General features: G+C 40.0%; 1 protein-coding gene across 4 annotated transcripts; it reads left to right on the forward strand.

Moving 5' to 3' along the window:
- Positions 1–1,016: 1,016 nt before the first annotated feature.
- Positions 1,017–120,141, forward strand: asap2a (ArfGAP with SH3 domain, ankyrin repeat and PH domain 2a). 4 transcript variants are annotated; one of them, XM_057860328.1, is made up of 29 exons: positions 1,017–1,574; positions 38,203–38,275; positions 54,530–54,675; positions 56,687–56,761; positions 72,919–72,968; positions 77,869–77,998; positions 81,245–81,330; positions 81,422–81,497; positions 81,574–81,660; positions 84,870–84,973; positions 88,287–88,356; positions 90,871–90,958; positions 91,453–91,501; positions 93,651–93,817; positions 94,837–94,970; positions 96,779–96,873; positions 96,952–97,141; positions 98,896–98,981; positions 99,255–99,370; positions 103,486–103,553; positions 103,632–103,739; positions 106,060–106,285; positions 106,912–107,064; positions 111,473–111,575; positions 111,770–111,828; positions 111,993–112,072; positions 112,146–112,265; positions 117,331–117,360; positions 120,021–120,141. In XM_057860328.1, the coding sequence occupies exons 1-28, from the start codon at positions 1,449–1,451 to the stop codon at positions 117,334–117,336; spliced, it is 2,871 nt and encodes a 956-aa protein (XP_057716311.1). In that variant the 5' UTR covers positions 1,017–1,448; the 3' UTR covers positions 117,337–117,360; positions 120,021–120,141. The 4 variants fall into 4 exon arrangements, with proteins under 4 accessions (XP_057716311.1, XP_057716309.1, XP_057716310.1 ...); XM_057860326.1 differs by lacking the exon at positions 117,331–117,360; XM_057860327.1 differs by lacking the exon at positions 117,331–117,360 and having other exon boundaries at positions 112,149–112,265.
- The last annotated feature ends 7,506 nt before the right edge of the window (positions 120,142–127,647 follow it).

The following is a 127,647-nucleotide window of genomic DNA, read 5'->3' on the forward strand; positions in this document are numbered from 1 at the left end:
AATATCCCATAATACAGTGAGGACAGCTGGGGCTTATAGTCCAGTGCGGCTTATCTATGAACAAATGCCGTTTTCGTGTCAAATTTGGTGGATGGCGGCTTATAGACAGGTGTGCCTTATAGTGTGAAAATTACGGTAAATGTAATATACTGTATATATTATATATAATTTATATACTAGTATTTATTATGTAGTGGTATTGCCACAAGTCTTATATCTCTAACTTTTATCATTGTCCCTCTTTTTTCTCATTGTTTTCTAAAATTTGACTGTTTATTGCCCCACCCCTGACACCCCCACAGAATGAACAATAATGTTAGTCTATATCTATTTGAATTTTAGGTATGGAGCTCTCCTGATGCCAGGGTAGAAAAAAATCTGTACCCACAATTAAGTAATCTGTGGATTACTGTGGGTACTTTATCTTTACCCACAAGTAGGTAATCTGTGGTAACAGATTACCAAATTACAAAAATTGCTCCATATTCAGAGATTCTGTGAGACATCTATGATAAACATCTATTCTCAACTACAAATTTTATTTTATCATTGCTCAAACTGAGTAAAATATATAGAAAGATAGGTCATAAATATTTTTAATCATTCATTTTACACATTATCTTTATAAAGCAATGGTGCAAATGTAACCAGGATGCTGCGTTCAATTACTACTACAGTGTTTTGTCATTATCAATACTAAAAAAAAAGAAAATAACGATTTGTCAAATTTACACATTTAACAATTTAGCGTGTCACTCAATTAAAACTTACACATGAACTCAGGTGTTGTACTTTCGCTCTTCATGCGAGTCGTTTCCAGGCGCGTTCTACATAGTTGTCATAATTCCCATCGTTTTAATAGCTTGATTGAACGTAGCATAAAGTCACACCCATTCGCAATATTGATTGGCTCCTGGTTGCAAACCGCTCGTTCTAATTGGCTGTTTTCGGCCCATTGAATCCCCTCCTCTACCTTTGTGGATTTCATGCGCTCCGGATGAAAACGCTTTCTTGTTGTTTCCCGTGGCTCGCGCTAGTCAAGTCGTCCACTGTCTACCGGTCTGGAGTCCCACGTTTGGAGACGAGAGGACAATAGAACCACCGAAGGAACTTTAATATAATATTTACTTCTAACCGAGGGACAACCATTTATTCCGAATGGATTGGGAGCAGTTCAACTGAAAGGGAGCTACTAGCCAGCCAAGGGGTTAAGAAAACTACACATCACCGCGGAGTATCGTGTCTGGGACCGAGCGTTGTCCGAGAGCTACCCAGTCATGGTTCACTGTCACCCGGGGCCGTCAAGGACTCTGCTACCGCTTCTTTGAACTTTTCCCTTCTAAGACATTGATACCAGAAACAAGAAGGCTTTTTCCCAGCTGAAAAAGCCGCGTTTTCTCCTGTTTGTCCAATAGTAGAAGTGGAGAACAGTGTTTGGATTGTTAATTATGCCTGATCAAATCACGGTATCGGAGTTTGTGGTGGAGACCAACGAGGACTACAAGTCACCCACCGCCTCCAACTTCACAACCAGGATGCCACACTGCAGGAACACTGTGGCGGCATTGGAAGAGGTGCGTGCACGAGGTTGATTGAGAATGCAAACATCCACACTTTATCCTTGTGAAGTGTTTCTCAACTTTGTTGATTCAGTGCACATAATTTACCATATCAGACCCTGAAAAATTTCATGGCACATAGCTAAACATAAAATTTTGAGGAAAAGGTGTGTTCAAAGGTTAATTATGATATACAGCGTGCCACCTAGTGGAAGAAAATGTAATTATCCTGACTGCCACTACGGGTAGTCCCCGGGTTAAGAACGAGTGATGTTCCTACGCTGGCGACGTAACCCAAATTTCCGCGCATGTTGGAATTAACCATTTTTAGTACTCTTAAATCTTCAAATAACCATCCAAAAAGTCCAAAAGTACCGCGTAGCCGTTTCGGAGTCCATAGGGAACAAACAAACACACGGATAAAGTTCTATAGTTATATATGTGTATATATACACAGTATATATATATATGTATATGGCGGAAAACACAGACAAGACTGAAAAAGCAGTTTCTGCTCTTGCACTCCTCTTTAAAAGAAACGGCTGTATTTTGGGCCAGAAGAACTGTTGTGTTTGATAGAACAATATGTCAATTTGTTATATTCCCATGTTTCACCCATAAAATCCCCCAAAAATCCAGCTGTGGCCATTCACAGCTGTGTCTTGACACTCTGTGATACGTGGATCGAAACAAGGTTAGTACGTGATAATATCTCAAATTCATGGCGTCTGTAATTCTGCTCTCGCGTGCTCTCACCTCCAGATAGGGTTTTGCTGTTAAATTTTTTTTTTTTTTAAATGCCCTCCCGTTCAAAATGTTTCTTCCCCCAGAAAATTGAGATTTTAAGCTTTCCAATGATGTATTACAAATGCATATCGGACAATTTTGAAATTTGGCCAAATTGGGGGTCTCAGAGTGGAACTTCAAGTCACCTGAGTGAGAGAACAAGTATTTGATACACTGCCAATGTTGGCAGTGTATCAAATACTTGTTCTCCCCACTGTATAAAAGTATAAATAGATGTGGGCCGGACCATGTTATTTTTGACAGTGGTGGAAGTCTAATTCATTTTGAATGAACCAGGGCTGCAGCTATCAATTATCTTAGTAGTCGATTAAGCGATGAACTAGTCAGTTTGAATAATCGAGTAATCGGATAAGAAACATAAAAAAAAAAAAAATCTAATAAAATAGCTAAGCTGGGCTTCAAATGGTATAAAAAAAAATGAGAATCTAGTATGTACAACAAAACAACAAATGGCTAACTCACATAGCAAAAGTCTGCTAGCTTAAGTGCTGTAAAATGCTTTTTTTTTTTTTTTTTTTAAACGCTGCTCTTAACCAGGGGTGTCCAAACTTTTTGCAAAGGGGGCCAGATTTGGTGTGGTTAATATGAGGGGGGCCGACATTGGCTGACGTCCTTTACGTAGAACAATACAAGCAAATTTTAGCAAGCCTTTCGGTGTGTCACATTTGCTTTATTATTTTTTTAAATTAATAATTTCTATCTCGCAACTAGCCTTTGTAGCGTTCTTTTTCGACTCTTGGGCTCTTGCAAAATACTGCTGCTGTGAAATTAAACTAGCTTCAAGTTGCATCAATTTCTCGCCACGTATCTTCCCTGTAATCTTGTCGTACATGTCAGCGTGTCTTGTTTGGTAATATTGCCTCACATTGAAGTCTTGAAAAACAGCGACTGTCTCTTTGCAAATGAGGCAGACACAGTTGTTGCATATTTTAGTGAAGAAATAGTCCAATTTCCACCTATCGTTGAAGCGTCGGCCATCGCAGTCAACTTTCTTTTTGTTTTTTTGTTGATTGTCGCCATTTTAGAAAATTGGGAATAAAGGGTCACACGGGGTAATGTTACTTAGAGTGCTGCTGCCTTTTAGTGGGTAAATGAGGAGCAGCATTTAGTGTCTAAGCTACTTCATATGCTGGTACCAGTACTGCTGACCAATTTATTAAGTCTGTGTGCGGGCCAGACGTTATTGATTTTATGACAGAGGCTGGGGGCCGGATAAAATTTGACCACGGGCCACATTTGGCCCCCGGGCCGGACTTTGGACATGTCTGCTCTTAACCAATGCCTAAAACACATATTCCCACAAAAAACGGCTTAATATGCCTATAAACTAAATTACGAATGCATTAAAAAAACATGAGCTCAAACAAAAACTTGGCTTATGTTGGTCTTCACAGGGAGCAGCTGGATTCAGCCATGTGAACTGAGATGTCATATTTACTTTTGCCACTAGAAGGCAGTGTATCCACTATCCACCCAAATCAATGAAACTAATTGTGAACACTTTCCAACCAAACTAATACAACGCCACTTTAATTAAACGAATACTCAAAGCAGCAAAATTTGAACCTTTTTAAAAAAAATTTTTTTTAATCAAATTACTCGAGTTACTCGATTAATCGTTGCAGCACTACTGCAAAGGTTTAGAATTTTCAGGCCAAGTTGAATCACAGATCAAATTTGACCCAGAGTTTCCCACTCCTACTCGATATAGTTTTCGTTTAACACAGCATGCTTGCTTTTGAAATACTTTAGGATAAGATAATCTTTGTAAAAATCAGATTCCCCCTGTTGGATCTCATAAGAGAGTGCAGATGTACCTTTTGAGTGAGCTTATATGAGGTTTTACATCCACGCAGGCTTGGCTGCAAGTGTCGTGCACTGGCTTTACAAGAACACAAATATGCAAATATAATGCTGCCGTCCCATTTGATGGTTGCATTATGAGCACGACACGACTTGGCGTTACTTTCTTGATAATGTGAAGCTTTTCTGGAAGAGGGCTTCCGGTTTGCTCCCCGCCGGCATCCCTCTCCCTTGTTAGAGTTTCCCGACTTTGTAAGCTCCACGGCCTAGAGCCTCGCCCTGCGCCGGTGGTAAAAATAGAATTTCCCTCATGAGCGGGTTGGCAGTGGGCGGCGTGTATGTACAGTATATGTGTGTTAGTGTGTCTCTGCCTCTTTAAAACGTCAGGTGACATGAGGGCCAGTCGGTCGCTTGCTCTATAAGCAAGAAAATTGAATTGGAATCACTTAGCAAGATCACAGAATGGAGGCAACTAGACTAGAGTTGTCCCGATCACATATTTTTGCACCCGAGTTCGAGTCACATGATTTTTAAGATCTGCCGATTCAGAGTACCTAAGGCTGCAATAACTAATCAATTAAATCGACGAATAAATTAGTTGCCAACAAATTTGATCATCGATATTTGCCGGCAGCTTTGAGCAATCCCGTTTGGGTCCTTGTTGGAGAAGCTGCATGCCCGCCAGTGGTTAGAGCAAGAGAGAGTTATACTGCTATACTCATGTTGAGTTGTTGAATCAATGTTGTTTTGGCAGTCCTTTTAATTTTCGTCTTAGTCTTTTGGACGATAATACTTATCAGTCTTAGACATGAAGTGTATCCACCCAAATCAATCAAACTAAATGCAACACTTTCAAAACAAAGCATTACAACATCACTGTAATTAAACACATTATTGAAGAAGCAAAATTTTATTTGGAGCTTTTTTCTAATCGGATTACTCGATTTAATAGATTAATCGTTGCAGCACTTGTTTTGACAAAAAAAAAAAAAAAAAATCACCGAGAGGCTTTGGAAAGTTGCCAGATTTAGCGAAAAAGTTGCCAAGTTGGCAACACTGCCAATGAGTTAAGACTTCAAAATACAAATAAATACATTTTAAAAACGCAACCTTCTTCAAAAATGACGTGATTGGACCCGATTTCCGATCACTTGATCGTATCGGGAACATCCCTAAATTAGACTTTTGTGGTGTTTTGAAGACATTTGTTTATGGTTTGACCATAGACTTCATAATGTATTGAGGGGGCGATTCATAGGGTGCCTATCTCCGTCAAAGCTGACAGAGTGGAGAAACAGACAGAGCTTTTTCCGTTGAAAATTCTTGTGAATAAATGCTTCAATCCCTGAATTCTTTATAGATATTGATGTAAAACTGTCTCGATTCTTGGTTAAAGACAAAAAAATCGTGCCGTTAGCATTTGTTTTATGTAAATATGGCGAACTATCATGCTAGTCAGTAAGCAAATTAGCGGCCGCCATATCGCAAAGAGCTTTTTCCGTTGATAATTTTTGTGAATAAATGCTTAAATCCCTGAATTCTTTATAGATGTGGCCGTAAAACAGTCTCGATTCTTGGTCAAAAGCAAAAAAAAAAAAAAAAAAAGAAAGAAAGTGCAATAAAAAACTGCTAATAAATGAAGCGGAGTGTGGGACGGCCTCGTTCGGGAAGCCGTGACGCAGCGAATGGGGAATGTGTCATGTCAATACATTATGAAGTCTATGGGTGTGACGTCATGCAGAATAAAGTATGTGCTTAATTCCTCGTAACTGTCGGTCTAGTTTGCAAAAGACTTCTGTAGTTCCACTGTTCTATGTTCATTGCATAAACAGTCCAGTTGAGACAAGATATAGTTGTATTTTTTGAACCTGAGGCTAATCCACATCTGGGCTCAGTGTCAACTTCACTGTAAGCCGTCTGAGCCTCCGCACCTTGCTTTATTTGTATTCTTACACAGACAGACACCTGCTCAGGCTGCCGGGTGCCCCGCTGACATCATCACCTGTCTACGCACCGTTGCTGTTGGTTTATAATTAATCTGCTTTGAGGGGTTATTCCTGCTCCACTTTGAAGAAAATGTGTCAGTTGAGCGTGTTAAATTTGAGAGACGTTACTGCCTGCCCCGTTGGACTTGTTTGAATAGAATTGGGCAGCTTTGTTTCTAAGTGTCGCTGTCGAATCTGCTCAACTGTTGTTTCGCTGTTGTTTTTTGACATTGACCTGCCAGTGCTCGAGCTCGGCCAGAACACGGCTTTATTGTGAGCGCTCACTTTAGCCTAGTACTTCTCAAATAGTGGGGCCAAGCAATGTTGGGTGTGGCGCATGTGACCTCGAGGAACATACTTTTTTGCCGTATTAGCAAAGAGCACTGGAGATATTAAGAGTTAAGACGAGGAAATATGATGAAGCGTATGTAGCGTTTGGCTTTTGGCTTTGACTTTTAATACAGTTGGAGACGAAGAAATATCAGTCTGTTTACTGTGTCTAAAAATGTTTGCAGCGGACAGTAGGAAGCCAAATCAATTAAGATGTCACTTTAAGATAGACCCCAATCACATTGATGACCCACTTGATTCTCATTATCATTAAAACCATTTATGAGTTCACCTCCACTAGACATGTGCTGATTACCGGTTTCAAGGTATACCGTGGTATGAAAACGTGAAGGTTTCAAAACCGCAAAAATTTTCTGTCATACCGTCCGTAAGGTATTAGCTGTTTTTTATGTGCCACAAAATGCATGGAGAAATCTGTCGCTTGCAGCTGTAAGGCTCAACCATCCCGCACCGGTTGTTGCTCAGTGTCAGTGAGTCAGCTGTGCTAGACGGTGGCTGGAGGAAGTGAAACTCCTGAACTTTTTCCCCCATCAAAGAAAATGAAATATCTGGTATGGGAGTACTTCGGCTACGGAAAACTTAGACGGCGCGGCCTCAAAGAGTTAAGGCCAACCGACATGTAAAACATGTTTGCAGAGGCAATACCTCCAATATGATTTTGTATTCATACAAAAGTAAAGGTTAGTAAACACAGTCATGAACGTTTCCCACAGGCTACGAGAGTTAACTCTAGTGTATTTAGTGTGTCTAGCGGTTGTAAAAGATGGTGTTTTTTTCTCTTGCAACTCTCTGTTTTGAGAGAGTGTGTGTATAAGGTAAATAGGGCTGCAGCGTTCGACTATTTTAGTAGTCGATTAATCAATGAACTAGCTATTTTGAATAATCGAGTAATCGGATAAGGGACATAAAAAATGAAAAAACCTGAGCCTAGCCTCAAACGGTATAAAAAGAATAAATAAACGAGGACCTAAGTACAACAAAAGAACAATTGGCTAACTTACATAGCAAAATTCCGCTAGCTTCAATGCTATAAAATGCTAACTTTTCTTTTTTTACAATGCTCTTAACAAATAGTTCAAACACATATTCCCACAAAAAACGGCTAAATATACCTATGAACTAAACTACGGATGCATTAAAAAAATATTAGCTCAAACAAAAACTTGGCTTATGTTGGTCTTAACAAGGAGCAGCTGGATTCAGCCATGTGAAATGAGTTATATTCACTGTTGCCACTCGAGAGCAGAGAGCACAAATCAACCAAACTAAATGCAAGCACTTTCTAAGCAAACCATTACAACGCCATTTTAATAAATGCTCGTTAACAAAACAAATACTGGAAGCAGCAAAATTTAATTCGAATCTTTTTCACTAATCGAATTACTTGAGTTAATTGATTAATCGTTGCAGCACTAAATGTAAACATAATACGAGTCATACACGTGCTTTTTATGTAAAATAATTGAATTATTTTTGTTGTGACGGTAATAATGTTGAGTCATGGCTGTGGGTTTTGGCTCAACTAAAGTACTGCATTTTTAAAAATTTTATTTAGAATATTTAGTTATTTTTAGGGCTGTCAAACGATTGAAATTTTAATAGAGTTAATTACAGCTTAAAAATTAATTAATCGAAATTAATCGTAATTCAAACCATCTATAAAATATGCCATATTTTTCTGTAAATTGTTGTTGGAATGGAAAGATAAGACACAAGACGGATATATACATTCAACATAGGGTACATAAGTACTGTATTTGTTTACTATAACAATAAATCAACAAGATGGCATTAACATTATTAACATTCTGTTAAAGCGATCCATGGATAGAAAGACTTGTAGTTCTTAAAAGATAAATGTTAGTACAAGTTATAGAAATTTTATATTAAAACACCTCTTGATGTTTTTGTTTTATTAAAATTTGTAAAATTTTCAATCAAAAAATAAACTAGTAGCTCGCCATTGTTGATGTCAGTAATTAAACCATGCTCACTCATTGTAAAATAAAATCCTTTGGACCCAAGCGCCAGCGGAGGGCGCCAAACACAAAAAAACAAGTAACTAGCGGACATTGCACTGCTGTCATTTTAATCTGTTTGAGCGGGGCATGTGCGTTAATTACGTCAAATATTTTAACGTGATTAATTTAAAAAATTAATTACCGCCCGTTAACGCGATAATTTTGACAGCCCTAGTTATTTTTAAAAATTTATTTAACTTTATACTTAAGTTCCAATTTGCTAATCTTTTGAAAATAAAAATCCTGTTGAATAGAGAAAAGTTATTTCATTTATTTATTCGTTTATTTTAAACCAGATATGTCAAAGTAAGATATTTTAGAGCTGTAATTGCAATACCGTGGTACCGTGATAGTTTGGCTTAAGGTTGTCATACCATCAGAATATCATACCGACACATTCCTGCCAGGTCGGATTCGGGTGCAAAAATATGCAATCGGGACATCCCTAGTTTTAAGCATTAATGTTGAAACATTTCATTTACTGTGTTTAGAAACAAACCATGAAAAATGCTTAAAACATCCTTTAAAGTTTATTTTAGCAATGTAATTTCTTGTTTTTTAACCTTAAACTGATATCTGAGAACAGTTTGTAGTTGTATTCTAAATTTATGGAGTGAAATATTTTCGAATGTTTTGCCTTTTCTGTCTTTTCTCCCAAGTTGATATTGACTTTCTTGATGTGAACTCTTCTAAAGTGAGTTCACCGTTTTTACAGTAATCTCGAGAAGATGCACTAATCTCAATTTAGTTCCATCCTTTTTCATCTAGGTTAAAGGAAGGCAAATCCTCAAAGTGATGACAAAGCGTCTGTTTGGTTTCCACGCTAGGTTTTTTTGGGGTGCAATTTGTTAACAGAGGGGATTAATTGGTTTGTGGCAAGTGATTAATGCATAAATCTGCTGTACCAGATGGCTTCCAAATTCCCCATTTAGTTTGCTTTGAATTGACATGGGAGGTGAAAATTAAAGTAAAGCGGAGCAATAAGGACAGTAGAGGTGCAACAATTAATCGATTTAATCGACAACAAATCAATCAGCAAATTAATCGACAACTATTTTGATAACCAATAGATGGTTTAGGACCTTCTTCACCCTAATCTTGTCTAAATTCATGAAATTATAACATATAACTTCTCATTTGTAAATATGATCAGATTTCTTATTTATATTTCTTTAAGTCAAAGTAGGACAGGAACAAAATCTGATTTTACTTTGGAAAACAATTCACTTTTTTGCCAATTTTTGGACATCTAACTGTCTAAACTAGCTTCTGAATAAGGCGGTGATGGGGAAAATGGCATTCTATATGTATATTGTAATATGGCGGAAAACACAGACAAGACTGAAAAAGCAGTTTCTGCTCTTGCCTTCCTCTTTAAAATAAACTGCTGTATTTTAAGCCAAAAGAACTGTTGTGTTTGATAGAGCAATATGTCTATATGCTGCCATAGCACGAAGCCTCCGAACTATTTTTAATTTTTCCGTTTTACCCTGAAAACCCGCGTTTACAGATGTCGCGCAACCGCTTTTGTTTCAACCTAGCCATAAAAAGAAGGTAAATAATTATGTTTATTATTCAAAATGTCATTTTTAGCTCAATCATTAAATGATGGTTTTGTAAAGGGCTATATAAATAAATTTGATTGATTGATTGATTGATCGCTTAATTGTGTTTTTTTTGTTACTGTTGCATTTTCCCCGACATGTTAAATTGATCCAAACAAAGAAAAATTGAAAAATAACATTTAAAAGGGTAACTGTATGAAAAAGAAAATCTCAACTACTCCTTGTTGCCTGCGATTTCTGCATCGCGACCCTTGTTATATCACCATGTTTCACCCATAAAATCCCCCAAAAATCCGGCTGTGGCCATTCACAGCTGTGTGTTGACACTTGGTGATACATGCTACATGGAGTTTTTGGATCGAAACAAGGTAAGTACGCGATAATATCTTGTTAAAATCGTGACGTCTTTAATTCTGCTCTCGCGTGCTGTCACCTCCAGTTAGGGTTTTGCTGTTTAAAAAATATTTATTTATTTATTTATTTTTAAACGCCCTCCTGTTCAAAATTTTTCTTCCCCCAGAAAATTGAGATTTTAAGTTTTCCAATGATATATCACACATTCATTTTGGACAATTTTGAAATTTGGCCAAACTGGGGGTCTCAGAACGGAACTTCAAGTCACTTGAGTGTTTTCCACCATATGTTTTTTCCTCTTCATTGGGCATTTTATGGATGGTGCGACTTTTACTCAGGTCCAACTTATAGTCCGAAAAATACGGTATATCGGCCTCAAATATCAGCTTACAAAATCGGTTTGGGATATTGGCAATCGGCTGATTTTTTTTTTTTTTAAAGATATCGGTATTAGCATCGACATTTGAAAATCCGATACGGTTGACCTCTAAAAAGTACTGTGCAATTTTTTTGAAAAATAGGGTCTTTTAGGGGTGTAAAAAAAATTTGATTCTGAGATATATTGCAAATTACATCACGCAATTCTAGCACTGATTCAAAATCTGTATCGATCCTTACACGTGTGTTTTTGTGGAAATAACCAATTTAGAGGCTGCATTTCTTCTCCCGTCCAGTAGTTGGCAGCACGCAGCATAATTGCCTTGCTGTCAGCTGAAGTAACAACAACATTAGACTAATCTGAGTAGAGATTTGTCTACGTCGCCCCTTGTGGTTGCTCGGATTAGTCATTTAATGAATCTGAAATTTGGGTTTATTTTGGCTTTGACTGCAAAAACGGGATTAATCGCGATAGGAATTGTATCGCCTGATATGAGGCAATACACACCTCTAGGGTCTGTGTTGATTGAGTTGCTCAATTTGGAAGCTCTTACAGTAGGTAGAGTATTTGTTTTCACGCCGTTTGTGATTCATTAGGTGAGTGGTTATATTATGAAAGTCATAGAGCTCCTTTCGTCACGATATATATGTTTATGTGTCTGTGTTTTTTGCATGTTTATGCTTGTGTGTGCCGCTATTGCTAAAAGCAGAGTGGTAAAAACCTGTTTATCCAGTAAGAGGATGTTGAGCTTTGTTCACGACCCCCCTTTGTGGCTTTGTAAAGTACAACTTCTCTGTCTCCACACTTTTCACAGATCTTGTAATGACAAGAGGCGGCCTGTTTGGAGCCCAATCAATTTGATTATCGTAGTGTTTAACTGAGAAGTTTCAGATTTTGTCTGTGAGATCCTAGTGTTTGAAGTTCAATGGCGTACCGCAAGCAACACGTCACTTCCGTTCAATAATATTCATGACATTAGCTACTGTTGCTATGTTTGCGATGTTTACAGAGCTAAACCTACCAATTCTCTCCGAAAATAATGTGCCTGGTGCCAAATTAACTGGCAAAGATGTGGAAGAACATAAAAATGTTCAGTTAAAGAGATGGCTTGAGTGTCGAAGGCTGAAAAAGACGAAGAAAACGAGCCGGCATAAGCATAGCCTTAGCTTTTTTATCGACCCGACTGACAATGACATTCTCCTGTTTCAACAAGCTATCCTTTACCATCAGCCCTGTCTTTCTTATATATCCTCTGGTTGTCCTACATCTCTGACCGTTCTTGGGGGTAATTTTAGTTAGCTTTGTGTAGCGATCGCAAATGCTACTCAGTGACAGCCAACGAACACTTTTAATTTTTTCATTGATAACAAATCTTAATTCTATAATTTATTTACACGTCCCCCTTACTAAAGTTGATATATAAAACAGAAACGGTAACAGTGGCAGTCAGATACCATTGTAAGTCTTTTCAGGTAATTCATTGTCGAGAGAAGCAGTACGGCACAACGTTACGCTAAAAAATAAGTTAAAAATATAAATATGGCTTACCTCTTTGTCCTCTGAAAAACCATGCCAACCCAACAAAACGTTTACTGCATATGAAATGTGAATGGATTCACCGAGCTGGTGATAAAGTCCGCGCAAGTTGATTCGGTCTTCACATTTTTTCCCGAGTTTTTGGTTTCCGGAAACGTATGAAAAAAAACATCCTTCATGTGTCATAATGTCTAAAGTTATTTCTACAAGTTCCAAAAAAGCAATGTGTCATCGGCATGTTCGTTTTTGAAAGATTACCGGCGAAAAGTAGCACAAATTACGTTGTTTCTATGCGGGGGCTGGTCTATAATGTCCAACTTCGGCTTTACTTCCGCTTTACGATGCGACGTCACAGTCTAAAAATAGCATGCGTACGGTATGCCATTGCTAAAAATGGCTAACGTTGTTGTTGTTCAAGTCGTGGTTTGATGTGTAAAAAAATTCAACTGTTTGGGTGTCACTGCAATGTTTTCATAATCCTGCAAATACGAAGTCCTATCAAATGTTGGGATGTGTCAACATGATATCTAGTCACGCTATTTTGCAAAAATGACTGATATTGTGATATCCCAGGCCAGCAGTGATAAAACTTTGTAAGGAAACAATTTTTTGAAAAATGATATGTAAGATAGTTTTCCCAAAAAAAAAAAAAAAATATATATATATATGGCGGAAAACAGAGACTAGACTGAAAACAGTTTCTGCTCTTGCACCCCTCTTTTAAAGAAACTGCTGTATTTTAAGCCAAAAGAACTGTTGTGTTTGATAGAACAATATGTGTTTATGTTGCCATAGCAGATTCATGGCACATTAAGCCCCCAAACGATTTTTAATTTGTCCGTTTTACCCTGGAGACCCCCGTTTACAGACGTCGCGCAACCTCTTTTGTTTCAATGCAGCCATAAAACAAAGATAATTAATTATATTTATTATTCGAAATGTCTGTCATTTTAAGCTTAGAATCATTAATTAATGTCTAATATTTAGTAAAAAAAAAAAAAAACGACTTTAAAAGAGTTATTTAATTGCATATTTTAAACTTTTAAAAAAATTACGTCACAATGAAAAAAATGGTGTCTGTAAATAAGTCTACCTCATAACTATCTGTATCTGTAAATATGTTTTTTTTTTTTTTTTTGTTACCGTCGCATTTTTCCCAATATCTTAGATGATAAATAATCGATCCAAACAAAGAAAAATTGAAAAAAAAAAAGTTTAAAAGGGTAAATATATGAAAAAGAAAATCTTGACCACTCCTTGATGATCCTGCGATTTCTGCGTCGCGACCCTTGTTATATTACCATGTTTCACCCATGAAATCCCCCCAAAATTCGGCTGTGGCCATTCACAGCTGTGTCTCGACACCCGGTGAAACATGCTACGTGGAGTTTTTGGAAAAGAGGTAAGTAAGCGATAATATCTCGTTAAAATCGTGGCGTCTTTAATTCTGCTCTCTTGTGCGCTCACCTCCAGTTAGTTTTGCTGCTTAAATTTTTTTATTTTTTATTTTTAAATGCCCTCCGGTTCAAAATTTCTTCCCCCCGAAAATTGAGATTTTAAGCTTTTCAATGATGTATCACACATGCATATAGGACAATTTTTGAAATTTGGCCAAATTGAGGGTCTCAGAGCGGAACTGCAAGTCTCCTGAGTGTTTTCTGTCATATATATATATGTTGTCTCCAAAAAGACAACCCCAAGATCTCCCCCAGTTTCCGTCAGTGGCTGTCGAAAAGTTAAATGAAGACTGTTGCGTTGGCTTTTTTCTATTTCAAATATGTGACCATACGAGTTCCATGAGAAGGAGGAGTCGACAATAGCCCCCAGGGATGAGTTGACCTCCTTTGTAAAATATTGATCTTGGTTAAACCGTTACTAAAACGTTTCTAGTTGATCTTAGGGAATATCTCTCTGAAGCTTGCCACAGTAACTGAATGAATCCAGGCAGAGCAACAACAATGCACCGAAGCTTTGTTCTGTCCTTCACATTTTTTGTGACCCCAAATGTATTGACTTTTACCTCACCCGTAATGGCAGGCACTTATGTTTTGGGCAGAGACGATTTACGAGGGGAGTAAGGATTTTCAGTTGTGTCAGCGACCAACTTGGCTGTCATTTTCCAGAGCATGCAGAATTTAAATGTTAATATGCAATGCACAGACAGGACATCTTCTGAACCTCTTGAGCGATTAATTCTGCAGTATGAAGTTTTGACATTAGGCTTAATCTTTGAGTGAGCGGGGGTTTAATTAGTTGGAGTTGATTTCAACAAATTCCGCGCACTTAGTAAGGTATTTGTTTCAGAGCCCCGGAGTGGCTAAGCTAGCGCGAGTCAATTTGGCTGACTTAGCATGCCAATAATAAACAGCGAATGCACTCATGAAAATCAATTCCACCGACTAATTAAACCCTCACTAGCTCGAAAAATAAGCCTGATGTAAAAAAAATCTGATCTTCCCCTTTATGTAAGGTCAAAAATGTAAGGTTTCCATGCAAATTATGCATGATCTATTTTGTCTGCTATCTACAGAAACCCTCTTATGCCACATATAAAATTGATTTAATCTGAGCCAAAAACTTGCAAAGTAGTGCCGGTCTTCATGTTTTTTACTCCAAAACAGTCCTCGCTTATTGAAAGTTACCATCTATGTTATTCTGTTTTTTTAATTCTTCTCTTTAATCTTATTCCAACTTCAACATATTCTAAAAATTCATGCCACACGGGCTTCTATTCAGTTTTTGCAAAATATTTACACTTCATCCAACCAACCAACCAACCCAACCAACCCAACTAACCAACCCAACCAACAACCCAACCAACCAACCAACCAACCAACCAACCAACCAACCAACCCAACCAACACCGGTCGCACAGGGACTGAACAGACCTTACCAGGGGACTCGGTACCCTGTACTCTCAAAGCCGAAGTCAGTGGCAACAGTATCTCCAAGGCCTCCCGCCGGTGGGACATGCCCGGAACCTCTCGCCAGGGAGGCGTTCGGGAGGCTCCCGAACCAGATGCCGGAGCCACCTCAGTTGGCTCCTCTCAACGTGGAGGAGTAGCGGCTGACCCAGATTCCCTCCCAGATGACTGAGCTTCTCACCCTATCTCTAAAGGAGAGGCCGGACACCCTGCGGAGGGAACTCATTTCGATCTTGTTCTTTCGGTCATGACCCACAGCTTGGGAACATAGGTCAGAGTAGGAACATATATCGACTGGTAAATCGAGAGTTTTGGCTCGGCTCCTTCCTCACCACAACGGACCGGTACAGAGTCCGCATCACTGCAGACGCTGCACCGATCCGCCTGTCAATACCCTGCTATTTCCTACCCTCGCTCGTGAACAAGACCCCAACAAACTTGAACTCCTCCACTTGGGGCAGGACCTCATCCCAAACTTGGAGAGGGCACACCACCCTTTTCTGACGGAGGACCACGGTCTCGGATTTGGAGGTGCTGAACTTCATACCAGCCGCTTCACACTCTGCTGCGAACGGCTCCAGTGAGAGTTGGAGATCACGGCTTGATGAAGCCAACAGGACCACATCATCTGCAAAAAGCAGAGATGCAATGCTGAGACCACCAAACCGGACCTCTCAACGCTTCAGCTGCACCTAGAAATTCTCTCCATAAAAGTTATGAACAGAATCAGTGATAAAGGGCAACCTTGGTGGAGTCCAACCCTCACTGGGAACGAATCCGACTTCCTCCCAGAAATGCGGACCAAACTCTGACACCGGTTGTACAAGGACCGAACAGCCTTTACTAGGGAACTCTGTACCCCTGTACTCTCAAAGCCGAAGTCAGTGGCAACCGGTGTTTATTTTAGGCTACAGAACAGGAAGTGACCCTGGAATCTCCCCAAAAAGAATAGGCAGTGACTCAAACGCAACAGTAATTGACCTGTAAATGCCCCGAAAATCAGAAAGACTGGCTGCGAATGCTCTGTCTTTAAGTGAACTAACAATCATTCGCCCTTCCCACTCTAAATGGATTGGGCATCTAGCACCGTCAAAGGCAGCCATTGAGTTAGCAGAGACGGTATTCTAGCGGAAGATTTTGGTAGCAACTTGTTGGTTGTTTTTAAAAAGTGACACGTTTTTAAAACAATATTTTGATACTTTATAGGAACATATCGATAACCGTTTGGTATACAAAGTATCACGATATAATTTTGATATTTCGTCACACTCCTTGTATGCCAGATATGCAGTGGTCAAACAAGTTACCTCACTGTTGATTTTGTAGCCAGATTACGGTGGAATACTTCTGGGAATGGCGATGGTATTCTCAGCATCTATTAGGCAACTGTTGGCACTGGCTGCGAATGCCATACCAGCCTTTCAGATTCCAGATGGTTGGGCATAGCAATGTAATGAGGCTTGTTAAAAAGCAAATAGGTTTCTATCAACTCATCAGACTTCATAGAGCAGTTTATTGGCTCCTGTTGTGAACATGTTTAGCCTATTTTAATTTTGTAGCCACAATCAGGCTACCAAACAGTTTCCTATTCTGATTCTGGCCTGTTTTTTCTCTCTTGTTAGCTTGCCAGGTGGCTACGCTTAATAACCCTCTGCGCTACATGGCTGTTATTCTTGTTCACCACTGATGGGTGCTTAAACGTCTCATTTAACATGATAAATTTTACAGCCGCTACGAGAAGACGAGGCAGCGAGTTATTTTATTTTTTGTCCATGTTTCACTCTGTTGTCTTGTCGTTTCTGGGCTTTCTACAGCTCAGTTCCTCCCCCTCCGATGTTTGGCGGGAATGCCCGGTGTCATGCTGAGAACAACAGCTGCTGCCTTAAAACAGGTGGCCCAGAAGAAAGTTTTAACAAGGATTCAGACGCGTGGATTACCAACACACACGGAAATCCACATCTAATAGCCTTAGAGACACATGGATGGACGGGCAAGCACTCACACATATTGCCTAAATGGTCAGCCAGTCCCAAGTGAGAAGATATGGCCAGTCTTGAGTATACCTTGTAAGAAGCTTAATGCTCCCTTGTAATTGCAATGGGATTCTGGCAGGATTAGCACAGTGCTTTTGTCTGGCTTCAGCAATACGCACTTTTTTACGTATAAGAAGCAAGTTGTTTGCAGTCATTTTTAGTTTGGTTGGCTTGGGTAAAGTTTTTAGGTTGTTGTTTGAACTAGACCAGATGTCTGTTGCATGTCGACAGGCACCAACAGTTCAAACAGTCTCACTCTACTTGTTTGGCTCCCATTTGCGTTTTGATGACCTACTCACTCATGGGTACAGCTAGCTTTATGCCAGAAGCGATTGCTCTAAGACTGTAAGGGATGCTCAGTTTCCCCCAAAATGTCAAAAAAATGAGTGATCAAATCCAGTGTTGTCAGTAACGCATACTGTAATCTGATTACTTTCGTTCAGTAACGAGTTATCTAACGCGTTCATTTTTCGAACCCAGTAATCTGATTAAAGTTTGTTTCCTTAGTGTCTGTGCGTTGCTATTTTGTTTTTTCCTCAAGATGTATGTTGAATAAAGAATACTGTAGTCATGTACGAAGAGAATCTGAATAGAAGATATTACTCTTGAGTTTGGCAGTGACATCGGATGTCACGTTTTCTCATCGGGGGATAAAAAACGGGTCACGTGTATTACCATGCTACGAGCGCTGTTGGCGGCCAACAAACAACTGGCTACCTCTCAGGATGCTAACAGTGGAAGACGTAGGAGAAGAACCACAAACGGCTGCATTTGTTTATTGGACATACAGCCATGACTTCACATTTCTCTCCAATAAAGATGACCAAAAATATCTCCGTGCGTCGCAAACTTTGCGCTAGCCCAAAAAGGGCAGTCGACCGCTAATAACGCTACATCTAATTCAAGGAACCACTTGGAATTACAGCACAACGCGACAAAAATCGAAACAAAGCCATCAGGTAACGAGACAGCCAACACTTTTGCAGTTTGTAACCAGCCTTTACGTACATTTTATAGTTATAGTTTGTAACCATAGGCGGAGTGTGACTTTGTGTGTGTGTGTGTGTGTGTGTGTGTGTGTGGGGGGGGGGGGGGGGGGGCAAAAGAGCGAGTCCAAAGTCAAAAGTTTGGACACGCCTCATCATTTGTGCTTTTTTTTTTATATATTTTCACTACTATTGTAAATTTACCGGGGCCCCCCTCTGGAGCCAGGCCTGGAGGTGGGGCTCGAAGGCAAGCGTCTGGTGGCCGGGCCTGTCCCCATGGGGCCCGGCCGGGCTCAGCCCGAAAAGGCAACGTGGGTTCCCCTTCCCATGGGCTCACCACCTGTGGGAGGGGCCAAAGGGGTCGGGTGCGTAGGGAGTTGGGTGGCAGCCAAAGGCGGGGGCCTTGGCGGTCCGACCCCCAGCTGCTGAAGCTAACTCTTGGGACATGGAATGTCACCTCTCTGGCAGGGAAGGAGCCTGAGCTGGTGTGTGAGGCAGAGAAGTTCCGACTAGATATAGTCGGACTCTCCTCCACACACAGCTTGGGTTCTGGTACCAATCCTCTCGAGAGGGGTTGGACTCTCTTCCACTCTGGAGTTGCCCATGGTGAGAGGCGCCGGGCAGGTGTGGGCATACTTATTGCCCCCCGGCTTGGCGCCTGTACGTTGGGGTTTACCCCGGTAGACGAGAGGGTAGCCTCCCTCCGCCTTCGGGTGGGGGGACGGGTTCTAACTGTTGTTTGTGCTTATGCACCGAACAGCAGTTCAGAATACCCACCCTTTTTGGAGTCCTTGGAGGGTGTGCTAGAGAGCACCCCCTCTGGGGACTCCCTCGTTCTACTGGGGGACTTCAACGCTCACGTGGGCAATGACAGTGAGACCTGGAGGGGCGTGATTGGGAGGAACGGCCCCCCCGATCAGAACCCGAGTGGTGTTCTGTTATTGGACTTCTGTGCTCGTCACGGTTTGTCTATAACGAACACCATGTTCAAACATAGGGGTGTCCATATGTGCACTTGGCACCAGGACACCCTAGGCCGCAGTTCGATGATCGACTTCGTAATCGTGTCATCGGACTTGCGGCCGCATGTTTTGGACACTCGGGTGAAGAGAGGGGCGGAGCTGTCAACCGATCACCACCTGGTGGTGTGTTGGCTCCGATGGCGGGGGAAGATGCTGGCCAGACCTGGCAGGCCCAAACGTATTGTGAGGGTCTGCTGGGAACGTCTGGCAGAATCCCCTGTCAGAAAGAGTTTCAACACCCACCTCCGGCAGAACTTCTCCCTTGTCCCGGGGGAGGTGGGGGACATTGAGTCCGAGTGGGCCATGTTCCGCACCTCCATTGTTGAGGCGGCCGATCAGAGCTGTGGCCGTAAGGTGGTTGGTGCCTGTCGTGGCGGCAATCCCCGAACCCGCTGGTGGACACCAGCGGTAAGGGATGCCGTCAAGCTGAAGAAGGAGGCCTATCGGGCCTTTTTGGCCTGTGGGACTCCGGAGGCAGCTGACAGGTACCGGCTGGCCAAGCGGACTGCGGCCTCGGCAGTCGCCGAGGCAAAAACTCGGACATGGGAGGAGTTCGGTGAGGCCATGGAAAACGACTTCCGGATGGCTTCGAGGAAATTCTGGTCCACCATCCGGCGTCTGAGGAGAGGAAAGCAGTGCACTATTAACACTGTGTATAGTGAAGATGGTGTACTGCTGACCTCGACTCGGGACGTCGTGAGTCGGTGGAGAGAATACTTCGAAGCCCTCCTCAATTCCACCGACACGCCTTCCTTTGAGGAAGCAGAGTCTGGGGACTCTGAGGTGTGCTCTTCGATCTCTGGGGTTGAAGTCACTGAGGCGGTTGGTAAGCTCCTCGGTGGCAAGGCCCCGGGGGTGGATGAGATCCGCCCGGAGTTCCTAAAGGCTCTGGATGTTGTAGGGCTGTCATGGCTGACACGCCTCTACAACATCGCGTGGACATCGGGGACAGTGCCTCTGGATTGGCAGACCGGGGTGGTGGTCCCCCTTTTTAAAAAGGGGGACCGGAGGGTGTGTTCCAATTATAGAGGAATCACACTCCTCAGCCTCCCCGGTAAAGTCTATTCAGGGGTGCTGGAGAGGAGGGTCCATCGGGAAGTCGAATCTCGGATTCAGGAGGAGCAGTGTGGTTTTCGTCCCGGCCGTGGAACAGTGGACCAGCTCTACACCCTCAGCAGGGTCCTCGAGGGTGCATGGGAGTTCGCCCAACCAGTCTACATGTGTTTTGTGGATTTGGAGAAGGCGTTCGACCGTGTGCCTAGGGGAATCCTGTGGAGGGTGCTCCGGGAGTACGGGGTACCGAGCCCCTTGGTAAGGGCTGTTCGGTCCCTGTACGACCGGTGTCAGAGTCTGGTCCGCATTGCCGGCAGTAAGTCGAATCCGTTCCCAGTGAGGGTTGGACTCCGCCAAGGCTGCCCTTTGTCACCGATTTTGTTCATAACTTTTATGGACAGAATTTCTAGGCGCAGCCGAAGCGTTGAGGGGGTCCGGTTTGGTGACCTCAGCATTGAATCTCTGCTTTTTGCAGATGATTTAGTGCTGTTGGCTTCATCAAGCCGTGACCTCCAACTCTCACTGGAGCGGTTCGCAGCTGAGTGTGAAGTGGTTGGGATGAAGATCAGCACCTCCAAATCCGAGACCATGGTCCTCAGTCGGAAAAGGGTGGAGTGCCCTCTCCGGGTCGGGGATGAGATCCTGCCCCAAGTGGAGGAGTTCAAGTATCTGGGGGTCTTGTTCACGAGTGACGGTAGGAGGGAGCGGGAGATCGACAGGCGAATCGGTGCGGCGTCTGCAGTAATGCGGACGCTGCACCGGTCCGTAGTGGTGAAGAAGGAGCTGAGCCGAAAGGCAAAGCTCTCGATTTACCAGTCGATCTACGTTCCTGCCCTCACCTATGGTCACGAGCTTTGGGTCGTGACCGAAAGAACAAGATCCCGGATACAAGCGGCCGAAATGAGTTTCCTCCGCAGGGTGTCCGGGCTCTCCCTTAGAGATAGGGTGAGAAGCTCGGTCATCCGGGAGGGACTCGGCGTCGAGCCGCTACTCCTCCGCGTAGAGAGGAGCCAGCTGAGGTGGCTCGGGCATCTGGTTCGGATGCCTCCCGGACGCCTCCCTGGAGAGGTGTTCCGGGCATGTCCCACAGGCGGGAGGCCCCGGGGACGACCCAGGACACGCTGGAGAGACTATGTCTCTCGGCTGGCCTGGGAACGCCTTGGGATCCCGCCGGAGGAGCTGGTTGAAGTGGCTGGGGAGAGGGAAGTCTGGGCTTCCCTGTTAAAGCTGCTGCCCCCGCGACCCGACCCCGGAACAAGCGGAAGATAATGGATGGATGGATGGATACTATTGTAAATTCTCACTGAAAATATTAAAGCTATGAATGAACATGAGGAATTATTTACTTGAAAACAGGTTTTATATTCTACATTCTTCAAAGTATCCACCCTTGAGGTGTCTCCAAACTTTTGGCCTTTACTGCATGCATTATGAAATACTTTGTAGGATTCTTGTTCATTTCATTTGTTTTTGTTGTTTGTTTTATTGCTTTACAATTTTTATAAACAGCATTTCAACGACTAGGACTTTATTTTAAAGGGGGAGTTCAGAATTTTTGACATTAGGCCTAATCTTCGAGTTAGCGGGGGTTTAATTAGTCGTTGGAGTTGTTTTGAACAAATTCCGTGCAGTTTGTCAGTTATTTGTTAGTTTCAGGGCTCCGGAGTGGCTGAGCTAGCGCAAGTCAATGGTGGTTGAAATCACCTCCATCGACTAACTAAACCCCTGCTTAATTCGAAGATAAAGCCTTATCTGAAAAATTCAATTACATGCGATGAAATTTATCTGTTGAGGCAGCAAAGAGAGAAAAATTGGGAAAAGTAACTGACAAATTACTTTTAAAGTAATCAGTAAAGTAACTAGATTACTTTTTTGAGGAGTAATCAGTAATCAGTAATTAAATTACTTTTTCAAGTCATCTGTGACAACATTGATCAAATCTATACAGGTAGTCCGCGGGTTACGACGTACCCTACATACGCGATTTTGACTTTACGATGCCGAAGTCTCTGCCCCCATTGAGTCTCCAGTCTTGCCATGCCTCCTCCTCTGGCAGCGTCGCCGCCGTCCTGCAGTTCCTGACGGCGTCAGGTCCCACCCGCTGTCATCTTTGGTTCCCATGTGTTCGCCCGAGAATGGTAAATGGTGCGCCCTTTTCGGCTTGGGAGCGTCATAACGTCCGCCCCAACCTCCGGTTCTCCTCCGACAGCCGACAAATGGCCTCTTTCGGACTGGGCTAGAGCTGTCCCGACTCCCAACTAGTCGACATAGTCGACGTCATCGATGACGTAAATTGGTCAACGAGCACAACATCCCGTCGACGGTTAATGAAGGGTTAAAAAATATATGCGTGGAAAGTTCAGAATGTCGGATGCTCTGTATGCAAGCGGGGAAAGCGGCACAAAGGCAAAAAAAGCACACCAGAGTGTCCGAAACATTGACTTATTTCAAAGAAACAAAGGAGGGTACACTCTTGTGTCCTGTCTCTTCAATGCCAAGCTTGGCTGCACGTCGGCCGTGAATAAGCACCTAAAGCGCCGTCACCCAGTTTGTAAGTCCATCTAACTAACTAACTAACGACATGTTTTATTGAAGTTGCTAAGCCTGTCACAATATGCAATGAGTCCATTTATCGCACGGCAAATAAAAATGAGGGCGGTAATTTTCACGGCTGCCTTTTATCGCTGCATGCGTGCGTGCATACATTGGTGTGTGCGTGCTGATGGCATATGAGACTCCAGTTCCTTTCTCTTATCAACACGCTATAGAATTAAAGTTCAGACATACAAAATAAGAAAACACATCTATATTATACACTGTAACGTTAGCACTGCTACACTGAGGTGAATGGGGGAAAAAAGGCAACTTACTTTAGCCTGCTATAAAACATTGGCAGTCGTCTCGTGAAAGCAAACTTGCGGTTAAAAGGTGACACTTCAAACATGAAAAATCGCTGGTTAACAGCATTTGCAAACGAAAAAAAAGAAGAAAAAAAAAATATATATATGTAAATATATATATCACTGACAGTCTGACACTACATGCAATGACAAAATGTGCTTTTTTTTGCGGAGTGTAAAACTGAAGTTAGCTGTTTAGCAAACGTACTTCCAGTGAACATTTCAAAATAAAAGCATGTCATGTTCGTCATATAAGTAACGATTTCTGGAACTGATCCCACATACTTCAGAATTCAGAATCTACACTAAGAAAATGCTTTAAAATGACACCATTTATGAAAAATCTTATTGGCAATGAATAATTACTCTAATTATTATGATACTATTATATATAGAACTATACTATAATATTAATGCTAGGTGTTTTTTTTAAGAATTGTTTTGAAACATGTTGGAAAGGCGAAGTCAGTGTTCTGAATCTGTTTACATTCCATTCTTTTGCACTAGTTAATTCTATCAGCATTTGAACTCATTGTTTATTTGTGACTTATTATTGTTATTTACGTTTTTATTTGTACTTTAAGAAATAATTTTAGGGTTCCAAAATGTTTTATGAATTGATAAGCGTCAACAAAAATTTCATTGCTAAATTAGTAAAAAAAAAAAAATAATGATAATATTTTTTTTATTATTAGATTAGTCAACTAATCATAAAAATAGTCGACTGACTAATCGGGAGAAAATTAGTCGTTTGGGACAGCCCTAGAATCGTTTCATTTGGCCAGCTCTAAGCATCATGAAAATTTTGCCCGGACTACTTTTAACGCGGGACAACGCGCTGACGTCACTTCTGTATAGGCAGTAGCAATAATACCTGATTGCAGCCGACAGCTGCTCCAAACTGCTGACGTTGCTAAAAACTACGCCCGCATGATGCTACGGTGGTAGCAGGTAGCGTCTAATGCGTCTCATAGATATCACATGTATATAAAACTAGATGCAAAATGACAGACTCGGCAGCGTTAGTAAACAGCCGCCATCTTAAAGCAGTAGACTTCTCAGCGCTAATAAATAACATTAACGTTAGTGTGCCTTGCTCACATAACGTTAGCCCTGCGGAGGGCTAGGTTTCTATTAATTATGACTGCAGACAATGCGTGGCTCACGTGTCTTACAAACAGGCTTTATTTAATCTGTAAAAACATTGCGCTGTAGAGTGATGAGGGTGTAAAAGAAAAACTTATTAAAGCTAACTGTCAATTTTAGCTCAGTAGTTATTGCTGGATAAAACACCAAGTAGCATTAGTGCCTAATAGATATGTGCCGATTACCGGTTTCAAGGTATACCGTGGTATGAAAACGTCACGGTTTCAAAACCACAGAGATTTTCTGTCATAGGGTATTAGCTATTTTTTATGTCCCAAAAATGTAAGGAGAAATTCCTCGCTTTCAGCCGCAGTAGCACTGGTTCCTAATGTGCTCCAATACAGCAGGTATCATACATTTATTTTGAACACTGCAAAAACTCAAAATCCTATCAAGATTTACAGTTGAGACTAACTTAAATGAAAACTTAACTAGAACTTAAAAATAGCTTGACACAAATAGAAACTTAATTGAAACACGCAGGAAAAACACCTAAATTTTAAGTGATGTGTGTGATCAAGCGTAATGACATTTTAGGAAGGAAATATGATTTTTTTTTTTTTTTTTTAATAAGATCTAGAAGTTTTTTGAGTGAAATTAGTGAATGGCGTACCGCAAGCAACGCGTCACTTCCACTCATTAATATTCATGACATTAGCTACTGTTGCTAAAGCAAGGACAAGCCGCCGTTAGCTAAAGCAAGGACAAGCCACCGTTTGTCCCTAATAGGAAATGAATGGAAATCGTGTACGAAGGAGATGTTTACAGCGCTAAACCTACCAATTCTCTCCGAAAATGATGTGCCTGGTGCCAAACTGACTGGCATAGATGTGGAAGAACATAAAAATGTTCAGTTAAAGAGATGGCTTTAGTGTCGAAGGCTGAAAAAGACGAAAAAAACGAGCCGACCTAAGCATAGCTTTAGCTTTTTTTTTTTTATCGACGCGACTGACAGTGACATTCTCCGGTTTCAACAAGCTATCCTTTACCATCAGCCCTGTCTTTCTTATATATCCTCTGGTTGTCCTACGTCTCTTACCGTTCTTGGGGGTAATTTAGTTAGATTTGTGTAGCGATCGCAAATGCTACTCAGTGACAGCCAACGAACACTTTTAATTTTTAAATTGATAACACATCTTAATCCTATAATTTATTTACACTTCCCCCTTACTAAAGTTGTTTTTTATATATATATAACAGAAACGGTAACAGTGGCAGTCAGATACCATTGTAATTTTTTTCAGGTAATTCATTGTCAGAAAGAAGCAGTACGGCACAACGTTACGCTAAAAAAATAAAGTAAAAATATAAAAGTGGTTTACCTCTTTGTCCTCTGAAAGACCATGCCAACCCAACATAATTTTTACTGCATATGAAACGTGAATGGATTCGCCGAGCTGGTGTTAAAGTCCGCGCAAGTTGATTCGGTCTTCACATTTTTTCCTCCCGAGTTTTTGGTTTCCGGGAACGTATGAAGAAAACATCCTTCATGGTCGTAATGTCTAGAGTCGTTTCTACAAGTTCCAAAAAAGCAATGCGTGATCGGCATGTTCGTTTTTGAAAGATTACCGGCGAAAAGTAGCACTTTTTACGTTGGGTATATGCGAGGGCGGGTCTATAATGTCCCACTTAGGCTTTACTGCCGCTTTACGATGCGACGTCACGGTCTAAAAATAGCCTGCATGCGGTACGCCATTAGTCTTTTTTTTTTTTCTTCTCCAGTCACATCTGAGATGCAATTGTTGGCTGTTTACAACAATGTACATTGAAAATAAAGACATTGATTGACTGAAAATGGTTTAATATTTGCTGAAATGTCTTGTTTTCTTATGTATATTTTTTTGTAATTGCTCTTTACCTAAAAAAAATGTTTTATCCCATTACTCGAATAATCGATACAATTTTCAGTCGAATACTGGATTACTAAAATATTCCATAGCTGCAGCCCGAGACAAGTCTGAAAGTGTCCAACTCTGGTTATTCCCAGGATATCTCCCCATGTCTGAAACAAATGACACGGGTAAATCCCGTGTCACCTTACACGGGAATTTACCGGGATGTAAGTTTGAAAGGGGCTTTGGTCTTCACGCCTTCGGCTCATTGACCACCTGACCTGTAGACCTGCCCTAAAATGGACAGAAAGTGACCTATAAATGCCGCATAATAGGAAAAACTGGCTGCGAATGCTCTGGTTTCGAACGAATGAACATTCATTCGCCCGTCTCAGTCCCAATGGATTGGGGGTCTAGCGCCGTCAATGGCAACCATTGAGAACAACAACACAATTCCTGTGAGAGATTTGTTGGTTGCTTTTTTTAAACAGTGACACCTTTTTAAAATGATATCTCGATTCTTGGCAGGAGCATATCGATAACCTTTTTGGGGTACAAAACATCACGATACATCACAAATTTGATATTTTGTCACGCCCCTACTTCATATTGCAGCTGTTTTGACATGCACACACCATGCAACTCTCCCAAATACTGTCATGCTCCATTTAAAAGTGCAGTAACTGCTCACGCTGCTAGTCCGACACCATGGGGTTTACGCATATGTTCACGTCAGAGAGCCAAAGCGAGTCTCCAAGGTGAGGTCAACTGTTTCCTCAGCACATTTGGTCCCGCCAAATGTACTTTCATGAGTTACCTGCTGCTCGACTCAAAGTGTACAAGGGTCTCTGCTGCCTTTGCATTTCATCATCTAACAGATAGGATTGAAGTATGCTCATAACTCAACTTTTACTCAGAATGATGCAAAAGTCTTGGTGGAAATGCCTCAGTGGCCTGGGAAAACCAAACAAAACAAATGGGCCTGCCAGGTTCTCTAACCTTGTAAAATGCAAAAGGCCTCAGCAGTGAACATGAAAGTTTGTTTTCTTTTAGCACTGCAGCTGATGTTGACATCCTGGCGTGACTTTTGGCAACTTGCGCAGGCTGTGGAGCTCCTGCTCCCCACATAGTGCTTGCTAAGGAGCTGGAAACTTATACTAGAAAGTAGTGGTGTGCGTCATGGGAAAAATCTTCTCTCACGATATGGGCTATTTTATATAACTATAGCAATATGCCATGATAATGTATTTTTTCAGCATTTAATGAAAAAAAAACAAATACATCGGACCTGTACATAAAACTTGTTAAAGTTTTTAATATAGGTTCTGAGTAGGGCTGTCAAACGATTAAAATTTTTAATCGAGTTAATTACAGCTTAAAAATTAATTAATCGTAATTAATCGCAATTCAAACCATCTCTAAAATATGCCATATTTTTCTGTAAATTATTGTTGGAATGGAAAGATAAGACACAAGACGGATATATACATTCAACATACAGTACATAAGTACTGTGTTTGTTTATTATAACAATGAATCAACAAGATGGCATTAACATTATTAACATTACGTTAAAGCGATCCATGGATAGAAAGACTTGTAGTTCTTAAAAGATAAACGTTAGTACAAGTTAAAGAAATTTATTGAAACCCCTCTTAATATTTTCGATTTATTAAAATTTGTAAAATTTTCAATCAAAAAATAAACTAGTAGCTCGCCATTGTTGATGTCAATAATTACACCATGCTCACTCATGGTGTAACGCATAAAATCAGTTGGACTCAAGCGCCAGCAGAGGGTGCCAAACACCAAAAAAACAAGTAACAAGCGGACATTACACTGTGCTGTCATTTTAATGTGTTTGAGCAGGGCATGTGCGTTAATTGCGTCTAATATTTTAACGTGATTAATTAAAAAAAAAAATATATATCGCCCGTTAACGCGATAATTTTGACAACCCTAGTTCTGAGTTTAAAACATGAAAATTATTTTTCAGTGCACAAATCAGACAAAAGTCCTGTTCATTCAAATTAAAAGAAAAAATGCTGATTGCCTTTTATGTGGACAAAGCACTGATATAAACTATGTCAATGACTCATTTATATTCTCTAAACAAACTAAACAACAAAATCTAATAAGGAGGAGGCAGACTGTAATGAACCCCCCCTTTTTTTATCAGACACTTGTTCAGAAATACAATCCAAATCCAATTTCAAGGCAAGGCAAGGCGAATTTATTTATATTGCACAATTCAACACAAGGCAATTCAAAGTAGTTTACATCACATAAAGATCATAAAAATCACATTAATATTAGGGCTGTCAAAATTATCGCGTTAAGGGGCGGTAATTAATTTTTTAATTAATCACATTAAAATATTTGATACATTTACCGCACATGCCATGCTCAAACAGATTAAAATGACAGCACAGTGTCATGTGCACTAGTTACTTGTGTTTTTGGGTGTTTTGTCGCCCTCTGCTGGCGCTTGGGTGCGACTGATTTTATGGGTTTCAGCACCATTGGGTAATTAATTGACATTAACAATGGCGAGCTACAAGTTTATTTTTTGATTGAATGTTGTACAAATTTTATTAAAACAAAAACATTAAGAGGGGTCATGTGATGACTACCCGCCCAATGGCCCAAAATGACCTCATTGCCTGGCATTGGCTGCCACTGACGCCCATAGACGTTCAATCAATTTGAAGTGGGAGGGACCACCTTCCCATTGCAAATGGATTGGACGTCTACTAGTGATTAACTCATTCCTATTTACAGCAGAAGCTTGTTTTTCTGTTTATTAGCTGTTGGTCAGAAAATCATCCTAGGATACTCTACAAATGTATCGATAATCGTTGTATCGCCATATCGTCAGATCATCGTTATCGTGAGCTTTGTATCACAAACCGTATCGTATCGTGAGGTACCAAGAGGTTCTCGGTTCTATTCTATTCTATGCTATTCTATTCTATTCTATTCTGATAGACATCCAATCCATCCGAACGAACGGGACCAGCCCTCCAAGTCCAAATGGAATGGACTTTTATTGCTGTCAATGGCAGCCAGAGTTAATACTTAAAAATATGAACATATTTTTTGAAAACCTATCTTTCTTACCCGACTTAGATCCTCTGAAAATGATGTGATCGGGCCTAATTCCCAATCACATGATCGGATCTGGGACCTCCCTCGTACAGTGGGGCAAATAAGTATTTAGTCAACCACTAATTGTGCAAGTTCTCCCACTTGAAAATATTAGAGAGGCCTGTACTTGTCAACATGGGTAAACCTCAACCTTGAGAGACTGAATGTGGAAAAAAAACCCCCAGAAAATCACATTGATTTTAAAGAATTTATTTGCAAATCATGGTGGAAAATAAGTATTTGGTCAATACCAAAAGTTCATCTCAATACTTTGTTATGTACCCTTTGTTGGCAATAACGGAGGCCAAATGTTTTCTGTTGCTCTTCACAAGCTTTTCACACACCGTTGCTGGTATTTTGGCCCATTCCTCCATGCAGATCTCCTCGAGAGCAGTGATTTTTTTTTGGGCTGTCGTTGGGCAACATAGACTTTGAACTCCCTCCACAGATTTCCTATGGGGTTGAGACCTGGTGACTGCCTAGGCCACTCCAGGACCATGAAATGCTTCGTACGAAGCCACTCCTTTGTTGCCCTGGCTGTGTGTTTGGGATCATTGTCATGCTGAAAGACCCAGCCACGTCTCATCTTCAATGCCCTTGCTAACGGAAGGAGAGTTTCCCTCCAAATCTCTCGATACATGGCCCCATTCATTCTTTTCTTTACACAGATCAGTCGTCCTGGTCATTTTGCAGAAAAACTGCCCCAAAGCATGATGTTTCCACCCCCATGCTTCACAGTGGGTATGGTGTTCTTCGGATGCAATTGAGTATTCTTTCTCCTCCAAACACGAGAACCTGTGTTTCTACCAAAAAGTTCTATTTTGGTTTTATCTGACCATAACACATTCTCCCAGTCTTCTTCTGGATCATCCAAATGCTCTCTAGCAAACCGCAGACGGGCCTGGACGTGTACTTTCTTCAGCAGGGGGACACGTCTGGCAGTGCAGGATTTGAGTCCCTGGTGGCACATTGTGTTACTGATAGTAGCCTTTGTTACTGTGGTCCCAGCTCTCTGTAGGTCATTCACTAGGTCCCCCCATGTGGTTCTGGGATTTTTGCTCACCGTTCCTGTTATCATTTTGACGCCACGGGGTGAGATCTTGCATGGAGCCCCAGATCGAGGAAGATTATCAGTGGTCCTGTATGTCTTCTATTTTCTAATAATTGCTCCCACAGTTCATTTCTTTACACCAAGCGTTTTACCTATTGCAGATTCAGTCTTCCCAGCCTGGTGCAGGTCTACAATTTTGTCTCTGGTGTCCTTCGACAGCTCTTTGGTCTTGGCCATGGTGGAGTTTGGAGTGTGACTGACTGAGGTTGTAGACAGGTGTCTTTTATACCGATAATGAGTTAAAACAGGTGCCATTAATACAGGTAACGAGTGGAGTCTCGTGAGACCTCGTTAGAAGAAGTTAGACCTCTCTGACAGCCAGAAATCTTGCTTGTTTGTGGGTGACCAAATACTTATCTTCTACTCTAATTTAGAAAAAAAATCTTTAAAAATCAAACAATGTGATTTTCAGTTTTTTTTTTCACATTGTCTCTCATGGTTGAGGTTTACCCATGTTGACAATTCCAGGCCTCTCTATTCTTTTCAAGTAGGAGAACTTGCACAATTGGTGGTTGACTAAATACTTATTTGCCCCACTGTATATACTATAGTTTTAGTGCCTCGCACATTTTGAGTCTGTTTGCAACATCTTGCAAGTCATTGAGGTAAAGGTTACAAGATGTCTCCATAGCACATGTGTACCAATAAAATACCAGATTGCTTCCTTTTCTTTACCCGTCTTCTACATCATGTGGCAGACTGTTTAATCACATGACTGCCGTTGAAGGGAATCTTAATGGGTTGACTTAGGTTAATAGAAGTGTTGTAAAGTGACTTCAGACCATGTGTTTTCACGTGGTGCTTATACTACAGATGGAGCACTGCTTTGAACTGGTGTGGCTTTTAGTTCGTTTGCATTTGTTGATGTTCACGCAGAACCGACTGGGGCTTTGAGGAAAGTGGGTGGGATACCATCCTGCAGACATGTTGTCATCGCAGGTAGTTTAGGTGGTGCAAACAATGAGGCCAGGTCTCTTGTCTGTCGTTCATTCCAGCATGCAATTGTTCAGGAATGTCTTAGACAGCAGATGAAGGAGGGGAGAATAACAGTTTAACAACGCAGCTGGATGGCGCTGCTGTGGTCTATAATATACGTAGCATGGGTTCCAGTTTTCTCATGCTGCTTTCAGTCTACCGTAATTTCCCGAATATAAGGCACACCCGTGTATAATGCGGACCCCAAATTTACTTGTAAAATCTCGGGGAAATTATTGTACCCGTTTATAACGTGCACCCTAATTTTAGCACCAATAAATAGAAGAATACAAGAAAACCGCTCGTGTACAGATACAGAAATGTCATTTTACTGACTGGTGAAACACAGCACAAGCATAGCATATTGGTAGTTCAAAACATTACCATAAACTGACAATATTTACGGTAATAATAAGATTTGACAACTTTTCCAACTTACCAGGATCTAGGAGATAACAAAACAGATGTGACTTTTCTTTGAAAGGCTGCTGTATAACTTGCTCGTTTCATCATGATGAATAAATGTACGATACGGTAAAATGAAAGTGAGAACGTAAGTCGGAAATCCGTGAGAGCTCATCGCTGTCAACGCGACAGTAACAATAGGAACTATTGTTATTTGGGTTTGAGTTTCCCGAGGGACAGATATAGTTGACGGACACACGAACTCTCTGTGCTTACGTTTGTTATGGTCAGAGTTGCGGAGCTGCAATAAACGTTGACTCAAATGAGTTCAAGAAACTAAATTCTGTGCTTTATGAAGAGTGAAAAAAAGCAGAATTTAACACAGACAAAATCATTCGGCCGATCCGAGTGAAGTATTACCAAAACAAAATGGTGACGTCACGTACCGTAACGGTCGGCAACGGATCGCCGCTTACGTTTCTTCAACACAACGTGGCCGTGTCAAAAAAAAAAAAAAAAAAAAAAATCGGTTTATATAATATATATACTGTATATATTTTTGTCACCATCCATGAGTCGTAATGCTTTGTTTTGAACGTGTTTGCATTTAGTTTTATTGATTTGGGTGGATACACTGCCCTCTCGTAGCAACGTAGAATATGACATAACTCATTTCAATTGGCCGAATCCAGCTGCTCCCTGTTAAGACCAACATAAGGTAAGTATTTGTTTTTTTATGCATTCGTAATTTAGTTTATAGGCATATTTAGCAGTTTTTGTGGGAGTATATGTTTGAACGATTTGTTGAGAGCATTTAGAACAAAATTGGCATTTTATAGCATTTAACTCATTCACTCCCAGCCATTTTCACCAGAGCAAGGCCCTTCACTCCCGGCCGTTTATCTGGATTTTGACTGATTTTGCAAGGCCCACAGAAAATTCGGTTCTTTTGCTATATAAACATGGAACCCACCAAAAGAACGATTAGATTCTCTTTTTTCAGCAGAAAAAAAGTAAGTTCATATCTTTTTCCATTCTTTAGAAATCAGCATTAGAAAATAGCTTAGTTTGGGCAAGTTTCCAATTTCTGATGAAAAAACGGAGAAAATGAGCTTTTTGTAAATGCATACATTTCAAACATAACTTTGACTTTAACAATTTTTATTGCATTAGTTACATCCCAAACATCTGAATATTGTTTTCCTTTTACAAAATATCATAATGAACAAGACAAATAGAGCTTTTGATAGCAAAGTAACAATTTGTTTACACATGACGACTGAGAGATGACGCCTGTTGTCGCCGAGATGACGCCGTTGTCGCCGCGTCTGCCGTGTAAACTTTTCCCTGCAGGTGAAGGCTTGGAGGCTTAGAGGGATGTCATCACTCGAAATTAATATCTCAAGCCCCCTAATTTACTGCAAAATGTACCCGAATTTGTTTGCGCTACGTTCGTTGTTATTGAGAGAGTTGGTACGCTCCGTTAGCTGCGGGAGCTAAGCTAAGAAAAAGCTACAAGTGACGTCCGCACTCGTAATTAATATCTCAATAAAAGCATAATACTGTATCTACAAAACAGTTGCAGCACAAACGATTAACATCATTTTTATATAAATTTGCGTCTGATGGGGGGGCAACTTCACTGAGGCCCGTAGAGATGGTCACAAAGCACATATAGCAATATACAAACTGTCGTCTTTTTTATTATTATTATTATTTTTTTAACTTCTGGGTCATCGTCTTTGCAATTGTCTTGCGAGCCTTTTCCGGTCGTGCTGCGAACCATTTGCTGTCGTGTTGTGGCAATTGGTGTTCGTGCTTTTGCCAATTTGCAATCGCGCTTTAGAAATTGGGGATTGTGTTGTGGTAATTTGCATTCGTGCTGCGAGCCATTTGCTGCAGTGTTGTGGCAATTGGGGTTCGTGCTTTTGCCAATTTGCGATTGCGCTTTAGGAATTGGGGATCGTGTTGTGTCAGTTTGCATTCGTGTTTTTTATCTTTTTCAAAGCGTTTGCAATTGGGGTTCGTGCTTTTTCTATTTGCCAAGTGTTTGGACTTTGCATTTCGCCTGACACCTCTCAGCCACCGTAAATATACTACCGCAAATTCGCAATATATCGCAAACCCGCAAAAATTGCAATGATAGTTTTTCCCAATATTGTTCAGGCCTAGAGTGCAATTCTATGCTGGGCCTTAGGGGATCCATTGGGTCCCCGCTGGTGGATGGCTGCATCTGGATGTACGAACTGGCGGGTAGTAATAGGGGACGGTTGCACGCTCCCCCGTTCTGTTCCCAAAGTTTGTTTTGGGGTGACTCAGATGGGCTGGAGGACCACCCTGGGTCCTGAGGAGTGGTTGATGATCCATTGGCCTTGCCTGCTCTACCCTAGGATGAAGGGATTGCTGCCAGGACTGTCTGACGACTCCTCTTTCATATCCTCAAAACTCTGCACGTTTGTACCATAAACTGAGAGGACCGCTATATATCATTTTTCACTAGAATGACTTGGGAGATAATGCGCTTCAGATAAATTACACGCTCAAAGTAATTGACCACACATTCTGAATTCATGCACTTAGAGTAAATGTCCCACTCACTTAACAGGCATTACTCCGAAACTTGAAGTAAATGGATCTCCACGGCAACAGCTCTTGCGAACAACGCTTCTACCGTGCATGTAAATGTCTCGCAACAGATGGTGCCCACAATGTTAATAGTCATCATGATGTCACGCATAATTCTAGTTGAGTAAAAGATACGCTGAACTGTTGACCACAAGCCGCTATCGAGGGAAGCGCTGACGAGGCGTGTTTTGTCAAGCTGTTTTATTGTGTGAAGATTCTCCTGACTTTTTGGAAGCCTCCCAGGCAGTGGAATTCCCCTGGGAATAGTTTCTGGGTTAAAACCGGCTAACTTTAGAGCGGGGCCTGCGCTACAAACAAGAGGGTCGAGTCACTTGCCATCTTGGTTCAAGCCCGCAAAGTGCAAATATGAGAAAGTGATTTCTCCTTTTACATTGGGAGAGTTTGCCTTTGCACTGCTGCGATTGTGTGAACGTCTGTGTGTTACAGCTTTAACTGGTCAAAATGATTCAGAGAGTGATTATAGGCTTCACATAGCGGTCAAGCAGAGGTTTAGCCAATCCATAGGCCAGCTCATAGAGATCATTAGCTGATATGTGACATTTGATCTTATGAGGTGTGTGAAAAGCAATGCATATCCTTCAGTTACAACAAACACAGAAGATAAAGAAAAATTAGAATCCAGATTTTTGTACTTATGTTCTGCTTTTGAAGTTCGGTTGGAGTTACTCCAAGAATAATGTATACTAACATTATACAGATAGTCCCTGGGTTATGACTAGGGCTGTCCCAAATAATAATTTTTCTCCCAATTAGTCTGCAGTCACAAATAAACGATGAGGTCAAATGCTGATGGCATTATCTAGAGCAAAAGAATGGAATGTAAACAGCTTCAGAACACTGTGACTTCATTTTTCCAACAGGATTCAAAACAATTCTTAGTTGAATGCTCCTCAAAATTGGTGACTGTTCATGAGACATATCTAAAGTTATCAAAACTGAGAGTTTCCATTTACAGGCCTGACCTGGGCGGGTTGCCAAAGTCGGCTTTTTTTGGGGCAAAATGCTAAATTCAATATGTGACTAATAGGGCTGCAGCTATCGATTATTTTTGTAGTCGATTAATCGAGGAACTAGTTAGTTCGAATAATCGAGTAAGCAGATGGGGAACATGAAAAATTAAAATACCTGAGCTGAGCCTCAAAAGGTATAAAAATAAATAAATAAATAAGGATCTACTTACATACCAAAAGTCCGCTAGCTTAAATGCTATAAACGCTAACATTTTTTTACAATGCTCTGAACAAATAGTTCAGACACATAATCCCTCAAAAACAGCTAAATATACCTATGAGCTAAATTATGAATGCATCAAAAAAACATTAGCTCAAACAAAAACTTGGCTTATGTTGGTCTTAACATGTAGCAGCTGGATTCAGCCATGTAAAATGAGGCAGACTAGAGGGCAGTGTGACTAGAGGGCAGTGTATCCACCCAAATCAATAAAACTAAATGCAAGCACTTTCAAAATAACCCATGACAACGCCACTTTAATTAAATTAATACTCGTAGCAGCAAAATTTTAATTTGAATCTTTTTTTTTCTAATCGAGTACTCGAGTTAATCGATTAATCATTGCAGCACCAGTAACTAATAACTCCCTGATCCAAGGTTCAATTGTTTTTATATCTGGCATGTATGTGAGGTATCCCGGCCTGAACACGACTGCATTAAAATATTACCAATTAGGCCTGGTGCCCCCTGCTAGGAACAGGAAACGCCCTTTTTTTACGTGACAGGCTCCTCCTCCAAGGGAAAAAAATCAATTAATCGGTAACCTGCATCCAGGGAGCCTTAAGGTATGTAGTCCGGTGCCTGATAAAAAATATTGAGGTTTCATTGAAGCAGAAGAGTCCAAACTTGGCTAGATATACAACATACGTATCTGCGCCAAACTTCCCGTGTTTGATGAGTGTTTTACCCTTAAGGGTCTGGAAGGGTCATTTGCATCAACCCTACAGCGCCAACTCTTGGCAACAGAAACTCACTCATTTTACTTATACATGTCCAGTTCCTTTAGGGTTGGTCAGTGTAGCTACAAGAGCTTTTGTAATACTATATTTTAAGGCCTATGTCCACATGTCTCTCTCTGTTGCCATGACATTCCTTTGTTCACCATTAAAAGGTAATGCATCCCTTCAGGGACTTAGGCAGCTTGCAGAGCCATGGAATTTGGCACAGTTAATTGAATCGGCCCAATTAAAAGACTCATTTTGGTTTTGAATAAGGGCGTGGCTGCACAGCTCAGTAGCGCCTCCTTTTTTGTTGGACCTTCCTCAATAGGGGTTTTTTCACCAAGATGTGTGAATGTATTTCTCAACTCAGGATATCAAAACCTTCTCTGTCAGCCATGCCCACAACAAGAAGTTTTGAGCACATGTTAGTTTCTCATGAGATGATGAGAGGACGATGATCTTCCACAATCCTGAGCTGCGTGCCGTCTGAGTTGCGCAGCTTGAGTGACATCCGAGTTGCGCCAAACTGCGAGGCTCCCTTCAGTCCTGCTTGCAGGCCTAGTTTTTATTTTTTTATTTTTACATTGTTCTTAACAAATCGTTCAAACACATATTCCCACAAAAAAAAAAAAAAACCTTAAATACACTTCTAAACTAACTAACCAATGCATTAACAAACATGTTAGCTAAAAAAAAAAAAGCATACCTTATGTTGGTCTTAACAGGGAGCAGCTGGATTCCGCCATGTTAGTTATGGCATGTTCCCTTTTGCCACTCGAGGGCAGTGTATCCACCCAAATCAATTAAACTAAATGCAACACTTTCAAAACAAACCACGCAACCTAATGAAACGAACCCTCGAAGCGGCAATATTTGATTCAAAGCTTTTTTCTAATCGAATGGCTCGAGTTAAGCGATTAATCGTTGCAGCACTGTACAATACTAACAGATTCATATCTTGTAATGTATGTGTGCGTGTAGCGTACAGTACTATGTGAATATTGCAGCTGAATACAAGTCTTTGTGCGTTTTCCTGTACGCAAAGTGTCTGGACTGGAGAATCTCGTACATGTTAGGCAAATAGGCGGAGCATGGTTAGGTAAACATGGCACCAGTTTTTGCTTGCTTGAGCGGTTGTACTTAACGTATGAAAAGCCTGCCCCTGTGAGCACAACAAAACTCCACTTTTGCTTATACTCACTCCCTTGTCACAGGTACAGTGGCACATTGTCTCAGTTGTATTTGCTAAGAGCCAATACAAAACTACACATTTTACTATTTTAGTGACCTAATTAAGCTACATGAGTAGACATTCTCGGACTGGACTTGCTCACATTTGTCTCTCGTGAGTGTTAAAACGGCATACTACTGTTTCCGTAGGAGCTTTCACATTTACACACACATCCCATTCAATACAATAACTGTGGGGAACGCGTGTCTATTTATAGCTCTGCTGTGAATAATGTATTACTTTGCAGTCCGTGTGATTGCAGTGCACAGAGTGCGTCCTCCACATGCGCCCAGAGTGTCAAGTACAAAACAGCAACTTTTGTGTAGACTTCTGAAATGAAAAACCGTATCATTGGAGAAACAATGACGACATGAATTACTGTAATTTCCCGGAATCTGCGCTATAAATCTAAGTGACCTTTACTTGGATGGAATCCTCCTTGGTTCACATTTTGTTGTGTTCATTTGTCTCCGTTTCAGGCTTTAGATGTGGACCGTAGTGTTCTGTACAAGATGAAAAAGTCAGTGAAGGCCATCTACACGTCTGGTTTGGGTGAGTTTGCTACTTTTATTAGCTTCTGCAACAAATATAAGACAATGTTGTTTTTCCTTGAACCAAATAACAATCGGTTTATGTGCATATTTGGTGAAAGAAACCAATAAATTAAATTCTATGGGGGGGGAAAACCTTGATATTTGCAAGTTTTATTATACTTTGAACTAGAGTTGTTCCAATCACATATTTTTGCAAGAGAGTTTGAGTCCAAGACACCTGATTTTGAGGATCCTTCCTGGTTACGTCTGAATCTCCCGCCTCTTTCCCCTGATTGGCTCGCCATCAGAACGCGACCAATGCACACTAAGCTACAGTATTGCAGACTGGTTTGCAGAAGGGCAAAAACATTGTTTACTGTCAGGAACAGCTTTTCTTTACTCTTCTTTTAATGAGTGTAATGAGTGTATTTTAAGTGTATTTCTGACAAAACTTCAGAAATTGAATTATCTACAAGAATCGCTTTGCACTCCCAACATTGCATTCAAGCAGATATTTGCTTCCTGGTCACGTCCGCAGGTCCCGCCTCTCTCTCCTGATTGGCTTGAACATCAGATGATCAGAGAAGTGGTTGGACAGTTGAGGTTTGCAAGACAGTAGCGTATGGTAGAGCCGGGCGGTATACCGAAAATTTACAGTTTCCGAAATTCTTCACGATGACCGACGTAATTTTGACCATGTCGGTAAATTCGTTAATTTAATAAAACAAGAAAACATAGTCTTTTCATCCCGCTTTGACTCTTTGTTGTTCGTCTATGTTCATTCCCCTTTAAGAAAGCAGTCAGTGTGCTTGCGTATGAAGTTACGTGGTTAACAGAATCCCGGTAGGCTAATGCTAGCGGCTATTGCTACAAGCAAACGTGATGCTTAAGGGAGCTTCGCCAAACTTTCACCTGACATTAAGTAGGCTCTTGGCGGCCTCCAAACGTGCTTTGAGCCGCTTTCCTCCCTGTTTCTCACACTGTCAGGAGAGGGTGCTTTCTACTGGTAGCCAGGCCACCGGCTAACGCTAGCAATTTATAATAAACGTTTAGCAATTAGTATGTCGCGTTATTTTGTATCTGTGTGTGATTTCTTTGATATCTTTTATGAGGGTAAAGTATTCAGCATAAATTATAATGCAACAGTGAAGCCTATAATATGACCGTTTCATGGCCACAGCTATTTTTCTGTACGTGCTTGCTTCATTCTATATCATTACTGCCATGATAAAATCTTAAATGTTTCATTGGCAAAAGAGCAATATAGCTTTAATGTGTGTGTGTGTGTGTTTGTGTGTCTGTGTGGGGGGGTGCATGTGTGCGTGCATGTATTAAAAAATGCTCTGGGGAAAAAAAACCTTAAACCTTGAAGTTGAATGTTGAGTAATTATTTCACAGCAGCCATTAACAATAAGTTGTCTGTTTGAAGTGTTTTGTTCAAACTGTCATTTGTGTTACAATGACATTTTTGCACAGTCGTCGCACTGATTTTTATAATGTAGTACATTGTTCAAGTCATACAAGCTGTTACAAAATGTTCATACTTGAATTCTTATGGTTTACAAGAAATTTTATAGACTTAATGTTTAGACTGCATGTACAATTGTTTAGATATGTTAAATTGAAATCTGGGAAATAAATCAACGAGAAACACGCATTGATTCAGATTTTCAAATTATATTACAGTCCGCGTGGGCGAATTTATCGTATTTATCGTTATCGAGGCAAATCTGCTCAGTTTACCGTCATACGTACTTTAGGCCATATCGCCCAGCCCTAATGTATGGTGAATCAGCAAGTACCAAATTTTTCGGACTATAATTTGCAGTGATTCTCATAGTTTCGGCGGGAGCATATACACAAATCACGGCCGATGAAAACTTGATAAATGCGCTTTTTAAAAGTTTCGTGAGCTCTGGGACACTGGAAAAATGACTTTCATTCCTCTGCTTGCTAAGCTAAATGGTACATCGATGCTCTTTTGTGTGTAAATGTAGTTCACAAACAACAACAAAAAAAGCTATTCACCTTCTCGCCGATGCTAGTAAAACTCTCTACATGGCTATTATAATGCCCCTTACTCCTTGCAATAGGATTTTTTTTTTCTTTATTGTACAACAATGAAAAATAAACGCATTGGTGCTTGGGACTAGAGTAAATATGCTTGCCGCTTTTCACTTCCTGACAGCTCAGGTTACGTTCCTCCTACCGTTTTGCGCTTGGGTCTACTACTCTACACACTGGGCTAGGGCTGCAGCTATCGAATATCTTAGTAATCGAGTGAAAATTCTATCGATTAATCGAGTAATCGGATAAAACATTTATTTTTTTTTGTGGTAAAGAGCTATTATAAATATACATGAGAAAAAAAGACATTTAATCCAATAATGAACCATTTTCAGTCAGTCTTTATTTTCGATGTACATTGTTGAAAACAGCCAACAATTGCATCTCAGATGTGACTAGAAAAAAATCCACTGCTTTCACTCAAAAAACTTCTAGATCTTATAAAAAAAAAAAAAAAAAATTTCTTACCTAAAAATGTAATTACGCTTGATAGCACACATCACTTGAAAGCTACGTGTTTTCCCCCGTGTTTTAATTTAAATTCCATTTGTGTCAAGCTATTTTTAAGTTCTAGTTAAGTTTTAAGTTAGTCTAAACTGTAAGTAGTGATAGGATTTTGTGTTTTTGCAGTGTTCAAAATAAATGTATGATACCTGCTGTATTGGAGCACATTAGGGACCAGTGCTACTTGGGGTTTTATTCAGCAATGACTACTGAGTTAAAACTGACAGTTCGCTTTATTATGTTTGAATTTTTACACCCTCATCACTCTACAGCGCTGTGTTTTTACAGATTAAATAAAGCTTGTATGTAAGACACGTTAGCCACACATCGACAGTGGTCATAATCAATAGAAACCTAGCCCTCCGAAGGGCTAACGTTACGTGAGCGAGTCACAGTAACGATGAGAAATCTACTGCTTAAAGATGGCGGCTGTTTACTAACGCTGCCCAGACGCGGCCTAGTCTGTCATTTCGCATCTAGTCCTAAATGCATGCGATATCTATGAGACGCATCTCATAGATGAGAGAGCGCATGAGACGCACCTGCTACCACATTAGCATCATGCAGGCGTAGTTTTTAGCAACGTCGACGTAGTTTGTAGCGGCTGTCGGCTGCAGTAAGTTTTTTTGGGGGGGGGGGCTTCTTCCTCTACGCAAGTGACGTCAGCGCATTGTCCCGCATTAAAAGTAGTCCGGGCAAAATGTGATGCTTAAAGCTGGCAAAATTAAACGATTCCTCGAAGTGAATAAAATTACTCGGATCATTTTTTAAACTCGAGTTGCTCGAGTATTCATTTCAGCTCTACACTGGGCTGACGCTAGTGTGAAAAGGCCTTTATGCTCAGGTGCGACTTATAGTCCGAAAAATACGGTACTGTCTTACTTGCACCCAGGTTTTGCGTTCTCAAAGTGGGTGTCTTTTTCTCCCCTTTAGAAGTTCTACACAAAGAAAGCCTCAGTACTCAAAACATGTACATATTCCAGTTCAGACAGTCGTAGGATGCACACTGTGTGTGTGCTTGTTAGGAAGCTTATTGGCTATGCCAGTGCTGAGTGTTTTCCAGCATCTTTTGTTTGGCCTGACAGAGCCCCTGCTGATGGTGAGAAAGAGAGGGAACCAGGGTGAGAGTCACGCGAACAATGTGCTGAGCACGTCTTTCGGCGAACACTACCAGCTCTGTTGTGGTCCCCGCGCCAGCTGTCTGATCCGGACTCTCAAAGGAACAGCTGGGAGGGCTACTAAGGCGCGCCTGCTCTCACCTCCCGTCACTTATTAACGCACATCGCTAGACTCTTTGCTGGTTTTCCCTTTAAATACTCCTCTTGAAGTCTGCATTGTTTGTATTGAGTAAAGTAGGGTACACATGATACCGTATAATGAGTCTGTTTAATTTGAGCGTTTTTGCTTTTTGAATCATAGACAACTAAGGCTTGATTGTTGTTGCAAAAGGAAATAGTTAGATTTTGGATAGTAAGTTGTACAAGTGATCATGCAGTACCTCACATTCTGACATACAGTGGTATGAAAAAGTACCTGAACCTTTTGGAATTCCTCACATTTTTTGCATGAAATCAACATCAAATGTGATCTGATCTTTGTCAAAATCACACAGATGGAAAAAACTGTGTCTGCATTAACTAAAACCACCCAAACACTTAAAGGTTTTCATATTTTAATGAGGATAGTATGCAATCAATGACAGAAGGGGGGAAAATAAGTAAGTGAACCATCACATTTAATATATTGTGCCCCCCCCATTTTGGGAGCAATAACTTCAACCAGACGCTTCCTGTAGCTGCTGATCAGTCTGGCACATCGATCAGGACTAATCTTGGCCCATTCTTCTCTACAAAACTGCTGTAATTCAGTCAGATTCCTGGGATGTCTGGCATGAATCGCTATCTTCAAGTCATGCCACAGCGTCTCAATGGGGTTCAAGTCTGGACTTGGCCACTCCAGAACGTGTATTTTGTCCTTCTGAAACCATTCTGAAGTTGATTTACTTCTGTGTTTTGGATCATTGTCTTGTTACAGCATCCATCCTCTTTTTAGCTTCAACTGTCTGACAGACGTCCTCAGGTTTTCCTGCAAAATATCCTGATAAACCTTTGAATTCATTCTTCCAGTAATGATTGCAAGTTGTCCAGGCCCTGATGTAGCAAAACAGCCCCAAATCATGATGGTCCCTCCACCGTGCTTCATGGTGGGGATGGGGCGTTGATGTTGGTGAGCTGTTCCAGTTTTTTCTCCAAACATGGCGTTGTGTTACTACCAAACAATTCAACTTAGGTTTCATCGTTCCACAAAATATTTTCTTTGGAACTTCTGTGGAGTGTCCAAGTGCTTTTGAGCAAACATTAATCGAGCAACAATGTTTTTTTAGACAGCAGTGGCTTCCTCTGTGGAGTCCTCTCATGAACATTATTCTTGGCTATAGTTTTACATATTGTTAATGTGTGCACAGATATATTGGACTGTGCCAGTGATTTCTGTAAGTCTTTATCAGACTCGTAAGTAAGTGATGGTTCACTTATTTTTCCCCCTTCTGTCATTGTTTGCATACTATCCTCATTAAAATATGAAAACTTACAAATGCTTGGGTGGTTTTAGTTAAAGCACTGTTGTTTTCATCTGTGTGATTTTGACAAAGATCAGATCACATTTTATGGTGATTTTATGCAGAAATGTGAGAATTCCTAAAGGTTCAGATTAGTGCTGTAACGATTAATCGATTAACTGGAGTATACGATTGGAAAAAAATATTCGAATTTAATTTTATCGCTTCGAGTATTCGTTTAACTAAAGTGGCGTTGTAATGGTTTATTTTAATGTGTTTGCATTTAGTTTTATTGATTAGGGTGGATACACTGCCCTCTGGTCTGCCTAATTTCACATGGCTAAATCCAATGGCTCCCCGTTAAGAAAAATATAAGCTAAGTTTTTGTTTGAGATGTTTTTTATGCATTCATAATTTAGTATATAGGCATACTGTATTTAGCCATATTTTTTGTGGGAATGTGTGAACGTTTTGTTAAGAACATTGTAAAAAAAAAAAAAAAAAAAAAAAAAAAAGTTCGCATTTCACTGACGGCCATAGACTGACGGCCATAGACGTCCAGTCCGTCTGAAGTAGGGTTTTTTTAAAAAATCGACTCGGCGATATATCGCGATATTCTGTCACGCAATTGCTGTGTCCATTTAAAATCTGTAAATAAAAATTTTGCTGCTTCGAATATTCATTTAATTATATTGGTGTTGTAATGGTTTGTTTGGAAAGTGTTTTGCATTTAGCTTTATTGATTTGGGTGGCTACACCGCCCTCTTTAGGCGACATTGAATACGACGTAACTCATTTCACATGGCTGAATCCAGCTGCTCCCTGTTAAGACCAAAATAAGTTTTTGTTTGAGCTAATGTTTTTTTTCCCAATGCATTCGCAATTTACTTCATAGGTATAATTAGCCGTTTTTTTTGTAGGCATATATGTTTGAACCATTTGTTAAGAGCATTGTGAAAAAAGAAAAAGTTAGCATTTCATAGCATTTAAGCTAGCGGACCTTTGCTACGTAAGTTAGCCAATTGTTCTTTTGTTGTACTCAGATCCTCATTTATTTATGGTTTTATACCGTTTGAGGCTAACCTCAGGTTTTTAATTTTTTTATGTTCCTTATTCCAGTGCTCGATTATTCAAACTAACTAGTTCATTGATTAATGAAATACTAAAATAATCGATAGTTGTAGCCCTAAATGAGATCATGGTTCATCTGAGCCTTGTATCGCAAATCGTATCCTATCATGAGTTACCCAGAGGTTCCCACCACTAGTGTACGCCAACTTAAGAGCAGGTCGGAGTCGCTTGCTTTCATTGCAAACAATATTGAGCTGTGACAACAAAATGTGACACTGTGTTGACATTAAAAACAAAACATAAGCCACTTGGCTGCTGGTACAGTTTAACCAAGAGCCTGCATGACAAAAATCTTCCCGGAGTCTCATATGTTTATAATAAAAACAGGTCACCTACGTGAAACGCTGTGTGGTCATTGTCTTTTGGTCTACTCACTCTTCTAAGTCAAACATAAACATGCAGAAGAGTATTTATGAAAGCACGTTCATGCTATTTTAGGTTTAGAAGATAACATTTGGGCCATTGCATTAATTTTAATGAGAAGTACGTCGCTAAATATATATTAGGGATGTCTGATTTTGAGAATCTGCCGATAAAGAGTCCCAATCTGGGAATTTTTTTCTTTTCTGTTTGATTTGAACAAAAATTCCAGACATGTTATAGTACTACCTCTTCTGCAATTTCCGGGAGTGTTGCGGAGTATAAAACATATAGAGTGGTACCTCTACTTACGACATTAATGGGTTCTGGATGTCGTCTCGTAACCCGAAAATTTCGTAATTGACGCGTTTTGCATGTAAATGCCTGAATCCGTTCCAAGCACGACCACATTAAAAAAAAATTTTTTAAAAACTTTTTATAAACACATGACATACCTTATCACTGGACTGAACCTGTGTGGCTTTGTTGTTATTTTGAGCCAGAAGCACTTTGTGAGCCATATGTGATATGGCAGTGCCTTATGGGCAATTTGCACTTGCACTTGGTCCAAAAAACTAATGTTCGCACTATTTTGATTTCAATGTACCTCTAATTCTTAAAAAGAAAGAAAAAAAAATACTCATTTGCATGGCGTGGCGGTGCGCCACAATCTTTATTTTATAGGGGAAACCCTGTATATGGTGGTGCAATATAGACACTTTTTCCATAACTTCAGTTGAAGTTTTTCCCCTTATTTTTCACATAATGTTTATTGAAAACCTTGAAGTTGTTACATTTATCATTATTAACGCATTCACTCCCAGCCATTTTCACCGGTGCCACCCCCTTCGCTCCGGCCGTTTTACTGGATTTTGACTGATTTTGCAAGGCCCACATAAAATTCTGTTCTATTGCTATATAAACATTGAACCCACCAAAAGAAAGATTAGACTCTCTTCTTTCAGCAGGATCAGTTCATATCTTATTCCATTCTTTAGAAATCAGCATTAGAAAATAGCTTAGTTTGAGCAATTTTCCAATTTCTGATGAAAAAACAGAAATTGAGCTTTTTGTGAAAGCATACATTTCAAACATAACTTTGACTTTAACACAGCTGTTTTTTGCTTTAGTTACATCCCAAACATCTGAATAATGTTTTCTTTTACAAAATAAGATAAACAATAAGACAAATAGAGCTTTTGATAGCAAAGTAACTATTTATTTACACATAACTAACTGAGAGATGACACTGTAATGGCCGCGATAGCCGGGTAAACTTTTCCCTCATCGCCGCCTGTCTCTGCTCGGCGAGCAGCACGGACTCAACGGCATCGTCCGCTGCACTGGTGGTCCCGGCCGTTCTGCTCGGTCGTCCAGCGCCTGGCATCCCGTGCGTCCATTTGATCGTCTTTCGCCGGTGCCCCGGCTTTGCGGCCTGGCCGTTCGTTCCGTTAAATCGGGTTGCAGGTCTTACCAAATGCGCTACTGCCCTCCAGTGGCCAGTTTTATTGCTTTAAAATGGATTTTCAGAGTTGTGCTTTGGAGCGAAGTTGAATCAGAACCCATAGAAGTTTCTTGTGAAAAAAGAAAACATAAAAGACGTATAAATACGTCTTTGGGACACTGAAACAATTACTGTAATTTCCCAGATATATCGCGCATTTTTTCCCCCCAAAATACACTTGTAAACGGACCGTAACAAACGTAACACAACACAGACTTTCTGTGTCCGTCAACTATATCTGTCTTACTCAAATAACAATAGTTCCTATTGTTACTGTCGTGTCGACAGCAATTTCCGACTTATGTTCTCACTTTCGTTTTACCGTATCAATCCATGGAAGAAACATTTATTCATCATGATGAAACAAGCAAGTTATACAGCAGCATTTGAAAAGAAAAGTCACATCAGTTTTGTTTTCTCCTGGATTCTGGCAAGTTGAAGAAGTTGTCAGATCATATTATGACCGTACATATTATCAGTTTACGATAATGTTTTAAACTACCAGTGTGCTATGCTTGTGCTGTGTTTCACCAGTCAGTAAAATGACATTTCTGTATCTTTACATGAGCTCTGTTTTCTTGTATTCTTCTATTTATTGGTGCTAAAATTAGGGTGCGCGTTATACACGGGTACAATAATTTTCCTTAGATTTTACAAGTAAATTTGGGGTGCGCGTTATACACGGGTGCGCCTTATATTGGGGAAATTATGGTAAAAATAGAATGTATTTATACGTTTTGGGAGCAAATGAGTTCAAGTATCCTGTGTGGCATCACAATACAATTAATCTTAGTATGTTAAGTCCACGACAGCATATGTTGGTATTGGTTTGATATCGGTATCAGATTTTTGGAGTTCGGCAATATTGGGATAGCGGTTATCAGTTAAAAAGTCATTATCGGACAACTCTACTTACGTTGTGTCTGTGTTAAACCATCTGTGGTTAGGCATGGGCATTAAATTTGTTTAACGTGGCATTAAAAAGCATTAAATGAGATTTGCTGATACCTGTAGAAAGCCTGTAAGATACAGCAGAAATTGAAGTACAGCATTATGTTTGAACTTTAGAAGTTCCACTAATCCCAACATTACAAAAGCGATGACTGACAGTAAATGATGCTTTAAGTTCACACATGGAGAAGAACCTCTTGTGTGTTTACACAATGAAATTTTCCTCATGTTCCCCAGAGAGTATGCTAAAAAGTAGGAGTGGGAACCTCTTGGTACCTCACGATACGATACGATTTGCGATACAAAGCTCACGATAACGATGATCTGACGATACAACGATTATCGATACATTGGTCAGGAAATCATTCTAGGATATTCTACAAACAACTAATAAACAGAAAAACAAGCTTCTGCTGTGAATTGGAATGAGTTTATCACTAGTAGACGTCCAATCCATTTGAAGTGGGACGGTGGCAGTTCATTCGCTGCCATCCCTCTCACTTCGAACGGATTGATCGTCTTTGGCCGTCAGTGGAAGCCAATGCCAGGCAATTAGGTAATTTTGGGCCATTTAAGGTCTCACTGGAACAGCCCCAAACAAAAATTCCAGCGTCACCACTTTGTCCAATGCAGATTCTTGACTCTTGACACCTTGTCCAATGCAGATTCTTGACTTTTGACAAGGTGATGATGCTGGAACTTTAGTTTGGTGCCGTTCCAGGGAGATTTACAAAGATGATTGCCTGAAGAAGACATCAAAATTCATTTTGGGCCATTTAAGGTCATTTACCTGTTGATTTTGGGGTATTTTATGGATCACTTCCTGTTTATGTTGAGTTACAGAACAGGAAGTGACCTGGGAATCACCCAAATGAATAGGCAGTAGGAGTGGGAACCTCAGGGCACCTCACGATACGACACGATTTGCGATACAAGGCTCACGATAACGATTATCTCACGATATCACGATACAGCGATTATTGATATATTGGTCAGAAATTTGATACAGGATATTCTACCATACAACTGTTGAAATGAAAAAAGAAAAAAAAAAAGATTTTTCAAAATAGAAAAAATACTGTTTAAGTCATTTATTAAACAGTGACACCTTTTCAGTGCAACATTGCTGTAAAATATAAATCTAATAATTCATCCAGTTTTGGGTGCTGGTTTACTTTATATCATTCAACACCAAATGTCATCAAAATAATTTATGTAAATTAAAAAATCAATTACAAGTACATTGAAAAACTTTCTTACCTCAAGTGATGAAAGCAAAGCAGTGAAGAAATCCGTGTCCACTTCGTCACCAGCTGACAGTGAACCTTATTTTTGTTAGACAATTCTTGCATACAGCAAAGTCCTTGTTCACCTTACTTCCTTTCTTGTTAGTGTAAAATGTAAAGTGTGTCCACATGTGTGATTTGTAGCAATATTTTTCTCACTTTTCCTTCACCGTTCTCAAGAAGCTTTTTTATTTTTTTCAACTCACTTGGAGCTTCCTCTCTTCTTCTCTAGACGACTTGTGCGCATTTTACCTTCACCGCCACTCTTGAGCGCCCCTAGTTGACCGCCAAGGAATTGCTCAACAAACATTGAGCAGTTTACAGCATCCAATGGCCAATATGTCAAATAAAAGTATCGATACTTGGCGGGAGCATATCGATAACCGATCGGGTTGCAAAATATCGTGATATATCGCTGTATCGAGATATTGTCACACTCTTACTAGGCAGTGACTCCAATTCAACAGGAAACGACCTGTAAATGCCCTAAAATGAACAGTAAGGCTACGTTCATACTACAGGTCTTAATGCACGAATCCGATTTTTTCGTGTTTTTCCGACTTGAGTGAGGCATTAACTTGACGGTCTGAACGTGACAAGTCGCATAGAACTGGACCATTTCAAATCCGATCTGGGTCACTTTCGTATGTGGTTCAAATCCGATCTGGGCCACATTTTTCCAGACTGTTGCGGCGGTCTGTACTGTCCACTCTCCCAAATCGGATTTCATGCAGCAATTACGTCATCAAATAGCGAGAGAGACGCTTAACGTAGCGGTGCCGCTGTGCGTTATTAGCGCCTAGCTTGCAGTGAAGACGCCTTTTGGGGAAGGGCTGGGCTTGACAACAGTCATAAAAAATAAAAATGGGTTGAGGATAAACCCGAGAATGCTCAGTTTTCTCTTTGCTCCAAGTGAGCAATATTTCAACATTGCCTACACGGCCGAGAGTCTGGGCAAACTGTGCATATGTGTGTGTGACATGCAGGGACAGTGCGTGCATGCTATCGATCCATATAAACTTTGAATATAAGCCTAAACGGGGATTATTTATGTCTGTTATTTGTGTCCTCCTTTTGAAAAGCAAAATATGATATCCCTGGAATGACGGATGACGTGTGTCATTTGTTTTGATGCTTCTGCGCATGCGGGTCTTCATGCTCAGCGCGTGTCAGACTCCGAATTAGTGCGCATGCGTAATACTTGAACGGTCTCAATGGACAAAGTCAGTTTGAACGGGCACGCCAAAAAAACGGATATGACAAAAAATCGGATTCGTGCATTAAGACCTGTAGTATGAATGTAGCCTTAGTGACCTGGAAAACCGGACAGAATGACTGTGAATGCTCTGGTTTCGAATGAACGAATGTTCCCAGTCTAAATGGATCGGGCGTCGAGCACCGTCAATAGCAGCCTTAGAGTTAACTGAGACACTATGATGGTGGATAATTTTGGTAGCAACCTTTTTTTTTTCCCAACATTGACACCTTTTTAAAGCGATATCTCGATTCTTGGCAGGAACATATCGATAACCTTTTGGGACACAAAGTATCATGACATATCACCATTTTGATATTTTATCACACCCCTACTAAAAAGCATGACTAATCAGCACAGGGAGTATTACCAGCAACTGCTTCAACATTCAGCGGGTTCTCCCCCTTGTCCTTGAGTTGCCGTTTCCTGGAGGATGTTTATGAGTAATGCTGATGAGGGAAAAAGTGAGCAGAAGATAGCATGGAGGAGAAGAATGAATTAGTGAACTTGGCGAAGATTAGCTACAAGTTACCGGAAGGCCATGAAGGAGGCGGGAGACTTGGGGAAGATTGTGAAAGGTGAGCAAGAGATTTTGCTGCAGGGAGCTTGTTAGTAGCTGATGAATAACTCAGCAATAGCATCTTGAGTTGGAACAAAAATTTTTTTTACACTACTACACGCTGTAAATTGTTTTGGTGAAAGCCTTGTGTGACTTGACCTTGTCTTAAATTAGATTTGCTCGATGTCTTCTGCACTCAGTGACGCAAAGGCTTTCAGCTAATAAGACCGAGCGTATCGCTGAGCCGCAGACATGATGTTATCAAGCTCTATCTATAAAGCTGACACATGTCTGACTGCTTTTAATGTACTGTCTGTTTGTGTGAGTCATCGCTCCAGGTGTGTTTTAGAGCTCACCTTTTTATTTTCACATGCTCCTCCTCTCTTTTTCCTTGAAAGGCTAACCTACCGGTGCCTAACATGCACAAACACACACACAGACATCATATTTCTAGTGATGGTTGTTATAGCAACAGCCCCCTGAGCTCCTCCCGAGCGCCACTGCTGTCCTGATTGCATTAACCGTTACCGTCTCATCCAAGAAGGCATGTGGATAAGGTGCTCTTTAGATAGAACTAGCAGTATGGCTCGACGTTGCTGGGGTGTGTGAAACGTGAACGCAATAAAACCGAACGGCAAATAAAACATACTTTCCTAACTGTAAAAAAGACACCATAGAGGGGTAATGCGCAGTCGCTTTTCCATCAATTTGTACAGTATTGTAGTGAGCGACACGGAGAAGAATATGAGTAGCAGTTTCACACTTGCTGCTCTTATGCCCCGTAGACCGCACGACCCCAAGAGACAGAGCCTATATTAAACAGAAAACACCTGAACATAACAACGGCAACCACCACTCTCGGTCATGGTTGCCACAACTACCCATTGACCATTGCGGGCATAACATATCATGATTTACAGTCGCTACACAATGAATATCCAGCTGAAATGAATCCCTTAGAGGTGGTCCCCTGCTTACGCACAAGTTCCGTTCCTACGCTGAAGACGTAACCCGAATTTCCGCGTAGGTCGGAATTATCCCTTAAAGTACCCTTAAATATCTAACTATCCAAAAAGTCCAAAAGTATTGTATTTTGATTACCGATGGCGGATACACTGCCCTCTGGTGGCAGAGTTGGGTCAGGCTGGACTAGTGGATTGTCACTGTGTATGACTAAGGCAGTACTTCTCAAATAGTGGGGCGCACCCCCCTGGGGGGGCGCAGAGCGATGCCAGGGGGGCGCATGTGACCTCGGGGAACATGTTTTTTTTATTTTTTATTTTGCCGTACTGGAATAAAGTGTACTTGTACATCCACTCACTTTGTGGCAGTGGCGCTCTCATTTTCAGAGTGCGCGCAGTATTTTTGAACTAAGGAAGAGCACTCAGCACACAGAAAACAGATATGAGGAGCAATGCGCCGCCGCTGTTTTCGAAAGCCGTTTTCCGACCGGACTCACTCGCGCAGCGACCCACTGTCTTGTCCGGTTCTCACTTCGCCGCCCGAGAAGTGCCATTTTCGGCTTGGGATCGTCACGACGACCGCCCTCACCTACGGTTCTACCTCGGCCGCCGAGCATATGCTTTTTTCGTGCCGTTTGCCTTTTAGCTTTGACTTTTAATACAGTGGGTGATGAGGAAAGACCGCTGTTTACTGTGTCTAAAAATAATTATAGCGGACAGCCAGAAGCCAAATAAATTAAGACGCCACTTAAAGACATTAGACCCCAATCTCATTGAAAAGCCGCTTGATTGTTTTTCAGCGAAAACGTGCCGAATATTGCCAACAATCTTCCTGCTTTGTCAGTGTTATATCAGTAAACCAGTGAGCATTGTTAGCATGCTCATTGGAAAATAACTCCACACCATTGCAAAGGAGGTAATACTGTGAGCAGCAAAAATAAAAACTGTCCTTCTGTCCAAGGACACATCTTTTTTCTTTTATTCAGTTTTGTTTTTTCGGTCAACGTTTTTGGCATATTGTCCTCATGAGTGAATGTTTCTAATCAATTTGAATTTGTTATTATTTACTGATTTTATTACATTTTATTTTTCTGTATCAAAAGGTCAAAAATGTACCTTGAGTGTATTTTTACAGTTTGGATGTGACTTTTTTTGAAATTCAGGCAAATTGATGGGCGTCAAGTCTTCTCTGTTACAGACAAAACAATGTTAATCAAGTTATACTTTATTATAAGTTGATCTATGTTACTTTTTTTCTTTATTAGAAAAAAAAGGACGCAATGTTAGGCAGATGCGTATTTATAATAGTAATTCTATAGACAAATGATACTATTTACAGTGGCGGCAGAGAGTTTGGGGGGGCGTGAAACATTTACGTCTTCCTTGGGGGGGGGGGCGTAACAGAAAATAATTGAGAAGCACTGGACTAAGGGGAGCGGAATCAGACGTCTGACATGGATAAAGGATAACTGCGTTGCGGTTGGGCCCAAATAAGGATGTAAGTTGTTTCAGCTATTATATGTTGCATACATGTATGCATTCGGAATTAGTTTAGAGCTACAATTTGTGGAGTTAGGTGTGAGCGATTTGCGATGAGAACTGTAAATACATTAGTATTTAAGCTAGTGGACTTTTGTTCGGCAAGTTAGGTTAATTAATTTTTTTAAATTAACATATTCATCAGACTAGATGAACGTTTGAGATCCAGTTGTTTTGTGTGCAATGTTTAATTGTTAAAATGCGTGTCGTTTTCAACATAAGTGTACATATGTGTGTTACAGCTTTACAAATTGTCAAACGTGAAGGAGGTCAAAAGCTTCCAAAAGCACAATTGCCTTGTTTGCTGTTTGCTGTCAACCACCATTGACTCGCGTTAGCTTAGCCACTCCGGAGCCCTGAAACAATAGTACCTACAACACATCCCAAAGATGCTAAACGAAAATGTCAACTCATGGCATAAACGTGCAACACGAATATGATGTAAACAATGCTCGCCTGCTTGGAGCGATGACTACCCGCCGTTGCAACTGCAAAGCTACGAAACGGCTGAACCTATCGCTGGAACCCTCCAAAATGAAGGAAAAATGCTCTGATCAACATTCCCTGGCACATCTCAACAGGTGTGTACCTATGAGCGGTTACCATGGAAATGCCTGCGTACTGAGAACCTTGCTAACATTTTCTATTCAAAATGCTTTTCGTACATGTCTACAATATTCCTCATTCTTTGTACATTATGAGGCAATAACAAAATAGTAACGCAGACACTAAGGAAACTAACTTCAATCAGATTACTGGTTTGGAAAAATGAATGCGTTAGATTGCTCGTTACTGAAAGAAAGTAATCAGATTACAGTAACGCGTTACTGTGTTACTGACAACACTGCCAGTAAATGCCCCGAAAATCCGGAAGAGTCTCTGAATGCTCTGGTTTTGAATAGACAATCGTTCATTCAACCTTCCCGTTCTTAATGGATTGGGCGTTGAGCAACGTCAATGGAAGCAATAGAGTTAAGTGAGACACTATTATGCTGGAAGATTTTGGTAGGAACTTTTTGGTTCCTTTATTATTGTTATTATTATTATTATTAAATATTTTTTAAAACATTGACACCTTTTTAAAACGATATCTCAATTCTTGGCATGAGCGTATCGATAACCTTTTGGGATGCAAAGTATCACGATCTATCACTATTTTTATATTTGGTCACGTCTCTAATATACAGTATATTCAATTAGACGTATTGTTAAATCATACAAATGATAAATTAGAGTGTATCCTTAAATCTTAAAAAACAAGCAAACAAACAAACAAAAAAATCTCATTTGAAAGGCGTGGCAGCTTTTGTTTTGGTGTGGCGGGGCGCCACAATCCTTCATACGTAGGGGAAACCCTGCAATATTCTAATGGAATATTTTGGTTGCAACCTATTGGTTCCTTTTATTTATTTATTTTTTTTTTTTTAACATTTAGACGATTTTAAAAGGATATATCGATTCTTGGCAGGAGCATATCAATAACATTTTGGGCTACAAAGTACCGCGATATACCTTTTTTTGATGCAATGTCACACCCGTACTGTATAATCCAACCTGTCAAACTTGACCTGGACGTGTATGTGTCCTTTTTTTCCTAGCTCACGTTGAGAATGAAGAGCAGTACACGCAGGCCTTGGAGAAATTTGGAGAAAACTGTGTGTACAGAGACGATCCTGATTTAGGTTCGGCGTTCCTGAAGTTCTCTGTCTTCACCAAGGAGCTCACTGCGCTCTTCAAAAACCTGGTGAGTGTGTACAGTGAGAAGACAAATGGATATGAAGGGGGAGGGGGGGGTTAAAATCCACAGGGGCCAGGATTTCCATCTTGTTTCTAATTGTATCAATTCCCTGGAGGCACACGCACTGAACACCGGTGTTTGTCCGTGGCATTACCCCTGAAGCTCCGGTTTTCCACGGACGTGGCCAACAAGCCGCTACTACATCCAATTTCAGTTTGATATAATCAAGTCTGATCCTATTCCTCTTAAAGCAGCTTGTGTATATCCAGTCCAAGTCTATTATAGACTCACTCAACCCCTTTATGCTCACACCAAGATGAGGCGATTTAGCAACAATGATATCTTATATTAAGGTAACGTGAGACGCTGGCAACCAGGATGTTGAGGTGAAAGCTTGCAATCGGAGACTACCTTTGGCAGCACTTTTAATCTTTGTCTTGGTCTTTAGGACGATTATACTCATTAATCTGAGTTGTATTTTAGTCTTTTTTTTTTTAAATATGTGTTTGTCTTCATCTAGTTTTAGTCGACGAAACGTCACACACATTTTGTGTTTTTGTGTGTAACATTTTAAAAGTTATATTCCAAAAATTAAATAAAGGTTTCCGACAATTTCAAATGAACATAAACAGACGAGCATGTATTGTAGCATCTACAAGGTCAACCTCAACTTGGTGATGATAATGCACATTCTTCAGGAAAAGCAGTACCGTACATTATTTTCAATTAAACCCACCCAGAGCCACAAACTTAATTTAAAAAAAAAACAAAAAAAACCTAACAAAAAACAACGTTGTCCAAGCGTTTAAAAGGATGCTTGCCAAGCTAAAGTTGATGCTAGTGCTAATGGGAATGCTATGCTAACGTGACGAGTTACACTTAGGGGCCGTTTACATGGTGCCTCTCCGAGAATACGAAAAATGTCAAATTTGCATTTGCATTTGCGCCTCCATTTGAACAATGTCATGATTCCGCATGAAAACAATGTAGTATTCATGCCAGGCCCTAGAGGGCAGTGCAGATTTACTGGGCGACAGAGAAAGATGCACTTTGACCCCACCAAGCTCCCTCAGCCCAGAAAAAAATATGCCCACCCACTCGAAGCAATGGCATTTTTCTTTTGTTCAAAAAGGCACAAAAATTGAAACGTTCAACATATTTAATTTAAAAATATTATTAAAACAGTAAATTAAAACCGACATTCTGCCATATTTGCTGTTTTTAATGTTTAGTAGCACCGCTGCGCACACCCAATGTGACGTGTACGAGTGCTGACGTTAACGGCGCGGTCTCGGAGCCTTTGATATGCATGCCGAGGAAGCCCCCCTCAACCCCCTGCAATCAGATTCTTCCACTTTGGAGGCAGGATTCAGAATTTTTCGTCTTCGCCTTCCGTCTTCGCCGACACCATATGCACGCGAGGCGAGTCCGCAACTCAGTCATTGCGTCTTTGTGTCGCAGAGTCGCCATGTAAACTGCCCCTTAGTGGGTGATGCTCACTCATCTTTAAAAGCTAACGCAACAATGCATATTCTCTCTTGCCAAGATAAGAAAACAAATCTTACCATGTGTATCCAATCAAGCAAGAGTGAGCATAGCCTAAATATCCTAAACTCCAGTGGGGAGAGTGAGGGAGAGGTGCCGCACATCTCACATGAGTAACGCGACCTAAACACTGCTACGATGCAAGCTGACGTACTCCACGTACAATATAAAAATGTCACGCCTTGTAAACATGACAGAAATTATGTCGAATTTTTGTCTCGTCATCGCATTAGACGAAAGCTGGCAATTAGCCACATTTTCAGCTGGTCGTCACGTCATCGTCAGTAAAAACTTGTTCGTCGATGAATATTTTGGTTAGCATGTCCTGCTTAAGAATAAATCAATCATCCAAATAAATGTTGACAAATTTTTCAATCGTTTGGTTGCCAGTTCCACATCTACTTTAGAATATTTTAGTCCGAAAACACTCAAAAGAATTTGACCTGAACAAATTTCTCTCTCTCTTGTTCAGTTCCAGAACATGAACAACATTATCACATTTCCTTTGGACAGTTTGCTGAAAGGAGACCTGAAAGGAGTCAAAGGGGTAAGTAAGTCATTAAAACTCTGTCGTGTCTTTGGTGTCACTTTACGCGCAAACTTTTGCGAATGGGGTTGGATTACAAACAGGGAGGTTGTTGGCGAGTCGTAACTGAAATGAGAAGCACGATGCTGAGCTTTGACTGTCAGAAATGTCACAACTTCTTTGGTCAACTTTCAAGTACAAGGAGAGCTTTGGAGGGTGTCAACAATTAAAGTGCTGATTATATTCGAGGATTTGTTGTAGTTTGTAGGAACTTAACCTGTGGCCCTTTTTTTCATTGACTGCATCCTGCACACGGTTGGTTAACTAAGATGAAATGGTTCTTTATCCAAACTCAATTTGAAGTGGCAATACTGTCAACATGATTCTGCCCTGGATTCCGAAAATGCGAGCCTTTGAAGAACATGTTGTCGGGGCTGTCAGTTGCGGGGGTCGGGGCTCCGGTCCCGCGGTGGCTTCTCGACGCTTTCCTGCTTCCGCTGTCCCCTCTCTTTTTTGCCCCGGTATCCTCCTGGGCTCCGGTGCGGGTCACTGGCTGAGTGCCGTTGGGTCGGCGGCGTGCCGCCCGCTCCTGGTGTAGACCCTGTACTGCCCCGGTCCTAGTAGGCTGTGGGAGTCCTGCGGTGTGCCGTGTTGGTTGGGGCGTTGCGGCAGTGCCTGCTGGGGGGCAGTGGCGTGTCCCCCCATTCCTTCCCAGAAGGCAGATTAACGGGCACTCTGATTCCAGGGGTATGACAGCGGCCCCCTTGCTGCAGCTGCAAAAGGAGGGATTGGCTGCGCTGGCTCAAAAAAATTGGCCGTGGAACGATCCTGACTCTGGGGTGGCCCCCGCGCAGCATTTCAACTTGCCTGCAGTACTATCACATGTCTAATGGGATCATGACTGGGACCAATTAGACACACTCAAGTAGAGAAACTATCGCTGCCAGGATTAGCGATCAGGCAGCATAGAATAGGATGTCAACATATCACCACTTACAAGCGATTCACGTAACACTAAGTTCTACACCTCACATTGCTGATTTTTGTACGCCCCACCCCACCTATTCACATCTCTCTCGGGCCCCCCACCCCCCTTTGTCAACCGTAAATACAACTAGCTAACAATAGCACTACTACAGTGTATCACAAAAGTGAGTACACCCCTTGCATTTCTGCAGATATTTAGGTATATCTTTTCATGGGACAACACTGACAAAATGACACTTTGACACAATGAAAAGTAGTCTGTGTGCAGCTTGTATAATAGTTAATTTATTTTACCCTCAAAATAACTCAAAATATAACCATTAATATCTAAACCTCTGGCAACAAAAGTGAGTACACCCCTTAGAAACTACATCCCTAAATGTCTAAATTGAACACTGCTTGTCATTTTCACTCCAAAATGTCATGTGACTCGTTAGTGTTACTAGGTCTAGGTGTGCATAGGGAGCAGGTGTGTTCAAATTTGTAGTGCAGCTCTCACACTCTCTCATACTGGTCACTGAAAGTTCCAACGTGGCACCACATGGAAAAGAACTCTAACTCTCAGTGATATAAACAAAGAAGAAAATTCCTGCGAATAAATGCTTCAGTCACGCATGCATGGTACGAAAAATACAGTATAATATCTACCTTGAATCCTCGAACAAATCACTCCTGAGACAATCCTTCCTGTTTGTATGCAGTACAGCTTTCGTAGTTCTTCAAAAATCCAAGCTTAAATCCGACATGAGCGTGTGCCATCTTCGGCTATTACTAAATGAAGCTTGGCCCCCTCTCATAAGGCATTATGCAAAGAATGATGAAGTGTCACGTCAATAGGTAATGAAGTCTATGGTCAGTCAACATGAAAACATTTGCACACATCCTTGTACAATACGTTTCTTAAAATGTTTCCTTAATTTTGTAGCCCACATAGTGCTCCACACATTATTTTCTGTTGAGAAAATGTAGCCTTTACAAAAGACAGACTTATGACTTCCCTGGCCTAGTGAACTTTAACTCCTCATTTTTGACTACGGCGGCAGTATGTTAAGGTTAAATCAGCTCTGAGGCAACTTGTTCTCTTGACCCTGAACCACATGGTCTGTTTCTATTTCTCAGAACGCTGCGTCTCGCCCTGCTCTTTTGTTCTCAACATCAATGTTTTCTTCAAGCGACATGGCTTCCTGTCATTGTTCTTGCAGCTCTCTCCCCATTTATGAAATTCAACACCCTGTCTACTCTGCTCCGTTGTCATGCTTGACCACTTACGGCTTATTTGGCCCTTGGGTGATTCTCATTAGAGTCATTACGCTAATTAATTTGGATAAATGAACCATCAACTTTTGTACCCTCGCATACATACATTTCGTTAATACCACTGGTTTGGTAATGAGAGCAAAACTCTGGTCAATGTTTTATTCAAGGCGATATTCAGTTCTATTCCCATCCCACTTCTCACCTTCTCTTTTGCCTTTATTGCTCTGCATGGCTTTCCCGCGTGGCCGACCTGTCAGCAGATGGGGAAACAGGAACATGTCCAGACTCGCTTGACAAGCGCTTGAGCCTATAGGGAAAAAAATACGATGTAACAATTCAACTTGAACGTCATGAAAGAAGACTGGGGAAGTGCAATGAATGTCACTCGCAGATGTTTTCTCTGTATGTAAAAAGTGCAGTCAGGAGCAGAGAAGTGCTAACACAAGTTAGAAACCTGTCGGAAAGCTTTTATACTCATTAGCGCTTGACAGTTAAGCTGCGTTACAGACCGCTGGGAAATTAGGACACGAACAATTAGAACCTAAATAGTCGTGCCGTGTGACGCTTCATTCAAACGTAAATGAATAAAGGCCTGGCATTCTTAATATGCTAGTGTTTGCTTTGTTTTTGGCTTCTCAACATTGAAAATATCAAAAATCATGGGCGTAGGTTTGGTCTCAACATTGGTCAGGACGACAACATAACTTGCATGTACACTTTTTGCCGGGGACGGGACATTAATAAGTAGGGTTGTTCCGATCATGTTTTTTTGCTCCCGATCCGATCCCGATCATTTTAGTTTGAGTATCTGCCGATCCCGATATTTCCCGATCCGATTGCTTTTTTTTTTTGCTCCCGATTCCATTCCAATCATTCCCGATAATTTTTCCCGATCATATACATTTTGGCAATGCATTAAGAAAAAGATGAATAAAACTCGGACGAATATATACATTCAACATACAGTACATAAGTACTGTATTTGTTTATTATGACAATAAATCCTCAAGATGGCATTTACATTATTAACATTCTTTCTGTGAGAGGGATCCACGGATAGAAAGACTATTACTTACTATTGTAATTTTTAAAGGATAAATGTTACTTTGTATATTGTGACTAAATATTGCCATCTAGTGTATTTGTTGAGCTTTCAGCAAATGATACTGCAGCCATTTAACTGTTCTGCCCATATGCATGATGGGAAGTGCAACCATGACTGTGCGTCGTGGCACCAATTGATATATCTTCTCTGCGTTGGGAAATAAAATAGGGTGTCAAGGAAAAAAAAACTACTACCTTTCTTGCCCACATTGCTTCCCACGATATTTCTAATTGTTGAGAGAGGGATTGGAAGGCTTTAGCCATTTAAAAATAGGCTACAAAGATTGCCAAAATTCACTCTACTCATATTATGCAGCCTTTTAGCTCTATATATAGGTAAAACGGCGCCATTATAGCTTTAACGCGACAATTCGTGAGTGGGTCGTGCAGCGCATGCGTTAATTGCGTTAAATATTTTAACATAATCAATTTTTAAAAAATTAATTACCTCCGTTAACGCGATACATTTGATAGCTCTTCTTTAAGCCAAAACTATAAACTCTGGATGAGTGTAAGACATTATGTCTGTAACGTTAAATACAATTAGAAAACGATTTAATTAAAAAAAATATATATATATATTAAAAAAAGGCATGTCCGATATTTTTTTGCCGATTCCGATACGCATCATGTAGGAGCGAGAGTGGAAGGGAGAGCACGCTCGGCTTTTACGAGCAGGAGCCGAGTTGTGATAGAAATAAATCTTTATAAAACAAGGAAAGCCTGACATCATTACTTGGGATGTTATAATCAATGCTCAGTTGAGCTCTCACCACTTGGAAAATAACAAATAGAAGCATATGTTGTGGCGCTGGGTATATTTCCTGGATGCTGCAACCAGGCTGCTTGTGCATAAAAGTGGCGATCCTGGAAATGGCAACAGTTTTGACAGGCAGAAATGTCTTGGGGAAAAAAAAATGATCGTGCGCCTCTTTGACTGGGGGTACCACGCAGGTCACTTTTCGGGGTTTAATTTTCCTCTATGCATTTTTATATACAGTACTTATGTTCGGTTGGCATTGAGTTGGGAGGGACCAGCCCCGCAACTGGCTGATGTGAGACAACTCGGAAAACGAGTTAAAAAAACGCTCATATCCACTTCATCCGCGATGGGAGGACCCCAAATGGGGACTGTATTGAAGCATATTATTGAGACGTAGTTTGAAGGTTCAAGAAAAATGTGTGGAAAAGAAAAGAGCAGGAATGCCACGTTGTGATCGTCCGCCTCCATTGTTTACATGCTGTCATGCCGTACTAAAAACAGCGACGGCATGATTTCCCTTCCTGAATATCCGAATGTTGTACGGAGACAGCAGTCCATATTAGGCGGCAGGTAACATTACCTGCCTACGTTATCCGTCTAACAACTAATCCGGATAATAGGCATGTGGCCGACATGCCGTATAGTCGAACTAATTACACGTTTAAAGCCATTAGCTGTCTTAGTGTAGAATTAGCCTTATTCTAGTGGAAGATTTTGCTAGCAAGTTGTTGATTCCTTTTTAAAGTGATACTGTATATGGATTCTTGGAAGGAGCATATTAATTAGACGTGTGCAAAATTTCCGATTCTTAGATTATTCGCGATTCGGCCGTGGAAGATTCGAGAACGATTCACAAACATCCAAATTCCGATTATTGAAATATGCCAAGTAAAGCGGAAGTACAACACACTCAGCGCGCCGCGCGGTCTTCGGGACGGAATGAGGAACGGCACGAGAGTAGCTAAACATCATGCTTCTCATTACCCGGCCCCTTTGGGTAATGCCAATGCTCACCTCACGGCTCTAGCTCAACTCATGCCACGAGATAAAAAAACACAACAACATACCTGACTGCTGCCGAAAAGCTGCTACAAAGTACATCCACATAAAGATAGATTCGGTAGCGTTAGCAGCACATCTACAAAAAGCTAGATGCGGGCGTTAGTAAACGGCCGCCATCTTAAAGCAGTACACTTCCCTGCAAGGCTGTTGTAGCGAACTTTCCAAGCGAACCTAATTAACTTTTTATCTAAAATACTCCTAAATCGGTAAAATATTGACTTGAATCTATTTTTAAAATAATTTTAAAACTTTCACATGTCGAAAGTAGACAAAAGGGAAATTATGGAATAACGGGAGTAATTTTAACAACTTTAACGGTTGATTCACAACATTAAATTCATTGAATGTAGTTTAAAGCTGCTGATACAGAATGGGGACTGGAGTTTTTTATTTAGTTATTTTTGTATATTTGTTTACTGTTATATGTTAACCTGGTACTGAAATAGTAGTTTGGTTCAGCCTGAGAGTATTTTTGAACAATTTTGGAACTAATGTACAAAACATTAAAAAAAAAAAAAAAAAAGGAGGGGGGTGCATCAATAATCGTTATATAATCGAATCGGAGCCTCTGAATCGTAATCGTAATCGAATCGTTACGTGCCCAAAGATTCCCAGCTCTAATATTAATAATCTTTTGGGATACAAAGTGTCACAATATATCACCATTTCGACATTTTGCCACACTCCTAGTTTATACATGTGAGCACCATTTCTTGATGGGTGGAGTTTGCATTCAGGTGCACCTTATGGTCTGAAAATTACGGTAGGTGCCGATTTTTGGTGTAGAAATTGTTTTGTGTCGTCAGATTTTTTCATCTCAGTACAATATGGTAATTTACAGATATGAGTTAAAAGGCATCTTTCCCAAACTGGAAATTTTCAACATTGATTTCCTGCTGTGAATGATTTCCACTAACATGGCAATACTCTTCATCCCCCACTACAGTCTTCAGTGACAATATTGATCAGGGCTTATTTGTGACTAACCTACAAGTCTTTCAAGATTATTCAACAAATTTAAAAAAAAAAAGCTTATTCCAGGATAGCTCTTCTCATTTGGCCACCCAACACAATTTGGGCTTTGTTTAGGCTAGTCTGAGTCCAGTTCCTGCAAAATGATGATGGACCTGGTGGTGTCCCTCTTAAAGATAAACAGACATAATGCATTCCCAGGCAGTGGAAAATGGAAAGTGCTGAGTCTCCAAGTTGGTTGTGCTAACGGGGGATTGTCATAATGGGCACCAGCATGATGTCATTCCTGCAGCTGACCCCCTCGGTAGCATCAGCCAGCATGTGGTTGGATGGGCACTGTAGAATCATCTGTGTTTGCACAAGTAAGGCGCGAGTAGAGGGGGCGTTAGTGGGTCTGAATGGGGCCGCAGGAGTCCAGCTGAGCCCCGTCCCATTGTGGTTCATTGGCACGTGAACCACCCACTGCTGCTTACTGCTTGAGATTTGAGATAAAAACAGATCCCTGTTTATTCAATCGGCATACTGCAGACTAGCAGAGCCCACAGTTGTGGTAGTTTAGAATCTGTAGAATGGAGCTTTATTGAAGTTCTAGATAGGGATGTCCATGATCCGATCACGATTTTAAAAGTATTTATTTATTTTTATTTTAAAGTATTAATTTATATGCTGCCATTGACGGTGATATAGGTCCAATCCAATTTGACTAGGAGGCTGGCCGTGATCAAATGAGTGAAACATGACCACTCAATGCTAGTCTTGAAATGGATTTGATAATTAGAAATGGCAATGGCAGTGAATGAGTTAAGGGCCACAAGCAACAAAATAATCCAGAAGTATAAGGATGAGGGATGTCACCAAACTGATCACATGATCAGAAATTGGGTCCAAGCATATCATTTTTAGAAGATCGTTTTTTTTTTTTTTTTTTTTTTTTAATGAAACGTAATTCTCGAGCAGATCTGACTAAATATCATATCACAGAACAGTGATTTCCCCCATCCCCAAAACCTCTTAACAAATCGTTGAAACACATATCACCACAAAGAAATGGCTAAATATACCTATAAACTGAATGAAGAATGCATTAAAAAAAAAACATTAGCTCAAACAAAAACTAAGCTTACGTCGGTCTTAACAGGCTGGATTCAGCCATGTTAAATGAGTTATGTCATATTCACTGTCGCCACTAGAAGGCAGTGTATCCACCCAAATCAATAAAACTCAATGCAAACACTTTCAAAACAAACCGTGACAACGCCACTCTAATTAATCGAATACTCGAAGCAGCAAAATTTGATTCGAAGCTTTTTTCAAATCGAATTACTGGAGTTAATCGATTAATCGTTGCAGATCTAGAGGCGTCACTGTGACAACTGACTGATTGCCATACGATTGCTGGGTAGTTGTGAACGGGTTATTCAGTGGGAATTGATCTTGTGCCAGCTGTGTCAGCTCTAGTCATGTGAAAAAAATAGGACACCCTATGGAAGCCTTTGTGTTTTCTGATATATTTGGTCATATGGAAATTTAATATCAATTTTTAACATTCTTGAGAGATTCAAGTAATAGAACTAAACAATTAAAACTGAAGAAAAGATATTTGACAACTTTCTGTAAAATGTAATTTTAAATCAATGCAATTATTGTTGGGGAATAAATTAGGACACCCCACATTCAATCCCTCTTAACCCTTTAAGGTCTGGGCCTATTTTGTCTGATTTTGCATGCCTTTGAAGTTGCCTTTATATTTCAAAGAAAGAATTGTTTACGATGGCCTGGTTTGGTCCCTTTTTTTGTGACACCTTGAACTTCATGTCCAAACTGTTGTTTCCGTCACTGACCAATTATAAATCATCATTTTGGGCCCAAAAAGACCAAAAATTCCACAATCGTTTTGTCAAAATTTTTAATTTTGACGTCCAGTTGACAACCAAACATGCGTAACGAACCGTTTTGACACTTTGTAATATTTATTCAGCATGCTAGGATGAACATTCAACCAAAAAAATTTAGAATAAATAGTCTTATATTTGACAATTCAACATAAACAACAGGTATAGCATAGGCGTTTTTTGCCTTTATACATGCTCTAGTCAAAACAGGTTACATACAGCAGACCGAACAGTGAAAAAAGATATACCATCTAACACAAAAAGTGTTTAGAGGCCATCTCTTTATGAGTTTAGGTATTGCGGCCCATCACCTGATGAAAACTATGTACACACAATCAAGCTTCTTGAACACACATTTATATACACAAATTGAGAAGACTGATTGTGGGAAAAAATGTATATATATATATAACATTGGGGGGAAAAAAAGTATTTTCAAAAATATTTACAATAAACAAGTTAAATTTTTTTCAGGCATGCCACTCCGAAAACCAGTTTCGTCCTGGAATTCGAAACAGGGCGACATCACACAGCCCACACTTCCATGGGGTGTTGGTCGTCTTTCCACCCTTCCATTTTCATTTCACTTTACTTTCATTGTCACTATAAATGTACATGAAAGAAAGTCAGTATTTATGAAAATAATAAAGTATAAAATAAAAATATATACAGCAATAAATAATATTGGAAATCTATATGTATGACAATAGAAAGAATACCATAGCTGAATATGTGCTACATCCCTAATCTTCATATAGAAAGAAGATCACCACAATTATAAATTCCTGCCTTGGATACACACAGTTCACGTACGACTTTGATCTGATATGCACATTTTATTATTATATACACAAACACACACTTATATTGCATCAAAATTAACTTTGTCTTGCAATATCAAAAGAAACTTTTTCCAGCCTAAAAAAAAAAAAAGTGAGTTTGCTTACCTCTGCTCGTCGATGGCGTCACCCACGTGTTCAAATACGTCACTATCTTCACTCGAGGACTCTTCCGAAGAAGACGATGATGACGAATTTGGACCATCCTCTTCCTCAAGTTGATCAAATAGCACAATTGCTTGCGCTAAATTTAGTTTTCCGTTCATTCTCAAAGTCACACAAAGTCGCTGCTCGATCCAAACGGCCGTCGGCTCGCCACCTCGCTGCTTCAGAACACTCCTCCCTCTCGTTCGGTGGAACCTCGCATGGCAGTTATATTTATTTAAAAAACGCATTTAGTGCGTCCACTGTGACTTCGAAAGGGTTCGTTTGATTTGTGGTTTTTTCATGGAGCTTCCGTTTTGAAAAAGGACAAGAAATGATGGAAATATAGACACAAACAAATGATCCATGCAGCGTTTTAATGTTTTTTTGAGAGGACAATAAAACTATAAAACTTAAATGACAATATCTCACGTTTTAATTGGTCGATTGACTTCAAATAATAACGAGAGTAAACCACAACTTCCGCACTTTAAAACGAGACCAACCAACGGCATGTGGGTGACGTATTTAAAACGTGAGGGCGCTTCAAAGACGACGTGCGCTGAGGACGCGCCGGCGCGTCCTTCGACTCTCAAGGGTTAAAATGGTTAAAATCACACACGGGGTATCACATCAAGTGCACATGATTAGATCATTACCCAGTGTTTTGAAGGAGGCTTGCCTCACATTTAGTTTGGTGTGCCCCCTGACTGTTGAAGTGAGAGTAACTAGCATGGTGAGATCAAAGGAGCTGTCTGAGGCCTTCGGAAAGAAGATTGTAGACACTTGTGAGTCTGGTAAGGATTTCAAAAGATCTCAAAAGACTATAAAATAAGCCATTCCACTGTCCGGAAAATAGCCTACAAGTAGAGGACATTCAAAACAACTGCCAACATGCCCAGGTCCGGCTGTCCAAGCAAGTTCACCCCGAGAGCAGACCGCAAAGTGCTAAAAGAAGTCTACAAAAACCCTAAAACGTCATCATGGGACCTACAGCAGGCTCTTGCTACTGTTGATGTGAAGGTGCATGCCTCGACAATCAGAAAGAGACTTCAGAAGTTTAACCTTCATGGGAGGTGTGTGAGGAGGAAACTCCAAGAAGAACATGAAGGCCAGACTGAAGTTTGACAGATGGAATGTAGATAAGGACCAGGACTTCTAGAATAATGTTCTTTGGACAGATGGATCTAAAATTGAATTATTTGGACACCAGAACAGAGGACATTTTTGGTGTAAACCCAACACAGCATTCCAGAAAAAGAACCTCATTACAACTGTGAAGCATGGAGGTGGAATTGTCATGGATTGGGATGCTTTGCTACAGCAGGACCTGGCCAGCTCACCATAATAAAATCCACCATGAATTCTATCATGTATCAGTGGGTGCTTGAGGAACATGTGAGATCATCTGTGAGAAAATTAAAGCTGAAGCGAAACTGGACCCTGCAACCCCAAAAATACCGGTAAATAATTTCTTCCCATTAACGGAAGAAATGGAGAGTCCTGGAGTGGCCGAGTGAAAGACCAGATTTTAATCCAGGGGTGGCCAAACTATTCCACAGAAGGACGGAGTGGGTGCGGGTTTTCATTGCAACCCATCGAGAGCACACCATTCCACCAATCTGGTGTCTTACAAGTATAATCAGTTGATTGCAGTCAGGTGCTTCTTGTTTCTACCGACCACTCATCGGTTAAACTGCCTGTGCTGGATAAGTTGGATCAAAGACCAGGACCCACTGCGGCCCCTTGAGGAATGGTTTGCACACCCCTGTCTTAATCCCATTGAGATGCTGTGGGGTGACTTAAAACGGGCTGTACATTCAAGAAACCCCTCAAACATCTCACAGCTGAAAGTATTCTGCATTGAGGAGTGGGGCAAACCTTCTTCAGACCAATGTCAAAGACTGGTAGATGGCCACAAAAAGCATGTCACTGAAATTATTTCAGCCAAAGGGGGTAACACGATCTATTAGGTAGTAGGGTGTCCTAACTTTTTCCTCAGTTAGAATATGCATTCTTGTTGATGTATTGGTTTAATGAGGAAAACGATGGTAATTTTTGTTGTTTACCTGCAATTAAATCACTTTCTTTTCCAGACATAAAGAAAAACAAAATCAGACATTGATATGTGAACAATTCTCAGTACAGGACCGAATATTTAATGGGGTGTCCTAATTTTTTCACATGACTGTATGTGAACCACTACATTACCATTTTCCTTACAGTTTTTGTTTTTTTGAAATAATGGCTGTGAAAAATCCAGCACTTGTGCGGTCTAGGAGCACAGCTGCAGTCGCTGCTTTTGTTAGACTTATTTTCCATAATTCCTACCTGCATGTAGACTCATTTCTGCCTCAATACAAAACCTGGTCTTTACTGCTGCTGACCTTGCTGCACATTCAGCACGGAAGCAGTTTTTAAGGTTGATGTTCTAGTTTCTGTCCTGACTCCCAGCCAGGACGGGAGCAAGGGCGCTAAAAGCTCCTTCTCCCAGAGGGAGTGTTGTGCCCTGTGTCTTTGCTTATTCTGCCATTCCCTGCCTGGCCGTGCTTGCGCGTGTATTATTTTTAGCAATTACTAGATTCTGACATTTCCTTCTACTGCATCTATCCTCTTAAACTTTGTTTCAGCTGCTTCCTGCACACTCTAATTTATGGTTACCAAGCAGATTTTATTTGTATCCTCACTCTGGTATCTTCCACCCTTGAACTGTTGTGAGTGACAGAGTACTCTTCGATTCGGTTCAGTGGACCAAACCTAATCCTGGGGGTTGAGAGGTTGAGCAAGCCACTCCTTTGCAGTTTAAGCAGACAGCGATGCTTTATCAAGGCTCAAACAGTAGCAAACAACGACTGGCGAAGGTAGCTCGTCTTTTAGCTAGGGTTGGGCATCGTTTGAATTTGAACGGTTCCAATTCCGGTTCCACGTTCCGATTCCGGTTACAAACAATTGTCCATTCTTTCTTTCCACAATAGTGCAGTTTCAAAAGCTCATGGATAAAACATTTACCGTAATTTTCGGACTATAAGCCGCTACTTTTTTCATTCATTTTGAATCCTGCAGCTTATAGTCCAAGTGCCGCTTGTTTGTTAATTTATTTGGGTTAATAGGTAACACTTTATTTGACAGCGGCGTCATAAGCCCGTCATAACTGTGACATGACACTATCATGGGCATTACTGAATGCTTATGACAGATGCCGTTAAGTGTCGTCCGGAAAATTATGTCGCTACATTTATGTCCAGCTCGAATGTTATACATCCATTCAAAAGTGAGATAATTTGCCGGATGACATAAAATGACATCTGTCATAAGTAGTGCTACAACGATTAATCGATTAACTCGAATATTCGATTAGAAAAACATATCCAAATTAAATTTTGTTGCTTCGAGTATTCGTTTAATTAAAGTGGAGTTGTAATGGTTTATTTTGAAAGTGTTTGCATTTAGTTTTATTGATTAGGGTGGATACACTGCCCTCTGGTCTGCCTCTTTTCACATGGCTTAATCCAACTGCTCCCTGTTAAGGCTAACGTAAGCTAAGTTTTTGTTTGAGCTAATGTTTTTTAATGCATTCATTATTTAGTTTATAGGTATATTTAGCCGTTTTTTGTGGGAACATGTGTCTGAACCATTTGTTAAGAGCATTGTAAAAAAAAAATATATATATTTTTTTTTGCATTTTATAGCATTTAAGCTAGCTGACTTTTTCCATGTACAGCAAGTTAGCCAATTGTTCTTTTGTTGTACATAGACCCTCATCTTAAAAAAAACTTATACAGTTTGAGGCTGAGCTCAGGTATTTTAATTTTTCATGCTCCTTATCCGATTACTTCATTATTCGAACTAATTAGTCCATCGATTAATCGACTACTAAAATATTCGTTAGCAGCAGCCCTAGTCATAAGCATTCATTAATGCTTATGGCAGTGGCATGTCATAATTATGATGGTCATGTAACAGTTTTATGGTGCCACTGTCAAATAAAGTGTTAACCAAATACCATAACTAGCAATTAATGAAACAACTGGAACAGTAACTGAAGAAAGAATTAGCACAGAACATGAGTTTTGATTGTTATTTACATCTGTAGCGCTGCATTGCATGCTAGGAGGCATGTTGTACAACAACAGTGTTGACATCATGTGGCAGCAGAGGTTGATTGTCTCCCCCACAGGAGCAGTGATGGCCAAATGAAGCTTCTTGAAGCAATGAAGCTTTGGTGGTTCATTTGCTCTTATGACAGGCTAGGATACAGCTGTCAAATACAGTGTTACCGGTTAGTATATTTTGGTGTAAATATCCCATAATATAGTAAGAACAGCTGCGGTTTATAGTCCAGTGCGGCTTATCTTTGAACAAATGCCGTTTTTGTGTCAAATTTGGTGGGTGGCGGCTGATAGTCAGGTGCACCTTATAGTGCGAAAATTACAGTACACATTCTCTTTTGCGTATGCTCTAGAGTGTCTTATACGGCAGGCATTTATTATATTGCATCGTTTGTTTTAGGGGTGTTTCTACAAGTTAGTTAAGGAGGGGAGTGTTCTGTCCCTTGATCTTAAGTTGACTTTAAGTTTGATTTCTTTCAAAGCTGATATATTGTTCATCCGTCCACAAGATGTCACTATTGTAACTCTGGACTCTACAGTTTTTCTTTGGTTTTGCTATGTGCGCTTATCTTCCCCTAGAGGCGACTTACTGGAAGCAGCAGGCAAAAAGAACTTTAGTTGGAAGAGAATCCTTAAGGTGTATAGATGCTTCACACCTCCTTAGCACTACACGTCGTTGGGAACCCTTGATAAAACAAAATCTGTAAATTTGCACGTTTTAACTGAGGGTCTGATGTCATTTCGGTGTGCTTTTTCTGTTACTTTGTTGTCATTTACGTGAAGCAAGCAACACGTAATTTTGTGCTAAGCTAAATTAGCCACTTCATTTGATTTGCCCATAATGGAGCTAGCCTCATGTAGCTTCTTCTTCGTGGTGTTCGGCAGTTATTTTTTCCGGTCGGCGGTCAGGGCATCAAAACAAGAAAATTTGAACAGTTCCGGGAGAACCGGAGTGTTAGTCCCAGGATCCCATCAATGCTCGATGCCAAACCCTACTTTTAGCACTCCGTGTTTCCTATTAGCTTGAAGTAGTCATGTTATAACGACTGTAGAATTTGCCCAACAAAGCAGTGACTCTTGGTAAATAGTCAGTGTTGTTAATAACGGCGTTAGAATATAACGGCGTTACTAACGGCGTTATTTTTTTCAGTAGTGAGTAATCTAATTAATTACTTTTATCATCTTGGCAACGCCGTTACCGTTACTGAGGATGGAAAGGTGTGCGTTACTATGCGTTACTTACTTGAATGACGCGAGAAAAGTCTGAGGGAGACGGACTCACCTAGACGACAGAGCAGAGCAGGAGCGAGGAGGAGGCAAAAAAGTTGTGACGCCGAGCAAATGCGATGCTTGGTGGCTCCAATAATACCTGACTCTAGCCGATAGCCTACACACTATGCACACATGATATGGTAGATATGGTAGACATGGTAGATATCACATTTATATATATAAAGAACTAGATGCGAAATGACATGGCAGCATTAGCAACATGTACAGTATAGGAACTAGATGCGTTTGTAAGCAGCCGCCATCTTAAAGCAGTAGACTTCTTAGGAAGGCTCTGTTGTAGAGAACCTTCCTAGCGAACCTAAGTAACTTTTTATCGAAAATACTTCTAAATCGGCAAAATCTTGAATCTATCTTTAAATGATGAAACAGTTTTAAAACTTCCAAATGTCAAAAGTAGACAGAAGGGAACTAATGCAATAATGGGAGCAATTTTAAAAACTTTTAACGGTCGATTCAGGGTAAAGGGTAAATTAGGGTAAAGAATTGGGCTAGGGCCAATTGTCCCAAAAACCTTTTAAATTCACATAGTGTGACCTATGTTTTTTTTTTTTTTTTTTTGGAGGGGAAAAAAAAAAAAAAACATGAAAATTATCACCAGTTACTTTGCCAAGTAACTAATTACTCTTACATTTAGGTAACTGAGTTAGTAACGCAATTACTTTTTGGGAGAAGTAATTTGTAACTATAATTAATTACTTTTTTAAAGTAAGATTAACAACACTGTAAATAGTTGTTTTCCGAAATTTCTGGGTTTGCGGTGAGTCAGCAACAGGCACACTTTTGCGAAATATACAATGTTTATTGATTGGAATATGCAGAATAAATGAGATTTATTGATTACAATCCCACAAGAGCAAGCAAACAAACATCAAAACCAGCATAACAAGTAGTAATGATGACACTAGATCTAGCTTGTCAATCCCAGAATCCCCGTGCTACCGTTACAGCACAACAAGATGTTCCTTAGCAATGAAAATGGCTTACCGTGACAAATGAGCAGGGAGGCAACGCTCCGGTAAAGCGGCGAAGGAACAAAGCCGAGCGATCCGTACGTGATCCTCCAGTGGACTTCGCGGGTCGCCCGGAAATGTCCGGTTCTTGTAGGAACGTGCCCCGTGGGGGCGGGGACGGCCAACCCCCGCCCCCAGAAGGCGCACCCCGCCCAATGACAAATATTAAAGCTACTTTTGGTTCAGCCCCTTGAAAAAGGACTTCTCACATGGTAGCAAGCTGTGCTGTTCTGGCAACAGATGTCCTCTCCCCGCGGTAAATATTATGGGTGCAAAACAAGTTATCTCGTGAGATTCCCTCCTTACTATGGAACCCAAGCGCGTACCATGGTGCAAAACAAGTTATCTCGTGAGATTTCCTCCTAACTATGGAACCCAAAGTGAAAAACAATAACAAGTTGTTACAATCTAGGTCACTGCGGCAATCATACATCACAAAGGCATAATGTGCTAATGTTAAGGCATCACATAATATTTTCCCCCATCATTCCGCCCTTTGACCCGGATTGAATTTATCATAAGGCATAATGTGCTAATTCACTTCGGGTCACATAATATTTTCCCCATCATTAGTAAATACCAAAGTCATTCCAGAATGACGGAATTTTATATCTTAAGGTCCGTTGGAGTTGACCAAGGAAATTCAGTCAAATATCCAGTCTATCAATGTCAATATTCTGCTCTGGTTGCACTTTTAGGTGTCCTAAAAATGTCATGTTTCACCCTTTTCCCTTTCCTCCACACAGGATCTGAAAAAACCTTTTGATAAAGCCTGGAAGGACTATGAAACGAAAGTGTAAGTCTGCTGTGTCAGCAAATTTGAAATGATAACTTTGAAATGTGTCTTTGATGTCTTGACTAACCACTCTCCCCCCTCCTTCAACAACCCTTGTGGTCTCCTCTCACTTCCACAATATTGTAAATAACCTTCGTCACCATGCCACCTCCTCACTGAGAAGCCTGCATCCTTGTGGTTGTGCATGAAAAAAAATGTTTATAGCTTTTTATATATGTTTTACAAGCTGCAAAGGACATTCCTTACTGAAAGGGTAATACAGCTCTTGCCAAAATGTTTTAGACAATGCAGTCTTGGTGCCAAATTTTCAGCCTGGTGCTGCATGGCATTGGTCCACCATCACTAAGGTCAGGTTGTGTACCTAAAGGGCTAAATCCAGCAAAAGCACTCATGATCAGGTGCATTGTTTTTAGCATTATGTCTAGGAGTGGGGATCTCTTGTTACCTCACGATACGATACGATATGCCATTCAAAGCTCACGATAACGATGATCTGACGATATGGCGATACAACGATGATCGATACATTCTAGGATATTCTCCAAACAACTAATAAACAGAAAAACAAGCTTCTGGTGCGAATTGGAATGAGTTTATCACTAGTAGACGTCCAATCCATTTGAAGTGGGAGGGTGGCAGCAAAGTTCATTTGCTGCCACCCTCCCACTTCAAACGGATTGAACGTCTATGGCCCTCATTGGCAGCCAATGCCAGGCAATGAGGTCATTTTTTAAGGTCATTTACCTGTTGATTTTCAGTTACTTCCTCGAAAATCGGACAGAATGACTGCGAATGCTCTGGTTTCGAATTCGTGCTGCAACAATTAATCGATTAACTCGAGTATTCGATTAGAAAAAAAGACTCAAATTTTGCTGCTTCGAGTATTTGTTTAATTAAAGTGGTGTTGTTATGGTTTGTTTTGAAAGTGTTTGCATTTATTTTTATTGATTTGGGTGGATACACGGCCCTCTCGTCTACCTCATTTCACCTGGCTGAATCCATCTGCTCCCTGTTAAGACCAACATGAGCTAAGTTTTTGTTTGAGCTCATGATTTTTTTTGAATGCATTCGTAGTTTAGTTTAAAGGTCTATTTGGTCATTTTTTGTAGGAATATGTGTCTGAGCCATTTGTTAAGAGCATTGTAAAAAAGCGTTAGCATTTTATAGCATTTAAGCTAACAGACTTTTGCTATCTAAGTTAGCCAATTGTTCTTTTGTTGTACATAGATCCTCTATATATACAGCGTGAGGCTCAGCTCAGGTAAATTTTTTTATGTTCCTTATCCGATTACTCGAATATTCGAACTAAATAGTTCCTCGATTAATCGACTACTAAAATAATCGATAGCTGCAGCCCTATTTCGAATGAACGAACGTTCCCAATCTAAATGGATTGGGCGTCGAGCACCGTCAATGGCAGCTTTAGTTACCTGAGACACTATTATGGTGGAAGATTTTGGAAGCAACTTGTTGGTCACTTTTTTTGTTTTTATTAAACATTGACACCTTTTTAAAACGATATATCGATTCTGGGCAGGAGTATATCGATAACCTTTTGGGATACAAAGTATTATGATATATCACCATTTCGATATTTTGTCACACCCCAAATTATGTCACTTTCTGTACTGTTTGTTCAGGGATTGGAATTGATTTTTTCGTTAAAATTTGGTCTGTGCCCTAGAACACTAAAAGCATTACGCTGCATATATTCTTCAATGATAATAAATATGAATGAAAACGCTCCCTGAACTGACAGCAATGGAACTGAAAGGATTCCCTCCACCGTCATCCCTTGAACAACTGGCGCCTTTGGCATGTGGCCAAACAGCATGGCTTTTCGATCGGCGTCAGCCATGATGACTCTAAAATGTCGTCGTCTTGGGGGAACGTGCATGTCCTGACAATTTGGCACATTCACGTCTAAGAAATGGAACGTTTAAGCGAGTGTCAAACTCTGCTCTCGTACTATCTTCCAAAGTGGAAAAATTGAAAGGTGAAAATTGGGCGAAATGGGCACAAATGGGACTTGTACAGGCTGGTCAAAAGGGGACACTTTCTATGCCTATTGCCTGATAGCAAATTTTAGATGGCGATATATTCTCTTATAAATTATTGCCGATATGCGATATTACAGTATGTCAATTTTTTTTAACCAATTCAACCTCTAATGTACAATACATCCTAATAAATCACCCATTCAAATGCAATAAATTGTTATTCTTAAATGAAACAGAAACTATATTAAAAATATTACTCAAAAAACAAAATGCATAACATGTCGTTTGAAAGATAGCTAAATGTATGAAGAATATGAAATGGATTATAGGTATGAAACTCAACAACGTTTTCTACCAATTACAGTCCATCAAAAGTCTCGATCATCTTGTCCTGCAAAGTGCGCATGTTAGCAAATTTGAAGCCAAATTATTCATTGCCAATCAGATTTTTCATAACGGGTGTGCTATGGATTTTGTCATGTGGCAAAATGGATTTTGCCATGTGGCTTTTTTTTTTTTTTTTGATTGATTTTGCCAAAATGTTTTTTGACGTGGCATTTTTTTAGTATGTGGCAAAATTGATTTCGGTTTGTGGCATTTTTTTTTGTATGTAGCATTTTTTTTTATTGGGGTTATATGGCATTTTTGCAGGCAATGCACATCCATGCCATTGACTTTTGACCATACACTTTTTTTGGAAAATTTGGACGTTCATAGCCGTCAGTGGAATGGACGTTCATGGGCTGCAAAAATGCCATATACCCCCCAAAAAATGCCATATACCCCCCAAAAAATGCCATATACAAAAAAAAAAAAAAATGCCGCAAACCGAAATCCATTTTGCCACATACCCAAAAAATGCCACATGTCAAAATACATTTTGCCACATGGCAAAAAAAAAAAAAAACACAAGGCAAAATCAATTATGCCAAATGGCAAAAAAATGCAACATGGCAAAATCAATTTTGCCGCATGGCAAAAAAAATGCCACATGTCAAAATACATTTTGCCACACGGCAAAAAAAAAAAAACACAAGGCAAAATCAATTATGCCAAATGGCAAAAAAATGCAACATGGCAAAATCAATTTTGCCACATGGCAAAAAAAATAACACATGGCAAAATCCAATTTTGCCACATGGAAAAAAATGCCAAATGGCAACAAAAAAAAAGCCACATGGCAAAATCCATTTCGCAACATGGGAAGAAATGCCACATGGCAAAATCCAATTTTGCCACATGGAAAAAAATGCCACATGGCAAAAAAAAAAAAAAAAAAAATGCCACATAGAAAAATTAATTTTTCAACATGGCAAATACCACTTTTGGTTCTCGCCGTCTCTCTAAAAATGCCCAAAACCCAACAGAAAGTAACCCATAAGCAGTGTTGTTAATAACGGCGTTACAATATAACGGCGTTACTAACGGCGTTATTTTTTTCAGTAGTGGGTAATCTAATTAATTACTTTTCTCATCTTGGCAACGCCGTTACCGTTACTGAGGACGGAAAGGCATGCGTTACTATGCGTTACTATATTGGTCGAAAAGTCTGAGGGAGACGGACTCACCGAGACGACAGGGCAGAGCAGGAGCGGGGAGGAGGCAAGAAAGTTGTGACGCCGAGCAAACGCGATGCTAGGTAGCTCCAATAATACATGTTGTAGCCGATAGCCGGACAAACTACGCCCGCATGTTATGGTAGATATGGTAGACATGGTAGATATCCCATGTACTGTATATAGATATAACTAGATGCAAAATGACAGCCGCCATCTTAAAGCAGTAGGCTTTTTAGGACGGCTCTGTTGTAGAGAACCTTCCTCGCGAACCTAAGTAACTTTTTATCTAAAATACTTCTAAATCGGCAAAATCTTGACTTGAATCTTTAAACGATGAAACAGTTTTAAAACTTTCATATGTCGAAAGTAGAGAGAAGGGAACTAACGCAATAATGGGAGCAATTTTAACAACTTTTAACAGTTGATTCAGGGTAAAGGGTGAATTAGGGTAAAGAATTGGGCTCGGGCCAATTGTACCAAAAACCTCCACAAAAAACTTCACATAGTGTGGCCAATGTGTGTTTTTTTTTTTTTTTTTTTTTTTTTTGGGGGGGGGGGGGGGGGGGGGGGGGAGTAATTATCACCAATTACTTTGCCAAGTAACTGATTACTCTTACATTCAGGTAATTGAGTTAGTAACGCAATTACTTTTTGGGAGAAGTAATTTGTAACTATAATTAATTACTTTTTTTCAGTAAGATTAACAACACTGCCCATAAGTATCTTAAAGTTACGTCGAAGTGACGCAAAATGAATTGCCTGCCATTGACAGCACCAGATGTACAATCCACTTACACTGGAAAACTGACTGTGAATGCTCATCTTCCAGTGTGTTCAGTCAGTGAGTTAATTTACTGGAGCAAAATTAAACTAGCCCGCATGCAATCTAATTGCCATAAATGTGGACCACAAACCCAAATACTGAGCTTCACTATGTCCAGGCAGAAGCTCAAAAGTATTAAGTACACACCCCTGCTTCATACCCTATTTCTGCGATTGATGAAAAGAGACCTCATCTTTTTTCCCCGTATATGCAAAAAAATATAAATATAAACATCCCATGCTGCATGTATTGGAGCCACACCTCCATTGTGCGGTTCAATATGTTCCTCTCATTGCTTGCTGGAGTATGCATCGTTTATGGTCTTGTGTAAAATCACCTCTGAAAATGTGCACGTTACTCCATCAAAGTATGTATTTTGCGTTGGATTCCAATAAAATCCTTTTCTGACAATGTACAGAGAATGATTTTACACGCAGACCATTGTTTGCCGTCTATTTGTTTTCAGCGCAAAAATTGAGGCGCAGCCAGTTCACCCCTTTTTTGTTTCTTCTTTCCAGCACCAAGATAGAGAAGGAGAAGAAAGAGCACGCAAGGCAGCACGGTATGATCAGGACAGAGATCAGCGGGGCGGAAATTGCGGAGGAGATGGAGAAGGAAAGGAGATTTTTTCAGCTGCAGATGTGTGAGGTTAGTTGGATAGCATGTTTTGACTTGTTCAGGTTTGTGTAATTTCTAACAATTTGCAAAATTGCTACAATAAGTAGCAGCTGTAAATACCAATTTTAATCGATTAAAATTTGCTTTTTCCAAAACTAGCATCTATTGAAATGGTGCAAAAATAAAGTCACTCGGGGCTAAAGCAAAATAATCATTTCCTGATTTGAAAATATAAAGTAAAAACAGTTCAAAAAGTTAGTAAGACTGTATTTGATAGTTCCCACTGTGTACATTCGCCATAAGTAGTAGAAGATCAATGATAACTACTACTTCTTTTGGTTTGTCTTCTTTTTCTAACCATTGTATTGGAGGAGGACTAACCCCGACATGGATTATTATTATTATCATTTTTACTCAAACCAGACGTGGGCAGTAACTAGGGATGTAACGGTACACAAAAATCTCGGTTCGGTACGGACCTCGGTTTTGAGGTCACGGTTCGGTTCATTTTCGGTACAGTAACATGGATGCATCTGGGCCGCGCCCTTGCGCCATTTACGCATTTTGACAGCCACCGGCGCAACTTTGTAACTCCACTGCGCCAGCACCGGCGCAAGTCTATTACCATCAGTGTTGTTAATTTTACTTTAAAAAAGGAATTAATTACAGTTACAAATTACTTCTCCCGAAAAGTAATTGCATTAGTAACTCAGTTACCTGAATTTAAGAGTAATTAGTTACTTGGCAAAGTAACTAGTGATAATTTTCATGTTTTATTTTTTTTTTCTCAAAAAAAAAAAAAAAAAAAAAAAAAAAAAAAGGTCACACAATGTGACGTTTAAAGGGTTTTTGGGACAATTGGCCCTAGCCCAATTCTTTACCCTCCACTTAACTAGACACAAGGGTATTGCGATAACTAGGTAGTAACCTTTGCTATGTGTGGAAGTCATTTAAAGTTGTGAATCAACCGTTAAAGTTGTTAAAATTGCTCCCGTTACTGCATTAGTTCCCTTCTGTCTACTTTCAATATGTGTAAGTTTTAAAACAGTTTCATCATTTAAAGATAGATTTAGGTCAAGATTTTGCCGATTTAGGACCATTTTAGATTAAAAAAAAAAGTAGGTGCGATAGGAAGGATCTCTACAACAGAGTCTTCCTGATAGGTCTACTGCTTTAAGATGGCGGTTGTTTACTAACGCATGTGGTCCTTAAAACATGGTAAATGGTGTTACACTTATATAGCGCTTTTCCACCTTTCAAGGCACTCAAAGCGCTTTACACTATCGCGCCATTCACCTACTGGTGACGCAGCACCAGGAGCAACATGGGGTTCAGTATCTTGCTCAAGGATACTTAGGCGAGTTCATCAGGGCGAAGAATCGAACCCACAACCTCTGGGTTGGGGGACGACTACTCTACCACTGAGCCACGCCACCCCATGTTGCCATTGCAGCCGTGTCTATCATTTGCATCTAGTTCTATAATATGTGATATCTACCGCATCATGTGGGTGTAGTTTGTAGGCTACAGTCAGGTATTATTGGAGCCACCTAGCATCGTGTTTGCAACGGCGTCTTCCCCACTCCTGCTCTGCTCTCTCGTCTCCGTGAGTCCGTCTCTGACTTTTTTTATTCAACCAACTTAGTAACGCATAGTAACGCACGCCTTTCCCGCCTCAGTAACGGTAACGGCGTTGCCAAGATGAGAAAAGTAATTAATTAGATTACTCACTACTGAAAAAATAACGCCGTTAGTAACGCCGTTATATTGTAACGCCGTTATTAACAACACTGATTATGATTGGCGCATATTGCTACATGATCTGTGCCACATATGACATACTTCTGTTAAAATAGCGAAAGAAATAAATTTAGTTAAACAGCAATTGAAAATAGTTCGTTTTCCTTCAGAGGTTTTAACTTTCGTCGTCTGCCATCTTGCCTTGGCGGCACCTTGCGCCGATTGGCCAGCCAACGTATACCTAACATATCCTGAGACGTATCCTAAAGAAATCCTAACATATCGTAACGTTTCCTAATGCCTGTCCGATATATCCGAATCTTTTTCATAACGAAAGCTAACACTTCCGCGGGGGAAAGGCATAAGAGCCAATCGAGAGAGCGGATGGAGCAAGCGGGTTGACGTAGCACAGCCAATCGCGAGTAAGTACAAAGATGAGTCATAGTCAGCACAGCCAATCACGAGTAAGTAGGAAGATGAGTCAGAGTCGTCACAGCCAATCACGAAAGAATGCGGAAGAATGGCGGCAAACAACATCGTTGTCGAACGTTGAGACGCTTTTATGGAAATTTTACGTCCATAAACATTTAATACAAAGTATCCCCTAGCAATGAAAAAGCTCTTACCGTTGACAATGGGCGGAGAGCCAGCGCCTCAGTCAGAGTCCGCCGTACGAAATCGCTCGGCCCTGTTCCCCTGCTGGCTCTGACTGAGGCGCTGGCTCTCCGCCCATTGTCAACGGTAAGAGCTTTTTCATTGCTAGGGAATACTTTGTGTGCTTCGACGGTAGCGCGGGGATTTAGAACTGACAGTTTGGATCTAGCGTTATTGTTATCACGTGTTATGCTTGATTTGATGTCTGTATTGCCTGCTTTTATGTGGGATTGTAATCAATAAACATAATTAATTCTGCAATTGTCATAAATAAACATAGTCTATTTTGCAAAAGTGTGCCTGTTACTGACTCACAGTGAACCCGGAAATTTCGTAAGACAACTTGTGATATGGTGACTTTGGATCCTCGCCTGGGTCCCTCTGTGCTGTATGATTGCTGTCGACTCAAAATAAATTGTGAACTTATGTTTTGAAGCCTTTTTTCAGCTTTCAAAATGGAGTCAGTACAAGGGGTTAAGACTAAGAACGTGAACGTGTGGAGTTTGGCCTTTTGGCCAGGTTGTCGGGGTCCGCCGGCCCAAGTCCTTGGAGCGGAATATTTTTTCGTTATAAAAAACTTTGCATAAAATTAATTTTTAGTGTTCCGAAGCTTTCATACTTCTTTGTACGACTGTATTTGGCAAAAAAATTCAATCCTGAGCATATGGCCACTTGATTCCAGACACCTTTGACATATTTTATTAGTTCACAATCTGAATCGTTTCATCCTAGATTTACTTTCATGGACTTGAAATACCACATTTTTACTTTCAAGTCAGCAAGATGATTAATGGAGGGGTGAAAAGTGGACTGTATTTTGAAGAAAAATGTTCCTTTTGGCTGAACCTCTCTCTAAGTGAGTCGTCTTGGTAATCTTTACAGTATCTGCTGAAAGTCAACGAGATCAAAATCAAAAAGGGAGTAGACCTGCTGCAAAACCTCATCAAGTATTTCCACGCACAGTGCAAGTAAGACACCATTCATATTCATGAAGTTTTATAGTTTTTGCATCAAAACTTCAGTTTGCATAGGCAAAATCTGTCTCGTATTCTTGTTCAGTTTCTTTCAGGACGGTCTCAAAGCGGTGGACAACCTGAAGCCTTCCATTGAAAAACTTGCCACGGATTTACACACGGTGAGTATGACTTTCTTCATGATTTTGAGGTGTTTTTGTTTTGCTCTTTATTGTATTGCGTCTGTGTCATCACCAGATAAAGCAAGTGCAGGACGAGGAGCGCAAGCAGCTGACTCAGTTAAGGGATGTTCTCAAGACGGCGCTACAGGTGGAGCAGAAGGAGGTAAACGCACACATAAAGTAAAAAACTACTATTTTAATTCTTCTGCTGTCAATTGGAATGAGTTTATCACTAGTAGCGTTCGTTCATTTGCTGCCACCCTCCCGCTTCAATCGGATTGGACGTCTATGGCTGTCAGCGGCAGCCACTACCGGGCAATGAGTTACTTTTGGGGCATTTCACGTCATTTTCTGTTGATTTTTCAGTTACTTCTTGTTGATTTTGGGCCATTTACAGGTCACTTTCTGTGAAAATGAATAGGAAGTGACTATGGCGGTCAATGGCAGCCAATGAGTAGATGGAAGTGACTCAAAATCGACTGGAAGTTACCTGTAAATAGCCTAAAATGAGCAGGAAGTGACCTGTAAATGCCCACAAAAGACTGGCTGTGAATGGTGTTTGTGCCAATGACGGTGCTCGACGTCCAATCCAGTCAAAATGATTTAGATGTCTCTTCAATTCAATTTTATTTGTATAGCCCTATATCACAACAAGGTTGTCTCAGAGGCCTTTGCAGAGTCAATATGATACACAGAAACAGTAGGTGAATTAGATGACGTTCATGTATTTTACCATATTTATTTATTTATTTTTTTAAATAAAAAGTGACACCTTTTTAAAACGATACAGTGGTATGAAAAAGTATGTGAACCTTTTGGAATTTCTCACATGATCACATCAATGTGATCTGATCTTCGTGAAAATCACAAAGATGAAAATACAGTGTCTGCTTTAACCCTTTAGCACCGAACGTGTCGGCAGCGACGCATTTACGCATATCGTCTTTCAAGCTTCGTCACGCTGTAATTACGTCACCCACGTGCCGCTGGTTGATCTCGTTTGAAAGTGCGGAAGTTAATGTCCACACCAGCATAGCCTTAGCTTTTTTTATCGACGCGACTGACAATGACATTCTCCTGTTTCACCAAGCTATCCTTTACCACAAGCCCTGTCTTTCTTACATATTATATCCTCTGGTTGTCCTACGTCTCTGTAATTTAGTAATTTAGTTAGTTTTGTGTAGCGATCACAAATACTACTCAGTGACAGCCAACGAACACTTTTAATTTTTTTCCATTGTTATCAAATCTTAATTCTATAACTTATTTACACTTCCTCCTTAATAAAGTTGTTTTTTTTTTACAACAGAAAATGTAACAGTGGCAGTCAGATACCATTTTAATTCTTTTCAGACAGAAGCAGCACCCGGCACGTCACGCCAAAAAATAAGTTAAAAATATCAAAATGGCTGACCTCTTTGTCTTCTGAAAGACAATGCCAACCCAATGAAATGTTTACTGCATGAATGTTTACTGCCGAACTGGCGTTAAAAGTCCGCGCAAGTTGATTCAGTCTTTACATTTTCTCTTCCGAGTTTTTAGTTTTGGGAAACGTATGAAGAAAACATCCTTCATATGTCGTAATGTCTAGAGTGTTATGTGTTATAAGCATGCTCGTTTTTGAAAGATTACTGGAGAAAAGTAGCAGATTTCCCATTGCTTCTATGTGAGGGCGGGTCTATAATGTCCCACTTCTACTCTACTTCCGCTTTAAGCCTGAGTTATACTCCTGCGTTGTGGTGACGGCGCAGCGACTACGGCGTCTTTCGAAATTCGATAGTTCTGCGGTGAGGGAACGCGTTGCTCTGTAATTCACCGCCAAGGCCACTAGAGGGGTGTGGCGTTATGTTTGTATGGTTTTGGGGCATGCTTTTTGACTTTCGTTAGTCTAGTTTAACGGAGAAAACATAAACAATGCAAGATGGAACTCTTGAAAGTAAATATTCTGCTCATCAACACTTAATAAATATTGAACATACAAATGTTGAGGGGCAGGTGACGCAGAAGACTGTTTCGAGGCTGTCTGGCCGACTTTTGATGCCGCACAGAGTTTTAGACTCGGGTGGAGAGAGCTAGCTGTGGCGGCTAGCTTCAAACTAGCGTCGAGCACTGCGTTCAGTCTGCAAAGCCCTCCAGCCCGATTTGTTTACCGTGTCCTACAACCAGCCAGTGGGAAGCCATAGCAGATTTCTGGCGTCTATGGAACTTCCCAAACTACGTTGGGAGCCTTGATTTTAACGTTATCATAAAAAGCACCGAGGCACTCTCAATCAGTGATGATGTATCGTGTGTGAACTGTCTGTTATTGAAAATTAAATATCAAAACAACTCTTTTGACACCAAATCTGTGCTTTATTCTTCATATACTTGAAGTGTGACACGTAAATAAGTCACAGACTCACAGCAAACATATGTACACAATAAATGATGAAGTGCACCAACCAAAAAAAGTGATAAAAAGTTGGCAGTTTTTCGCCGACTGGGTCACCGCTTCATGTGGCCACTCGATTCCGAACACACACGTCTCTGTGGTTCTTCCACCCCCCCCCCCCCCAATCGCCGACCTTGCCATTTGGCAATCACAATAATGACTTGCTCTTCGATGATACTCCCGTCGGCTTGGTCTATTTTTGCGTGTAGAAAATAATGTTTGATTCTATTCTACAATGGCGGTGATTTCGCGCTGAACCGGAAACAACAATCTGAGCTGACCAATCACAGTTCGTTTCTGCCACGTCATACGCGTCTACGCGACGCGAAGGTTAGAAAATTCGAGAGGAGCGCGCCAGGCTACGGCGCAGGGTCGTAACTCGGGTCTTCCTTGACGGCGCAGGTCTGACGTGGAAGTAGAACTCGGCCTTTACGATGCGACGTCACAGTCTAAAAATAGCATGCGTGCGGTACGCCATTTAAATGTAGCCGAGCTAGCCAAAGAGTTAGTTAATCCTCATCTGGTTAATGCTTGAAAGAATGAATATAGTATGCTGCAAATGACATTTTGAACTCATCTGAAGTTTTCTTCTCTTTCTCGCTGCCGTCACAATTTGTGAAACAAGTCTAGAAGAGTAAGTAGACCCAAAAATGCCTTGATGTTGATGTTATCTGCTTTTATTGTAGTAGTAATCATAGTTGTCTGCGCACAATAGCTGATTTTTTATCGGGAAACACGCCAATTGCGACGCTTTGTGCATGTCTACTGATAAGAGACGATAACAATGCAATTCTATTAGTGTCATCGCTGGCCTTGACAAGTTGTTTACAATTTCCAGACTTCTTTATTTTTGAGTAGGAATCTACTATAGTGACATCATATCTATGTTGATGTTGATACTAATTTTTGAAGCTGCTGTTACAGTGTGCGTGTTTTCCTAGGAATCCCAGGTGCGGCCGAGCACCACCTACAGCTTGCATCAGCCGCAAGGCAACAAAGAGCACGGCACAGAACGCAGCGGCTACCTTTACAAAAAAAGTGATGGGTGAGTTTTTTTATTTGCACGGAAGTTGGCTCTGATTGTTAATCACTTTACTTACTGGCTGACATTGACGTTGCCCGGCACAGCCAGACTATTCTCCCTGTATTTTTCAAACACTGTGAGAAATAGTATGGGACCCAGCCCATTAACGGCCTCTCGAGCAAGGTACAAAATCAATCGTCCAATCAGATTCGTTTATTTGCATGACGTGTTCTTCACGTGTAATGTCACTCTTGCGCGCCGAAATTCGTGTCTACAACAACACAGATGGCAAACGGGAGAGCCGATAATATGTTCCAATCCGCGGTAAAACCAGTTTTAAATGACCAAAAACACACCGAAACAAGTCATTGACAACAGTCAACATGGCTCGCGCTAGCCATTTTGAATAAACTTCTCCATTCTCCGTTCACGCTAATTACTTGTCGCTTTAACAACGTCACGTCTGCCCGTCGCTGATTGGTCCACTCCGCTGTCTGTTTCCTGTGGCTTGTTCCGCCCTCGGAATTTGATCCGCCGGACGGTCGCCAGACTCAATTGCTGGAACAGCGGTCAGTCTGGTATACCAGGTAAACATTGACGGTGCTAGAGGTTCAATCCACTTTGTCTAGGAGAGGCGAATGATCGCTGCCTACCCTCCCAGTCAAAATGGATTGGACCTCTAGTGCCATCAATGGCACTGAAAGATGGGCATTCAAATCCGTTCCTCCCAGTTTGATTGAAATGGACATTTATCGTAGACAGTGGCAGGCAATGAATTACCGTAATTTCCCAAATATAAGGCGCACCTGTGTATAATGCGCACCGCAAATTTACTTGTAAAATCTAGGGAAAATTATTGTACCCGTTTATAATGCGCACCCTAATTTTTGCACCAATAAATAGAAGAATACAAGAAAACAGAGCTCGTGCACAGATACAGAAATGTCATTTCACTGACTGGTGAAACACAGCACAAGCATAGCACATTGGTAGTTCAAAACATTACCATAAACTGACAATATTTACGGTAATAATATGATTTGACAACTTCTCCAGCTTACCAGAATCTAGGAGAAAACAAAACAGATGTGACTTTTCTTTTAAAGGCTGCTGTATAACTTGCTCATTTTATCATGATGAATAAATGTTTCTTCCATGGATTGATACGGTAAAATGAAAGTGAGAACGTAAGTCGGAAATCCGAGAGAGCTCATCGCTGTCAACACGACAGTAACAATAGGAACTATTGTTATTTGGGTTTGAGTTACTCGAGGGACAGATATAGTTGACGGACACAGAAAGTCTGTGTGCTTACGTTTGTTATGGTCCGAGTTGCGGAGCTGCAATAAACACTGACTTAAATGAGTTCAAGAAACTAAATTCTGTGCTTTATGAAGCGTGAAAAAAGCAGAATTTAACACAGATGAAATCATTTGGCCGATTAGAGTGAAGTATTACCGAAACAAAATGGTGACGTCACATACCGTAATGGTCGGCAACGGGTCGTTGCATACATTTCTTTAACGCAACGTGGCCGTGTCAATTTTAAAAAATCGGTTTATATATATACGTAATATATCTATATTTCTGTCTCCATCCATGTACCCGTTTATAATGTGCACCATGATTTTACAAGTTGATTTTGAGGGGGGGGGGTGGGGGGGGGGAGTGCACGTTATATTCGGGAAATTACGGAAATATACAGGTAGTCCCCGGGTTACGACGTACCCGATTTACGCGATTTCGCCAGAGTCTCGTCCGCCATTTTGTCACTAGTCGCTTTTTTTTTGGTCGCTTAAACGGTACCTTATTGTAACTCACAGTATCTTATTTTTTTACTTTACTACTTTATTAATATGACATGTTTTGTCCTCACTAAATGAGAAAGTATTCAGCTTTACCGACATCAAACAAGGCAACTGTGCTTTTTTAAGCTTTTTATGTCCTTTTGATAGTTTGTAAAGATGTAACACAAATATACACTAATGTTCAAAATGACACCAATTGTAACAATAAAACACTTGACACAAAACAATTGATGTTCCAACATCCGTCTAGTCTGATCAATCTGTAAATTAAGTAGATTCAATTAGCCTAATTTGCTTAACAAAAGTTCGCTAGCTAGCTTAAATGCTACGAATGCCAACATGTTTACAATTCTCATAACAAATTGTTCACACATAACTCCACAAAGTGTAGCTGTAAGCTGAATTACAAATGTATACCCAAACATGTATTAGCTGAAACAACTTACAGCTTTATGTGGGCCAAACCAGAGCACAGCTGTCCATTATCTATGTCAGACGAGAGTCTTCTCCTCAGTCATAAGGCGACAGTCCAGCCAGACCCAACACTGCCACCAGTGGGCAGTGTATCCGCCATCATTAAACAAAATACAATACTTTTGAACTTTTTGGATCGTTATTTTGGGGTACTTAAAGCATAGACTTCATAATGATATTGACAGGCCAATTAATAGGGGGCCAACTCTGTCAAAGCTGACCGAGTGGAAACACAGTAAAAGAGCTTTTTACGTTGAAAATTCTTATGAATAAATGCTTAAATCCCTGACTTCTTTATTGATATGAATATAAAACTGTTGATTCTTGGTTAAAAACAAAGAACCGGGCAGCTAGTATTTATTTTATGTAAATATCTAGAATGTGCTGCGGCAGCCTTATGAAAACAAAGAGCTTTTTCCGTTGAAAATTCTTTTGAATAAATGCTTAAATCCCTGAATTCTTTATAGATATGGACGTAAAACAATCTCGTTTCTTGGTTAAAAGCAAAAAAATTTCACGTAAATATTGTGAACTTTGACGCCGATGCCGTAGCGCCTAATTTCTCCCATTGATTATTTTCACAACGTTTCAAAATGCATGCATGGTACGAAAAATGCAATAATTACCTTGAATCCTCGCACAAATCACTCCTGAGACGATCCTTCCTGTTTGTATTCGGTACAGTTTTCGTACTTTTTCAACCTAAATCCGGCGTTAGATCGCTGCGTGTGTGAGAATAACTCCTCTTGATATGATGTGATGGATGTGTCCCGTCAATATCATTATGAAGTTTATGACTTAAAGCGTTAATTCAGATTTACATGGAAATTCGGTTTACGTCACCAGCGTAGGAGCGGAACTCATTCGAAACCCTGGGACTACATGTACTGACACCATCATTGAGAAAAAATATATATATATATTGGCACTTAAAGGACATTCAGAGAGGTATTAATGCAACAGTATGTAGTTGTATTTTATATCTTATGTCACATATTTGTAAAGGTGATCACATGACATTGTCTCCATGCCTCTGCTGAAATGTGGTGCAGGTTGAGAAAAGTGTGGCAGAAAAGGAAATGCACGGCAAAGAACGGATACCTCACCATCCCACATAGCACTGTAAGCAACTGCTGCCAACATTCTCATATTCCCTTCCAAGGATCAAGTTTGCTGTTACCCGAATAATTGGTTTCTATAAGCTTCTTTAGTTTCAAATACATACAGTACAGTGGGGCAAATAAGTATTCAGTCAACCACTAATTGTGCAAGTTCTCCCACTTGAAAATATTAGAGAGGCCTGTAATTGTCAACATGGGTAAACCTCAATCATGAGAGACAGAATGTGGGGAAAAAAATCACATTGTTTAATTTTTAAATAATTTATTTGCAAATCATGGTGGAAAATAAGTATTTGGTCAATACCAAAAGTTCGTCTCATTACTTTGTTATGTATCCTTTGTTGGCAATAATGGACGCCAAATGTTTTCTGTAACTCTTCACAAGCTTTTCACACACTTGCTGGTATTTTGGCCCATTCCTCCATGCAGATCTCCTCTAGAGCAGTGATGTTTTGGGGCTGTCGTTGGGCAACGCTGACTTTCAACTCCCTCCGCAGATTTTTTATGGGGTTGAGACCTGGAGACTGGCAAGGCCACTCCAGGACCTTGAAATGCTTCTTACGAAGCCACTTCTTTGTTGCCCTGGCTGTGTGTGTTTGAGATCATTGTCATGCTGAAAGACCCAGTCACGTCTCATCTTCAATGCCCTTGCTGAAGGAAGGAGATTTTCACTCAAAATCTCTCGATACATGGCCCCATTCATTCTTTCCTTTACCCAGATCAGTAGTCCTGGTCCCTTTGCAGAAAAACAGCCCTAAAGCATGATGTTTCCAACCCCATGCTTCACAGTGGGTATGGTGCAATTCAGTATTCTTTTTCCTCCAAACAAGAGAACTTGTGTTTCTACCAAAAAGTTCTATTTTGGTTTCATCTGACCATAACAAATTTTCCCAGTCCTCTTCTGGATCATCCAAATGCTCCCTAGCGAACCGCAGACGGGCCTGGATGTGTACTTTCTTCAGCACGGGGACACGTCTGGCAGTGCATGATTTGAGTCCCTGGCGGTGCATTGTGTTACTGATAGTAAGTAGCCTTTGTTACTGTGGTCCCAGCTCTCTGTAGGTCATTCACTAGGTCCCCCCGTGTGGTTGTGGGATTTTTGCTCCCCGTTCTTGTTGTCATTTTGACGCCACGGGGTGAGGAGGGTAGAGGTGTGCAAAATTTCCGATTCTTAGATTATTCCCGATTCGGCCGTGGAAGATTCGAGAACGATTCACAAACATCCAAATTCCGATTATTGAAATATGCGAAGTAAAGCGGAAGTACACAACACTCAGCGCGCCGCGCTGTCTTCGGGACGGAACGGAGCGAGAGTAGCTAAACATCATGCTTCCCATTACCCGGCCCCTCGGGTAATGCCAATGCTCAACTCACGGCTCTAGCTCAACTCATGCAACGAGACAAAAAAACACAACAACATACCTGACTGCTGCCGAAAAGCTGCCGAAAAGCTGTACAAAGTACATCCATTACAACGTTACAGTGGATATGATTTATATAGGACTAGATGCAATATAGATTTGGTATTGTTAGCAGCAAATCTACAAAAAGCTAGATGCGAGCGTTATAAACGGCCGCCATCTTAAAGCAGTACACTTCCCTGCAAAGCTGTTGTAGCGAACCTTCCAAGCAAACCTAATTAACTTTTTATCTAAAATAGTCCTAAATCGGTAAAATATTGACTTGAATCTATCTTTAAAATAGTTTTAAAACTTTCACATGTCGAAAGTAGACAAGAGCAATTTTAACAAATTTAACGGTTGATTCACAACATTAAATTAATTGAATGTAGTTTAAAGCTGCTGATACAGAATGGGGACTGGAGTTTTTTATTTAATGTTATTTTTGTATATTTGTTTACTGTTATATGTTAACTTGATACTGAAATAGTAGTGTGGTTTAGCCTGAGAGTATTTTTGAACAATTTTGGAACTCATGTACAAAACTTTTTTTTTTTAAAAAAGAGGAAAAAAAAGGAGGGGAGTGCATCAATAATCGTTTTATAATCGAATCGGAGCCTCTGAATCGTAATTGTAATCGAATCGTTAGGTGCCCAAAGATTCCCAGCTCTAGAGGAGGGAGTTGAAAATCCGTGTTGCCCAACGACAGCCCCAAAACATCACTGCTCTAGAGGAGATCTGCATGGAGGAATGGGCCAAAGTACCAGCAACAGTGTGTGAAAAGCTTGTGAAGAGTTACAGAAAAAATTTGGCCACATTGCCAACAAAGGGTACATAATAAAGTATTGAGATGAACTTTTGGTACAAACCAAATACTTATTTTCCACCATGATTTGCAAATAAATTCTTTAGAAATCAGACAATGTTATTTTCTGTTTTTTTTCCCCACATTTTGTCTCTCATGGTTGAGGTTTACCCATGTTGACAATTACAGGCCTCTCTAATATTTTCAAGTGGGAGAACTTGCACAATTAGTGGTTGACTAAATACTTATTTGTCCCACTGTATGTTGTTATCCACTCCTCACTACCCTTTTCTGTCTATCAATCCCACAGACGAACAGACCGCCAGCCAAACTCAATCTGCTCACCTGTCAGGTGAAGCACAATCCTGATGAGAAGAAGAGCTTTGACCTCATATCCCGTAAGTCCAGCCAGCCCCCTTTTTCCTTCCTGGCTGACAAAGCTCAAAGGTAGTAGAAGGTCACTGCTTTGTAGAAAGCAGTTTTTAGTACCTCCAGCCACGATGTTATTTAGGGGGAAAAAAATAAACAAGTAATTTCCATTACACTTGGTTTAGGGTCTTGGCATAGGAGGTGCGAGATTTTGGTGAATATTTTAGGAAGTAAGACAGTACTCAGAGTTCATGCGGGTCCTTGAAATCCTTGAAAATGCTTGGATTTTTCTGTCGGTTTTTAAACTGTATATCTATTCTTATGCAATTCCAGGCTAAAGTGGTAGTGCTAAAAGGTGCTAAAATTATTTTGTTGTTGTAAATGCGTTAAGCTTGCAATAAAGGCCATATAACATAAACTGATAACGGTGGAAGAAGGAGAACATCAACATTTCAATTTTAAATTTTGCTAAAGCAACTCACTGATGAATTCTAGTTTTGAATGTAATTTTCTTGACTTTCAGATGACCGAACGTATCACTTTCAGGCTGAAGACGACCAGGATTGCCAAATGTAAGAGCCTCATTCTTTTGTGTGTATTTATTATTTTGCCCTAGTTCCCGAGTTACTTCCAGGTTCACGTACAGTACAGTCAGTATACAGTGCTCTCCATAATTATTGGCACCCCTGGAAAAAGATGTGTTTTTTAGCTTCTAATATATTTTTTTTTAATTCAAATAATATCGGACCTTAATGGAAAAAAAAGAGAAAAATCCAACCTTCAATACAAGTGCATTCATTCAGTGGGGAAAAAATCCCACATCAAGAAAAAAATATTTGACATCAAATAATGTGTGTCACAATTATTAGCACCCCTGGTGTTAATATTTTGTACAACCCCCTTTGCTACCAAAACAAGGTATGGGGACTGAGATGGCCATGGGAGAAGCTTGATTTTGTGTCTGGTGAACCATTTCTGTGTAGATTTGGCCATATGTTTAGGGTCATTGTCTTGCTGAAAAACCCAGTGACGACCCATCTTCAGCTTTCGTGCAACAGATTTTGATTTAAAATGTGCTGGTATTTCAAAGCATTCATGATGCCATGCACCCTAACGAGGTTCCCAGGGCCTTTGGAAGCAAAACAGCCCCACAGCATCACTGACCCACACCCATACTTCACAGTGGGTATGAGGTGCTTTTCATCATGCGCATCTTTCGTGGCACGCCAGACCCACTTAGTGTTTGTTGCCAAGAAGCTCAATCTTGGTCTCACACAAAAATACACACGGTCCCAGGCTTCAACTGGGACCGTATGCTTTGGTCAGATTGGTCTGTTTCACTTCCAAAGGCCCTGGGAACCTTGTTAGGGTGCATGGCATCATGAATGCTTTGAAATACCAGCACATTTTGAATCCAAATCTGTTGCCCGAAAGCTGAAGATGGGTCGTCACTGGGTCTTTCAGCAAGACAATGACCCTAAACATATGGCCAAATCTACACAGAAATGGTTCACCAGACACAAAATCAAGCTCCTCCCATGGCCATCTCAGTCCCCAGACCTTGTTGGTAAAAGGGGGTTGTACAAAGTATTAACACCAGGGGTGCTAATAATTGTGACTCACATTATTTGATGTCAAATAATTTTTTCTTTATGTGGGATTTTTTTCCCCACTGAATGAATGCACTTGTATTGAATGTTGGATTTTTCTCTTTTTTTTCCCATTAAGGTCCCATATCATTTGAATTAAAAAAAAAAAAAAAAAAAAAAATCTATATATATATATAAGAAGCTAAAAAAACACATCTTTTTCAGGGGTGCCAATAATTATGGAGGGCACTGTAAGTTATAATCATTTGATATTCAAACCCCTCTTAATGATTTGTTTTTTTTAGAATTTGAAAAACTAGTTTAACAAGCAGGTCGCCATTGTTGTTGACGACGCAATGCAAGACGGAACGCAAACTTCATTCGAGCCTTATGGTGCCGCTTTTGGAGCAAGGGCTTCCTTCTTGCACGGCATCCTCTCAGTCCATGGAGATGCAAAACACGCTTGACTGTGGACACTGACACCTGTGTTCCAACAGCTTCTAATTCTTGGCAGATCTGCTTTTTGGTGATTCTCGGTTGAATCTTTACCCTCCTGACCAATTTTCTCTCAGCAGCAGGTGATAGCTTGCGTTTTCTTCCTGATCATGGCAGTGACAAAACCGTGCCATGCACTTTATACTTACAAACAGTTGTTTGCACTGTTGCTCTTGGGACCTGCAGCTGCTTTGAAATGGCTCCAAGTGACTTTCCTGACTTGTTCAAGTCAACGATTCGCTTTTTCAGATCCATGTATGTATATTTTTGACCCAGCAGATTTGATCACTTTTTCTGTTAACCCATAATAAAGTCATAAAAGAACCAAACTGCATGAATGTTTTTTTGTGACAAAGAAGTATCTGTTCCAATCACTTTATCGGAGAAAAATCAGAGTTGTAGAAATAACTGGAAACTCGAGAGCCATGACATTATATTCTTCACAAGTGTATGTAAACTTTTGACCACAACTGTACAAGTCTTTAATTCAGAGGTTCCCTTTAAAGCACAGTCTGATAATTAGCCTTAGAGAATACTGTATGTATCCCACTTACACTTTTCCTTTTATTTATTTTGACTTTTTGTCTCCTCCTGCTCCTAACTTCCCATTTTATGTCTGCTTTCCTTCTCCCTGCAGCTGGATCTCGGTGCTTCAGAACAGCAAGGAGGAGGCGCTGAACCAGGCCTTCAAAGGCGAACAGCATGTTGGCGAGAACAACATCGTGCAGGAGTTGACAAAGGCAATCCTGGCAGAGGTGAAAAGAATGACGGGGAACGACGTGTGCTGCGACTGCGGCGCGCCCAGTAAGTGACAGCGGGAGATGATTGGCAGCATATTTTATAGTCTATGATTTTGAAACGATTTATATATCAAATCCCTGAAGTATATTTGACCATGTGTCCTTCAACGGTTGTTTAAAGCTAGTTTATGATGGAGTTATTCCAAGCAGGCACAGTTGGGCTCGGTCACTTTCTTCCTTGAAAGCATAAAATGCCCTCAGGCTTGCTTAACTTCTACAAGGACGCATCAGAGTTAGCGATTACATTGCAAAAAAGTGGCTTTTGTCCAAGGACGCTACATGAGAAAGTGTATGTGAATTTCTGATTGACTATAGCCTCTCACACTTGCTATCCAAGTCGACCTTTTCTGTGTTCGCCACCCTGTCGTCCTGTATTTAAAGAGCTTGTGATGTGAGGGGTGGGGCTTGTGGTCAACCCTCAAATTTGCTGTCTTCTAACATAGCATTGACATGCACGCTAAATTGATTTTTATATATTCCATATATCAATCTGGGAAAGAATGTTTCATGGGATGAACCTTTGAAAAAATATACAGCTGCTGATTGACCCTTAAATGCCCCAAAGGGAAAAGCAAGTGAGCGAAAATCAACAGGAAATGATATGAAATGCCTGAAAATGAGCTCATTGCCTGGCATTGGCTGCCTCTGACGGCCGTAGACATCCAATCCGTTTGAAGTGGGAGGGATGGCAAAAATGAACATTTGTTCATTCGCTGCCACCCTCCCACTTCAAATGGTTTGGACATCTACTAGGGATGAACCTGCTCTAATTCACAGGAGGATAAAAGTAGCTGTTTTTCACTTCCTGGGTCACATTTCCTGTTGATTGTAAGTCATTGCCTATTCATTTGGGGGGATTCCCCGGTCACTTCCTGTTGACATCAAATGCCCCAAAATCGAAAGCAAATGACCTGAAATGCCCCCAAATTTAGCTCAATGGTTGCCATTGACTGTCATAGACATCTGATCTTTTTGAAGTGAGAGGGTCCGATATGAGACTTTCTTCTTATTTTTTTTTTCCAGACCCGACGTGGCTGTCCACCAACTTGGGCATTCTCACATGTATCGAATGTTCCGGCATCCACAGGGAACTCGGAGTCCACTACTCCAGGATCCAGTCGCTCACTCTGGATGTTCTCAGCACCTCTGAGCTCTTGGTAGACGACTCTCATCATCTCCCATCTCCAGGATTTGCAACCATAACACTCGAATATTGCGGTAGAAGTCGTCATACTTGGAATCGCTCGTATTTCCATGACCTTTGTGAAGTTGGTACCCCATCAGATGCAAATTTATTTAAAAAAGGTGTCGATCGTTTGGTCTACGTATGTACTGTAAAAAGTTCAGTTTGTGCTGCTGTTGCTTTTATGAGCTGTTAACAATTCTTTTATAGGTCAATCTGAGGTCAACAGGGCCTCATTTCGATTTGTGCTGTAAAAGTTTTGTTTGTGCTGCAGCAGTTTTGTAGATATTCAACTTTTAATTTGCAGACAAGCGCACAAGTTACTATGATCTGAGTCACAAGTAAGTGCCGAGTCATGAGGTTATAGTGAGTTGAGTCATGAGGTAATGTCAAGTCGACTCAAGAGGTAATGTCGAGTCCCGATGTCAGGTCGAGTCCCGAGGTCAGGTCGAGTCGAGTCCCGAGGTCATGTCAAGTCGAGTCCCGAGGTCATGTCGAGTCGAGTCCCGAGGTTTTGTCGAGTCGAGCCACGAGTAAGTGCAGAGTCATGAGGTTATTGTGAGTCGAGTCATGAGGTAATGTCGAGTCCCGAGGTAATGTCGAGTTGAGTCACGAGGTCATGTCGAGTCACGAGGTCATGTCGAGTCACGAGGTCAGGTCGAGCCACGAGTTTATGTCGAGTCGAGCCACGAGGTGAGGTCGAGTCGAGTCACGAGGTCATGTCGAGTCACTAGGTCAGGTCGAGTCACGAGGTCAGGTCGAGTCGAGTCACGAGGTCATGTTGAGTCACGAGGTCAGGGAGAGTCGAGTCGAATCGAGCCACAGGTTAGTCGAGTCCTTCACCATGTTCCCAGCCCACCCACAACCAGGTGACCAAGCGGATCGCTGGCGTGTGGAAACCAATCTACGATCCAAGTTTTTCGAGTCAGCTTGTCGAGTCACTGTCTCACAAATTGAGTCGAGTCGAGTCTCAAATTATTGCTTCACAAGTCTCAAATCTGGGATGCTCCCAGCTCAAGCGCGTCAAGTCTGAGTTGAGTTGCGAGTAATCAAATTGGTGACTTAGTCAACTCGAGTCTCTGTGACTCGAGTCCAATTGTCTGTAAATTTGTAGTGACAGCGTCACGCAGCTGCCCCATCTCTGGTGGAATGGAACCGCAATAGTACCTTTTGTTTGGGCTATATTTGTGCAAATTTATATTTTGTAGAAAATTATTTTACTTTTATTATTTTTTTTTTAGGTCATTCAAGGTTCACCCAGCACCCTAGACAATGGATCTAAATGAGCATAAACCTACCAAACCTCAACTCAAAATCAAATTAAATGTGTAATGGGCTGTCTATAAAACCGCTTTAGTACAAAAAAAACTTTTACAGCACAAGCAAGCACAAACGATTGTGCTTCCGTTCCTGCGTGACATCATCACAAACGAAACAAACGATTTACACCATTTTTGACCAGTTTAGATCAAAATGAGGGGGGCTGGTTGAACTCAGATTGACCCATAAAAGAATTCAAAATATCTAAAAAACGATAACAGAACAAAGTTTTTTACAGCACAAACGATTGACATCATTTTTATATGAATTTGCATCTGATAGTGGGCTAGCTTCCTGGAGGTATTTTATTAATTCGTTTGATTTAGAATTCTTCCAGATTAAATGACTCCTTGTTGTTTAAACAGGGTATTGTTTAAGATGTCAGTTGCTCTGCAGATTTTAGTGTTGAATCCAAGCTACGCTCACCGTGGTGCCTAACTACTCTCGGTGTGCGTTCCACAGCTGGCCAAGAATGTAGGGAATGCAGGCTTCAATGAAATCATGGAGGCCGGTTTAAGTGCTGAAAATGCAGTGAAACCCAACCCCGCCAGTGATATGTAAGCGCTCTCATCACAGCCATCATTACACGCGTGAATGACACCGCTGATGAATCGGTACGCGGCACCTTCCATCAGGCAGGCGAGGAAAGACTTCATCATCGCCAAGTACACGGAGAAGCGCTTCGCTAGGAAGAAATGTCCCGACACTGCTTCGCGGCTCCACACGCTGTGCGACGCCGTCAAAGCTCGCGACATCGCCTCTCTCATTCAGCTCTACGCCGAAGGAGTGGACCTGATGGAACCCATACCGCTAGCCAACGGACATGTCAGTTCACCCATGTTGTTTTCACACATTGTTTTCCTCAACGGTGACAATAACGAAAGTATTTCTTCGACTAAGTATTTTTTTTTTTAATGACGAAAACGTGTCTTGGGAGACTAAAACGTAACTAGACGAATGCCAGTTTTCGTCTGACATAATGATAATGAAACGAAATTACACCATAGTTTCCGTCATAATTTTGCAGTGTGTGACATTTTTAGCAAGTCCTGCCCCCCCCCCGTCACCACTAACTTTTGGTTTACTAATTCACTACCAACATTAAAACAATGATGTTTGTCAAGCTAGGCTGCGTTCCAGGTTTCCTTGTTTTGAAACGCATAGTAAGTTTTGTTTTCTTATCTTGGCAAGATTTGATATGCAATGTTGCTTTCGCCTTTAAAGGTCTGTGCTGAGTGATCATCAAGGCTAAATGTAACTCGTAGCGTTAGCCTAGCATTCATTCTTAGCATTCCTATTTTACCACTTGGCAAAAAAATGCCACATGCCCAAATTTTTTTCAAAAAGTCACATGGCAAAATCCATTTTTCCACATGGCAAAATCAATTTTGCCACATGGCAAAAACAATTTTACCACATAGCATGCCAAAAAAAAAAACGTCACATGGAAAAATCTATTTTGTCACGTGGCAAAATTTATTTTGCTACATCGCAAAATCCATTTTGTCACATAGCAAAAAAAAAAAAAAATGGCACATGGCAAAAAAAATGCTACATGGGCAAGCAAAATCTATTTTGCCACTTGGCAAAAAATACTAGAAGGCATAATCTATTTTACCACTTGGCAAAAAAATGCCACATGGCAACATCTATTTTGCCACATGGCAAAAATCTATTTAGCCACATGGCAAAATCCATTTTGCCACATGGCAAAAAAAATGCCGCATGGCAAAAAAAAAAAAAAAAAACGTCACATGGAAAAATATTTTGTCACATGGCAAAATCTACTTTGTCACATGGCAAAATTTATTTTGCTACATCGCAAAATCCATTTTGTCACATAGCAGAAAAAAAAAAATGCCACATGGCAAAATCTATTTTGCCACATGGCAAAAAAAAATGCTACATGGGCAGGCAAAATCTATTTTGCCACATGGCAAAAAAATACCACATGGCAAAATCCATTTTTCCACATGGCAAAAAAAATGCTACATGGCAAAAAAAATGCCACATGGCAAAATCTATTTTGCCACATGGCAAAAACAATTTTACCACATAACAAAAAAATGCCACATGGCAAAATCCATTTTGCCACGTGGCAAATACCACATTTCGTTCTCCGCCCTGCTGTAAAATAGACCAAAACTGAAAAGCTACCAAGTCTTGCTTTAAAGGTCCATGCTGAGTGATTATCACACACTAAATGTGAGTCAGAGGGTTAGCATAAGTATTAACTTGAGCATAGCGAGCATCCTCTCAAACTGTTGTTGCTCCCAGCTTCAGGTTGCAAATAAAAACAATAGAAAACCCTCACGAACGATGAACTCGTAGCATTAGCATAATATTTGTCAGGTACATGACAGAAGAACTAGTTGCGTTTCGCGAACACCAGCTAGGGCTTACAGTAGTCGTGCTTCGTGACGAAAACTAGACGAAGACATCACACATTTTGAAATGACTAAAATATGACTAAGACCAATAAGAATTAAGACGGATATTAAAAAGACTGCCGAAAAGAACTCTGCTTCCACCGAGTTGTGTGAAAGTTTTCATTTGCTCTATTTTTGATTGTCCCACAGGAGCAAGGAGAGACTGCTCTCCACCTGGCCGTCAGGCTAGTGGACAGAACCTCTCTTCACATTGTTGACTTCCTCACGCAGAACAGGTGAACAAAAAAAAAAACAAAATGACACCAAAAAAAAATCATAAGACGGCTCATTTGCCAAGCCTATTAAACAATGTTCTAATCATGGTTCATTTATCTCTGTGACATTTAAAGGCGCCGCCTATCTAATGTTGACTTTAGCTGGAGAACAGATGTTTACTTTGCAACGGAATTCCAATGTCATTTGAATTCAAACATCAATACTATTGTATTTTAAAAAGCCAGTAAAAAGCTGTTTTTAATTCATATTTCTTGCTCTCTGCCCGTCTGCAGTTTGAATTTGGATAAACAGACAACCAAAGGCAGTACGGCGCTGCATTATTGCTGTCTGACTGACAACAGCGAGTGTCTGAAGCTGCTGCTGAGGGGAAAAGCCTCAATTGACATTGGTGAGCAGATTTTATTTCTAATCAATTCATCTATTTTTTATTTAAATAACAAGTTCAAAACAAACTCCCTCAACTGACGAACTCGGAAACCTACAGAACAAGCAACTATAAGTCAGCAATTAATTAATGTTATTAATCAGAACTGAGAACAGGAAATTTCTGGGTCACTTACTGTTGATTTTGGGTTACAGCACAGGTCTCTACCTGTCAGTGTAATATTACGCAATTCCCATGAACAACGGGTTGTTTTAATAGATTGTAGGTTACAGTTCTCATTTTTTGTGGCACTGTAAATCCAGAAATCTGAATGGTGAATATTAGTAGTGGACTTCGCTGACTAGTCTCATACTCAAAACTATGCGTTTTTACTCTACTAATTTTTGGAAAAACCAATAAAAGTCCTGCATGTGAATTTTAATCAGGTTATACTTACTGTAAACCGACTGTAAATCCACAATTTTGAATAAGTTTAAACCAAGGTTGGTGAATATTAGTTGTAGACCTCTCTGACAGCTCTCATATTCAAAACTATGCATTTTGGACTGTACCAGTATTTAGAAAAATGAATTAAATGCCCTAATGGTATACTTTGATCTGGTTACAGTTCTCATTTTTGTGGTACTGTAAATTCACAATTCTGAATACGTTCTGGACAAAGATGGTAAATATTACAAGTGGACCTGTATGACTACTGCCAGACTCAAAACTATGCTTTTTTACTGCACCAATATTTAGAAAATTTGAATTAAATGTCCAAAATGTGGACTTTGATCTGGTTAAAGGTTACAATTGTCATTTTTGTGGTACTGCAAATCAACAACTCTAAATAATTTCTGGCCAAGGTTGGTGAATGTTAGTAATGGTCCTCTCTGACTACTACCATACTCAAAATGATGCATTTTTACTGTACAAATATATAGCATATTTGCATTAAAAGTCCTGTGTGAAATGGTTACAGTTGTCATTTTTGTGGTACTGTAAATCCACAATTCTAAATAAGTTCTGGCAAAGGTTGATGAATATTAGTCGTGGACCTCTCTGGCTAATCACATGCTCAAAATAATTCATTTTTACTGTACCAATATTTTGAAAAAAATGAATAAAAGTCCTGCTTTTGAACTTTAGTCAGGTTACAGTTCACATTTTTGTGGTACTGTAAATCCACAATTTTGAAAGTTCTGGCCATGGTTGGTGAATATTAATAGTGGACCTCTCTGACTACTCACATACTCAAAACCATGCATTTTTACTGTACCAAAATTTTGAACAGTTGAATTAAAAGTCCTAAATGCATATTTTGATCAGGTTACAGTTCTCATTTTTGGGGTCCTGTAAATTCACAATTCTGAATAAGTTCTGGACAAGGATGCTGAATATTAGAAGTGAACCTCTATGACTACTTCAAGAATTAAAACTATGCATTTTGACTGTACCAATATTTTGAAAATTTTAATTAAATGTCCTAAATGTGGACTTTGTTCTGGTTAAAGGTGACAGTTGTCATTTTTGTGGTACTGTAAATCCACAACTTGAAGTAAGTTCTGGCCAAGGTTGGTGAATATTAGCAATGGACCTGTCTGACTACTCCCATCCTCAAAACGCTGCATTTTTACTGTACAGATATATAGCAAATTTGTATTAAAAGTCCTATATGTGGACTTTGATGTGGTTACAGTTCTCATTTTTGTGGTACTGTAAATTTACAATTCTAAACAAGTTCTGGCCAAGGTTGATGAATATTAGCAATGGACCTGTCTGACTATTCTCATCCTCAAAACGATGCATTTTTACTATACAAATATATAGCAAATTTGTATTAAAAGTCCTACATGTGGACTTTGATCTGGTTACAATTCTCATTTTTGTGGTATTGTAAATCCACAAATCTGAATGAGTTCTCGCCAAGGTTGGTGAATATTAGAAGTGGACCTCTATGACTACTCCCATCCTCAAAACGATGCATTTTACTGTACAAATATATAGCAAATTTGTATTAAAAGTCCTACATGTGGACTATAAACTGGTTACAGTTCTCATTTTTGTGGTACTGTAAATCCAAAATTCTAAACAAGTTCTGGCCAAGGTTGGTGAATACTAGCAGTGGACCTGTCTGACTACTCCCATCCTCAAAGCGATGCATTTTTACTGTACAGATATATAGCAAATTTGTATTAAAAGTCCTACATGTGAACTCTAAACTGGTTACGGTTCTCATTTATGCGGTACTGTAAATCCACAATTCTAAAGTTCTGGCCAAGGTTGTTGAATATTAGTAGCAGACTTCTCTTACTACTTCTATACTTAAAACGATGCATTATTACTGTACATATATATCACAAATTTGAATTAAAAATCCTACATGCATACTTTGATCAGGTTACAGTTCCACAACATGAAGTAAGTTCTGGCCAAGGTTGGTGAATATTAGCAATGGACCTGTCTGACTACTCCCATCCTCAAAACGATGCATTTTTACTGTACAGATATATAGCAAATTTGTATTAAAAGTCCTATATGTGGACTTTGATGTGGTTACAGTTCTCATTTTTGTGGTACTGTAAATTTACAATTCTAAACAAGTTCTGGCCAAGGTTGATGAATATTAGCAATGGACCTGTCTGACTATTCTCATCCTCAAAACGATGCATTTTTACTATACAAATATATAGCAAATTTGTATTAAAAGTCCTACATGTGGACTTTGATCTGGTTACAATTCTCATTTTTGTGGTATTGTAAATCCACAAATCTGAATGAGTTCTCGCCAAGGTTGGTGAATATTAGAAGTGGACCTCTATGACTACTCCCATCCTCAAAACGATGCATTTTACTGTACAAATATATAGCAAATTTGTATTAAAAGTCCTACATGTGGACTATAAACTGGTTACAGTTCTCATTTTTGTGGTACTGTAAATCCAAAATTCTAAACAAGTTCTGGCCAAGGTTGGTGAATACTAGCAGTGGACCTGTCTGACTACTCCCATCCTCAAAGCGATGCATTTTTACTGTACAGATATATAGCAAATTTGTATTAAAAGTCCTACATGTGAACTCTAAACTGGTTACGGTTCTCATTTATGTGGTACTGTAAATCCACAATTCTAAAGTTCTGGCCAAGGTTGTTGAATATTAGTAGCAGACTTCTCTTACTACTTCTATACTTAAAACGATGCATTATTACTGTACATATATATCACAAATTTGAATTAAAAATCCTACATGCATACTTTGATCAGGTTACAGTTCCACAACATGAAGTAAGTTCTGGCCAAGGTTGGTGAATATTAGCAATGGACCTGTCTGACTACTCCCATCCTCAAAACGATGCATTTTTACTGTACAAATACTCTACATGGCAAATTTGTATTAAAAATGAATAAAAATCCTACATGTGGACTTTGATCTGGTTACAATTCTCATTTTTGTGGTACTGTAAATCCACAAATCTTAATAGGTTCTTGCCAAAGTTAGTGAATATTAGTAGTGGACCTCTCTGTGTTGCTTGCTAGCTGGATGGCTTCCAACAACGCCCATGCCGGACCGCCAGGCCGGTCTGAATGGCTCCTGTGCCACTTGATCGCTGCCAGCCCTCCTGGTCAAAATGGATTGGATGTCTATCGCCGCCCATTACAGTCAATGAGTTAATACTTAGAAACCAATAAATAAAATTTAAAAACCCAATTCTGATCCTGTAAAAATGACCTAATCGAGCCGGATTTCGATCAGGTGAAATCAGGGTTGCCCCGTTGAGCTACCATGTAATACAAACGAATCTCAGAACAACGAATGTTAAAAAACAACATGAAGGCACATTAACACAATTGACTGAACCAGAAATAATCCCCTTAAATGAGAAGCCTGTATATGGTTACACATGGATTTTCTCTCACACAAACACATCTGCGGGGTTTTACTCCCGAGAGGTTCGGTTCCATGACGACTCTTTCTCACAACACTAATCTTTCCTCTGCTGTGGCCTGTCATCAACAAAACACGGATAATGTCAATAACGGAGCAGAGAACTCAGTGTGGGAAATATCTCTTGTGTCCGTGAAAGGAAGGAAACTGGGTCGAGTGTTTGCTCCATTATTGACTCTGCGTTTCTCTTTCAGCTAACGAGGCCGGGGAGACACCGCTGGACATTGCTCGCAGGCTGAAACACCTTCAGTGTGAGGAACTGGTGAGCTCACGGATTGTTGACTCCAGTCAGAGGTTGCTTCCTGAAAACACAGATGCTTATTTTTACATCTTTGTTCAGTTGAACCAAGCACTCGCCGGGAAATTCAACGCGCATGTTCACGTGGAGTACGAATGGCGCCTGCAGCACGAAGACTTGGATGAGAGTGACGAGGATCTCGATGAGAAGGTGCCGTGATTTCTAACCGACCGTTTTCATCATTCGACGAGATGATAACGAGCTAAAACGCGTCTCGGGGGCACTGAAACATGACGAGTCGACAATGAAATTAAGTATTGCGCCATAGTTTATATCATAGGTTCACAATTTGTGACATTTTTAGCAGAGTTTGGGTCGTGCCATTCATGTGACATGTCGACCCAATGTTGTTTTTGGCAGTCCTTTTAATTTTTGTCTTAGTCTTTTGGACAATAATACTTAGTAGTCTTAGTCATATTTTAGTCATTTCAAACTGTGTTTGTCTTCGTCTAGTTTTTGTTGACAAAAACTCAATCAATTTCGTCCAATTTTAGTCGATGTTTACTCAGTGTTTTACTACTAAAAAATAAATAAAGGTTTCCGACTATTTTGAATGAACATTGACAGATGAGCACATATTGTAGCTTCTACAAGCAACAACAAATTTACATGTATAGAGAACTAGATGTGAAATTATAGACTCACGGGCGTTAGTAAACAGCCGCCATCTTAAAGCAGTAGACTTCGTAGGAAGGGTCTGTTGAAAAGAACCTTCCTAGCGAACCTAATTAACTTTTTATCTAAAAAAAACTCCTAAATTGGCAAAATCTTGACTTGAATCTATCTTTGAATGATGAAACAGTTTTAAAACTTTCATATATAGAAAGTAGACAAGGGAACTAATGCAATAACGGGAGCAATTTTAACAACTTTGATTGTTGATTCACAACATTAAATGACTTCCAAAAATAGCAAAGGTTACTATCTAGTTATCGCAATTTCCACAATACCCCTGTGTCTAGTTAAGTTTAGGGTAAAGAATTGGATTCGGGCCAATTGTCCTAAAAACTCTTTGAACTTCACATAGTGTGAGCCATGTTTTTTTTCTTTTTGGTTTGAAATGAAAAAAAACAACAAAAAAACATGAAAAGTAACACTAGTTATTTTGCCAAGTAACTCATTACTCTTACATTCAGGTAACTGAGTTACTAACTCAATTTTTTTTGGGAGACGTACCGTAATTTCCCGAATATAACGCGCACTTTTCCCCCCCAAAATCAACTTGTAAAATCATGGTGCGCATTATAAACGGGTACATGGATGGAGACAGAAATATATATGTATTACATATATATATAAACCGATTATTTTTTTAATTGACACGGCCACGTTGTGTTGAAGAAACGTATGCGGCGACCCGTTGCCGACCATAACGGTACGTGACGTCACCATTTTGTTTCGGTAATACTTCACTCTAATCGGCCGAATGATTTCGTCTGTTAAATTCTGCTTTTTTTACTCTTCATAAAGCACGGAATTTAGTTTCTTGAACTCATTTGAGTCAACGTTTATTGCAGCTCCGCAACTCTGACCATAACAAATGTAAGCACACAGACTTCCTGTGTCCGTCAACTATATCTGTCCCTCAGGAAACTCAATCCCAAATAACAATAGTTCCTATTGTTACTGTCGTGGTCACAGCGATGAGCTCTCACGGATTTCCGACGTACGTTCTCACTTTCATTTTACCGTATCAATCCATGGAAGAAACATTTATTCATCATGATGAAACGAGCAAGTTGTACAGCAGCCTTTAAAAGAAAAGTCACATCTGTTTTGTTTTCTCCTAGATTCTGGTAAGCTGGAGAAGTTGTCAAATCGTATTATAACCGTAAATATTGTCAGTTTATGGTAATGTTTTGAACTACCAATATGCTATGCTTGTGCTGTGTTTCACCAGTCAGTAAAATGACATTTCTGTATCTGTACACGAGCTCTGTTTTCTTGTATTCTTCTATTTATTGGTGCTAAAATTAGGGTGCGCGTTATAAACGGGTACAATATTTTTAAGTAAATTTGGGGTGCGCATTATACACGGGTGTGCCTTATATTAGGGAAATTACGGTAATTTGTAACTACAATTAATTACTTTTTTAAAGTAAGATTAACAACACTGGTGGTTAAGCCTGCCTCCTGCGTAAAAGCCGAGTTCAAGCTAGGCGCTAATGCACAGCTACATTGCTGCCGTCCTGCCTGCCGCTCTAGCTCTTTGCTGCATGAATTCCGATTTGGGAGACTTGACAGTTCAGACTGCAGCCATATTCTGGAAAAATGTGACCCGGGTTGGATCTAAACCAACATACAAAAGAGACCCAGACCGGATTCGAAATGGTCCACTTCTTTGCGACGTGTCAATTTCAGAACGTCAAGTAAATGCCTCGTTCGAGTAGGAAAAGCACAAAAAATCTGTGCATTATGAACTGCAGTCTGAACCTAGCCTAAGAGCCCCATCTTCTTCTTTGCACTTCAGCCCAGCCCCCACCGAAGGGATGAGCGTCCCGTCAGTTGTTACACACCAAGCACCAACTCCCACTTGCATGGTCGCGACGCCTCTGGCCTCGCCAAGGACAAGCAGCGCTCGTATCTGCCGAATTTAGTCAACAACGAGACATACGGGACCATCGTCAACAACAACCCTCCTCAGCCTGGTTTACCTGCCACCACGTCTGCGCCACCACTACCACCTAGGAACCTGGGTATGTATGAGTTCAACATAAGCTGCTGTCAACAATAACGCTCGCTCATACACGACAATGTCATTCTGTCACTGCCATTCTGCCAGGCACATTCATGTACACAGGCAATAAAATACAGTATTTTCTGTTCATTTTTTACATACTATTAGGGGTGTGACAATATATCGAAAAAGTGATATATCGCAATACTTTGTAGCCAAATAGGTAATCGATTTGTTCCCACCAAGAATCGATATATCATTTTAAAAAGGTGTCACTGTTAAAAAAAAAAAAAAAAAAAAGAACCAATAGATTGCTACCAAAATCTAGCAAATAGCGTCTACCTTAGCTCACTGGCTACCATTGACGGTGCAAGACTTCTTTCTGCAGTGAGCCAATTTAATTAATGAAAGCCAAGTCTGCCATTGTCGACATTCTGTTCAAAATCGTAGCATAGCTGCACTAACCAACCGCACTCTGACACGGCTATCACAAGCCCACTTTAATAATGTTAGTGGTTGTCTGGAGGTCCGCCAAGTAGCACCATTCCTCACCTTCCCGCTTTTTCTATTAATGTCACTTTCAATTTTAGTCACGTATAATCAAATTCCCTCTTTGACAAGACTTCACTTCTTCCTCGCTTACAGTCCAGTTAGCAGGCCTCGGCGGGACGAGTCAGTCCTCGCCTTCCGGCAGCTGGAAGCCCTCTTCCTTAGACCTGGTCGGTCGGCAACGATCGTCTTCGGACCCTCCCAACATGCACCCGCCCGCTCCTCCTATTAGGCTCACCTCTACAACTGGTAAGCATGACGTGAGTCAAAACAGTGACACGAAACCTTTTCGTATTTCTATTTCTGAGGAGCGAAAAATGATTTTTCAAACGCAATTTTAAGCATCACAGAAAAGTTACATCCAAACTGTAAAAATACTCAAGGTACATTTTTTGACCATTTGATACTGAAAAACAAACTTAAATATTAAGAAATTCAAACTGATTAGCAACATTAACTACTGGTGCACGATAATTATTGGTCCGATAATTATCGGTCCGATAATAGGAATTATGACGTCATCCCGATAGATCCAATAACATATATTATAGGACCGATAATAAGTATAGGAAATCAGTTGACCATTTGCGGGGCATTGCTCCCACCTGCTGGTCAGAATAATTCACTGCATCTATTTTTTGTTACTGTACTTTTTCAATCACTTACAAATTGCGGTGTCTCGCGGTAGCATTGACAGTCGTGAATGCTTTCTGCACTGTTTTGTTCATGTCATTATGAAAAATCTGATGAGATCAAAGGCAAATCTATGTTGAATCCACTACTAGTTTTTTTTTGTTTGTTTGTTTGTTTGTTTGTTTAAAACCTCCAGGTGTTCAAAAACTCAGGTTATACAGTTATAAAAAAAAAATATATTTATTATCGGTCATAAATATCGGTATCGGCTTTGAGGAGCAGGAAGTTATCAATATCGGTATCGGTTCCAAAAAATGGATATTGTGCACCCCTAACATTAACTCATGAGGACAATATGCCAAACAATTTGAACCCCCCCCAAATTAGTAGGAAAAAAACAACAGTGTCATTGGACAGAGGGACAGTTTTACTTTTTTGCCATAGACTTCATAATGATATTGACAGGACACATTCCCCAGACACTGTGTCACTTCAAGTGGGAGGCCGTCCCACACTCCGCTTCAGTCAGTCGAAGTCGGTCGCAGTTATTCTCAAACACATACAGCGATCCAACGCTGACTTTAGGTTGAAAAAGTATGAAAGCCGTACCGCATACAAAGAGAAGGGACTGTCTCAGGAGTGATTTCTTCGAGGATTCAAGGTAATTATTATATTTTTCGTACAATGCATTTTTGAATCGTGAAGAAAGTCAATGGGAGAAATTAACCACTACGGCATATCTATTAAAAAATTCAGGAATTTCCGCATTTATTCACAAGAATTTCCAACGTGCAAAGCTCTTTGTGGTGATAAGGCGGCACCACAGTGGCTTAAAGACTAGGCAGCACATTCAACAAATTTACATAAAATAAATGCTAACATACCACTTTTTTTGCTTTGAACCAAGAATCGAGACTATTTTTCGAAAGAATTCAGGGATTTAAGCATTCATTCACATTAATTTTCAACGGAAAAAGCTCTTTGTCTGTGTTTCCACTCGGTCGGCTATGACGGCGATAGGCCCCCTATTAATCGGCCCAGTGTCCCGTCAATATATTATGAAGTCTATGTTTTTGCTGCAGGCAGAATCAGCTCCTTTGCTACGGTGTAAGGGTTATTTTGCACTGAGCAACTTGGTATGTCACCTTATATGATACTAACTGTGCTTGCCGGTTTACTGATTTAACATTGACAAAGCGGGGACATTGTTGGCAATATTTGGCATGTTATCGCTGAAAAAAATCAAGCGGCTTATCAATGTGATTGGAGTCTAATGTCTCTAAGTGACTTCTTAATTGATTTGGCTTCCTGCTGTCCGCTGAAAACATTTTTAGACACAGTAAACAGACTTGTCTTTCCTCTTCTCCCTCTGTATTAAAAGTCAAAGCCAGACGCTACATAACGGTGCCCTCCATAATTATTGGCACACCTGGTTAAGATGTGTTTTTTAGCTTCTAATAGATGTTTTTAATTCAAATAATATGGGACCTTAATGTAAAAAAAGAGAAAAATTCAACCTTCAATACAAGAGCATTTATTCAGTGGGGAAAAAAATCCCACATAAAGAAATAATTATTTGACATCGAATAATGTGTGTCACAATTACTAGCACCCCTGGTGTTAATACTTTGTACAACCCCCTTTTGCCAACAAAACAAGATCTGGGGACTGAGATGGCCATGGGAGGAGCTTGATTTTGTGTCAGGTGAACCATTTCTGTGTAGATTTGGCCATATGTTTAGGGTCATTGTCTTGCTGAAAGACCCATTGACGACCCATCTTCAGCTTTCGGGGAGAGGGCAACAGATTTTGATTTAAAATGTCCTGGTATTTCAAAGCATTCATGATGCCATGCACCCTAACAAGTTTCCCAGGGCCTTTAGAAGCAAAACAACCCCACAGCATCACTGACCCACCCCCATACTTCACAGTGGATATGAGGTGCTTTTCCGCATGCGCATTTTGCGTGGCACGCCTGACCCACTTAGAGTGGTTTTGGTTCCAAAAAGCTCAATCTTGGTCTCATCTGACCAAAGCACACAGTCCCAGTTGAAGCCTGGGACCGTGTGCTTTGGTCAGATGAGACCAAGATTGAGCTTTTTGGGAACAAACACTCTCAGTGGGTTACCTGGACATTTTAAATCAAAATCTGTTGCCCTCTGCCCGAACGCTGAAAATAGGTTGTCACTGGGTCTTTCAGCAAGACAATGACCCTCAACATATGGCCAAATCTACACAGAAATGGTTCACCAGACACAAAATCAAGCTCCTCCCATGGCCATCTCAGTCCCCAGACCTTGTTTTGTTGGCAAAAGGGGGTTGTACAAAGTATTAACACCAGGGGTGCTAATAATTGTGACACACATTATCTGATGTCAAATAATTATTTCTTTATGTGGGATTTTTCCCCACTGAATAAATGCACTTATATTGAAGGTTGGATTTTTCTCTTTTTCTTCATTAAGGTCCCATATTATTTGATTAAAAAAAATATTAGAAGCTAAAAAACACATCTTAACCAGGGGTGCCAATAATTATGGAGGGCACTGTACACTTCCTCATCTTAGCTCTTCATACCTCCTGTACTATTTGCTGTGTGCTCTTGTTTGGTTCAAAAATACTGCACACACCAGTGTTTGGTCAGTGATGACTATAACGAAAATATTTAGTCAACTAACAATTTTTTCACGATGATGACGAGCCAATAATGAGCTAAAACTGCTAAGCTAAGACTGAAACAAGAATGCCAGTTTTTGTCTGATAAGACGAGAACCAAACGAAAATGCGCCATAGCTTCAGTTACATCTTCACAATGTGTGACATTGTAGTTAGCCTGCACTGTAGCAGTGTCTGGTTGTGTTGCTCATGTGATGTGCTGCCAAACTCACCAGTGTCCTCTCCAGTCTCCCCATTGCTTGTTTTGAAACACATGGTAAGGTTTGTGTTCTTATCTTGGCAAGCAAGAATATGAAATGTTGCATTAGCCTTTAAAGGTCTTTGCTGAGTGATCATCACACACTAAATGTAACTCGTAGCATTAGCATAGCATTGACATTTGTGTTAGCATTAGGCTAACAGCTAACTTGGCCTCCAGGTGAGTGTAATCAGTTGAAAATAATGTACTTTTTTCCTGCTGAGTGTGTATTATCACAGAGTTGGTGATAGATTTGTAGATGCTACAATATGTTCTCATCCGTCAATGTACATTAGAAACAGTTGGAAACCTTTGATTATTCTTTTTTGGAGTAAAACTTTTGAATTTTACAGAAGAAAACATTGAGTTTTCCCCTCTTAATTTCACTTTGAGGTTTTTTTTTCTCTCCATAGCATTCAAGCCTACCTACTGTGCTATGGTATGCTCGAATTGTGCGTTTTGTTTTCCTTGAATTTGATTTATTTTGTTTTTAAATTTCCATTACTATTATTTTGTTTTTGTGTGTGTGTGGGGGGGTATGTGTATGCGTATGTGTGTTTTGCGTAAAATAGATGAGGATTTGCTCACGATACAGCCAAAGATAACTCGTTTTTTTTTTTTTTTCTCTCTCTCATGGCAAAGACAAAGTGTTATCAATCTATCTATCCTTTGTTGTTATTATTTTTTTCTTTATTTTTCCTATCTACATCAAATGTGCCATGAAAAAGACTATCTGATCTGTTATCTTGGATGTGGCTGAGAACTATTAAATCATGTCAATGTATTCCAAAGCTCAAATTAAAAGATGTATACAAAAAAAAAGAAAACATTGAGTAAACGTCGACTAAAACTAGACCAAATTAGTCTTTGTCATCAACAAAAACTAGACAAAGACAAACATGTTTAGAAATGACTGAAATATGATTAAAGCTAATATTAGCTAATATTATCATCCAAAAGACTAAGAAGAAAATTAAAAAGGGTACCGAAAACAACAATTGCGCACATTCTGAAAATGACAGTGCCACTGCCACCCACTGAGTGGATGGGCAATTACACTTCATTCTAGTACTTTCCACTCTAAAAAACAGGTGTCACTTTGTGCCACAGGTTTGGCTCCTTCCGCAGGAAAGATTGACACACTGAGCGTACACTCCAAGTCGGGTCAAGGACCCGCTGGATCGAGAAACAGTCAACAAAAGTGTCCGGCAGGGTGAGTTCATGAACTATTTTATCGCATGTCTTGTATACATTCTTTTGTCATAACATTAAGTTCATATTTATTTTAAATATCCAAATTTCATCTTGTATCTTGCAACAAGTTGACCTCTACCCTTTAGTCTTTCGACTTCCTGTTCTGCATTCCATCAGTGAGTCACTTGTTTTCCTTCTTTTTTCCACCCCCAGCAATGATAAAGGCTTCACCAGAGTGCCGCTGAATCGGACGGCGTCTATCGAACGACGAGGTGGGTAAACGAGGCCTCGCTTGTGCGGGGAGTCTCGATAACTGCCCGGCCAGATAAAAAAGTTTCGCGTCAGTCGTTTCTCTATCTGTGAACTGGATACTTTGCTATGCGAAAGCGTGCAAATCTGGTTGTCTTTGTGATATCATTTCCCCTTCCTGGTCCAGCTAAGGAAGTGCCAGGATGCCCGCAGAACTCCGTAGGTCACTCTCTACATTCAGCCCACCACTCCAGGAAGGCCTACACTGTGAGTGAAGCCTCCCCCGGCATTGCCTTGTTAATTATTTCACATTGTCTCACGATGCTATACTGCATTTCAGAAGCACAGGCCGAAGCGAGTGAAGGCCATTTACAACTGTAAGGCAGACAATCCGGACGAGCTGACCTTCTCAGAGGGCGAGATCATTGTGGTAGATGGAGAGGAGGACCAGGAGTGGTGGGTCAGTATCTCTGTGTGTGTGTGTGCGTGCTTGATATTCGTACAGTGGTTCCTCTACTTATGAAATTAATTGGTTTTGGAAGCAGTTTCATAAACTGAAAATTCCATAAGTAGAGGCACATTTTCCATGTACCATATTGGCCCGAATATAAGACGGCCCTGATTATAAGATGACCCCCTTTTTCAAGATTCAAGTTTGAAAAAAAGACTTTTTGAACACCAAATTACTTTTTATACAGACAATAATTACAGTACATCCAAAACAAATGATAATAACAATATATTTGAGAGAAAAAGCATGTTATTTTGCCTCATTCAAATCTTAATATCTGAACATTTAAATATGTAAACTAAAGTGCAATCACATTTGTAAATAAATGGCTTCTGGTTTTTGAAATGTAAATAAACCAGTCTATTGTGATAAAACAACAAAATTGCAATAACTGCATTAACCATCAAAGTGAAGTTTAACTGTAGTCTTGAAACAAATCTGAATACAGAAAAACATTGCAATAAAATAATGAAAACTGGTTAAACTTGAGATCCGTCATGCATTCATGTCATGCATTCTCTTCAATGATATCTGGCGCCATCTAGCGTTGTGAATGGGTATAATGTCTAGACCGCGAATATAAGACGACCCCCTCTTTTTCAGTCTTATTTTAATGCAAAAAAACACCGTCTTATATTCGGGCCAATACGGTAAATGCCCTAATCCGTTCCAAGCCCCCAAAAATTCAGACATAAATTTTATATACAGGTAGTCCCCGGTTATGAACGAGTTCTCTTGCTACGCTGGTGATGTAACCTGAATTTCCGCATCAGTACCCCAAAATAACCATCCAAAAAGTCCCAAAGTATTGTATTTTGTTTAATGATGGCAAATACACTGCCCTCTGGTGGCAGCGTTGGGTGTCGCTGGACTTTCGCCTTGTATGACTGAGAAGCAGACTTAGCCGTCCGACATGGATAACGAATAGCTGCGCTCTAGTTTGGCCCACATAAGGCTGTAAGTTGTTTCAGCTAATATGTATTCGTGTATGTATTTATAATTAAGTTAAAGCTACAGTTTGTGTGAGCGATTTGCTTTGAGAATTGTAAATACGGACTTTTGTTAGGCAATTTTGGCTAATTTAATCTACTAAATTTACATTTTGATCACATTGCATGGTTTTTTGAGCAGCAGTTGTTGTGTGTCAAGAGTTTTATTGTTAAAATGTGTGTCGTTTTGAACATACAGGGGTATGGAAAAGTATCTAAACCTTTTGGAATTTCTCACATTTCTGCATAAAATCACCATCAAATGTGATCTGATCTTTGTCAAAATCTCATAGATGTAAAAACAGTGGCTGCTTTAGCTAAAACCAACCAAACATTTATAGGTTTGCATATTTAAATGAGGATATCATGCAAACAATGACATAAGGTAAGTGAGCCCTCGCCCTAAGGAGACTTAAAGAGCAATTCCAATTTTTACCAAACATTTTAAGTCAGATGCGGGCCCAATCACTGACGAGTGGTTTAAAGCTGCCCTGTCCACTATAAAACACATACCTGGTAAGAATTGTCTTGATGATTAGTATTGTCTGATGTGCATAATGGCTCAGTCAAAGTCTGAAGACCTGCGACCAAGGATTGTGGATTTGTATAAAGCTGGGAAAGGATATAAAACCATCTATACAAGTCTGGATGTTCATCAATCGATAGTCAGAGAAGTCTACAAATGGAGAGACTTTGGCACTGTTGCTTCTCTCCCAAGGAGTGGCCGTCCACCAAATATGACGCCCAGAGTTCAGCGCAGAATACTTCGAGAGATAAAAAAGAACCCGAGTGTCTGCTAAAGGCTTACAGAAATCACTGGCACAGTCCAATATCTCTGTGCACACATCAACTATATGTAAAACTATGGCCAAGAATGGTGTTCATGGGAGGACTCCATGGCGGAAGCCACCGCTGCCTAAAAAACATTGTTGCTTGTTTAATGTTCGCAAAAAGGCACATGGACACTCCACAGAAGCTTTAGCAAAATATTTTGTGGACCGATGAAACCAAAGTTGAATTGTTTGGGAGTAACATGTAATGTGTGGAGGAAAAGTGGAACTGCTCATCAATATCAACACCTCATTCCCACTGTAAAGAATGGTGGAGGGTGCATCATTATTTGGGGCTGTTTTGCTGCCTCAGGGCCTGGACAACTTGCAGTCATTCAGGGAAGAATGGTTTCAAAAGTTTATCAAGATGTTTTGCAGAAAAACCTGAGGCCGTCTGTCAGACAGTTAAAGCTAAAAAGAGAATGGATGCTGCAACAAAACAATGATTGGAAACACAGAAGGAGATCAAATTCAGAATGGTTACAGAAGAACAAAATACACGTTCACGAGTGGCCAAATCAAAGTCCAGACTTGAACCCCCTTGAGATGCTGTGGCATGATCTAAAGACAGCAATTCATGCCAGACATCCCAGGAATCTGACTGAATTACAGCAGTTTTGTAGAGAAGAATGGGCCAAGATTAGTCCTGATTGATGTGCCAGACTGCTCTGATAGGAAGCGTCTGGTTGAAGTTATTGCTGACAGGGGGGGGGGCACAATTATTAAATGTGATGGTTCACTTACTTATGTCTCCCCTTTCTGTTATTGTTTGCATATCATCTTCATTAAAATAGGAAAACCTATAAATGTTTGGGTGGTTTTAGCTAAAGAAGACACTATTTTTTTCATCTGTGTGATTTTGACAAAGATCACATTTGATGGGGATTTTATGCAGCAATGTCAGAAATTCCAAAAGGTTCCGATACTTTTTCCCACAACTGTAAGTGTACATGTTTGTGTTACAGCTTTACAAATTGTCAAAAGTGAAGGATGTAAAATGCTTCATAAAGCACAATTGCCTTGATTGCTGTCTGTAAAGCTGAACAATGTCACATTTAGTGAGGACAGAACACATCATATTGATGAAGTAAAAGAAAAATAATATACTGGGAGGTACAATAATAAAGTACTTGCTTAGCATGCCCATAAAAAAACAACACATGAGAATCACCGAATACCCATGCAATCAATAGTGTCGGCTATGTTTTCAGGATAAAGTTATTAAAAACTTACCATGCTTACTATGTCAATAATTGTAGTATAAACATCAACATTTGTAATCCAGCAGCTCTGCAGGGAACCAGCTCTCTAGGAAAATTGGCTGTTTTCAATGATGAAGTTATTAAAACTTACCAATGCACGTCAATAATTGTTGTATAAACATTAACATTTGTAATCCAGCAGCTCTGCAGGGAACTGGCTCTTTAGCCAAGCAGGGTGTAGTGATATCACATCGGTTTTTTCACTGTTGATTTTTTCGGTGGGAACAAAAGGGACTGAACACAAGTGGCTGAAGCACTCCTTTCTATTGTGGTTGTATTACGCATCTAAAAAAAACAGTCCTGCAGAATGCAACGAATTCCGGCAGTTTTGGCAAATGGGCATTGTTTGGGCAAATGGGCATTTGGAACAATGATCTGCCTTTTGAATTTTATTTGACTATGTTACATTTGTTAATATCGTTTTTTTATTGGCATGCTAAGCAGGCACCATTGGCTCGCGCTAGCTTATCTAAAGATGTCCCGATCGATCGGGTCCGATCACGTCATTTTCAAAGTATCGGAATCGGCAAAAAAATATCGGACATGCCTTTTTTTAATATATATATTTTTTAATTAAATCGTTTTCTAATTGTATTTAACGTTACAGACAAAATGTCTTACACTCATCTAGAGTCTTTAGTTTTGGCTTAAAGTAGGGCTATCAAATTTATCGCGTTAACGGCGGTAATTTTTTTTTTTGATTAATCACGTTAAAATATTTAACGCAATTAACGCATGCGCTGCACGACCCACCCACGCATTGTCGCGTTCAATCTATAATGGCGCCGATTTACCTATATATAGAGCTAAAAGGCAGCGTAAAATGAGTAGAGTGAATTTTGGCAGTCTTTGGAGCCTTTTTTAAATTGGCTAAAGCCTTAAAATCCCTCTCTCAACAATTAGAAATATCGAGGGAAAGCAATGTGGGGAAGAAAGGTAGTAATTGATCTTTTTCTTTACATCCTATGTTATTTCCCAACGCAGAGAAGATATATCAATTGGTGCCACTACGCACAGTCATGGTTGCACTTCCCATCATGCATTTGGGCAGAACAGTTAAATGGCTACAGTATCATGTACTGAAAGCTCAACAAATACACTAGATGGCAATATTTAGTCAAAATATACAAAGTCACATTTATCCTTCAAGAATTACAAGTCTTTCTATCCGTGGATCCCGCTCACAGAAAGAATGTTAATAATGTAAATGCCATCTTGAGGATTTATTGTCATAATAAACAAATACAGTACTTATGTACTGTATGTTGAATGTATATATTCGTCCGAGTTTTATTCATTTTTTTCTTAATGCATTGTCAAAATGTATATGATCGGGAAAAATTATCGGGAATGATTGGAATTGAATCGGGAGAAGAAGAAAAAAGCAATCGGATCGGGAAATATCGGGGTCGGCAGATACTCAAACTAAAACGATCAGGATCGGATCGGGAGCAAAAAAACATGATCGGAACAACCCTAAGCTTAGCCACTCCGGGAGCCCTGAAACTGTCAAATAACTGACAAACTGCACAGAATTTGTTGAAATCAACTCCACCAACCAATTAAACCCCCACTAAGTCGAAGATTAAGCCTAATGTAAAAAATTCTGAACTCCCTCTTTAACGTCCCCCTGGACTATCAAGTCTCATTTCCACGGTAACCATGGTAGCTCTAGCAAAAAGCCATGAGCTCATCCTCGCACACACTTCTTCAAAATCCCAGTCCTCACTCCCCTTTAGACCCCCACCCCAACCTTGCTTCCTCTGTGGAGCCCCTTGTCTGAAAATGAACCAGCTGTAGCCTCCGTATTTAGCAGTTCTGTCTGTCCCTTCCCGTAAAGTCTCCAACTTCCTCTCTAATGCATTTAGCATTGTTAGCGCCATTATGTATGCTTCTCCAGTGTACCAATATGTTCCAGCTTTGTCGTTTTCAGGTATAGAAATGACTAATGGAGCCCTTCAAGGTAATGAGCAGGGATTTTTGCATCCTAGCCAAATAGCCTTGTGACCTGTGAAGTCATGAATTTCCCTTGTTATGTCGCAAACTTTTCACCCAAAACCCTTTAGCAAGTCCTCTAGTGCAGTGCTTATTATTGTGTGTTTGTTTTAGAAGCACAATCCTTTTGTGTCTGATACAGTTAATGAAGAGAATACATGAGCCCAAAAAAGTGTTAAATCATAATTCAGTCTAGGTTAAGTTGCAAATACTTTCGGCAGGTTGTCAACATTTTCAAGAACAGTGAAACCCCAAAAGTTAAACTGCTTGTCAAATTAAAATTATTTTATAATTATATATAAATACAGGTAATCCCTGGTTTACGAACGAGTTCCTGCGCTGGCAATGTAACACAGATTTCCGCGTAAGTCGGAATGAACCCTTTTAAGTTCCTCCAAATACGCTCCAAATCTCAAAATAACTATCCAAAAACATGTATAATATGTCAATGTACCGTCCTCGCCAAGACGTCGGAGCCAAGTCTTAGCTAGACAGGGAGCTAAGCTCCGAAATGACGATGACAGACGTCCGTGTGGGTCTAGTTCCGTGTGACTCTATTCAGCCGCACATGACATCAACACTTACGGAATGAAACGAAAATAAAAATTAAATGAAATCTGTTTCATCTTCAATAACAGCAATTCAAATTTGCCTTTATAACATGGGATGGTATCAGTTACAAACTTGGTTGTTCCGTGTAAAAAAGTGACAACTATCATGTAAAAACATGCAAATTGTAAAAATGTGAAATCATGTAAAAATGTGATAATTCATGTGATAATTATCATGTGATAATGTGATGATTACCATGTTAAACGTGATAATTGCCATGTAAACACGTGATAAGTGTCATGTAAAAACATGATAATTGTAAATATGTGATATAATGTAAAAATGTGATAATGTGATAATGATCATGTAATATGATAAATACCATGTTAAATGTGATATTTGCCATGTAAACACGTGATAACTATCATGTAAAAACGTGATGACTATCATGTGAACAGGTAAAAATTATCACTTTTGTACATAATTATCACGTACAAACGCGATGACGATCATGTAAACATGTAATACTATTATGTAAACTGGTGATAATTATCATGTACACAGGTGATACATATCATGTAAACACGTGATAACTATAATATAAACAGGTGATATATGTAAACGTGTGATAATTATGTGAAAACAGGTAATTATCATTTAAAAATGTGATATATATACTGTATATATATATAATGTAAAAATGTGATAATTATCATGTAAATGCGTAATAATCATGTAAACATGTGATAATTATCATGTAAAACTAATTATCATGTAAGCATGTGTATAATGTAAAAACGCAATGACTATCATGTAAAAATTTGATAATTGTGTAAAACATAATTGTCATTTAACAATGTGATATATGTAATATAAAAACGTGATAATTATGTACACGTGATAATTATGTAAAACCGTGATAGTTATCATCTAAACACGTGATAACGATCATGTAAAACAGTGATAATAATCATTTAAACACGTGATAAATATCATGTAAAACTGTGATAATTATCATGTAAACATGAGATAATTATCATGTAAGCAGGTGATATATATATATAAAATGTAAAAACTCAATGACTATCATATAAAACGTGATAAATGTGTAAAAACAATTATCATTTAAAAATGTGCTATATCTATATATATAATGTAAACATGTGATAATTATCATGTAAGCACGTGGTATATATATATATATATATATATATATATATATATATATATATTAAATGTAAACATGTGATAATTATGTCAAACCAGGTGATGATTAGCAACATAATTAAAAATGTGATTATATTTGTATATATATATATAAAATTTAAAAATGTGATAATTATGTGAACTCTGTGATAATTATCATGTAAACACATGATCATTATCATGTAATTGTGACAATTATCATCTAAAATGGTGATAGTTATCATGTAAAACGGTGATAATTATCATGTAAAACCGTGATATATATCATGTAAGCACGTGATAATTATCATGTAAAACTAATAATTTACACACATGATAATTATCATGTAAAACCGTGATGATTATGTAAAAAGGGGATAATTATGTTTAAACGTGATAATTATCATGTTAAAATGCAATGACTATCATGTAAACAAGCGATAACTATCATGTAAAAACGTAATACTGGACTTTTTTTGGGGGGGGTGACAGCAATACACTTCTGTAGTAAGTCAAGGTACCACGGAACTAAATTAATCTGTTTCGGGCTCACACTCATGCCATCGTGAAGCTTACTACAATTTAAGGCATGTTCAACTTTAGGAGTTCCACTGTCCTGTGTGTAGTATGATACTTCTTGAAATGTACAATTTAGCTTCAGTGTAAGTACCTACTAATTCAAGATGAAATTGGAGTTTAACTTTGGAGGTTTCACCGTACTATGTATAATGATGAATTTAGTGACAAATTTGTGATTTATGCAGGATATGGATACCTCTTAAAGTGTACGATTTAGCTTCACTATGTTTCAAATTGCATCTCACCTTCAAATAGTTGCCGTTACGTGCAGGATATTTTCCTTCTCATGTTCCCTTGTCACCTTCTTTCCAGCTGGGCCACATTGAGGGCGACCCCATGAGACGAGGAGCCTTCCCGGTCACCTTTGTACACTTCATGGCGGACTGAAATGTCACTGCACAGGAGTCAGCAACAACAAGAATAAGGGAGGGGGGGGGGGGGGGAGTCTCTTGCTTGTGACCGTGGTGGCATTCTCCATGTTTTTGAACCGCTTGCTGTTTTGTTAGTTTTTCAACGATTGTAGTGAACGGCGTCTCACGACATATGCACTTTTCCTCAGTGCGCCGTCACTCGGGATGAAGGTTGCGCACCACTTAGTTTGTCATTCTTTCTGTACGAGCAGTCGCCATGCAGGAGCAAACGAAAAAACATCAAATCAATAGGCTGTACTTGTGTGCGCGCTTCACCTGTCATCTGCCTTATTAACTGATTGGCTGCCATTCTTCGCTGCAAGCCCTCCCAGTTAAAATGGATTGGCCATCTATCACAGTCAATGGCAGTGAATGGACTAAGCAGCTTGGGTGTGTCAACTGAATGTAACCAAAATGTTCATATTCAGGCTCCAATTTGAGTCAAAGAGCATTATCAAGCCAAAAAGGAATACTTTTAGATATATTTTTTTGGCAAAACAAAATGTCACACAAAAAGGTGATGTTATTGGATCAGGGATTTTCATATTCTGTTATCTGTCTGGCATAATTCCCTCAATAACAATATATTACTGAAAAATAGACGCTACTCCTGCGTTGGACCGTCTTTTCTATAACAAAAAAAAAAAAAAAAATCATTACAGAAAACGGCTATTTGAAGATTTTTAAATGCTGAATATTGTAATATATCACACGTTCTTAGTGTGTTATAACCCCAAACCCATTCAATTCCAAATTAGGCCAGAATATGAAGAACTAATAATTAGACTTGTGACCGAAAATTCAGCCCCAAATAGCTAAAAATGCATGATCGGTTTTCTGTTTTGAAGACTGAAAGTTTACCACCGACTAGTGTGAAGAACCTTAGTTCTCTTGTGATGACGTCATTAAAACATTGCGAGAAGCAACACGCTTGTCACTACCCGATCGTCACGGGCTACCGGATTGCTACTGCGCATTGTGCGAACCGACGCAATTTTGTCTCGCACTTTGATGCCAGATATGGAAATATACATGATAGATTTAACGATAGAAAAATGTATTTTTATTTTGTTTTTTTTTGGGTGAGAATGGTCTGTCAAGGGTTTACTTGGGAAGAGGGGAGATGAAGACGAGAAAAAACCTTTTAAATGTTACAGACTTTGTCATAACATACGAGGTTTTTCAGATATCTATAGCTTAACTAGTCTTTTTTAGTTGGTCTTTGTACAGTGTTATTGTAAAAATGTACGAAGGCTTTCAATTCCTATATTTGCATGTTTGAGTATAGTTTGTTCTACACATGTACATTTAAACCGTTTCAACATTTGAAGGCATTGTGTTTATTACTGTCTACGGCATAGTGATTAAATGGTTAAAAAGAATATGTATTTTTTATCGTTTAACACGTACATCTGCCGTCATCGCTCGAGGGAAAATGGTGTCGGTTCGCGCATGCGCAGTACCAATCCGGTAGCCCGTCGCAATTGTGTAGTGGCAACGCTTGCTGACGCTATCTCGCTAACACTATTGGCTAAAATCCAACATGTCCTAGGTTCGGAAGTACAGGTAGTCCCCGGGTTCCGTTCCTATGCTGGTGACGTAACGCTAATTTCAGCTTAAGTCGGAATGAACCCTTCAAATACCCCCCAAATCTCAAAATAACTATATAAAAACATTATCAGAGGTGGGTAGATTAGCCAAAAATTTTACTCAAGTAAGAGTAGCGTTACTTCAAAATAATATTACTTAAGTGAAAGTAGTCGTCCAAAAAATGTACTCAAGTACACGTAAAAAAATTATGGGTGAAAAGAATACACAAGTAATGAGTAACATGAGTAACTGCTTATATTTTTGTTGGATTTTTTTCTTTTTTAAACAATAGTATTTTTTTTCTGAGCACAAAGTTATCTATATGAACTGTTCTTATAATGATACTGTACAATAAATCATTACATAACCACACTAAAGCAAATTAAAAATAAAATAAAATAAATAACCTAATAAATTAAGCATTATTCGTCCAAAGAGCCTGAGTGCCCTTTGGTGGAGAAAATAGTTCCTAGTTTGAATCGTGAAGACTTCCTTCATGATAACTATTTTGAAATGAAAAGGATCATATTTCCAGTTTTCCGCGGTCAGTCGGTGACAAAAACTGGGAGAGGGGTTAAGGGGGGCTTTCGAGTCATGTTGAGGGCAGCGCTCTATATCAAATACTTCATTTTTTTACAGTGCTTCAAAGACACCACATGATTGGACAGGCTGGCATGAAGATAGAACAACAAGCTTGCATCTGATGATTATTGTTGTGACGTCTCATTGGTGAAATCGGTAGAGCTACTCTTAGTATCGCTGGCTGAAAAAATAATTAATATGTAGAATAAAGAGAAAAAAATGAAACGACTATTGTGTAGCCCAGAGTAGCGTTTTTTCTTCACAAATCTACTAAAGTAAGAGAGTAAAAAGTATAGCTTAGTAAAACTACTCTTACAAGTACATTTTTCTCGTAAAGTTAGTCAAGTAAATGTAACTGAGTACATGTAATGCGTCACTACCCACGTCTGAACATAATACGTCATTGTACCATCCTAGCTAGACAGCGAGCTAAGCTCCAAAATGACGATGTCAAAAGTGCTCATGACATCAATGCAAAATGAAATCCGTTTCATCTTCAATAACAGCGTTTCAAATTTGCGTTTATACCTAGCTGCTGATACAGCAATAACAATCCACACAAACGATTAGCATGTATCAGTTAGCGTCCGCACATCGTCAAAAACAATCACATAAACTTGCCCCAAGTACTCCGCCACAATTAAAAACGCACAATAAACATTACAAAATGTGTTGCCTCTGGATGCTTCACAAGCAACAAATGTGCGCGCAGGCTCAAGACTTCGGCGTCGTAAAGTCGAAATCACATAAGTCTGGTACAACGTAACCCAGGGAATACCTGTATTTTCCAAACCGTGGACATGTTGGCTCTCTACAAATTCCAAACCGCGGACATGTTGGTTGTAAGCTAGAAGTGTTAGCGAGATAGCATCAGCAAGCGTATTGCTTCACGCTGTGTTTTAATGACGTCATCCCAAGAAGATTAAGGTTCTTCAAACTATTCAGTGGTAAACTTTCGGTCTTCAAAACTAAGAACTGATCACGCGTTTTCAAAATTTACGTCACATCTCTACTAATCATGCTAATAAACTAATAATCTGTGTCCTCTTCTACGCTTGTCCGACAACTTCTCGACTTTCTGCCTTATTTGTGTAGCCATTTCTCTGTGTTGACATTTCGGCCGACTCCACAATTTTCAGATAAACTGTATTAGAATGTATTATGATGATTTTTTTTATCGTCTATTTGAACAGAAAATGTGTTTTTCGTATTAACGCAAGCGTTCAATATAAATATAATTTCAAGTTGTGTTGCAGAGCAACTGTGTGTCCACAAAAATGAATGTTCATACGTAGTAGGCATTTAAAGAAGCTGACGCCATGACAGTCTCGCTGTGCGGCCAATAGAAACGCAGCTAATATTCATGGTGTTTATTGTTATTAACTCACTGGAAACAAGTTGTAATCTATTCTTATGTAAATAGGTGTGGATGTGTTATTTAAATGTAGTTGTCATGATTGTCTTTGGATGGAAATGGGAAATGAAACTGGAATAAAATGATACGAAACATGTGTCCTGCAGTTGCTTCTGGAAGGAGTAATTAAAGTGCTTCAATATGTGCAAATGGTCATCGATTGGAAGGCTTTTAGAGCGATGTGCTTGTTCTGTACCATTAATGATGGGTCCACTTTTCAGCGAGTGCAAGTACAGTATATCAAGTGTCCCACACTTTATTATGCTCTGACAGCTTTTGGTCCACTGTCTTATAGCACTATAACATGCACGATCAAGCTGTTTAGAGACATGAGAAAACAAATGTGTTCAAAAATACATTCCTGATGTTACAGAGTTACTTCGTTGAAAAATAAAGTAGAAGGTGAGACCTTAGAAGCATTGTCAACCCCTTGTAGCTTTGTTTTTTGATGGTAGCAAACATTTTGCAAAAAAAGTGAAATTTCAAAATGCCATTTCTCCCAATCTTTGTCCAAATCTTCAGAGCCCTTAGGGCAGTACTTCTCAAATAGTGGGGCACCCCAGGGGGGCGCAGAGCGATGCTGGGTTTGGCGCATGTGACTTTGGGAAACATACTTTTTTGTCGTACTAGAGAAAGTGTAATTGCACATCCACTCAGTGGGCGGCAGTGCCGCTCTCATTTTCAGCGTGTGTGCAGTACTTTTGAACCAAACAAGAGCACACAGCAAAGAGAACTGAAGATATGAAAAGCTAAGACAAGGAAATATGACGAAGCATATGTAGCATTTAGCTTTTGGCTGTCTTTTAGTAAAGTGGGAGACAAGGACAGACCAGTGTGTCTACTTTGTCTAAAAATGTTCGCAGCAGACAGCAGGAATTATTTTTTTCAGCGAGTGCCAAATATTGCTAGCAATCCTCCCGCTTTGTCAGTGTTACATCAGTAAACCAGCGAGCACAGTTAGCATAATTTAAGGTGGCATACCAAGTTGCTCAGTGCAAAATAGCCCCACACCATAGCAAAGGAGCTGATACTGCCTGCAGCAAAAATAAAAACTGTCCCTCTGCTCACTGCCATGTCGTTTTTGTTCTATTAATTTTTTGTTTTTTCGGTCTAATTGTTTGACAAATTGTCTTCAATCTTGATGTTGCTAATCAATTTGAATTTATTATTATTTACTGGCGGCACGGTGGCTTAGTGGTTAGCACATCTGCCTCACAGTTCTGAGATCAAGGGTTCAATCCCGGGCTTCGGCCTTCCTGTGTGGAGTTTGCATGTTCTCCCCGTGCCTGCGTGGGTTTCCTCCGGGATCTCCGGTTTCCTCCCACATCCCAAAAACATGAATGGTAGGCTGATTGAACACTCTAAATTGTCCGTAGGTATGACTGTGTGCGTGAATGGTTGTATGTCTCCTTGTGCCCTGCGATTGGCTGGCAACCAGTTCAGGGTGTCCCCTGCCTACTGCCCGTAGTTGGCTGGGATAGGCTCCAGCACCTCCGCGACCCTCGTGAGGAAAAGCGGCATGGAAAATGAATGAATGAATGAATGATTTACTGATTTAATTAAACGGTCAAAAAATGTATCGAGTGTATTTTTACAGAATGATGTTTTTTTTAATTTTATTTTTATTTTTTTTACACTTTATTGTAAGTTGATCTATATTACTTTTCTCTTTAATATTAAAAATAACAATGTTATGCAGAGTTGTACTTATAATAATAAGAATTTTATATACAAATGATACTATAGTGTATTTACAGTGGTGGCAGAGAGTTTGGGGGGGGGGCGGAACGTTTACGTCTTCCTGGGGGGTCGTAACAGAAAATAATTGAGAAGCACTGCCTTAGGGGGACATGGAAAAAGAAAAAAAAACACAGGGTAAAAAAAATGTTGAGGTTAAAAAAAAGTGCCCCTAATGGGACAGGGAAGTTTTTTTTTTTTCTGTCAAAGAAAAAAAAAAAAAAACAAACACGGACGGAAAAAAAAAGAGGTCAGAGCAAAAGAAAATTAAAAAAATACAAAAAAAAATTCATATCTAAGCACAACAAAAATAAACAAAACCAAAAAAAAAAATGGAAGAAAAAAGGTTGAAGCAAACTAAAAAAACAAACAAAAAAATTGCATCGAAGCAACAAACTTTTACATCAAAGCAAATAAAAAACAAACAAAAAAAACCCCAGTTGAGCTCGCTGCAAAAAACTTAAATTGTAACAAAAATACCAATTCCCGCCATTTTTTTAAACGTGCATTATGCAGCTGAATTTGCAGGTAAACAATGGCAACAATGAAGCTTGTTCACCATGGGGCAGGTTCATTGAGTTTTACTTTAAAATAGGCCTAAAATATGATGACATATGATCAATTCTTGATTTTAAGCACCGTTTCCGGCAAACCATGTATTATTATATCTTTAATGTAGAAAAGTTTACTCTGCTCACTGGCTGCTGGTCGTATGCTAGGTTCCTTGTGAGTCAACTTGAAGATGCGATTGGCAAGAACGCGCCATCTGTTGCTCAAGGATTCCGGCATTTTGCCCTCTCTCATTATTCTTTCTCTCTTATTTTTTTTGCCTCGATGTAAAAAATATATTTTTTTTTTGCTTCGATGTGGAAGAAAAAAAATTTTTTTTTTTTTTTGCTTCGATGTAAAAAAACAATTTTTTTTGGCTTTGAACTTTTTTTTACTTTCGTTTTAAAAAAAATTTTTTTTAGCTTTGACCGAAAAAAATCCTCCATGTTCCTTTAGGGGATTTTTTTTTTTTAACATCAACTAATCCCCCCCACCCCCCCTCTCTGTTTTTCTTCCATGTCCCCTTAGGGGCTCCATACAAATGGGATCATTAATACACCAAATAAATCAGGGCACAAAAAGTTCTATACGGTTTTTGCTAAAACTTTTTCTAATAGCTAACATTTCCCATTGATTTCCAAAGATCCTATTTGCCGTTCATTTCAATAGCACAAAAAACTTCCATTAACTCCTATTGATTACCAACCCATGTGACCTGATATCAACAGAAAATTACCCACAAATGCCCCCAAATCAATAGGAAGTAACCCAATATTTACAGGAAGTGACCCAATATGTACAGAAAGGGACCCCAAAATGCCCCTATATCAATGGGAAGGGACCCAATATGAACAGGAATTTAACTCAAAATGCCCCCATAACAACAGGAAGTAACCCCGGAATGCCCCAAAATCAATAGGAAGTGACCCTTAAATGCCTCAAAATCAACTGGACGTTACCCAACATGTACAGGAAGTGACCCTGAAATCCCCCCATTACAACAGGAAGGCCAAGATGACCCAATATACCAACCATCACAGCAAAGCCACCATCGCAATTTCTCTACCAATTTTCTAGTTTAGCAGTCACATTTAGAGTCAGGGTCATAGTAAGTGTACCTCAGTGCAGATAAGATTTGCACATAGCATTGCCACAAAAAACTATCAAAAGATACAAGTGTATATCATAGTGTCATCCTTTTGTAATGCCCCATAATATAATTATAAAGCCATTTTCTTACTAGTGCTTCCCTCTATCGACAACAGAGCGTATTCACAGAAGTAAGTGAACAAACTTGAAGTAGTGACACTTACCGTTAGGTGGTGTTCTCACACAACTCATTAATAATGTGCCTGGTTCGTGCCATAAAAATAATGTTTTAAAAATTATAAAAAGTTTACATAATACGTTCATAAATGAGCAAAAAAACAACACTTGTATTGATTAACGTTGTGTATGACCTTTGTATTAAAAAATGTGATATTACTAATCCATTTGCGTTGTTAATTTAATCTTTTCCTATTTTAATTGATTTATTGCTGCTCTTCCAGATGTGGAAATCCCTCCAATTCCGTCCATTTTTATTTAATTTTACGCCACACTTCTCCAAGAACTCGAGAAAATATGGGCGGTTTCTGCCCAATTTTCACCTTTTTTA

This window comes from Corythoichthys intestinalis, chromosome 15, assembly GCF_030265065.1.
Source record: "Corythoichthys intestinalis isolate RoL2023-P3 chromosome 15, ASM3026506v1, whole genome shotgun sequence".
NCBI classification, from domain to species: domain Eukaryota; kingdom Metazoa; phylum Chordata; class Actinopteri; order Syngnathiformes; family Syngnathidae; genus Corythoichthys; species Corythoichthys intestinalis.

Coding starts and splice junctions, on each gene's coding strand:
- asap2a (XM_057860326.1), top strand. CDS start 1,449: ATGCCTGATCAAATCACGGTATCGGAGTTTGTGGTGGAGACCAACGAG. Junction 94,971..96,778: donor TCAGCACCTCTGAGCTCTTG/GTAGACGACTCT, acceptor TGCGTTCCACAG/CTGGCCAAGAATGTAGGGAA. Junction 112,073..112,145: donor ACTCCAGGAAGGCCTACACT/GTGAGTGAAGCC, acceptor ACTGCATTTCAG/AAGCACAGGCCGAAGCGAGT.